We start from the raw sequence: 114,890 nt of genomic DNA on the forward strand, positions 1-114,890 counted from the left end.
ATTGTATATTCGATTGGAATTTCGACTACGTCGTGTTGATTCTGAACAAGTGTTGTATTTCGAATTGGATTCCTGAATTGATCGCTATCAGTTAACCAGACTTCTCTATAATCAGTGGTTTCGATTTGTATGGTTTATTTGCTATTGAATTGGGTGATCGGATTATGATAGCATATTTAACTGAAATATGGGGTCTAGATACTGAAATTGTTTTTAATGGACTGGAAATACTGGGAATCGCCTGTTTCAGGGATTCCAACTGGAATGGAACTGATTTTACTGAGAACCTAGACCCAACTGATATTACCGGTTAAATATGCATACGTATTCTGATTTTTAATTGTGTGGATTAATCCAATCCTGTTGAAATGGTTGTTTACTGTTATTAAGCCAATTATAGAGAAGCTGCGTCATTAAATAACTGGTTACTCGGCTTTGTAGCTGATTCCATATTGCTTCTATTTCTTTCTGTTGCGACGTAGGTTGACAGGACGGCGGATGGATGCAAGGGTGCCGTTCTGTCGCGTCGCGTGCCCGGCCCGGCCGCCGGGGCGTGATAACCAGTGTACATGTTAGAACTATATCAGTAAGGTCCAAAATTTTACATAGAAAGCACATTTTTCCGTTCTTTCACAACAATTGACATAATATATAAAAGACCTAAGTAAACAAAAAGGAATAAATCAGTCGTTGGAACTTTTAAATTGAAAAAATAAAAAATCGAGGGAGATGAATACACAACTTGTTAAGGAGATTGATTTGAACGGTTTGAATTTGTAGTTTGAAGCCGATTCAATAGATTTCAGAAAAGGAAACCATATTATTACTATCAATACTACTATAATATCATGTTGAAAAATTTAGACTCCAATCATCTATTCACACAAACAAAATCTCAGCCATTCGTTTAATAAATCTCAACCCCTCATCAAATTGTCTTCTCCACTCGAGTTAACTCGTTCATTAATTTTTTTTTTTTTTAGTAAATGTTGGAGGTCAAACCATCACACTATTTAATACCCCTTGTTATTACATTAAATAATTTCGAATCCATAACCTCTCACATAAAAATCATGTGCCTTTGTCACTCGACTAAAAACTAATTCTTAACTCGCTCATTAATTTATTGAACCGAACACGAGCATACTCCAACTCGCTTGACATCGGATCATTAACAGCCCCACATACAGTTACCAGTAGGTCCAGTACCTATTTGGGGACATGATATCCAAAAGTCCAATGCTTATCGGACCAACACTGATCCGATAAGCGTTTGCACAATCGCACCGTCCGATTAATTGATTTTTTTAAATGAATCTGCACTATCAAATCAGGAGTTACGCGACATTGTAATAACAAGGTTATATTACAATGTGGATTTTTTTTTTTTAAATGAATCCGCTAATTTATATTACTATAATTTAGAGAAGGCCTATAAGCAAATTAGCTATACCTTTTCAGGAGTTATGCGAGGGACTTTCCTGTTTCAGAACGATAAGCAAATCTGCAGGATAAAGCCACATTGTAATATAAATTATACTTGCCTCTGACCTAACTTCTTCTTTTTTTTTTTTTTTCAGAATATGCTTTTATAGTTTTTTATTTACAAAAATATACTTACTGCTTAAATAAATACAAAATTATGGTCATGTTATAAAACTTAACCATCATATCACATTTCTTGAGTCGTGACCCCGCTTCTGATTGGCACGTAACTTAATCGGCAATTTGCTTATAGGCCTAATTTTTTTTCCATGAAAGGTATAGCTAATTCTGCAAGGCTCCGGGTAAGATTTGTGCAACAACACAAGCCTATGCTGGAAACATATATATATTTTGGCAAAATTAGGAAAAAAAAGAATGAACAATGATTTTACTCATCCGCAAAAAATCGCTCCAAAATCATTCCGTACATAATTTGTTCTCTTCTTTTTTTCCACTTAGAACAAATCCTGTAATTTGAAGAGTGAAAACTAAAACTAAAAAAAAAAAACGGAACTCTCTAGTGTAAAATTGCATATTTTTTAACATGAATCGTGGATATTTACAGGATTATATAGCATCTATATAACTTAATCTATCACTTCACTTTGCTTGCATCATATGAAAGTAACACACAATCAAGCTATATGTTCTGAAAACAAAACCAATATACAATCCAGTAGATGCAAACAGAAATCAGGTCAAAGAATACAAGTGTCAACATGTGTGGTGCCTACCCATTTCATTACTGGCTTGGGAACTGGAGAGCTTCTTAAGAGACCGGTACTGGAGGCGTACACTTTCTCCAGTGTCAAGAATCTTTAGAAGAAACCTGTACACTTAAAAATGCTATCAATATTGGCCTAATGTTCGAGCAATATATTAGCTGTAACCTCTAAGTATAATAACCTTCCCAGAAAATTAATTGGCTGGTACCAAACAAGGTGATTGATAAGAACAATTAAATTGTTACAGATTGAATATGATTGGAATTCCTTCATCTTTTTAAAAATTAGTCGGGAGCGAGAGAATAATTACCAGCCATTTAAGCACTGCGATGTAATAATGGCTTCCCTTCCTACAAACTTCTCTGGTGTCCTCCTGTTACCCTGAAAATGTTTCTTTATGGTAATTTTCTCCCTTCTTCCACAAATGGATTGCTATTTAAGTTTCCAACACCAACTGAATTGAGAATTAACTTAAAAATAAATCGACGAAGTACCAAAAAAGTTTCATATCAAGTTATCCACTAAATTGATTTTCAGCCTTGCAACCAACATATAGATATTAATGGCTTGATTTTAAAACCTTGGGAGTCAAAACCAAAACAAGCTTGGCTTCATTCTTAGTTCAATTTGGGCTTTTATATTAAAAAAAATTTGCTAGGACTCGAGACAAGAAGACAAAAAGAAAGGAGCTTTCTCCATCGAACTAGTCAAACAGTCCTGTCCTTGCAAATAATTCAATGTTGGTGTTAGACTCGTGAGAAATGTTGGATGCAGCAGATACCACCATAAATTACATTTCTTAGTCAGTATTTAGATCTAACCAAGTTAATCCCTAATTCATTCATAAAATTCCAAGCAAGCAAAACACAAAATTAACAAAAGGGCAGATTTAAGTCTGGGCACACAGTACCAGACTCACAGCAAATTATGAGATATTTGTTACCTTGATCAAAACTTTCTCATTTACCGAAAAAGGAAAGTGAGCTCCTTGAAAGAACTGAAAGCCACTTAAATCAGCAGATGTCTCGCTATTGTCCTGAAAAATTGTAGAACAATTATAAAAGAAAATTACCAAATTATAAAATTTACAGAGAATTGTATACAAAAAGTAATGTACTTTGCTAAAGTGCCTCATTGCATTTATTTGTTCTCCTTCCTCTCTCCTACGCTTTCTTAAATTGGCAATGTGGTCTAGTCGCATTCCATTCTCAACCTTTACAACTGTTGCTGCTGCTCTCAGAGCTTCATAAGAAACGACTTATTTAGTAAAAAGATTATTCAAAGTAGAAGCTACTTTATAACCGACAAGACTTACCAATGTTAGGAATGAGAGATTCAGGTTCTATTTCTGCATTGCAAATTGCACATTTAGCCTGAATTGCAAAATAAAAACATATAAATTACCAAGTGAACACCATAGTAAATATCTGAAACTTCTTTTATAACAACATACATTTAATACTTAAATCAAGCTTTAGTAATAATTTTGGAGTATATACCATTTCAATAACTTTCTTTAGTGTTTGACCCCCGAAAGAATGTCCACAGGAGACAACCATGGCATCTTCAAGGAATGCACCACTACAAAAATAGTAAAAATGGCAAAAAATTAACAAAGCACTACATCAAAGGGGCAAAATATGGGAAACAAATAGTATAGTCAAATAGATCTAAGGCTTCTCAATAATTGTCATCTCAGATTCAAAGTTGTACAGCCACTCCACAACATTAAAAAACAGGACAGCATTGTACCATGCTATTTAACAACATTGAAAGCCATTATATCTTTAAAATCTTTCCTTAGTTAGGTTGTTGTTCAACAGTAAACTGCACAAATCAAGTTAAGGCTGAGTTGGGAACAATTACAAATTTTGGCTAATAGAAGCTTCATAATGGTTAATTGGATGAAACTAACCAGTCGATAATTGTGTTTTCACAAACTAACACAGTTAACAATGAGAAAAATAATGAACTTACGATGAAGAATCCGAGAGTACACTAAGCAACGATGGTTCTCTTGGGAGATTTGTGTGACTTTCCTGCCACCCAATATTGAAATAGAAGATGCGATTTCAAACAAAATGATGATACGCAAAGTAACAGCTGGTAAATCATAAAAGAAATTCATCTTACAGGTGTTTTTTCAGGCTGGTTTGTAACCATGTCATCCTCTGCTAACAATTCATCTGTAAGTTGACTAGCAGATATTGGCTGATAACTCTGGGGAATGCAATGGCCGACTGAAATTATTCTAGAACAGTCTAGTACAGCATTGGATTTTGGCATGAGCTTAAACATGAGCGATGCCCTGCCAAAATTAGGTATAGTTCACGAATTATGTACCTAAGTCCCAAATAGATCCAGCTATGCATAGTTGCATACAAACACCAATGTTGACAAGGTCCTTGGATTCAAAGTTCAAATTGGTAGAAGCAACATATGATGTAAAGGTACATAATAAATTAAGGATTAAGGGTTTAATTGCAACAATACCAGCACCACTAAATTCTTGTCCCTACTGGCTCTTTCGACTGGTCTTTTTGCTTTTAGAATTTTATTTAACTAGCCTAGGCAAACTTGACACAAGCTTAATCTAACAATTGTTTGATCTTTCTCTTACCATACTAATAAGGACCTCACTACAGTATCATCAAGCCAATACCAGGAACTGACATTTCTAAAGCTAAATCAAAACTTGAAGAAAGTTCTAAAGTTCTACCTTGAAATGGTACTTGAGCTACTACAACTGTCACCCGTAGAAGTGCGGTACAAGGGAGCTGGTCTTAGACCAGCGGTACAATGGCTGAGTGCCTTTCCAGTAAGTAACAGCATGTTTCCAGGTCCCACATCAGCATCTGCTAAGTACCAATGACCATTTGGATCACAGACCTATCAGAGAAATAGCTAATCAAAATAATTTTAGGAATACATCCACCACATATTAAAGAAAGTCAGAAATAACTAGGTTTGATTAGCAAGTACATTTGATTTAAGCCCTTTTGCCTTCCTTTTTCCTAACATATGGCCTACTTGCTATCCACCATGTGAAGGTTGTGGGAAGATTACAATACTAAATATAGACAATTTATCTAAAATATTACAAATGCCAACAAATATTACCTGAATACCAGGGTGATCTGAGACAATTAATGTCACAAAACCCTTCTCAATTTCATCAATAGTACATCTGTCAGGCATTTTCCCGTTTGGCACTGCACAGTTGGAAAATGATGCAACCAGGCGTGACGACGAGACCTCATTAGGAGACAATGGGGTGTCATCAAGCAAATCACTAAATGCACTGACAGAAGCATCAAAAGTGGAAATAAGAGATATAATAAGGTAAATTATTGATTCAGCCTCCAAGTATAGTTCGAGTAATGGTAATTGTTCCTGATTGATATTTTGTCACGGTTAATTACTTTTTAACTAGTTTGTCATTTAGCTGCTTAATTGAGCTAGATAACAAAAGGAAAAAAAAAAAATGCACTTTGATCTATATCCACCTATTTTCTGTCATTCTTTTGATAGAACATTTCTGATATTCCAATGCTGCTACAAACTGACTATCCTATATCACAACTATAAAATCAAAAGCTGACATTTCAAAAAAAATTAATAGAAATTGAAATTCTTACTCAGTACGGAGTCGAAGATGGCGAGCAATGGCAGAAAGTGCAATGCGGGCTGCTTTACCCAAATGTCTAAAAACCTCACTCATACAAGGAGGATAAATATCTCCATCCTCTAAAGATCTAATGATAATAACAAAGGAAAATAGTCGAAGATGTATTATCTAAATTTAACCATCTATACAAGATAATATCTGGATAAGTGATTTTTCAGTAAGCAGCATCTTATCATTGCCAAAACCGGAAAGTCAACCTATTTCGGACACAATATACCCAATTTTGAAATATTCAAATTAGACATTCAAATTTTTTTGGTCCAATTAGAGTTTGGCTTTGAATATACTGTAACATGTATTATATATCCTTGAATCATCTTAATATTAACATAAAAGCCAGACAAAATTCACTCATAAGGCATTCAATAAACGACTAGTAAGAAGGTTAAACTGAATCATTCCAAATCATCAATTCATAGATCGAATTTGAACACACAAGTACCTCCCAGCGCGGTAAATATAAACCCCTCGGCTCCGCTTCTCTCCTCCCGTCATCAAGCCCTGTTCCTTAGCCTTGAAAAACATTCGTACCGATTCCAGTGCACACCGCATCACCGCCACATCCTCTCCAGTGCTAACGAGCTCGATCACCGCCGCATTGTGCCTCGTGAGTGATGAAGAGAGAGCATCCACTGCTTTTTGATAATCCGAATAACATGCTCCTTCATAAGGAGTGATATCGGAGAGCTTGATCCGAGTCAATGGGAGGGGAGGGGAAGGAGAAGGAGATGGAGATGGGGTGGCATGAGGTAGGAGGTTAAATGAGAGATGGGATTGGAGACGCGGCGAGGAGAGAGAGGGGGTCGAATTAGGTGTCGGCGTCGGCGTCGGCGGTAGAGGTGGCGGAGCGTTCATTGATTGGTTATGGAGTGAGAGTTAGTCGGGCATTCTTCGAGCTTATAGTTGTTAGGCGACAGAGAAGCACCAGTTGAGGCGAGTCTTCTACAGTCCCACTAATTGTCTGATTGGAATTAACAAGTACCGTCTGATTATTATTTTTTTTGGTTCCCTATCCTATTTAAACCGTCCATTAATGTTGGATGGCTATGATGTAATACAGGCAGCACAGTGCTTGTGCTGGCTAAAGTAGAGCTCTTTACCCCAGTAAGACAGTAACTAGAGTGAAACAAACGAGCCGTATCGTATCGTATCATGATTAACACGCTGTGACTTTGATTTCGTATCGTATCAGATTGATGCCATACTGATAATTCTTCAAATTATATTCAATCTAAGCATCTAACTGCTACCTTAGACCATAAAAGAACACAAATTGAAAATAGAATAAACCTAATCATATGACAATATACGATCTCTACAAAATAAAATTATCTATTTTAATTCATAAATAAAATACTTCAAAAATTATGAATCTTTTATTAACTTTTAAGTAGGTTCAGAATTTAGCATGTTATATTTTTTTTCTTAAATTTTATTACTAATTCTAATTACTCTACATTCTAATATAATAATTAATGTACGGGGATAATTTGATCTTCTTATTCAATACAATTTCCTCTGCTTACTTCACAATTATCAAACACAATTATTTTAAAACTATTTAGTATCTATTTCACTTTTTTTTTAATATACTTTTACAATTTTAAAAAAATAGTAAATAATATTTATACATTAAGTACTAAACCAAAACATCACTTGGCTTTTAATCAAAAAAAAAAAACATCACTTGGCAAAATTTCATAGGAAATAAACAACAAGTACAAGAGGTACTCACATTCAAGCATATAATCAATAAAGTAATCTTAATACTTTAGGTATAAGATCAAAATTTGATTTAGAGACAAAAGATAACATAGAATAGAAAAAGATGGTGAATTTGAAATTCAGATAAAGAATTAATTCTGACTATAAATATTACAAGTCAAATTAAGCTTCTCAATTAAGCAGAATGCAATTGAAGTAAGTTTAATTACTAAACAAAACATGATCTGTAATCTTGGAATTTAATTGACAACTGAAAGGCAAAACTAATTAAAGAACATTTTTGAAACCTTAATTAATTAAATTTCCCCTTCATCGTCCATAATAAATCTGAATTTACGCCTTCCCTTGGACTTGTTTTTCGACTTCAAGGCCGGCACCTCGCGGCAGGATACGCACATCTGCTTGCAGCATTTTCCGGTGAATTTTGAGTGGTTGGTCGGTTTCCTCGACACCTTCGAGAACTGTCCGGCAACTGGGATGCTGATCAGTTTATTATTCTTCATGATTCTTGTCTGATCATCTGCCGACGCATCGATATCTACACAAGGCTCTGATAGGACGACGTGGGTACAGACGTACCCGTGCTGCCGGCCCTCGCGCCGCATTGCTAAAGAGAAGAAGTAGGTAGCTAGATGATGGATGGTTGATTTTGGAAGATGGAATTTAGTTGTCAAGTATTTATGTATTTCAGTATGCGTGGTTGCCAAGTTCCTGTGTGATGGCCAAGTCAATTGATAAGTAATCAGTTGGGAAAATGAATATTTTATTTTGGAAAATGAACAGGGGATCTGGCATTGACGAATAATCAAAGGTAGTTGCCGAGCGATCCGTAACCTCCAAGGTACCTGACTCAACACATTTGAAACGGACGGCTCAGATTTACTCTCAGGCGGTCGGGATTCGGGATGACATAAAAGGGCAGGATTATTTGTACTTTGAGATTCGTGCCAAGTTAAATAGAACAATTTTGAACCGTCTGATTCAATTGTACTCAGTCCGGTAACCTGAGGGGATGTGAATTCGTTGCGGAGATAAGGGACGTTATTTCTCAGTCAAACCCTATTTAATATATACAAATTAATTATTAAAGGAATGGGCTAAGCCTAAGGTGGTAATTAAGGTGTTTTACAAAGCACATAATATATATCATTTGATACTTTACGCTTTTTCGGAAGTTTGTAAAACGGAGAAATTAAAGAACGTAAACATAGTATATGTTTTTTCGGAAGTCCATTCCATTATTGAATTAAACAATCAGAAATATTGTTTGACGATTGTGGATTAACCTTGATTCATTGCAGAAAATTTAATATATATTTTTAGGTTAAATTTGTACCTTTTTTGACCAACCAATTAATATCAATGAAGATTTGTGAATTAACCCTTTTTTTTTTTTCTAACCAAATAGATAATTTCCTATCTCCTAGTTCAGAAGTCAATAATCATTAAAGACAACAAAATATATATTAAGAGTAGATTCTTTATGCATTATACAAAAAATATGTATGTACGTAATGTTTCTTTTTTTAATACTTCCAATATATGTTCATATGATCCAATTACAGGAGTCAAAATTGGTGGCTGTAATATAGCTGCTATATAGACTTGGATGATGGGCCGTACGGCTGCTGATCAGGCAAGACGGCCCGTAAAAAATGGGCCAAATCATTAATAAGTTGTTATTGAACGAACCTATAATAGAGTTGGGCCCAAACATAATTAATTCAACTTGTTGAACGAATCTATAATGGAGTTGGGCCCAAACATAATTAATTTGTATTATGAAAGTATAATTAAGAACAATTATTGCAATTGAAATAATTCATAAATAAACTTTTTATTAAATTATTCAGCACATATGATATATAGCTTCAGAAATAGATCAAATAATATTTAACATATTGATTGTAAATCAAATTTTTAACAAATTTCAAATTTGAATCCTATTAGATTCAAATGCGAATGTATAATTTAATAAATTCTATAGAGCACAGAGATTTCTAGAGTCATGCCGTGTGCATATTGTACATGAATTTGACACTAGTGTCCAATAGAAATTTATTTTTAAAAAAAAAAAGGTACAATATTGAAGTACAAGCACCAATTACCAATTAGGTATAATGTTAAAGAGTCAAACTTTGGCTAAAGCCTCACCCGAGCGAACCACTGGTAAAATTAAAGTACTAGCTTATGAGCACCAATTACCAGAATTACCAAAAAAAATTATTTAATGTGTTTCACTAATATTTTGACTCTACATCAGGCTTCAAGTTTGAAAATGGCAAAAATATTACAATAAAATAATTCCTTTTGCAATCGTACTACACGTCCCACGTATCAACAAAAAAAAAGGAAATTAAGAAACAAGAAGTAAAAAGAAACCAATTAAGAAACGTAACCAAAGAACCAGTTACTGACAATTTTCAGGCCTACCCGTGGAAATTTAATTATAATTTCACAAATTTTAAGGTCACCCCACTGATCACAATCAATCACAGGATGAGAGAATTGAACAAGGAACCCAACAATTCAAACTCAATTTAATTAAAATCTCAGAAACTAATTAATACAAATGGGGAAACAACCAAGGTTTAGCTGGAACCACAAAACACATTCCTTAATTACAGACTAAACAAACACAACAAGAAATTAAATCAAAACAGTCCAGTAAATATTGCAAATCAATGGTACCGCAACACCTCAGCGCACAGATCAGCAGAAATAGCTGACTGTCTTAACAGATCTTCGACAGAATGCGCCCCATTCTCTGGTTCTGATGATGCGGACCCAACTTCCCAGTGATTAAACTCTTCAGCGAACTCAGACCAGAAATTAAATGAAGACCCAACCTGCAGCACTTCTATTTTTAAATTCCTTCTGACCCAGCACCTGACCGTACTACCCGCAGCTTCTTCTTCTTCTTCGCGATAATTGACGTAGTCAAAATATCCTTCGTTCTCGGAATCAATTTGGGATCGTAACACAGACTTATTGGCATGTATGCTAATTACCGTACAAATTGTAAACACCAGAAGCACATGCCTAGTATTGTGTTATTATCTAGAAATATGAAATCTAAATAAGGCAATTACAATACCTTCCCTCAGCAACTAAGGTCGATTTTAAACTGTGAATATTTTAAGAAGATTTAAATAACCACATTTACCTCCAGTCCTACATAGTTTCAATATCAAAAGAAGTATAATATATACAAGACAAGTCTTTACGACCACAATCGGTGCCATCTGAGATTGGGTCAAATTTAGGGTCTCACAAAAAATCAGGTTGTCAGACTTCAACACTGAACTCTGGCTTATCAGCTAGGTGTTTAGGCCAATTGTGACAGCCTTGCGAGGGCATATTCATAAATAGGGAAGGACAACTCTCTCAGATTAAATTCATATGCTATTTTCATAATTATCGAAATACACAAGTAGAAACTAGTATTTCACACCCTGTCATTTTGTTTCCGAACACAAACACGCTGGAACTGGTATCACCGTATTGTGCAGAAAGTGCATTAGGTGTAACTAAAGAAAAAGGAGGACTAGTTGCTGACAATTTTCAGGCCTACCCGAGGAAATTGATTATGGTTTCAAAAATTTATGGTTTCGAAAAATACAGGTTGTCAGACTTCAGCACTGGACTCTGGTTTGTCAGCTGGGTGTTTGTGCCAACTGCCAACTGTGATTGCCTTGCGAGGGCATATTTGTACATAGGGAAAGACAACTCTCTCAGATTAAAATTCATATGCTTTTTTTCATAATTATGGAAATACCCAAGTAGAAACTAATATTTCAGACCTTGTCAGTTTGTTTGTGAACACAAGCATACTGGAGGAACTGGTACCACCGGATCGTGCAAAACGTACATTAGGTGTAAGAAAAGGAGGACAAAAACAACTGGTAAAAGGCTTTTCAGTGCTGAAAGGACAGATGGGCATGATTCAAGAAGTACAGTTTGAATCAGAAAAACCTTTTCTCGAATACTTACAAATATTTTCGACGAGGAAGATAGTAAAATATGATCTCAGTATTATTTCAATGAAACAGAGAAACCTACACTTATACATAAAAGCACACCCAGAAAATAATATATACTGGAAAAATAAACATCATGCATTCTAATTTTGTACAGCAGAAGTGGTACCTGGTACCGACACTGTCTCGGTGTGGAATATTGGATTACTGGTATAAACTGGTTCTTAAACATTCCAGCAAAGATTCTTTTCGCACCTCCTTAATTGCAACTTAGAAGACATCATTCTCACAATCAAGACTGTTTTTGTGCTGTGATTGAGAAAATTGTTTCAGTTGAGACGTACCCTTTGTACCATCTAAAATGAATGGTCATGAAAGACTAAACTAACCCATCACCAGGGCCGATTATACTTCTTCTCCAAACCCGACCCGACCAGATTCAACCTAACACCCTCCCAGCTTTACTTAACCTGAACTGAGCTAATCCAATTGTTATTTAACCTGCACGATATATACTGGCATGGTTATCTAACATCTTAATTAATTTGGAATAGAGAGTACACAAAATAAACCATATGATAATTGATCATTCTCTGTAACTGTAAATGAAAAATCATATAATAGAAGATGAGAATAATCAAACAAGCAGTGAAATAATACTGCTCAGAAAACTTTAATTGAGTTAACCACGTATCAAGACAATGTCTGTGAATTCTTCTCACCATCTCCTTAATTTTAAACGAAACCCGAGCACAACTGACATTCTAATTTAGACAATGTTAGATAGCATAATCTAGAATCATTCAAAGCACCCACCACTGACATCCTAATTCCTGACAAAATAGGAAACAAAAACCCTAGCTGATCGCCTATGTTTTGCCCAAACCACATCCCTTGTCAGAATATAACCATCTAAGTTGAAGCGAGCAGCAACAGGTTTTGATTCAGTTTCCTCCTGTTTACAGGAACGGCCTCTCGTCCAACCAGAGCGGTGGCCCCCAAGTGCTTGTTGTGACCTAAAGATCCTGTGACACGTGTTGCACTCATACTTGACTCTTTTCAAGTCAGGAAGCAAAACATCAGGATCAGACATCTTCCTTTTCTTGGCTGATGGAACGATCTTGTTCTCTTCTGGGGCGTTATCCATCACCTCAATTTTCTCTGTATCCTTAGGCCACATCTCTACGGAAAGAGATTTACTTGCACCTTCTTCAGCTCCAGATTCAGGAATGTCAATTGCCAGCAATTCTGATTTCCTTGAACCCGACATCTTCAGTTTTACTAAGGCAAGTGCAACCTCTTTTTCCAACTTTCCAAGATCTGACTTCGTTTTCCTATTGAGATTCCCAGAGAAGTGTCTCCTCATATGGCCACCAAGAGCTGGACCACTAGTAAAACTTTTTTCGCAAACCTTACATGCGAACTTCATTTGATCTTCTTTTAGGGATTCCATATTCTGTAGCCTGGTTGCAACAAACAAACAAGAAATGATGCAAGGTCATCATTTGTTTGTTAGTTATAAATCAGAGGAATTAAAACAGAGAAAGATTATCTGAAGAGACAGAGCAGAGGGGGGCAAAAGATCATACAATTAGCTATAGAGGATATCAGACGTACTCTCGTATAGCAACTTGTGGGGAAATGAGGTGAAGCAGAGGATATCAGAGAGAATGAAAGAAGAGCTCGGTTAAATAACAATCTTTATTTCTTGATTCCTTGGCGGTGCTTTTCTAATTTTCAAAACTAAGCGCTCTATTTTTGGAGGAGATTGAATACAAGCCAGACATCCGGTGTATATTGGTTAGTGGAGCTGAGTGACACATGGGACCCATAAATTTATTTGGTAGCTCGGCTCCTGGCCAGAAACTTTTCCCCCGCCACAGACAATCCAAACTTTGGGGTATAACATACGCTCACAAAGGAGGAGAGATATAATGCTTTATTGTGTTTAGTTCATTTAATTCATTTAACAAATTATTTCCATTTGAGGTCGACAATACAATTGGTGGTGAATTTATAACGGAACCCATTAGTTGCTCGCATTGCATCAGGAATGTACTTACAGGTATTATAATTAGATTCATTTCTAAAATATTTTATATAATTTTTATTAAGTAATATAATGTAAAATTTATTTATTCAATATTTTATATTGTACAAAAAATAAAGTTGTACAAATTTATGTTTAATAATATGCATTGCCATCTAATGTTGTGTATATAAGCATGCGTCCAGATAATTGTATAAGAAAAATTAAATTAACATAACTATAATTATATTTTCATACAAAACTTGAACTTATTGATTTATGGATAAGAATTTCAAATTCCCCTTTCTAATGGAGTATATGTTTTTTTCAGTTCATATATATATTTGAAAAATTATAAATAAAAACAATTTTAAACAAAGTCCTGTTCTAAGTCTGGCAAGTTTTTCTGATAAGAATTACAATAATAAGGGATACCTGTATTTTGTTTTGAAAGCAAAAGACTTAATTATGAGAAATTAGTTCGAGAGAGTGTCTTCTATGCTAAAAAAAACTTGTCTAATTTGTCGGATGCCTAATATGTCAATTGAACATTAAAATAATTAACAAATTAAATTTCCATTTTCAATATAAAAAACGTTCACAAAAAGCAAAGTAGCTCTATTTTCTAATTAATTTCTTGTTCTTGATAAAGCTATGGACAATGTTGTTTTGACTTATATAGCATACTGACGCGGTGTGTATCGAAGAAATATCCATTTCAGATTTAGTCGGAAACGGCCACAGCAAATTCAGATCGATCAAGGAGTTATATAATCATCTAGAAAGTTGATCCCAAATACTTTAATGCAATGGACGGTATTGGAATGATAGAAACTGAATTGAAAAGTTTGTTGTTTTATTTTATTTTTGAATCTTTACTCTTCTCTATTACTACTTAATAGGTTCATGAGCTTAACGGACAAGATCGTTATAGGACTGCTTTGCGTCAAGTGGTATCAGAGCGAGGTTCGATAACCACTTTCACGTATGCATGAAGCTGTATCTCGGTTAACTGCCAAGTTCAACAACTACCTTCATGTGTTACGATTGTCAATAGCTATATAAAGTCAAAACAACATTGTCAATAGCTTTATCAAGTGCAAAGAATTAATTATAAAATAGAGCTACTTTCTTTTTGTGAATGTTTTTATATTGAAAATGGAAGATTAATTTGTTAATTATTTTTAATGTTCAGTTGATATATTAGGCAGTCTACAAATTAGACAAGTTTTCTTAAGCATAGAAGAAACCTTTAACTCTCTCAAAATGATTTCTCCTAATTAAGTCTTTTGCTTTCAAACCAAAATACATGTATCTTATTATGGTAATTCTTATAAGAAAAACTAGCTAGACTCATAACATAACTTCGTTTAAGTTTTTTTTTTCTTCTAATTTTTCGAATATATATATATAATTATAGTTGTGTTAATTTAATTTTTCTTATAGAGTTATCTGGACGCATGCTTATATACACAACATTAGACACCAATGCATATATATTATTAAACATATTTTGTACAACTTTATTTTTTGTACAATATACAATATTGAATAAATTAAATTTACCTTATATTACTTAATAAAAATGATATAAAATATTTTATGAATCAATCTAATTATAATAATAAAAACTTGTATTGTTATTTGTATAAATAAAAAATACATATATAAAAAAATTGCGTACTTAATAAAAATTGCATTAACACCCCTAAGTACGTTCCTGGTGCATGCAATGCGATCAACTAATTATATATGTAATTAAATGAAAATAACTTAGTTGAATGAATTAAATGAACTAAACACAATTAATAAAGAATTAAAAGCGTCTACATATACCCAATATATGTTCAGCTCCACGAACCAACATGCACCGGATGTCTGGCTTGTATTAGATATCTCCTCTAAAAATAGAGCGCTTTGTTTTGAAAATTAAAAAAGCACCGCCAAGGATTCAAGAAACAAAGAAAGAGATCCTCTTTCATTCTCTCTGACATATATATATATATATATATGAGGAGAGTCTGGTCTCCCTAGCTACCCCCAAAGTTGCTATACGAGAGTCGCATCTCCTCTATAGTCTATAGCTAATTGTATGATCTTTTGCCCCCCTCTGCTCCTCTTTCTCTGTTTTAGTTCCTCTGATTTGTTACTAACAAACAAATGATGACCTTGCATTCTTTCTTGTTTGTTTGTTGCAACCAGGCTACAGAAAGAGAGAGAGATAGAGATGATGGAATCCCTAAAAGAAGAGGTGAAGTTCGCATGTAAGGTTTGCGAAAAAAGATTTCCTACTGGTCCAGCTCTTGGTGGCCATATGAGGAGACACTTCTCTGGGAATCTCAATAGGAAAACGAAGTCAGATTTTAGACAATTGGAAAAAGAGGTTGCTCTTGCCTTAGTAAAGCTCAAGATGTCAGGTTCAAGGAAATCAGAATTGCTGGAAATTGACATTCCTGAATATGGAGCTGAAGAAGGTGCAAGTAAATCTCTTTCCGTAGAGATGTGGCCTAAGGATACAGAGAAAATTGAGGTGATGGATAAGGCCCCAGAAGAGGACAAGATCGTTCCATCGGCCAAGAAAAGGAAGATGTCTGATCCTGATGTTTTGCTTCCTGACTTGAAAAGAGTCAAGTATGAGTGCAACACGTGTCACCGGATCTTTAGGTCACAACAAGCACTTGGGGGCCACCGCTCTGGTTGGACGAGAGGTCGTACCTGTAAACAGGAGGAAACTGAATCAAAACCTGTTGCTGCTCGCTTCAACTTAGATGGTTATATTCTGACAAGGGATGTGGTTTGGGCAAAACGTAGGCGATCAGCTAGGGTTTTTGTTTCCTATTTTGTCAGGAATTAGGATGTCAGTGGTGGATGCTTTAAATGTTTCTAGATTATGTTATCTAGCATTTCTAAATTAGAATGTCAGTTGTGCTCGGGTTTCGTTTAAAATTAAGGAGATGGTGAGAAGAATTCATAGACACTGTCTTGATTCGTGGTTAACTCAATTAAAGTTTTCTGAGCAGTATTATTTCATTGCTGGTTCGGTTATTCTTATGTTCTGTTTTCTGGAAATTGATTTTTTTTCATTTACAGAGATTGATGATTTCCCACAGAATTATATTATCATATGGTTTATTTTGTGTACTCTCTATTCCAAATTAAATAACCATGCCAGTATATATCGTGCAGGTTAAATAACAATTGGATTAGCTCAGTTCAGGTTAAGCAAAGCTGGGAGGGTGTTGGGTTGAATCTGGTCAGGTCGGGTTACGAGAAGAAGTATAATAGACCCTGGTGATGGGTTAGTTTAGTCTTTCATGACCATTCATTTTAGATGGTACAAAGGGTACATCTCAACTGAAACAATTTTCTCAATCATAGTACAAAAACTGTCTTGATTGTGAGAATGATTTATTATAAGTTGCAATTAAGGAGGTGAGAAAAGACTCTTTCCTGGAATGTTTAAGAACCAGTTTATACCAGTAATCCACTATGCCACACCGAGATAGTGTCGGTACCAGGTACCACTTCTGCTGTACAAATTTAGAATGCATGATGTTTATTTTTCAAGTATATATTATTTCCTGGGTGTGCTTTTATGTATAAGTGTAAGTTTCTCTGTTTCATTGAAATAATACTGAGATCGTATTTTACTATCTTCCTCGTCGAAAATATTTATAAGTATTCGAGAAAAAGGTTTTTCTGATTGAAACTGTACTTCTTGAATCATGCCCATCTGGCCTCTCAGCACTGAAATGCCTTATACTAGTTGTTTTTGTCCTCCTTTTTCTTTAGTTACACCTAATCTACTTTGTGCACGATTCGGTGATACCAGTTCCAGCTTGTTTGTGTTCGGAAACAAAATGATAGTGTCTGAAATATTAGTTTCTACTTGGGTATTTCGTTAATTATGAAAACAACATATGAATTAAATCTGAGAGAGAGTTGTCCTTCCCTATTTACGGATATACCCTTGCAAGGCTGTCATAATTGGCCCAAACACCCAGCTGATAAACCAGAGTTCCTTGTTGAAGTCTGACAACCTGTATTTTGTGAGACTGTAAATTTGACCCAATCTCAGATGGCACCGAATGTGGTCGTAATTTGTAAATACATATCTATGTTATACTTCTTTTGATATTGAAACTATGTAGGACTGGAGGTAAATGTGGTTATTTAAATCTTGTTAAAATATTCAGAGTTTAAAATCGACCTTAGTTTCTGAGGGAAGGTGTCATTGTAATTGCCTTATTTAGATTTCATATTTCCAGATAATAACACAATACTAGGCATGTGCTTCCGGTGTTTCCAATTTGTACGGTAACTATCATACATGCCAATAACTCTGTTTTACGATCCCAAATTGGATCCGAGAACGAAGGATATTTTGACTACGTCAATTATCACAAAGCAGAAGAAGAAGCTGCGTGTAGTATGGTCAGGCGCCGGGTCAGAAGGAATTTAAAAATAGAAGTGCTTCTTGTTGGTTCTTCATTTAATTTCTTGTTTGAGTTCGCTGAAGAGTTTAATCACTGGGAAGTAGGGTCCACATCATCGAAACCAGAGAAGACCTTGGAAGGAGCGACCGGAGAGAATGGGGTGCATTCCGTTGAAGATCTGTTAGGACAGATCAGCTATTTTTGCTGATCTGTCCGCTGAGGTGTTGCGGTACCATTGATTTGCAAGATTTACTGGACTGTTATGATTGTTTCTTATTGCGTTAGTTTCGTCTATAATTAAGGAATGTATCTGTGGATTCAATGAAGAGAATTATTGAGTAATTTTGTGGTTGTAGCTAAACCTTGGTTGTTTGACTTGTTTCACCATTTGTATCAGTTTCTGAGATTTAATTAAATTGAGTTTGAATTGTTGAGTTCCTTGTTCAACTCTTGTATCTGTGATTATTTGTAATCAAGGGTTTGACCCCTCTGTACAGTAATTACCTAGTGTTGCCTGTGGAGTCTGGTACAAGACCTTAAAAAATTATGAAACTATAATCAATTTCCACAGGTAGGCCTGAAAATTCTGTAAAATTTTCAGAAATTTTGTTGTGCGTGCGTGTTGGTGGATTTGGCGTCAACGAAATAATTTTATTTTTCATGGAAATAGTGTGGGTTATGCTGTTTTGGGATAAAGAATATTAATGGAGGGGGCATTGTGGTTAAAACTCTGCTAACGGGCTAGTGGGTTTGATTGTAAAGGACGTCTTATTTTTCTGTATCAACTTGGCAGCCTCTGGCCTCTGCCCGGTTCACAAAAAAAAAAAAAAATTCAGAAATTTTCAAACCTGCACAGTCATCATTGCAGCATAAATTTACCTTTCATATCAGGGTTCTTCTGGTCTGAAACTATATCAGCCTTATTGTTCAAAAATTGAAAATGTATGCACTCAACGAACTTTCGGTGTGGGTTATCCATAGTATATATCAGAAAACCTGTTTTTGGTATTGTTAAGCATCGATGATCTAACGAATTCTGAGAAATAATAGTGGCAATATCTTCTTGTCAAATTTTATACTTTTTTTATTTTAATTTTAGAGGGAATTTTATGTATACCAATTAAAAGCCTGAAAATTATTATTGTACTTTATGCTTTAAAGTATAATTCTGATAAATTTTAGTTCTAAAGGATGTACAAGTGAAAGAATAAATAGTCAATTAATGTCACTAATGAACTTCTAAAATTAGTCTATTGTTTAAAGCAGTGTGAAGAAATTAGTTGAGTTACAAAAGAAATGTATTTAGATCAGGCCTATTCATTTAAGTTAGGCATGCAAAAACGAGTATTATAAGATATTCTAGTATATATCTAACCATGTATATATATGTAAAAAAATTTATTTAAATTAAAATTGTAAGTGTTGTTTCAATTATTAGATAGGGTGTACCAAATTAAAATCTACACAGTAATTAACAGAATAACTTTCGTCAATAAGTCAAAAAAAAAAAAAAACCTTGTACTGCCTCAACAAAAATACTCTAATAAACTTTTAAAGTCTTCCGGTAATGACTTCATATAAAAATTACGGATTAGTTTGTGGTATGAATTTATATTTTGTTTTCAAAGTCAAAATTATCAATCCGAAAACATTCAACATCATCTTCATGTGAAAATGAATTCTGAATCAAATTTTACATATTTTAAATTTTTTTACTATTTTTTTAAATAGGTAAAGAAGTCAAGTCACTACTTCCATATGCTTCAAATTTTTTAGATCGGATGGTTTTCTTCCTATCTAAAATATAGTAAATAAAATTTTAAAAATATAAAATTTGATTTCAAGTACAGTTTTATATGAAGATCATGTTGAGTAGTTCAATTTTATATGAAGATCACGTTAAGCTCATGAACCTATTAAGTAGTAATAGAGAAGAGTAAAGATTCAAAAATAAAATAAAACAACAAACTTTTCAATTCATTTTCTATCATTCCAATACCGTCCATTGCATTAAAGTATTTGGGATCAACTTTCTAGATGATTATATAACTCCTTGATCGATCTGAATTTGCTGTGGCCGTTTCCGACTAAATCTGAAATGGATATTTCTTCGATACGCACCGCGTCAGTATGCTATATAAGTCAAAACAACATTGTCCATAGCTTTATCAAGAACAAGAAATTAATTAGAAAATAGAGCTACTTTGCTTTTTGTGAACGTTTTTTACATTGAAAATGGAAATTTAATTTGTTAATTATTTTAATGTTCAGTTGACATATTAGGCATCCGACAAATTAGACAAGTTTTTTTTAGCATAGAAGACACTCTCTCGAACTAATTTCTCATAATTAAGTCTTTTGCTTTCAAAACAAAATACAGGTATCCCTTATTATTGTAATTCTTATCAGAAAAACTTGCCAGACTTAGAACAGGACTTTGTTTAAAATTGTTTTTATTTATAATTTTTCAAATATATATATGAACTGAAAAAAATATATACTCAATTAGAAAGGGGAACTTGAAATTCTTATCCATAAATCAATAAGTTCAAGTTTTGTATGAAAAAATAATTATAGTTATGTTAATTTAATTTTTGTTATACAATTATCTGGACGCATGCTTATATACACAACATTAGATGGCAATGCATATTACTAAACATATTTTGTACAACTTTATTTTTTGTACAATATAAAATATTGAATAAATTAATTTTACATTATATTACTTAATAAAAATTATATAAAATATTTTAGAAATGAATCTAATTATAATACCTGTAAGTACATTCCTGATGCAATGCGAGCAACTAATGGGTTCCGTTATAAATTCACCACCAATTGTATTTTCGACCTCAAATGGAAATAATTTGTTGAATGAATTAAATGAACTAAACACAATAAAGCATAGCGTCTATATATATATCACTTTGTGAGCGTATGTTATACCCAAAGTTTGGATTGTCTGTGGCGGGGGTAGAGTTTCTGGCCAGGAGCCGAGCTACCAAATAAATGACTAATTAGGGATCGAAGACTTGTATGAATTTATGGGTCCCATGTGTCACTCAGCTCCACTAACCAATATACACCGGATGTCTGGCTTGTATTCAATCTCCTCCAAAAATAGAGCGCTTAGTTTTGAAAATTAGAAAAGCACCGCCAAGGAATCAAGAAATAAAGATTGTTATTTAACCGAGCTCTTCTTTCATTCTCTCTGATATCCTCTGCTTCACCTCATTTCCCCACAAGTTGCTATACGAGAGTACGTCTGATATCCTCTATAGCTAATTGTATGATCTTTTGCCCCCCTCTGCTCTGTCTCTTCAGATAATCTTTCTCTGTTTTAATTCCTCTGATTTATAACTAACAAACAAATGATGACCTTGCATCATTTCTTGTTTGTTTGTTGCAACCAGGCTACAGAATATGGAATCCCTAAAAGAAGATCAAATGAAGTTCGCATGTAAGGTTTGCGAAAAAAGTTTTACTAGTGGTCCAGCTCTTGGTGGCCATATGAGGAGACACTTCTCTGGGAATCTCAATAGGAAAACGAAGTCAGATCTTGGAAAGTTGGAAAAAGAGGTTGCACTTGCCTTAGTAAAACTAAAGATGTCGGGTTCCAGGAAATCAGAATTGCTGGAAATTGACATTCCTGAATCTGGAGCTGAAGAAGGTGCAAGTAAATCTCTTTCCGTAGAGATGTGGCCTAAGGATACAGAGAAAATTGAGGTGATGGATAAGGCCCCAGAAGAGGACAAGATCGTTCCATCGGCCAAGAAAAGGAAGATGCCTGATCCTGATGTTTTGCTTCCTGACTTGAAAAGAGTCAAGTATGAGTGCAACACGTGTCACAGGATCTTTAGGTCACAACAAGCACTTGGGGGCCACCGCTCTGGTTGGACGAGAGGCCATACCTGTAAACAGGAGGAAACTGAATCAAAACCTGTTGCTGCTCGCTTCAACTTAGATAGCTATATTCTGACAAGGGATGTGGTTTGGGCAAAACGTAGGCGATCAGCTAGGGTTTTTGTTTCCTATTTTGTCAGGAATTAGGATGTCAGTGGTGGGTGCTTTGAATGATTCTAGATTATGTTATCTAACATTGTCTAAATTAGAATGTCAGTTGTGCTCGGGTTTCGTTTAAAATTAAGGAGATGGTGAGAAGAATTCACAGACATTGTCTTGATATGTGGTTAACTCATTGCGTGTTTGATTATTCTCATCTTCTATTATATGATTTTTCATTTACAGTTACAGAGAATGATCAATTATCATATGGTTTATTTGTGTACCCTCTATTCCAAATTAATTAAGATGTTAGATAACCATGCCAGTAGATATCGTGCAGGTTAAATAACAATTGGATTAGCTCAGTTCAGGTTAAGCAAAGCTGGGAGGGTGTTGGGTTGAATCTGGTCGGGTCGGGTTTGGAGAAGAAGTATAATCGGCCCTGGTGATGGGTTAGTTTAGTCTTTCATGACCATTCATTTTAGATGGTACAAAGGGTGCGTCTCAACTGAAACAATTTTCTCAATCACAGCACAAAAACAGTCTTGATTGTGAGAATGATCTATTCTAAGTTGCAATTAAGGAGGTGCGAAAATAATCTTTGCTGGAATGTTTAAGAACCAGTTTATACCAGTAATCCAATATTCCACACCGAGATAGTGTCGGTACCAGGTACCACTTCTGCTGTACAAATTTAGAATGCATGATGTTTATTTTTCCAGTATATATTATTTCCTGGGTGTGCTTTTATGTATAAGTGTAGGTTTCTCTGTTTCATTGAAATAATACTGAGATCATATTTTACTATCTTCCTCGTCAAAAATATTTGTAAGTATTCGAGAAAAGGTTTTTCTGATTCAAACTGTACTTCTTGAATCATGCCCATCTGGCCTCTCAGCACTGAAAAGCCTTTTACCAGTTGTTTTTGTCCTCCTTTTTCTTTAGTTACACCTAATGAACTTTGTGCACAATACGGTGATACCAGTTCCAGCTTGTTTGTGTTCGGAAACAAAATGACAGGATCTGAAATATTAGTTAATTATGAAAACAACATATGAATTAAATCTGAGAGAGAGTTGTCCTTCCCTATTTACGAATATACCCTTGCAAGGCTGTCACAATTGGCCCAAACACCCAGCTGATAAACCAGAGTTCCGTGTTGAAGTCTGACAACCTGTATTTTGTGAGACCCTAAATTGGACCCAATCTCAGATGGCACCAAATGTGGTCGTAAAGACATGTCTTGTATATATTATACTTCTTTTGATATTGAAACTATGTAGGACCGGAGGTAAATGTGGTTATTTAGATCTTCTTAAAATATTTACAGTTTAAACTTTAAAATCGACCTTAGTTGCAGAGGGAAGGTATTGTAATTGCCTTATTTAGATTTCATATTTCCAGATAATAACACAATACTAGGCATGTGCTTCCGGTGTTTCCAATTTGTACGGTAACTAGCATACATGCCAGTAACTCTGTGTTACGATCCCAAATTGGATGCGAGAACGAACAAGTCGATTTTGACTCGGTCAATAATCGCAAAGAAGAAGAAGAAGCTGGGGGCATATTCTGAGAAGACCTGGCAGGAGTGACTAGAGAGCATAGGGCGCATTCCATTGAAGATCTGATAAGACAGATCAGCTATTTCAGCTGAGGTGTTAGGTTGCCATTGATTTGCAAGATTTATGACTGTTTTGATTGTTTCTTGTTGCATTAGTTTAGCCTATAATTATGTATCTGTGGATTCAATGAAATGAATTATTGAGTAATTTTGTGGTTCTAGCTAAACCTTTGTTGTTTCACCATTTGTATCAGTTTCTGAGATTTTTATTTAAATTGAGTTTGAATTGTTGAGTTCCTTGTTCAACTCTTGCATCATGTGATTGTTTGTAATCAAGGGTCTGACCCCTCTGACAAGCTCAAATGATTCACACTGTACAGTATTTGCCTAATGTTGCCTGTGGAGTCTGGTACAAGACCTTAAAAAATTATGAAACTAAAATCAATTTCCACAGGTAGGCCTGAAAATTGTCTGTAAAATTTTCAGAAATTTTGTTGATGAAAATAGAGTGGGTTATGCTGTTTTGGGGGAAAGAATATTAATGGAGGGGGCATTGTGGTTAAAACTCTTCTAACGGGCTAGCGGGTTTGATTGTAAAGGACATCTTATTTTGCTGTACCAACTTGGCAGCCTCTGGCCTCTGCCCGGTTCTCAAAAAAAAAAAAAAAATTTCAAACCTGCGCAGTTGTCATTGCAGCATAAATTTACCTTTCATATCAGGGTTCTTCTGGTCTGAAACTATATCAGTCCGATTGTTCATAATTTGAAAATGCACTCAATGAACTTTCGGTGTGGGTCATCCATAGTATATATCAGAAAACCTGTTTCTGGTATTGTTAAGGATCGATGATCTAACAAATTCTGAGAAATAATAGTGGCTATATCTTGTTGCCAAATTTTTTACTTTTTTATTTTGATTTTAGAGGGAATTTTATGTATAACAATTAAAAACCTGAAAATTATATATGGAAATGTATGACTGATTTATGAGAGCCCACCTTTCCCAAAATTATTTGGATAATGTTTTCTTTTTTATAAATATAGACAAAATAGTGCTGTAGAAGGTTAGAGTGTGATCCATTCTCCTGATAATAGTAAGTAGCAACAGTACCTTAAGAAGCTGCAGAAACAACACATGAAATTTCACGGTATATTTGCAACATATATAATATATCCGAATGCCACAAATGCCCACCGGTGCCTGTTTGGCCGACTCATGCTGAACTGAGAAAGGCTTATTCTGTGCTTAATTATAGAGTACGTGAAGGCTGATGCACAATGTTTGAGATGGGGGGTGCGGTCCACATGACAGAGAAACACAAATCGACTGTGTCGCAGGCTTCAGGTGATCTTGATGCCCGTGCTGGAAGAAATAGTGCTGCATTATGCACCTATTGAACTTGCATATTCAGCCAATTATTCATCAAACCACTTAACTTGCATTATGCACCTACTTAACTTGCATATTCATCAAACTCAAACGGTGAGGTAATGCAGAGGATCCGGACTCCAGCTGGTGTGGGGGCTATTAGACTACTACCCCATAGAGAGAAAAGTGTAGGCTTGATGGCAATCAAAAGTAATAAATTTGGGTTCTATGGATATCAAATTCTTCTCAGATTCGTGCACACGGATTTGAAAGCGCATCAGATGGTATCAAACAAATTAGGCGAATCTTTTTGGGCATAGAAGGCACTCTCTCAAAATGATTTCTGAGTTTGTCCTTTGCTTAAAAAAAAACAAAAACAAAATACAGGTATCTCTTATTATGGTAATTCTTCTAAGAAAAACCAGCCAGCTACTGGTTTAAAACATGAGTTCGTTTAAGAATGTTTCTATTATAACTTTTCCAATATATATGAACTGAAAAAAAAAAATCAATACTCAATGAGGGAGGGGAACTTGGAATTTCTATCCATAAATCGACAAATTCAAGTTATGTATGAAAATTTAATTATAGTTGTGTGATTTTTTTTTTATATAGTTATCTGAACGCATAAATGCTTTTATACAATCATGATGCCGCTAAGTGTATGGTATGCAACATTAGATGCCAATGCATATTATTAAACATATTTTGTACAACTTAATTTTGTGTGTGTGTAAGTATATTCTACTAACAATAATCTTTAATTTTTTTGATATATATTAATATTGAAATAAGCAATGTGACTCTTTATTAGTATTTGCATATTTAAATATTTTATTATATGCGGATGTAACTTTAATTATATTAGACTTCTATAATTAATTTTATATTGTTTATGATATGATTTGTGTTATTACACTTATGCTTATATCAAATGCATAGTACACATACCGCAAATGTGATACGTACATATATATATATTTTTTTTTTTGCAATCAAAGCCCATAGGCATTTATTGATAATCACCACAAAAACGTAGCATTACAGGATTGTTATAATAGCACTAGGTGACTCAAAAAGAAAAACATAACAGTTCTTTATCTAAACAAAGGAAAGGTGAACCATGTGTAACTCCATCCTTCTAGTCTGCCCCTCTTGGCGAGATAGTCAGCCAAATCATTTTGACTTCTCTCAACATGCATGCAACTGTACGCTGGTCTTGCCTTGAAGGCTTTCCAGCAATAGAACACCTCCGAGAAAGCTCTCCAATCAACATCAGTAGGCGGCATCCGATTCAAACAAGCCTTGGCTAAAATCTCACTATCTGTTTTAAAAAGGCACGATTGTATCTCCATCTTCTGTACCGCATCTATGGCCACTTTGAGTGCACTTGCCTCCGCCTGAAGGGGGCTACACACTTGAACTTTTGAGGAAAAATAGCCTAGCAACTCAGTACCCTTCATGATAATGTAACCCACACCTCCTTCCCATTGACACAGCCAAGATCCATCAATATTGCAAATTACCTGAGCCTGGTGTTCAGATGCATCCATGGGTTGTGGTTCTTCTACATAGCTCGCTGACAAGCTGATTGAGGTCTCATTATTGATGACCGTAAGGAACCCCATGAATCGCTCAAGAGTTGGCTTTTTCGATGAATAGGTCATGTCATTCCTGCACCTCCATAACGCCCACATTACATTAGCCATCCCCGTCCATTGCTGATCATTAGTATCACGTGAGATTTGACTGAACCGTTCTGCCAATGTCCCTTCAAAAACATGAGACCTTACCGCTAAAGGCGAGGCAAACCAACATAGTCTAGCGAAAGGGCATTCAAAGAGCATGTGTCTCACATTTTCATCCTCACACCCACATTATGCATTATGCAGTCGTATCCCCCTTGAAGCGAGAATACTCCCTAGCAGTAACGCATTATGCATGAGTTTCCACAGAAAAAGCCTAACTCGGGGCAGTATATTCCCCTTTTTCCAAATATCCAGCCAAAGCCTTGAAGCTTCCTGCGATATACTTGCACCTGGACCCCTCAAGTGATGATAGGCTTTTTTCACTGAATAGTCTCCATTTGTTGCAAGATTAAAAATGAGAGCATCTCGAGTTGGGGCATCCTGTGCTAGCTGCAAGGGTGGAGGTCTGACTGTAGTCAGAATTTGCATACAAGCTGTGTGACCAAACAGATTGACAAGCATCTGTGCATCCCAACATCCATTCTCATCATTAACAAGATCTCTTATTTGTAGTCGCATCTGTGAGGTTGAGGTCGGCCGAAACTGCAAAGCATCCGGGAACCATGGCTGGCCAAAAGCCGTAGCATTCCCAGCTACAATATTGCACGACACCAACGGTAGCAACTTTGGTCCCAGCTTCATAATGGAACGCCAAAAAACTGTGCAAACATAAGTTCACGTGGTATCAGCTTCATAATGGTCCCAGCTTCGTAACAGGACTGCTTTGCGTCAAGTGGTATCAGAGCAAGGATTGATAACCACCTTCACGTATGCATGAAGTTGTATTTTAGTTAACCGCCAAATTCAACAACTACCTTCATGTGTTACGATTGTCAATAGCTATATAAATTAAAACAACATCGTCAATAGTTTTATCAAGTGCAAAGAATTAATAAGAAAATAGAGCTACTTTGTTTTTGTGAATGTTTTTATATTGAAAATGGAAGATTAATTTGTTAATTATTTTTAATGTTTAGTTGATATATTAGGCAGCCGACAAATTAGACAATTTTTCTTGGGCATAGAAGAAACCTTTAACTCTCTCAAAATGATTTCTCCTAATTAAGTCTTTTGCTTTCAAACCAAAATACATGTATCTTATTATGGTAATTCTTATAAGAAAAACTAGCCAGACTCATAACATAACTTCGTTTAAGTTTTTTTTTTCTTCTAATTTTTCGAATATATATATATAATTATAGTTGTGTTAATTTAATTTTTCTTATAGAGTTATCTGGACGCATGCTTATGTACACAAGATTAGACACCAATGCATATATATTATTAAACATATTTTGTACAACTTTATTTTTTGTACAATATAAAATATTGAATAAATTAAATTTATCTTATATATATTACTTAATAAAAATGATATAAAATATTTTATGAATCAATCTAATTATAATAATAAAAACTTGTATAGTTATTTGTATAAATAGAAAGGATACATATATAAAAAAATTCATTAACACCCCTAAGTACGTTCCTGGTGCATGCAATGCGAGCAACTAATTATATATGTAATTAAATGAAAATAACTTAGTTGAATGAATTAAATGAACTAAACACAATTAATAAAGAATTAATAGCGTCTACATATATGTTCAGCTCCACGAACCAACATGCACCGGATGTCTGGCTTGTATTAGATATCTCCTCTAAAAATAGAGCGCTTTGTTTTGAAAATTAAAAAAGCACCGCCAAGGAAACAAGAAACAAAGAAAGAGCTCCACTTTCATTCTCTCTGACACACACACACACACACACACACACACACACACACACACATATATATATATATATATATATGAGGAGAGTCTGATCTCCCTAGCTACCCCCAAAGTTGCTATACGAGAGTCTCATCTCCTCTATAGTCTATAGCTAATTGTATGATCTTTTGCCCCCCTCTGCTCCTCTTTCTCTGTTTTAGTTCCTCTGATTTGTTACTAACAAACAAATGATGACCTTGCATCCTTTCTTGTTTGTTTGTTGCAACCAGGCTACAAGAAAGAGAGAGAGAGAGAGAGATGATGGAATCCCTAAAAGAAGAGGTGAAGTTCGCATGTAAGGTTTGCGAAAAAAGTTTTCCTAGTGGTCCAGCTCTTGGTGGCCATATGAGGAGACACTTCTCTGGGAATCTCAATAGGAAAACGAAGTCAGATTTTAGACAATTGGAAAAAGAGGCTGCTCTTGCCTTAGTAAAGCTCAAGATGTCAGGTTCAAGGAAATCAGAATTGCTGGAAATTGACATTCCTGAATATGGAGCTGAAGAAGGTGCAAGTAAATCTCTTTCCGTAGAGATGTGGCCTAAGGATACAGAGAAAATTGAGGTGATGGATAAGGCCCCAGAAGAGGACAAGATCGTTCCATCGGCCAAGAAAAGGAAGATGTCTGATCCTGATGTTTTGCTTCCTGACTTGAAAAGAGTCAAGTATGAGTGCAACACGTGTCACAGGATCTTTAGGTCACAACAAGCACTTGGGGGCCACCGCTCTGGTTGGACGAGAGGCCGTACCTGTAAACAGGAGGAAACTGAATCAAAACCTGTTGCTGCTCGCTTCAACTTAGATGGTTATATTCTGACAAGGGATGTGGTTTGGCCAAAACGTAGGCGATCAGCTAGGATTTTTGTTTCCTATTTTGTCAGGAATTAGGATGTCAATGGTGGGTGCTTTGAATGTTTCTAGATTATGTTATCTAGCATTTCTAAATTAAGGACATGGTGAGAAGAATTCACAGACATTGTCTTGATTCGTGGTTAACTCAATTTAAGTTTTCTGAGCATTATTATTTCATTGCTTGTTTGATTATTCTTATCTTCTGTTTTCTGGAATCTAATTTTCTTCATTTACAGTTACAGAGAATGATGGTTTGCCACAGAATTGAATGATCAATTTATCATATGGTTTATTTTGTGTACCCACGATTCCAAATTAATTAAGATGTTAGATAACCATGCCAGTATATATCGTGCAGGTTAAATAACAATTGGATTAGCTCAGTTCAGGTTAAGCAAAGCTGGGAGGGTGTTGGGTTGAATCTGGTCGGGTCGGGTTACGAGAAGAAGTATAATCGGCCCTGGTGATGGGTTAGTTTAGTCTTTCATGACCATTCATTTTAGATGGTACAAAGGGTACGTCTCAACTGAAACAATTTTCTCAATCATAGTACAAAAACAGTCTTGATTGTGAGAATGATTTATTATAAGTTGCAATTAAGGAGGTGAGAAAAGACTCTTTGCTGGAATGTTTAAGAACCAGTTTATACCAGTAATCCACTATGCCACACCGAGACAGTGTCGGTACCAGGTACCACTTCTGCTGTACAAATTTAGAATGCATGATGTTTATTTTTCCAGTATATATTATTTCCTGGGTCTGCTTTTATGTATAAGTGTAGGTTTCTCTGTTTCATTGAAATAATACTGAGATCGTATTTTACTATCTTCCTCGTCGAAAATATTTATAAGTATTCGAGAAAAAGGTTTTTCTGATTGAAACTGTACTTCTTGAATCATGCCCATCTGGCCTCTCAGCACTGAAAAGCCTTATACTAGTTGTTTTTGTCCTCCTTTTTCTTTAGTTACACCTAATCCGCTTTGTGCACGATACAGTGATACCAGTTCCAGCTTGTTTGTGTTCGGAAACAAAATGACAGGGTCTGAAATATTAGTTTCTACTTGGGTATTTGGTTAATTATGAAAACAACATATGAATTAAATCTGAGAGAGAGTTGTCCTTCCCTATTTACGAATATACCCTTGCCAGGCTGTCACAATTGGCCCAAACACCCAGCTGATAAACCAGAGTTCCGTGTTGAAGTCTGACAACCGGTATTTTGTGAGACCCTAAATTGGACCCAATCTCAGATGGCACCAAATGAGGTCGTAAAGACATGGCTTGTATATATTATACTTCTTTTGATATTGAAATTATGTAGGACTGGAGGTAAATGTGGTTATTTAGATCTTCTTAAAATATTTACAGTTTAAAATCGACCTTAGTTGCTGAGGGAAGGTATTGTAATTGCCTTATTTAGATTTCATATTTCCAGATAATAACACAATACTAGGCATGTGCTTCCGGTGTTTCCAATTTGTATGGTAACTAGCATACATGCCAATAACTCTGTGTTACGATCCCAAATTGGATGCGAGAAAGTTGATTTTGACCCGGTCAATAATCGCAAAGAAGAAGAAGAAGCTGGGGGCATATTCTGAGAAGACCTGGCAGGAGTGACTAGAGAGCATAGGTTGCATTCCATTGAAGATCTGTTAAGACAGATCAGCTATTTCAGCTGAGGTGTTAGGTCGCCATTGATTTGCAAGATTTATGACTGTTTTGATTGTTTCTTGTTGCATTAGTTTAGCCTATAATTATGTATCTGTGGATTCAATGAAATGAATTATTGAGTAATTTTGTGGTTCTAGCTAAACCTTGGTTGTTTCACCATTTGTATCAGTTTCTGAGATTTTAATTAAATTGAGTTTGAATTGTTGAGTTCCTTGTTCAACTCTTGCATCATGTGATTGTTTGTAATAAAGGGTTTGACCCCTCTGACAAGCTCAAATGATTCACACTGTACAGTATTTGCCTAATGTTGCCTGTGGAGTCTGGTACAAGACCTTAAAAAATTATGAAACTAAAATCAATTTCCACAGGTAGGCCTGAAAATTGTCTGTAAAATTTACAGAAATTTTGTTGATGAAAATAGAGTGGGTTATGCTGTTTTGGGGGAAAGAATATTAATGGAGGGGGCATTGTGGTTAAAACTCTGCTAACGGGCTAGCGGGTTTGATTGTAAAGGACATCTTATTTTGCTGTACCAACTTGGCAGCCTCTGGCCTCTGCCCGGTTCTCAAAAAAAAAAAAAAAATTTCAAACCTGCGCAGTTGTCATTGCAGCATAAATTTGCCTTTCATATCAGGGTTCTTCTGGTCTGAAACTATATCAGTCCGATTGTTCATAATTTGAAAATGCACTCAATGAACTTTCGGTGTGGGTCATCCATAGTATATATCAGAAAACCTGTTTCTGGTATTGTTAAGGATCGATGATCTAACAAATTCTGAGAAATAATAGTGGCTATATCTTGTTGCCAAATTTTTTACTTTTTTATTTTGATTTTAGAGGGAATTTTATGTATAACAATTAAAAACCTGAAAATTATATATGGAAATGTATGACTGATTTATGAGAGCCCACCTTTCCCAAAATTATTTGGATAATGTTTTCTTTTTTATAAATATAGACAAAATAGTGCTGTAGAAGGTTAGAGTGTGATCCATTCTCCTGATAATAGTAAGTAGCAACAGTACCTTAAGAAGCTGCAGAAACAACACATGAAATTTCACGGTATATTTGCAACATATATAATATATCCGAATGCCACAAATGCCCACCGGTGCCTGTTTGGCCGACTCATGCTGAACTGAGAAAGGCTTATTCTGTGCTTAATTATAGAGTACGTGAAGGCTGATGCACAATGTTTGAGATGGGGGGTGCGGTCCACATGACAGAGAAACACAAATCGACTGTGTCGCAGGCTTCAGGTGATCTTGATGCCCGTGCTGGAAGAAATAGTGCTGCATTATGCACCTATTGAACTTGCATATTCAGCCAATTATTCATCAAACCACTTAACTTGCATTATGCACCTACTTAACTTGCATATTCATCAAACTCAAACGGTGAGGTAATGCAGAGGATCCGGACTCCAGCTGGTGTGGGGGCTATTAGACTACTACCCCATAGAGAGAAAAGTGTAGGCTTGATGGCAATCAAAAGTAATAAATTTGGGTTCTATGGATATCAAATTCTTCTCAGATTCGTGCACACGGATTTGAAAGCGCATCAGATGGTATCAAACAAATTAGGCGAATCTTTTTGGGCATAGAAGGCACTCTCTCAAAATGATTTCTGAGTTTGTCCTTTGCTTAAAAAAAAACAAAAACAAAATACAGGTATCTCTTATTATGGTAATTCTTCTAAGAAAAACCAGCCAGCTACTGGTTTAAAACATGAGTTCGTTTAAGAATGTTTCTATTATAACTTTTCCAATATATATGAACTGAAAAAAAAAAATCAATACTCAATGAGGGAGGGGAACTTGGAATTTCTATCCATAAATCGACAAATTCAAGTTATGTATGAAAATTTAATTATAGTTGTGTGATTTTTTTTTTATATAGTTATCTGAACGCATAAATGCTTTTATACAATCATGATGCCGCTAAGTGTATGGTATGCAACATTAGATGCCAATGCATATTATTAAACATATTTTGTACAACTTAATTTTGTGTGTGTGTAAGTATATTCTACTAACAATAATCTTTAATTTTTTTGATATATATTAATATTGAAATAAGCAATGTGACTCTTTATTAGTATTTGCATATTTAAATATTTTATTATATGCGGATGTAACTTTAATTATATTAGACTTCTATAATTAATTTTATATTGTTTATGATATGATTTGTGTTATTACACTTATGCTTATATCAAATGCATAGTACACATACCGCAAATGTGATACGTACATATATATATATTTTTTTTTTTGCAATCAAAGCCCATAGGCATTTATTGATAATCACCACAAAAACGTAGCATTACAGGATTGTTATAATAGCACTAGGTGACTCAAAAAGAAAAACATAACAGTTCTTTATCTAAACAAAGGAAAGGTGAACCATGTGTAACTCCATCCTTCTAGTCTGCCCCTCTTGGCGAGATAGTCAGCCAAATCATTTTGACTTCTCTCAACATGCATGCAACTGTACGCTGGTCTTGCCTTGAAGGCTTTCCAGCAATAGAACACCTCCGAGAAAGCTCTCCAATCAACATCAGTAGGCGGCATCCGATTCAAACAAGCCTTGGCTAAAATCTCACTATCTGTTTTAAAAAGGCACGATTGTATCTCCATCTTCTGTACCGCATCTATGGCCACTTTGAGTGCACTTGCCTCCGCCTGAAGGGGGCTACACACTTGAACTTTTGAGGAAAAATAGCCTAGCAACTCAGTACCCTTCATGATAATGTAACCCACACCTCCTTCCCATTGACACAGCCAAGATCCATCAATATTGCAAATTACCTGAGCCTGGTGTTCAGATGCATCCATGGGTTGTGGTTCTTCTACATAGCTCGCTGACAAGCTGATTGAGGTCTCATTATTGATGACCGTAAGGAACCCCATGAATCGCTCAAGAGTTGGCTTTTTCGATGAATAGGTCATGTCATTCCTGCACCTCCATAACGCCCACATTACATTAGCCATCCCCGTCCATTGCTGATCATTAGTATCACGTGAGATTTGACTGAACCGTTCTGCCAATGTCCCTTCAAAAACATGAGACCTTACCGCTAAAGGCGAGGCAAACCAACATAGTCTAGCGAAAGGGCATTCAAAGAGCATGTGTCTCACATTTTCATCCTCACACCCACATTATGCATTATGCAGTCGTATCCCCCTTGAAGCGAGAATACTCCCTAGCAGTAACGCATTATGCATGAGTTTCCACAGAAAAAGCCTAACTCGGGGCAGTATATTCCCCTTTTTCCAAATATCCAGCCAAAGCCTTGAAGCTTCCTGCGATATACTTGCACCTGGACCCCTCAAGTGATGATAGGCTTTTTTCACTGAATAGTCTCCATTTGTTGCAAGATTAAAAATGAGAGCATCTCGAGTTGGGGCATCCTGTGCTAGCTGCAAGGGTGGAGGTCTGACTGTAGTCAGAATTTGCATACAAGCTGTGTGACCAAACAGATTGACAAGCATCTGTGCATCCCAACATCCATTCTCATCATTAACAAGATCTCTTATTTGTAGTCGCATCTGTGAGGTTGAGGTCGGCCGAAACTGCAAAGCATCCGGGAACCATGGCTGGCCAAAAGCCGTAGCATTCCCAGCTACAATATTGCACGACACCAACGGTAGCAACTTTGGTCCCAGCTTCATAATGGAACGCCAAAAAACTGTGCAAACATAAGTTCACGTGGTATCAGCTTCATAATGGTCCCAGCTTCGTAACAGGACTGCTTTGCGTCAAGTGGTATCAGAGCAAGGATTGATAACCACCTTCACGTATGCATGAAGTTGTATTTTAGTTAACCGCCAAATTCAACAACTACCTTCATGTGTTACGATTGTCAATAGCTATATAAATTAAAACAACATCGTCAATAGTTTTATCAAGTGCAAAGAATTAATAAGAAAATAGAGCTACTTTGTTTTTGTGAATGTTTTTATATTGAAAATGGAAGATTAATTTGTTAATTATTTTTAATGTTTAGTTGATATATTAGGCAGCCGACAAATTAGACAATTTTTCTTGGGCATAGAAGAAACCTTTAACTCTCTCAAAATGATTTCTCCTAATTAAGTCTTTTGCTTTCAAACCAAAATACATGTATCTTATTATGGTAATTCTTATAAGAAAAACTAGCCAGACTCATAACATAACTTCGTTTAAGTTTTTTTTTTCTTCTAATTTTTCGAATATATATATATAATTATAGTTGTGTTAATTTAATTTTTCTTATAGAGTTATCTGGACGCATGCTTATGTACACAAGATTAGACACCAATGCATATATATTATTAAACATATTTTGTACAACTTTATTTTTTGTACAATATAAAATATTGAATAAATTAAATTTATCTTATATATATTACTTAATAAAAATGATATAAAATATTTTATGAATCAATCTAATTATAATAATAAAAACTTGTATAGTTATTTGTATAAATAGAAAGGATACATATATAAAAAAATTCATTAACACCCCTAAGTACGTTCCTGGTGCATGCAATGCGAGCAACTAATTATATATGTAATTAAATGAAAATAACTTAGTTGAATGAATTAAATGAACTAAACACAATTAATAAAGAATTAATAGCGTCTACATATATGTTCAGCTCCACGAACCAACATGCACCGGATGTCTGGCTTGTATTAGATATCTCCTCTAAAAATAGAGCGCTTTGTTTTGAAAATTAAAAAAGCACCGCCAAGGAAACAAGAAACAAAGAAAGAGCTCCACTTTCATTCTCTCTGACACACACACACACACACACACACACACACACACACACACATATATATATATATATATATATGAGGAGAGTCTGATCTCCCTAGCTACCCCCAAAGTTGCTATACGAGAGTCTCATCTCCTCTATAGTCTATAGCTAATTGTATGATCTTTTGCCCCCCTCTGCTCCTCTTTCTCTGTTTTAGTTCCTCTGATTTGTTACTAACAAACAAATGATGACCTTGCATCCTTTCTTGTTTGTTTGTTGCAACCAGGCTACAAGAAAGAGAGAGAGAGAGAGAGATGATGGAATCCCTAAAAGAAGAGGTGAAGTTCGCATGTAAGGTTTGCGAAAAAAGTTTTCCTAGTGGTCCAGCTCTTGGTGGCCATATGAGGAGACACTTCTCTGGGAATCTCAATAGGAAAACGAAGTCAGATTTTAGACAATTGGAAAAAGAGGCTGCTCTTGCCTTAGTAAAGCTCAAGATGTCAGGTTCAAGGAAATCAGAATTGCTGGAAATTGACATTCCTGAATATGGAGCTGAAGAAGGTGCAAGTAAATCTCTTTCCGTAGAGATGTGGCCTAAGGATACAGAGAAAATTGAGGTGATGGATAAGGCCCCAGAAGAGGACAAGATCGTTCCATCGGCCAAGAAAAGGAAGATGTCTGATCCTGATGTTTTGCTTCCTGACTTGAAAAGAGTCAAGTATGAGTGCAACACGTGTCACAGGATCTTTAGGTCACAACAAGCACTTGGGGGCCACCGCTCTGGTTGGACGAGAGGCCGTACCTGTAAACAGGAGGAAACTGAATCAAAACCTGTTGCTGCTCGCTTCAACTTAGATGGTTATATTCTGACAAGGGATGTGGTTTGGCCAAAACGTAGGCGATCAGCTAGGATTTTTGTTTCCTATTTTGTCAGGAATTAGGATGTCAATGGTGGGTGCTTTGAATGTTTCTAGATTATGTTATCTAGCATTTCTAAATTAAGGACATGGTGAGAAGAATTCACAGACATTGTCTTGATTCGTGGTTAACTCAATTTAAGTTTTCTGAGCATTATTATTTCATTGCTTGTTTGATTATTCTTATCTTCTGTTTTCTGGAATCTAATTTTCTTCATTTACAGTTACAGAGAATGATGGTTTGCCACAGAATTGAATGATCAATTTATCATATGGTTTATTTTGTGTACCCACGATTCCAAATTAATTAAGATGTTAGATAACCATGCCAGTATATATCGTGCAGGTTAAATAACAATTGGATTAGCTCAGTTCAGGTTAAGCAAAGCTGGGAGGGTGTTGGGTTGAATCTGGTCGGGTCGGGTTACGAGAAGAAGTATAATCGGCCCTGGTGATGGGTTAGTTTAGTCTTTCATGACCATTCATTTTAGATGGTACAAAGGGTACGTCTCAACTGAAACAATTTTCTCAATCATAGTACAAAAACAGTCTTGATTGTGAGAATGATTTATTATAAGTTGCAATTAAGGAGGTGAGAAAAGACTCTTTGCTGGAATGTTTAAGAACCAGTTTATACCAGTAATCCACTATGCCACACCGAGACAGTGTCGGTACCAGGTACCACTTCTGCTGTACAAATTTAGAATGCATGATGTTTATTTTTCCAGTATATATTATTTCCTGGGTCTGCTTTTATGTATAAGTGTAGGTTTCTCTGTTTCATTGAAATAATACTGAGATCGTATTTTACTATCTTCCTCGTCGAAAATATTTATAAGTATTCGAGAAAAAGGTTTTTCTGATTGAAACTGTACTTCTTGAATCATGCCCATCTGGCCTCTCAGCACTGAAAAGCCTTATACTAGTTGTTTTTGTCCTCCTTTTTCTTTAGTTACACCTAATCCGCTTTGTGCACGATACAGTGATACCAGTTCCAGCTTGTTTGTGTTCGGAAACAAAATGACAGGGTCTGAAATATTAGTTTCTACTTGGGTATTTGGTTAATTATGAAAACAACATATGAATTAAATCTGAGAGAGAGTTGTCCTTCCCTATTTACGAATATACCCTTGCCAGGCTGTCACAATTGGCCCAAACACCCAGCTGATAAACCAGAGTTCCGTGTTGAAGTCTGACAACCGGTATTTTGTGAGACCCTAAATTGGACCCAATCTCAGATGGCACCAAATGAGGTCGTAAAGACATGGCTTGTATATATTATACTTCTTTTGATATTGAAATTATGTAGGACTGGAGGTAAATGTGGTTATTTAGATCTTCTTAAAATATTTACAGTTTAAAATCGACCTTAGTTGCTGAGGGAAGGTATTGTAATTGCCTTATTTAGATTTCATATTTCCAGATAATAACACAATACTAGGCATGTGCTTCCGGTGTTTCCAATTTGTATGGTAACTAGCATACATGCCAATAACTCTGTGTTACGATCCCAAATTGGATGCGAGAAAGTTGATTTTGACCCGGTCAATAATCGCAAAGAAGAAGAAGAAGCTGGGGGCATATTCTGAGAAGACCTGGCAGGAGTGACTAGAGAGCATAGGTTGCATTCCATTGAAGATCTGTTAAGACAGATCAGCTATTTCAGCTGAGGTGTTAGGTCGCCATTGATTTGCAAGATTTATGACTGTTTTGATTGTTTCTTGTTGCATTAGTTTAGCCTATAATTATGTATCTGTGGATTCAATGAAATGAATTATTGAGTAATTTTGTGGTTCTAGCTAAACCTTGGTTGTTTCACCATTTGTATCAGTTTCTGAGATTTTAATTAAATTGAGTTTGAATTGTTGAGTTCCTTGTTCAACTCTTGCATCATGTGATTGTTTGTAATAAAGGGTTTGACCCCTCTGACAAGCTCAAATGATTCACACTGTACAGTATTTGCCTAATGTTGCCTGTGGAGTCTGGTACAAGACCTTAAAAAATTATGAAACTAAAATCAATTTCCACAGGTAGGCCTGAAAATTGTCTGTAAAATTTACAGAAATTTTGTTGATGAAAATAGAGTGGGTTATGCTGTTTTGGGGGAAAGAATATTAATGGAGGGGGCATTGTGGTTAAAACTCTGCTAACGGGCTAGCGGGTTTGATTGTAAAGGACATCTTATTTTGCTGTACCAACTTGGCAGCCTCTGGCCTCTGCCCGGTTCTCAAAAAAAAAAAAAAAATTTCAAACCTGCGCAGTTGTCATTGCAGCATAAATTTGCCTTTCATATCAGGGTTCTTCTGGTCTGAAACTATATCAGTCCGATTGTTCATAATTTGAAAATGCACTCAATGAACTTTCGGTGTGGGTCATCCATAGTATATATCAGAAAACCTGTTTCTGGTATTGTTAAGGATCGATGATCTAACAAATTCTGAGAAATAATAGTGGCTATATCTTGTTGCCAAATTTTTTACTTTTTTATTTTGATTTTAGAGGGAATTTTATGTATAACAATTAAAAACCTGAAAATTATATATGGAAATGTATGACTGATTTATGAGAGCCCACCTTTCCCAAAATTATTTGGATAATGTTTTCTTTTTTATAAATATAGACAAAATAGTGCTGTAGAAGGTTAGAGTGTGATCCATTCTCCTGATAATAGTAAGTAGCAACAGTACCTTAAGAAGCTGCAGAAACAACACATGAAATTTCACGGTATATTTGCAACATATATAATATATCCGAATGCCACAAATGCCCACCGGTGCCTGTTTGGCCGACTCATGCTGAACTGAGAAAGGCTTATTCTGTGCTTAATTATAGAGTACGTGAAGGCTGATGCACAATGTTTGAGATGGGGGGTGCGGTCCACATGACAGAGAAACACAAATCGACTGTGTCGCAGGCTTCAGGTGATCTTGATGCCCGTGCTGGAAGAAATAGTGCTGCATTATGCACCTATTGAACTTGCATATTCAGCCAATTATTCATCAAACCACTTAACTTGCATTATGCACCTACTTAACTTGCATATTCATCAAACTCAAACGGTGAGGTAATGCAGAGGATCCGGACTCCAGCTGGTGTGGGGGCTATTAGACTACTACCCCATAGAGAGAAAAGTGTAGGCTTGATGGCAATCAAAAGTAATAAATTTGGGTTCTATGGATATCAAATTCTTCTCAGATTCGTGCACACGGATTTGAAAGCGCATCAGATGGTATCAAACAAATTAGGCGAATCTTTTTGGGCATAGAAGGCACTCTCTCAAAATGATTTCTGAGTTTGTCCTTTGCTTAAAAAAAAACAAAAACAAAATACAGGTATCTCTTATTATGGTAATTCTTCTAAGAAAAACCAGCCAGCTACTGGTTTAAAACATGAGTTCGTTTAAGAATGTTTCTATTATAACTTTTCCAATATATATGAACTGAAAAAAAAAAATCAATACTCAATGAGGGAGGGGAACTTGGAATTTCTATCCATAAATCGACAAATTCAAGTTATGTATGAAAATTTAATTATAGTTGTGTGATTTTTTTTTTATATAGTTATCTGAACGCATAAATGCTTTTATACAATCATGATGCCGCTAAGTGTATGGTATGCAACATTAGATGCCAATGCATATTATTAAACATATTTTGTACAACTTAATTTTGTGTGTGTGTAAGTATATTCTACTAACAATAATCTTTAATTTTTTTGATATATATTAATATTGAAATAAGCAATGTGACTCTTTATTAGTATTTGCATATTTAAATATTTTATTATATGCGGATGTAACTTTAATTATATTAGACTTCTATAATTAATTTTATATTGTTTATGATATGATTTGTGTTATTACACTTATGCTTATATCAAATGCATAGTACACATACCGCAAATGTGATACGTACATATATATATATTTTTTTTTTTGCAATCAAAGCCCATAGGCATTTATTGATAATCACCACAAAAACGTAGCATTACAGGATTGTTATAATAGCACTAGGTGACTCAAAAAGAAAAACATAACAGTTCTTTATCTAAACAAAGGAAAGGTGAACCATGTGTAACTCCATCCTTCTAGTCTGCCCCTCTTGGCGAGATAGTCAGCCAAATCATTTTGACTTCTCTCAACATGCATGCAACTGTACGCTGGTCTTGCCTTGAAGGCTTTCCAGCAATAGAACACCTCCGAGAAAGCTCTCCAATCAACATCAGTAGGCGGCATCCGATTCAAACAAGCCTTGGCTAAAATCTCACTATCTGTTTTAAAAAGGCACGATTGTATCTCCATCTTCTGTACCGCATCTATGGCCACTTTGAGTGCACTTGCCTCCGCCTGAAGGGGGCTACACACTTGAACTTTTGAGGAAAAATAGCCTAGCAACTCAGTACCCTTCATGATAATGTAACCCACACCTCCTTCCCATTGACACAGCCAAGATCCATCAATATTGCAAATTACCTGAGCCTGGTGTTCAGATGCATCCATGGGTTGTGGTTCTTCTACATAGCTCGCTGACAAGCTGATTGAGGTCTCATTATTGATGACCGTAAGGAACCCCATGAATCGCTCAAGAGTTGGCTTTTTCGATGAATAGGTCATGTCATTCCTGCACCTCCATAACGCCCACATTACATTAGCCATCCCCGTCCATTGCTGATCATTAGTATCACGTGAGATTTGACTGAACCGTTCTGCCAATGTCCCTTCAAAAACATGAGACCTTACCGCTAAAGGCGAGGCAAACCAACATAGTCTAGCGAAAGGGCATTCAAAGAGCATGTGTCTCACATTTTCATCCTCACACCCACATTATGCATTATGCAGTCGTATCCCCCTTGAAGCGAGAATACTCCCTAGCAGTAACGCATTATGCATGAGTTTCCACAGAAAAAGCCTAACTCGGGGCAGTATATTCCCCTTTTTCCAAATATCCAGCCAAAGCCTTGAAGCTTCCTGCGATATACTTGCACCTGGACCCCTCAAGTGATGATAGGCTTTTTTCACTGAATAGTCTCCATTTGTTGCAAGATTAAAAATGAGAGCATCTCGAGTTGGGGCATCCTGTGCTAGCTGCAAGGGTGGAGGTCTGACTGTAGTCAGAATTTGCATACAAGCTGTGTGACCAAACAGATTGACAAGCATCTGTGCATCCCAACATCCATTCTCATCATTAACAAGATCTCTTATTTGTAGTCGCATCTGTGAGGTTGAGGTCGGCCGAAACTGCAAAGCATCCGGGAACCATGGCTGGCCAAAAGCCGTAGCATTCCCAGCTACAATATTGCACGACACCAACGGTAGCAACTTTGGTCCCAGCTTCATAATGGAACGCCAAAAAACTGTGCAAACATAAGTTCACGTGGTATCAGCTTCATAATGGTCCCAGCTTCGTAACAGGACTGCTTTGCGTCAAGTGGTATCAGAGCAAGGATTGATAACCACCTTCACGTATGCATGAAGTTGTATTTTAGTTAACCGCCAAATTCAACAACTACCTTCATGTGTTACGATTGTCAATAGCTATATAAATTAAAACAACATCGTCAATAGTTTTATCAAGTGCAAAGAATTAATAAGAAAATAGAGCTACTTTGTTTTTGTGAATGTTTTTATATTGAAAATGGAAGATTAATTTGTTAATTATTTTTAATGTTTAGTTGATATATTAGGCAGCCGACAAATTAGACAATTTTTCTTGGGCATAGAAGAAACCTTTAACTCTCTCAAAATGATTTCTCCTAATTAAGTCTTTTGCTTTCAAACCAAAATACATGTATCTTATTATGGTAATTCTTATAAGAAAAACTAGCCAGACTCATAACATAACTTCGTTTAAGTTTTTTTTTTCTTCTAATTTTTCGAATATATATATATAATTATAGTTGTGTTAATTTAATTTTTCTTATAGAGTTATCTGGACGCATGCTTATGTACACAAGATTAGACACCAATGCATATATATTATTAAACATATTTTGTACAACTTTATTTTTTGTACAATATAAAATATTGAATAAATTAAATTTATCTTATATATATTACTTAATAAAAATGATATAAAATATTTTATGAATCAATCTAATTATAATAATAAAAACTTGTATAGTTATTTGTATAAATAGAAAGGATACATATATAAAAAAATTCATTAACACCCCTAAGTACGTTCCTGGTGCATGCAATGCGAGCAACTAATTATATATGTAATTAAATGAAAATAACTTAGTTGAATGAATTAAATGAACTAAACACAATTAATAAAGAATTAATAGCGTCTACATATATGTTCAGCTCCACGAACCAACATGCACCGGATGTCTGGCTTGTATTAGATATCTCCTCTAAAAATAGAGCGCTTTGTTTTGAAAATTAAAAAAGCACCGCCAAGGAAACAAGAAACAAAGAAAGAGCTCCACTTTCATTCTCTCTGACACACACACACACACACACACACACACACACACACACACACATATATATATATATATATATGAGGAGAGTCTGATCTCCCTAGCTACCCCCAAAGTTGCTATACGAGAGTCTCATCTCCTCTATAGTCTATAGCTAATTGTATGATCTTTTGCCCCCCTCTGCTCCTCTTTCTCTGTTTTAGTTCCTCTGATTTGTTACTAACAAACAAATGATGACCTTGCATCCTTTCTTGTTTGTTTGTTGCAACCAGGCTACAAGAAAGAGAGAGAGAGAGAGAGATGATGGAATCCCTAAAAGAAGAGGTGAAGTTCGCATGTAAGGTTTGCGAAAAAAGTTTTCCTAGTGGTCCAGCTCTTGGTGGCCATATGAGGAGACACTTCTCTGGGAATCTCAATAGGAAAACGAAGTCAGATTTTAGACAATTGGAAAAAGAGGCTGCTCTTGCCTTAGTAAAGCTCAAGATGTCAGGTTCAAGGAAATCAGAATTGCTGGAAATTGACATTCCTGAATATGGAGCTGAAGAAGGTGCAAGTAAATCTCTTTCCGTAGAGATGTGGCCTAAGGATACAGAGAAAATTGAGGTGATGGATAAGGCCCCAGAAGAGGACAAGATCGTTCCATCGGCCAAGAAAAGGAAGATGTCTGATCCTGATGTTTTGCTTCCTGACTTGAAAAGAGTCAAGTATGAGTGCAACACGTGTCACAGGATCTTTAGGTCACAACAAGCACTTGGGGGCCACCGCTCTGGTTGGACGAGAGGCCGTACCTGTAAACAGGAGGAAACTGAATCAAAACCTGTTGCTGCTCGCTTCAACTTAGATGGTTATATTCTGACAAGGGATGTGGTTTGGCCAAAACGTAGGCGATCAGCTAGGATTTTTGTTTCCTATTTTGTCAGGAATTAGGATGTCAATGGTGGGTGCTTTGAATGTTTCTAGATTATGTTATCTAGCATTTCTAAATTAAGGACATGGTGAGAAGAATTCACAGACATTGTCTTGATTCGTGGTTAACTCAATTTAAGTTTTCTGAGCATTATTATTTCATTGCTTGTTTGATTATTCTTATCTTCTGTTTTCTGGAATCTAATTTTCTTCATTTACAGTTACAGAGAATGATGGTTTGCCACAGAATTGAATGATCAATTTATCATATGGTTTATTTTGTGTACCCACGATTCCAAATTAATTAAGATGTTAGATAACCATGCCAGTATATATCGTGCAGGTTAAATAACAATTGGATTAGCTCAGTTCAGGTTAAGCAAAGCTGGGAGGGTGTTGGGTTGAATCTGGTCGGGTCGGGTTACGAGAAGAAGTATAATCGGCCCTGGTGATGGGTTAGTTTAGTCTTTCATGACCATTCATTTTAGATGGTACAAAGGGTACGTCTCAACTGAAACAATTTTCTCAATCATAGTACAAAAACAGTCTTGATTGTGAGAATGATTTATTATAAGTTGCAATTAAGGAGGTGAGAAAAGACTCTTTGCTGGAATGTTTAAGAACCAGTTTATACCAGTAATCCACTATGCCACACCGAGACAGTGTCGGTACCAGGTACCACTTCTGCTGTACAAATTTAGAATGCATGATGTTTATTTTTCCAGTATATATTATTTCCTGGGTCTGCTTTTATGTATAAGTGTAGGTTTCTCTGTTTCATTGAAATAATACTGAGATCGTATTTTACTATCTTCCTCGTCGAAAATATTTATAAGTATTCGAGAAAAAGGTTTTTCTGATTGAAACTGTACTTCTTGAATCATGCCCATCTGGCCTCTCAGCACTGAAAAGCCTTATACTAGTTGTTTTTGTCCTCCTTTTTCTTTAGTTACACCTAATCCGCTTTGTGCACGATACAGTGATACCAGTTCCAGCTTGTTTGTGTTCGGAAACAAAATGACAGGGTCTGAAATATTAGTTTCTACTTGGGTATTTGGTTAATTATGAAAACAACATATGAATTAAATCTGAGAGAGAGTTGTCCTTCCCTATTTACGAATATACCCTTGCCAGGCTGTCACAATTGGCCCAAACACCCAGCTGATAAACCAGAGTTCCGTGTTGAAGTCTGACAACCGGTATTTTGTGAGACCCTAAATTGGACCCAATCTCAGATGGCACCAAATGAGGTCGTAAAGACATGGCTTGTATATATTATACTTCTTTTGATATTGAAATTATGTAGGACTGGAGGTAAATGTGGTTATTTAGATCTTCTTAAAATATTTACAGTTTAAAATCGACCTTAGTTGCTGAGGGAAGGTATTGTAATTGCCTTATTTAGATTTCATATTTCCAGATAATAACACAATACTAGGCATGTGCTTCCGGTGTTTCCAATTTGTATGGTAACTAGCATACATGCCAATAACTCTGTGTTACGATCCCAAATTGGATGCGAGAAAGTTGATTTTGACCCGGTCAATAATCGCAAAGAAGAAGAAGAAGCTGGGGGCATATTCTGAGAAGACCTGGCAGGAGTGACTAGAGAGCATAGGTTGCATTCCATTGAAGATCTGTTAAGACAGATCAGCTATTTCAGCTGAGGTGTTAGGTCGCCATTGATTTGCAAGATTTATGACTGTTTTGATTGTTTCTTGTTGCATTAGTTTAGCCTATAATTATGTATCTGTGGATTCAATGAAATGAATTATTGAGTAATTTTGTGGTTCTAGCTAAACCTTGGTTGTTTCACCATTTGTATCAGTTTCTGAGATTTTAATTAAATTGAGTTTGAATTGTTGAGTTCCTTGTTCAACTCTTGCATCATGTGATTGTTTGTAATAAAGGGTTTGACCCCTCTGACAAGCTCAAATGATTCACACTGTACAGTATTTGCCTAATGTTGCCTGTGGAGTCTGGTACAAGACCTTAAAAAATTATGAAACTAAAATCAATTTCCACAGGTAGGCCTGAAAATTGTCTGTAAAATTTACAGAAATTTTGTTGATGAAAATAGAGTGGGTTATGCTGTTTTGGGGGAAAGAATATTAATGGAGGGGGCATTGTGGTTAAAACTCTGCTAACGGGCTAGCGGGTTTGATTGTAAAGGACATCTTATTTTGCTGTACCAACTTGGCAGCCTCTGGCCTCTGCCCGGTTCTCAAAAAAAAAAAAAAAATTTCAAACCTGCGCAGTTGTCATTGCAGCATAAATTTGCCTTTCATATCAGGGTTCTTCTGGTCTGAAACTATATCAGTCCGATTGTTCATAATTTGAAAATGCACTCAATGAACTTTCGGTGTGGGTCATCCATAGTATATATCAGAAAACCTGTTTCTGGTATTGTTAAGGATCGATGATCTAACAAATTCTGAGAAATAATAGTGGCTATATCTTGTTGCCAAATTTTTTACTTTTTTATTTTGATTTTAGAGGGAATTTTATGTATAACAATTAAAAACCTGAAAATTATATATGGAAATGTATGACTGATTTATGAGAGCCCACCTTTCCCAAAATTATTTGGATAATGTTTTCTTTTTTATAAATATAGACAAAATAGTGCTGTAGAAGGTTAGAGTGTGATCCATTCTCCTGATAATAGTAAGTAGCAACAGTACCTTAAGAAGCTGCAGAAACAACACATGAAATTTCACGGTATATTTGCAACATATATAATATATCCGAATGCCACAAATGCCCACCGGTGCCTGTTTGGCCGACTCATGCTGAACTGAGAAAGGCTTATTCTGTGCTTAATTATAGAGTACGTGAAGGCTGATGCACAATGTTTGAGATGGGGGGGGGGACGGTCCACATGACAAAGAAACACAAATCGACTGTGTCGCAGGCTTCAGGTGATCTTGATGCCCGTGCTGGAAGAAATAGTGCTGCATTATGCACCTATTGAACTTGCATATTCAGCCAGCTGGTTTAAAACATGAGTTCGTTTAAGAATGTTTCTATTATAATTTTTCCAATATATATGAAGTATGAACTGAAAAAAAAAAATCAATACTCAATAGGGAGGGGAACTTGGAATTTCTATACATAAATCGACAAATTCAAGTTATGTATGAAAATTTAATTATAGTTGTGTGATTTTTTTTTTATACAGTTATCTGAACGCATAAATGCTTTTATATACAATCATGATGCCGCTAAGTGTATGGTATGCAACATTAGATGCCAATGCATATTATTAAACATATTTTGTACAACTTAATTTTGTGTGTGTCTAAGTATATTCTACTAACAATAATCTTTAATTTGTTTGATATATATTAATATTGAAATAAGCAATGTGACTCTTTATTAGTATTTGCATATTTAAATATTTTATTATATGCGGATGTAACTTTAATTATATTAGACATCTATAATTAATTTTATATTGTTTTTGATATGATTTGTGTTATTACACTTATGCTTATATCAAATGCATAGTACACATACCGCAAATGTGATACGTATATTCAAAAGCTCATTTTAAGACAATGAGCTTTAATATTCATCGCATAACTTAATTATGTCACCATTCAACCCTCTACGATACTCGTCAAACCTAAACTACGCTCTGCCATAAATGAAACGAGCCCTCCAAATTCCAATGGACAGTGGAATTGAAGGTTACAAGTTCTATTACGGAGGACCTGCACGTTGGCATGGATAAAAATATTGACAATGTTATTTTCACTTCATGCTATGGTTCGTATGCTATATCAAGTAAAAACAACATTGTCAATAGCTTTATCAAGTGCAAAGAATTAATTAGAAAATAGAGCTACTTTGTTTTTGTGAATGTTTTTATATTGAAAATGGAAGATTAATTTGTTAATTATTTTTAATGGTCAGTTGATATATTAGGCAGCCGACAAATTAGGCAAGTTTTCTTGGGCTTAAAATAAACTCTCTCAAAATGATTTCTCCTAATTAAGTCTTTTGCTTGCCAACCAAAATACATGTATCCCGTATTATGGTAATTCTTATAAGAAAAGCTAGCCAGACTCGTAACATAACTTCGTTTAAGATTTTTTTTTCTAAATTTTCGAATATATATATGAGATAAGCTATGGTGAGTTGCGAAGTAAAACGGGTTTCTACTTCACGTCGTATTTTCATTTTGAAAGTCCAAACGACTGATCCGAACAGTTAGATGTGATCTCCATATTGAAATGTGCTTGGAGACCAAATTTTACATTTTTTGGAATTTTTTTTACTATTTATTAAGCAATTTTGAAAACCGTTGTTTTGCTGTGAACAGTAAAAAACAGTAAAAATCTGGACCATCGGATCAACGATTTTCAAAATTGCTTAATAAATAGTAAAAAAATTTAAAAAAATGTAAAAGTTGGTCTCCAAGAACATTTCAATAAGTAAAATAGTCACTTTACTTCGCAACTCACCGAAGCCCATCTCTATCTATATATATGAACTGAAAAAATAAATTATACTCAATTAGCGAGAGGAACTTGAAAAATAATTATAGTTGTGTTAATTTAATTTTTCTTATAGAGTTATCTGGATGCATGCTTATATACACAACATTAGACACCAATGCATATATATTATTAAACATATTTTGTACAACTTTATTTTTTGTACAATATAAAATATTGAATAAATTAAATTTATCTTATATTACTTAATAAAAATGATATAAAATATTTTATGAATCAATCTAATGATAATAATAAAAACTTGTATAGTTATTTGTATAAATAAAAAGGATACATATATAAAAAAATTGCGTACTTAATAAAAATTCCATTAACACCCCTAAGTACGTTCCTGGTGCATGCAATGCAATGCGAGCAACTAATTAATGGGTTCTGTTCTATATTCACCACCAATTATATTTTCCATCTCAAATGAAAATAACTTAGTTGAATCAATTAAATGAACTAAACACAATAAAGAATTAATAGCGTCTACATATATCTCCTCTAAAAATAAAAATAGAGCGCTTTGTTTTGAAAATTAAAAAAGCACCGCCAAGGAATCAAGAAAAAAAGAAAGAGCTTGACAGAGCTCCTCTTTCATTCTCTCTGACATATATATATATGAGGAGAGTCTGATCTCCCTAGCTACCCCCAAAGTTGCTATACGAGAATCTCATCTCCTCAATAGCTAATTGTATGATATTTTGACCCCCTCTGCTCTGTCTCTTCAGATAATCTTTCTCTGTTTTAATTCCTCTGATTTGTTACTAACAAACAAATGATGACCTTGCATCCTTTCTTGTTTGTTTGTTGCAACCAGGCTACAGAATATGGAATCCCTAAAAGAAGAGGTGAAGTTCGCATGTAAGGTTTGCGAAAAAAGTTTTACTAGTGGTCCAGCTCTTGGTGGCCATATGAGGAGACACTTCTCTGGGAATCTCAATAGGAAAACGAAGTCAGATCTTGGAAAGTTGGAAAAAGAGGTTGCACTTGCCTTAGTAAAACTGAAGATGTCGGGTTCAAGGAAATCAGAATTGCTGGAAATTGACATTCCTGAATCTGGAGCTGAAGAAGGTGCAAGTAAATCTCTTTCCGTAGAGATGTGGCCTAAGGATACAGAGAAAATTGAGGTGATGGATAAGGCCCCAGAAGAGAACAAGATCGTTCCATCAGCCAAGAAAAGGAAGATGTCTGATCCTGATGTTTTGCTTCCTGACTTGAAAAGAGTCAAGTATGAGTGCAACACGTGTCACAGGATCTTCAGGTCACAACAAGCACTTGGGGGCCACCGCTCTGGTTGGATGAGAGGCCGTACCTGTAAACAGGAGGAAACTGAATCAAAACCTGTTACTGCTCGCTTCAACTTAGATGGTTATATTCTGACAAGGGATGTGGTATGGGCAAAACATAGGCGATCAGCTAGGGTTTTTGTTTCCTATTTTGTCAGGAATTAGGATGTCAGTGGTGGGTGCTTTGAATGATTCTAGATTATGTTATCTAACATTGTCTAAATTAGAATGTCAGTTGTGCTCGGGTTTCGTTTAAAATTAAGGAGATGGTGAGAAGAATTCACAGACATTGTCTTGATACGTGGTTGACTCATTGCGTGTTTGATTATTCTCATCTTCTATTATATGATTTTTCATTTACAGTTACAGAGAATGATCAATTATCATATGGTTTATTTTGTGTACCCTCTATTCCAAATTAATTAAGATGTTAGATAACCATGCCAGTAGATATCGTGCAGGTTAAATAACAATTGGATTAGCTCAGTTCAGGTTAAGCAAAGCTGGGAGGGTGTTGGGTTGAATCTGGTCGGGTCGGGTTTGGAGAAGAAGTATAATCGGCCCTGGTGATGGTTTAGTTTAGTCTTTCATGACCATTCATTTTAGATGGTACAAAGGGTGCGTCTTAACTGAAACAATTTTCTCAATCACAGCACAAAAACAGTCTTGATTGTGAGAATGATCTATTCTAATTTGCAATTAAGGAGGTGCGAAAAGAATCTTTGCTGGAATGTTTAAGAACCAGTTTATACCAGTAATCCAATATTCCACACCGAGACAGTGTCGGTACCAGGTACCACTTCTGCTGTACAAAATTAGAATGCATGATGTTTATTTTTCAAGTATATATTATTTCCAGGGTGTGCTTTTATGTATAAGTGTAGGTTTCTCTGTTTCATTGAAATAATACTGAGATCATATTTTACTATCTTCCTCGTCGAAAATATTTGTAAGTATTCGAGAAAAGGTTTTTCTGATTCAAACTGTACTTCTTGAATCATGCCCATCTGTCCTTTCAGCACTGAAAAGCCTTTTACCAGTTGTTTTTGTCCTCCTTTTTCTTTAGTTACACCTAATCCACTTTGTTCACGATACGGTGATACCAGTACCAGCATGCTTGTGTTTGGAAACAAAATGACAGGGTCTGAAATACTAGTTTCTACTTGGGTATTTCGATAATTATGAAAATAACAAATGAATTTAATCTGAGAGAGTTGTTCTTCCCTATTTACATATATGCCCTCGCAAGGCTGTCACAATTGGCCCAAACAACTAGCTGATAAGCCAGAGTTCCGTGTTGAAGTCTGGCAACCTATTTTTTGTGAGACGGTAAATTTGACCCAATCTCAGATGGCACCGAATGTGGTCGTAATTTGTAAAGACATATCTATGTTATACTTCTTTTGATATTGAAACTATGTAGGACTGGAGGTCAATGTGGTTATTTAAATCTCGTTAAAATATTCAGAGTTTAAAATCGACCTTAGTTTCTGAGGAAGGTGTCATTGTAATTGCCTTATTTAGATTTCATATTTCCAGATAATAACACAATACTAGGCATGTGCTTCCGGTGTTTCCAATTTGTACGGTAACTAGCATACATGCCAATAACTCTGTGTTACGATCCCAAATTGGATGCGAGAACGAACAAGTTGAGTTTGACTCGGTCAATAATTGCAAAGAAGAAGAAGCTGGGGGCATATTCTGAGAAGACCTGGCAGGAGTGACTAGAGAGCATAGGTTGCATTCCATTGAAGATCTGTTAAGACAGATCAGCTATTTCAGCTGAGGTGTTAGGTCGCCATTGATTTGCAAGATTTATGACTGTTTTGATTGTTTCTTGTTGCATTAGTTTAGCCTATGATTATGTATCTGTGGATTCAATGAAATGAATTATTGAGTAATTTTGTGGTTCTAGCTAAACCTTGGTTGTTTCACCATTTGTATCAGTTTCTGAGATTTTAATTAAATTGAGTTTGAATTGTTGAGTTCCTTGTTCAACTCTTTCATCCTGTGATTGTTTGTAATCACGGGTTTGACCCCTCTGACAAGCTGAAATGATTCACACTGTACACTATTTGCCTAGTGTTGCCTGTGGAGTCTGGTACAAGACCTTAAACAATTATGAAACTAAAATCAATTTCCACAGGTAGGCCTGAAAATTGTCTGTAAAATTTTCAGAAATTTTGTTGTGCGTGCGTGTTGGTGGATTTGGCGTCAACGAAATAATTTTATTTTTCATGGAAATAGTGTGGGTTATGCTGTTTTGGGAGAAAGAATATTAATGGAGGGGGCATTGTGGTTAAAACTCTGCTAACGGGCTAGCGGGTTTGATTGTAAAGGACGTCTTATTTTGCTGTACCAACTTGGCAGCCTCTGGCCTCTGCCCGGTTCTCAAAAAAAAAAAAAATTTCAAACCTGCGCTGTCGTCATTGCATCATAAATTTACCTTTCATATCAGGGTTCTTCTGGTCTGAAACTATATCAGTCCGATTGTTCATAATTTGAAAATGCACTCAACGAACTTTCGGTGTGGGTCATCCATAGTATATATCAGAAAACCTGTTTCTGGTATTGTTAAGGATCGACGATCTAACGAATTCTGAGAAATAATAGTGGCTATATCTTGTTGTCAAATTTTATACTTTTTTAGTTTTAATTTTAGAGGGAATTTTATGTATACCAATTAAAAACCTGAAAATTATTATTGTACTTGATGTTTTAAAGAATAATTCTGATAAATTTTAGTTCTCCGTGAATATACAAGTACAAGAATAAATAATTATTGGAGCAAATATTTAACTCGATATGAGCTATATACATGGTACTTTGCAAATTTCGGATTGGTTTGAGCTATGGATTTATATTTCTATTTTCAAAATTGAAATTATCAATCTCAACCATTCAACATTATCTTTATATGAAAATGTATTTGGAGGCAAATTTTACATATTTTAAATTATTTTTACTATTTTTTAAATAGGTAAAGAAGTCACTACTTCCATATGGTTAAAACTTTTTAGATCGGATGGTTTTCTATCTATCTAAAATATAGTAAATAAAATTTGATATCAAATACAATTTTATATGAAGACCATGTTGAGTAGTTCATCAGATCAATTAATTGTTTCAACTTTGTAAATGCAGATATTGATCCTTAGTAAAGACCGTTACATACAAAGTACCACTACCATATATAACCCCGATACTTCTATCCCATCCTAAGAACGGAATAAACCATCACGTCCAACTAATTTTGTCCCTAATCATGCAAGCTCATTAATTTAAAAAAAAATGGACGGGATAGTCGATCCTGTCTAGTACTTTTAATTTTTTTTTTATGCGCAACCTAATTTCTCGAGGACGTGATAAATGCATTGTTTTCCCATCCATTTTAATAATTAACTGGACGTGATGGTTTATCCCGTCCGACGAATGGGATAAACTATCTGACCTGTTCTTCTTATATTTGAAAATTTCATCAAATCTTACTTTTATTTTGATATTTTTTTTTTCTATTAATAAAAAAATCGGTATATAATCTCACTCGGTTCAGTCTGTTCTGTTTGTACTCATAATTCAGATTTTATGTGGCAGGTAAGTAGAATTACTCACAAATAAAGAACTAATCTCTGATCTAGCTAGCGGAAAAAGGCAACACCTATACGGCTATACGGAAATTGTGAATTCCATCTTTTTATTAAAAATGCTAAAAAGTAAGAATTAGGGATCAAAGACGTAAATAAATTTGTGGGGCCCTGTGTCAGTTTTCCATGAACCAACATGCACGTGATATCCGGCTTGTATTATTATCCTCTAAATTATATAATTAGAATATTAAGACTATTTATATTGACATAGATTGAGACTTATACACAAATAAAGAAAAATCATATATAAAGAATTAATTAAGGAAAATATTGATATAATAAAAGAAAATTTCTATTTGCACTGAAAACTAAAAAGAAATCATTTATCTCAAGAAAGAATTGAGCTTTTTCATATTATAAATATAAACCCATATCTCCAGCCACTGTTCCTTGAAACCAAAATCACCATTACTAATTATAATCATGGATAAACTCCATGACAGCGCTCTAAGCTTAACAAAAGAGCTAGTAGCCTTGATGAAAGAGTGCAGCTCAGCCTGGGAGAGCAACAAATGCCTAATAAATGATCAGCTCCTCATCTCAGAATGCAAAAAATTAACTTGTTCCTTCGATACGATGACCCCACTTGTCATGGAGCTAACAGAAATTCTCCGTGTCAATGCAATGAAGCGCGATGCAGTTCAGAAAGAGGAGAACAACATGATTGTATCGTCGGCCTCACCTGTGTCAGAAGTGGCAGTAAAGCATTTTTTGGATGCTTCAGATCATGATGAAATGGTGGACCCCGGTTCAACCTCACCTGTGGACCCAAATGAAACTTCTCATGTATGGCGTTTTTTGGATACAAAATTTTAAGAGCTTTGCTCCTCCTGTAAGAATATGAAAAAAATTCTGGTTGAACATGCTATTGGGCTGCTATATATTATGTATGTTATTATTACCAAATAATTTAGCAACTTTACAGAAGTAATAAACATCGCTAAATTTCAGATTCTTCTCAGGTATTGTACTACAATATTTGAAATATTTGATGTGACATTACAATTTGTACACAACTCACGAAAAGAAAAAAAAAAATACCTTTGCGCATGCATACGCGTATGCTTGCACAACTACTATATATATTTCTGCTAATGCCTACATCTCTAAAGATAACAAATTTCTACTATATATAATGCAATAACTTGTTATATATGAAAAGCATAATTATGTACTAAGTTTATCTATGTAAATCTAATTTAGAAAAAATAATCCTAGTTCGCCCCGGAGATATTATTCCTGGAAAAAAAATTCAATAATTTTGTATAATACAATAATAACTAAATCATTAATTGTGCGTTAATTTGGGTTATAAATAGTAGGATGTACTACTTGTATTAAAATAGGGATCCCTTGTTGACAAAGCCCATGGTTCATTGAAAGAAAATAGGTTTCCAAAAGAAATACATGGTAAATCCCAAACATAGCTCCTCGCAGTAGTTTCTTTGATCAAATAGCCAACAGAGTAAAAAAAAACTCAATGATGACTTCTTAATCGCCTGATTTCAGTACCAGTCTCTTTCATTTGGTCAGCTTCTTAAGTTCTTAAGCTCTCTACTTTGATATGTAAGTTTCCTTATTGGAGCCTTCTCTTCACTGTTATATATATGCATCATCCTTGGAATCTTGGAATTTAGTGATTTAATCTTTGGTGAAGTCATTAATTTGAGATTCAGACGTATAAAAATTACTGCAATGGTTTGTTGGGTTAAATTAATTTTCTTTTCTTTTGTAATATATAAAGTAAGGTAACCAACTCCTAGTCCTAGTACCATAAAGTAAATTGTGTTATGGCACATGGCTATTGTAGCTTATTCATTCTAATCTTATGCTGTAACAATTGTTTCTTAGGGATATTCATTCCCAATTATTAAATGAAAGTCATTTTACATGAGTATATTTTTGTTGAATTGCTAATTTAATAATAACGGTTCTGTGCAGTGCGCAAGCATCTTAATTTTTATTGCAAATAAATGGATTGGGCTGAACTAAATCCAGATATTTTACGCCTCATCGCAAAGAAAGTTGGGGACATCTCCAACTTCATTCGGTTCCGTGCAGTGTGCAAGTACTGGCGCTTAGTAGTACCTCTTTCCAATCTACCCCAACAGCTCCCTTACTTTATACAATTCAAAAGGAAGAGTGCTTCCTCATTTGATATCCAGTTTGGTTCCCTCTTTGCCAATATAACCCACACTCTGTCAGTTCAAATCTCCCAATTAAAAGGTGAGCCAATGGTGTGTAGCTTGTTAACATCTGGTTATGTGCTCCTACGCTTCTTCCAATATTCTAAAACTTGGATTCTTCTCAATCCATTGACTGGATTTCAAGTTCCCATTCCTTTTGCAGGAATTGATGATATTCCAATCTACTTTGGCCCAAGCTGTAGTCCTAATTCAGTTGAAAATGAGATTGATGTGGTATTTCAATTTGAAAAAAAGTTACACCGTATAGTGTGCTTGTGGCGATATGCTGATAGAAAGTGGACAAAAATCACTGAAGTGATTTGTAAGTGTTACGAATATGTCAGATATACCAATTATGGAAGATTATATACCTTCTCAAAATTGAACAGAGATACAAGAGTTATTGATATCATGACTGGGGATGTAGTATCATTCATGCCTGCCTCATCTATTGATCACATGCACTACTTAACTGAGGCATATGGTAATCTTCTCAGAGTACAACGTTGTCTCAAGTCATTTAATCTGCTTTTACTTAATAGGGAGTACTTAATTGATGTATACCAGCTTGAGGATGCTGGTACGAATCCTCGTTGGATAAAAGTGAATGATATTGGAGATCGAATGTTGTTTTTCGATCACGGGGGCAGCTGCCTTTGTTTAAAGGCAAGTGATTTTGAAGGATGTAGAGGCAATAGAATCTACTTAATGGACTTCATGTTATATAATAAAGAACCGGGTTGGTGCTTTTTGAAGTATGAAATGGAGAGTAAAACTCAAATGCAACTATACCCTTATGAACTTACAAAAAAACTACAGCGTGATGATTATGAAATAAGTTGGTTTGTGCCTAGTTTAATTTAGCCACACTTTATTTTACTTGTTGATCATGGAGTCATTTGTGAGATTGTTGTCTGTGAAGTTCGTAATTTGGTGTATGCATGCTATGTTGTTGCGTTTAGTTGAAGTATTTTTTGGATGAAATAAAACTTCTCATGTATGTATGGCGTTTTTTTGATACAAAATTTTGAGAGCTTTGCTCCTTTTGTAAGAATATGAATAAAAAATCTGGTGAAGAGAAAGTCCAAAAGCAACTGGTTCTGTGGTTATGTTTCTTGATTGTTTTTTTTTTGTTTACTTCATGTTTCTTAATTTCTTTGTTTTTGTTGATATGGGACATGTAGTACGTTTGCAAAAGGAATGAGTTTAATGGAATGTTTTTGTTCTGTCAATTTATTAGTATTACTATTGAGATAATTGCTTTAAAAGTGATAAAATTGCTTGAATCTTGTTTTCTTCAATATTGGGAATCAACCTGATATGATCTTAAAGTTTTGGATTACAGAATTTTTTAGTTGCAGTTTTGATTGGTTTGTACTACGGATAAAATCCTAACAAATGATCCGAATTGTTCAACATGTCTTCATTGCAAACTAAATTTTATATTTTTAGAATTTTTTTACTATTTTTTAAATGGGTAGAAAATAACTTTTGTTTATGGTCCAGAATTTTCAGATCAAGTGATTTTATACTCATTTAAAAAACTAGTAAATAAATGCTAAAAAATATAAATTTTGATTACAGGTACATATGCATATGAAGACCATGTTGAATGATTCGGATTGACTGTTAAAACTTTTGAATCAAAGATTTTGAATTTATAGAGCGAGTCAATATATGCAATGAATAGTATCATATATAGTCTCGCTCATAAATTAAGAAGTTTCTAATTTTCCATGTGCACACATTACTTGTGAATTAGATTGGTTTCAATAATTTAATTGAATTTGTTAATTGAAACCAATACAATAAATTTTAGAGTTAAGCTGAATTTAGTACACACTAATCTCACTTGTTACTTTCTTGCCTTTTATTTTATTTTATTTTTTTATTTGGCCCTCTTCCATTGTAACAAGGCAGCTCCGCACTAGTAAATTTACAAAAAAGTATGCATTCATTTTTTCTTTTTCAGGAAATGGAAGTTTGCATTTTCGGGAATAATTAAATGTAGCATTAATTAATGCCTTTGGATGTTGCACTTTTGAAAGAGTTAGGAGTTTGATATAACATAGGTGTATGAATAGAGTAGAACTAGGGTGTTCTTAAGCTCATCAAAGTGTTTGATGAGCTTAACTCTAAAATCTATCAAATCGGTTTCAAATGACCAATTCGAACTGTTGGAATCCGCATATCTTACGTGTGATGCGTCGACATGTGAAATTTTTAAACATTCGAATTAGTTTAGTATAAAGTCAATCGGTCAAAATTAGAAGGTTAATAAATTAATTTTAGTTCATTCATTTTTGAACGTTTTTTGACCGTTTGACTTTATACTAAATTAATTTGAATGTTTAAAATTTTCACATGCAGGCTCATCACTCGTAAGGTAGGCGAGTTCCAACGATTCAGATTCGTCATTTGAAACCGATTTGATAAATTTTGGAGTTAAGCTCACTAAACATTTTGGTGAGCTTAATTAAGAACACCCTAGTTCTACTCGTATGAATAAACTTTTTTTGAGCGAAATATTCTGACATGTAAAATATATATATATATAGAGAGAGAGAGAGATGGGCTATGGTGCATTGCAATGCATGAACCCCCTTATGCATTGCACTATAATCACGGATTTAAAGTCCAAACGACCGATCCGAACCGTTAGATGTTTAATCCATATTGAAATGTGCTTGGAGACCAAATTTTATATTTTTTGGAATTTTTTTACTATTTATTAAGCATTTTTGAAAATTGCTGTTTTGCTGTGAACAGTAAAAAACAGTAAAATTTTCTGGACCATCAGATCAGCGACTTTCAAAATTGCTTAATAAATAGTAAAAAAATTCCAAAAAATGTAAAATTTGGTCCCCAAGCACATATTAATATGAACAACAAGATGAACGGTTCGGATTGGTCGTTTGGACTTTAAATCCATAATTTATAGTGCAATGCACAAAAGGGTTCATGCATTGCAATGCACCATAGCCCATCTCTCTCTCTCTCTCTCTCTCTCTCTATCTATATATATATATATATAGGCTAATGTGCTTTCAGTAGTATATTGGCCGAAATACACACGGTCTAAATTTGAAATTTCAAAATTCAAAAAGTCGATCTGAACCGTTCATCTTGTTCTCCATATTAATATGTACTTGGAGACCAAATTTTACATTTTTTTGAATTTTTTTACTATTTATTAAGCCACTTTGAAAATTGCTGATCCAACGGTGGCTTAACAAAACAGTAAAACCGTTGGATTAGCGATTTTCAAAGTGGCTTAATAAATAGTAAAAAAATTCAGAAAAATGTAAAATTTGGTCTCCAAGCACATATTAATATGGAGAACAAGATGAACGGTTCAGATCGACTTTTTGAATTTTGAAATTTCAAATTTGGACCGTGTGTATTTCGGCCCATATGCTACCGAAAGCACATTAGCCTATATATATATATATGGGCACGGCTAAATTGCTGCCGAGGCTTTTTTTATTTTCTGATGTCGAAACAACAAATCCAAACCGTTAGATGTTTAATCTATATTATAATCTACTTGGAGACCAAATTTTATATTTTTTGGAATTTGTTTACTATTTATTAAGCTGGTTTGAAAACCGCTGATTTCAATGATGCAGAAATTTACTGAAATCAGCGGTTTTCAAACAAGCTTAATAAAAAGTAAAAAAATTCCAAAAAATATATAATTTGGTCTCCAAGTAGATTATAATATAGATTAAACATCTAACAGTTTGAATTTGTTGTTTGGACATCAGAAATTACTGTTGTTCGTACAATAATCATTTTCGTCTATTTGACTAATTTGCAAAAACATACAATTATTGAATTTTACGATTTCTTCTATTTTAAGATTATATAGGTTCAAGAAGAGTTGGAATTGCAATGAAATACGCTTGGATAGAAGAAATCATTAAGACATTTATCAAGAATATAAATTATAGAAACAGAAACTTGGTAAAGCATGTTTGAGGCTGTTTTTACAGAGGGAAAATGTTGGTAACGTTTTTTAAACATTGTAACGTTTTAAACCTGTCAAAAATGCTGAAGTAAAAGGTTGATCAAACTCAGAAATAACCTAAAACGTTGTAACGTTTTCATTAAACGTTATAACGTTTTAGGAATGGTAAAAATGCTGAAGTACAGACTTACTGGACGACCTAAAACATTGTAACGTTTTTACAAAACGTTATAACGTTTTAGGATTGTCTGTATCAATGTTAAAGTCAAATTTAAAACGTTGTAACGTTTTCTAAAAACGTTGTAACGTTTTAATTAAATCTGAGCTTCAAACAATTCATGTTTCTGATCAAGATTTTACAGAGAAAAACGTTATGTAACGTTTTATAAACGTTGTAACATTTTGGATAAGTTATCTGAGCTGTCAGAAAAGTGTAAACCTAAAAATCGCATTATAAGCTAAAACGTTATAACGTTTTTGGAAAACGTTGTAACGTTTTAGCTCAATTTGCTCAGTTTTGAGCTGTCTCTATAAATAGAGCAGTGGGGTTTCTTCCCCACCTATCTCAGCCGACCTTAATTAATTCAAAAGCGATTTTCTGAGAGCTTAGCCTACTCCATTGTTGTGAGAGCTTAAAACTTCAAAATCCCTCAAACAACCTCAAACCCACTTCACTAATCTCAACTTAGATTAGGTTAGAATGATCTATTGAGTGTTTCTCTTGAGTAGCTTGAACTAAGAGACCTTGTTCTCATCTCTTTGAGTTGGCCGTTTGACTTCCCGCTTGGTGTGTAAGGGCTCAACGGTTCACAAGTTGTAATCCTTTCGTATTGGGTAATAGAAAGGCGCACCACTCAAGGTTGCGAGGCCCCGGAGACGTAGACCTTTGTTTTGCCGAACTCCGTTAACATCCCGCGTGTCAAATTTCTCTAAACTCATCTATTTACTTTCAATTGCGATTTAATTTCAGTTTTTGAGCAATTAGAGGTGCCCCTTAGTTCAACAATTATGATATTGCCCCGGCAGCACCTCCGCTGAAATGCTACCGGCAACAATTTAGCCGTGCCCTATATATATATGTGGATTGGATTGGTACATTTATTTGATAACAGCCAGCTTAAAATCATACATATGTACAATGTAGTTTGGATATCAAAATTGATATAAATTTAAATCTTTTATTTTAGTCACTATACCCGTTTAATTGTGTGTGTCTATATATATATTTAATTAATCCAACGATGAGTGTGAGGTTGACCTAGGAATCTCATCACTATTTTTTTCTTCTTCCAAATTGTAATTAAGAGGTGAAAATATGTATCCATTGTCAAAGTGGTCATAATTATTTTTTTTGTTTTTCATATTGTACGACAGGCATCTCATTCGTGTGATCTAGATTGAAGTGTATCGATGGATATAGCTTAATTTCATGAATAGTTCTTTAATATTTGTGCAAGATTTTTAACAGGAAGTCCAATAATTGTTCTGCTTTAATATCGATGGATATAGCTTAATTTTTTTTTAAAACTTTTTATATAGTCTAGTCCTCCTCAATAATAATCAAATATTTACTTATAGTTTAGTGGTTAGAGCTTTATCTTGTAGTGGAGAGGTATTGGATTCAAATTCCACTCACCACATTATGCATTTTAATTAATTTTCAGTTCCCTCTGTCAAAGTTTATTGTTCCGCCCTACTATTGAACTATTAAAAATAAGAATAGATTTGAATTCATATGAGATGTCTCAAAAATCCTACTAATTAGTTATGAACTATGTTATGGTTCCGTATCCGTATCAAATATATATCACAACAAGAATGAGACACTTTTCGCGAGGATAAAAAAGTGACTTTTTGCGACGGACTACTCTCATTGTTCAGTTTTTTCTTTTTGCGACAGTACTTTTTGCGACGGACGACCGTCGTAAAAGCGTTTTTTCCCTCGCAAAAAGTGTCTACTTTGTTGTAGTGTATATATATATAGAGTTGGGCTATGGTGTATTTGTATTTTGTTGAATATTATCATATTGCCGGATATGATATCCATACTCGTACCCGTTTAACATAGATTATAAACTATCTTAAAAAAAGCATTATTGATATCTCAAGAGAAGCGGGGTTAATAGCGTAGGCGTTGAGCAAAATGATATTGGAATTGATTCTCTTATGTTTTCATGGACAAAATGTTGCATGACATGAGGTTTCAGTGAGCCGTTCATTCATAACATGTGTTTTGGTGTGGTATGTGAGAGTGTGTATATAAATATGGAGAATAAGATGAACGGTTCGAATCGACCGTTAGGATTTTAAAAAGTCGAATATTGAGCCGTATTACGGGCCAAATCGTAATATGCATAGTACCATAGACTCACTCTATATATATAGTATTTTGTTCTTTTATTTTTAAGTCAAAATACATTTTAGCTGGCTAGAAATGAAAGATGGCAAAAAATGACAAAAAATAAAATAAAATTATCAATATTTGATAATGATACGGCTTTTATATATTTAGAGTATTTGATAATATCAGTGAATAATCAATGTTTTGAGATTTTGGAAGAAGTCAAATATTAATAATGTTAATTTTGATCTCAAAGAAAAAAGAGAAAAAAATTTAACTAGAAATTTTAATACTGTCTGAGATCTTCTCAACCCGATATAGGAGTATTTGTTAACCTCTAAAAAAAATAAAAATGAATTAGAAACTATTTGGGGTGCGCAAATGAGAATTTTTAAATAATAAAAGTTATTTTTGTTGTGCACAAATAGGGCTTCAATATTTGGTTGTTTAAAAAAAAAAATCAGGAATCAAAACTAAATAAATTGTTGTTGATAATATACTCTTAAGTGAATTAATTCAAAAGTAAAAATTATTTTAATAAAATGTATTATCTCAAATCTAAAATGCATAATTTTTTGAAGTACTTATTCAACATGGCACCCTTAAAAGCTTAAAGAAATGATAGTGATCTAAAAACAAAATTTATTAATTGTATGAAAAATTATGTTAGGTAAATGAATAAAATCACAAACAATGTATTTTCAAATTAATAAAAATCAGCTTTGAAATTCTTTTGACCAAAGATTTCAATTAACAATGTGCTTATCAATTCAAACATTTCTTGTATCGTTTAATGAAACTTATTGATTAAAATTATACCTATAAATTTTACATATAAATCCTCTCTCGTGATATAGTTTGATCTCAAAAATCGTCATTTAAAACCAATTTAATAGATTTTGATATTATAGTCATAAACCAGTATCTTTATAAGCTCAAGAATACGAGAGCTTCTCTCTTAAGAAAATTTTGAAATAAAGATACGCTAGATGCATATTGTTTGAGAACTTTTTTGGGACCCGTTTGGATGCTATTATCTACGAGGTTTATCTCTCTTTTATTTGGATGCCGTTTTTCAAAGAGTTGCCACATTTTAATTTTTTCAAATTAAGCTCGCATCTGCTGCGGTTCGGACTTTAAAATCAAAGGACGTTACAAAACTAAATCCGAGTTTAACACTGTACTCAGGCCCAGGACTAGGCCCATTGGGCCAAGACGGTCCACGCCTATGAAGTATGAGGCCCTTTAATATTAGTGCGGATCTCAATCGGAGACGGTCCAGATCTATTAACGTACGGCTCTTTATTGCAGAGGATACGAATTCCACTACTTGTCTACTTATAAAATACAGAAACAAATCGGCTGTTATTCTATTGGAATAACAGGACCTTGTTATTCAAATGACAGTCGTTCAATTAGTTACGATTCGCGCAAAACAATCTCAACAGCTGATATTGAATAACAGGGTCCTGTGATTCCAATGGAAATAACAGCAGATTTTTGTACCTAAAATATTCCTTCTAATCCCCCGAAGTGTATATCCTCTGAGATATCTCATATTTTGTGTGACCGACGTGTCAGGTGCCTATTCGGGGATACCCTAGGGGCCAGTATTATTAGAGCTTTGAGATTCGTGCAGAACGTATTTAAACAGTTGAAATTTTACAAAAAGTCACGCAAAATATGAGATATCTCAGAGGATGTGAATTCGAAGTCATAAACCCTCGCAAAGCATCAGAAAACCCTTGTACTTTCGATTTCGATCCTCAGTTATGGCTCTCTTCGCCACCACGCGCCACCTCCTCCGCCGCCATCTCTCTACCGCCAGCCCCGCTATCACCGACTCGACCATCGCCGTCGTGCGCAAGCTCTCGCGCAAAGGTGAGGTAGAGAAGATCAACTCTATCCTCTCTCCTCTGCTGTCCACCTCGCCTCCTCCGTCGGACGCCGATTTGGCCTCCATACTCTATCTCTACTCCTGCTCAGGCATGCTCAAAGAAGCTCTCGACGCCTTCTCCACCCACCCCTCCCCTTCCACCGGTGCTCTTAACTCTCTCCTCGCTCCTCTCAACCACCAGTCCCGCGATCTCTCACGCCAGATCCCCTCCCTCTTCACCTCTCTCCCGGCCTCCAAATCAGTCATCCCTGATCAGAACACTTATGGCATCCTCATCAAGTCTTTGTGCGTCTCTGGTGGGGGCGCTGAAAAGGCGCTTCCTGTTCTGAAGCAAATGGAGGACAAGAACATCCCAGTGAGTGCGGTTGTTTACACTACTATCATGTATTCATTTTACAAAGAAAGTAAGCCTGAGAGAGCTGAGGAGCTGTGGAAGGAGATGTGTGGAAAGGGGATTGTACCAGATGTAAGTACGTATAATGTACGCGCAATGTATAAATCTATGCATGGGAAGCCGGAGGATGTGGTTGAATTGATCTCTGAAATTGAAGCCGCGAATATGAAACCAGATATTATCACATATAACTATTTGATCAAAGCTTACTGTGCAAATAAGAGATTTGATGAGGCCATGGAAGTTTTTAAGGGATTAGAAAAGAAAGGGTGTGTGCCAAATTATGCAACATATAAGCATTTTATAAGTTTTTTGTGTAAAAATGGTAAATTGTCTGATGCTCGAAAGGTATTTGATGATGGGCTCAAGAGTGGGACTGTACCAGATCTTGGTACAGTGAAGGGTTTGGTTAAAGGGCTGATGGAGGAGAAAAAAAAAAGAGTTGCTAAAGGGGTTGTTACCAGGTTGAAATGCAAATTTCCAGAGGAGTTTGTTGGCGATTGGAAGCAACTCCTGAAACTGGTTGGCTTGAGTGAAGAAGAGGAAACTGAGAATACTGAGGGTGCTGAGAGTGACTGAGGTATCAATATCGAAAATTGAAATTAGTGAGACTGAAATCAAGTAGTTTCTTCTTTTTGCTATTTTTATTGCTGTGATGTGTTAACTTGGATACCTTCGTTCGCAGTTGCTGTATTCGCTTACTACATGCTGGTGTTGTAGTTCAGCTCTTTTCAATAATTGAGAATTGACATTATCCAATTATATTTGAAGTAATTTGATTTTATTATTACACTAGTGAATTACTGTTAAAGTTCCCTTTTCTTTGTTTTAGAGATGATACTGTTCAGTATATTACTGAGTAAGGCGGGGTAAAGCGTAAATTTGTTGAAAGCCTCACTGATTGAATCAATGGTAACTGTTTTCACTGATTAGTACTGAGACTGGCAAATTTTTTAAATTGTTTCAATACGTTTGTGCTGAGCCCCGCACCAATGATTCATATTTGTCAATTTGTTTGCTAGTGGTAAAGCCTCCGTATGGTTGGTATCATCAACATTATACTAGAGCACTATTCCACAAAATAGACATTAGCATGGTACTAACTACTGGAATGTGTAACTTTTTTACGGTTTAAATTGGGACTATTAATATGGCTACATTAAAACTTTTTATTACCTTCTAAGGCCTATAATAAGAAAAGGATTAATGTAGCCATATCAGTAGTCCCAATTTAAACCTTAAAAAAAGTTACACATTATAAACTATTCATATGCTTAAGTATAATAACAGCAGCCTTTCTTATTAAACTCTTTTGTTAGTACAGAGTAAACATTTTGTTAACAAAAGATAATTACTACAAAGAGGTTGGTCAGGCAATTCAAACTGTGTTTTTTGTCAGGATCAGGAAACATCAGATCGTTTATTAGTAAACTGCTAATAAACTGCTCCGTTGCTAAGTGTATTTGGAGTTGGATAGCTAATATTATTTTTCTTTCTTTTTCTTGTGACCGAATTGAGGATATTTGGGATTTTGATAGACTTGTTCCTTTGAAGGATCTATTGTAGAAGTAGATGATGGATATCGTACATTATAGGAGCAATTATTTTAGCTAGTTTTCATGTCGATCAATTTTTATATAAATTTATAGCTAGCTTTGCTCTTTGATGTTGATGCATTGCCTATACAGGTTTTCGGGACCAGAGGTTCAGGCAGGTGTATTTCGAGGTGCTGACAGGGGGTGTAGTGCCGGGGTTTACCAGTGCTTTAAATCATCTGGTGGCATAAATGATAGTGTTCTTTTACCGCAATATGGTGGATTTATTAATGTTTTCATTTGCTTGTGGAACTGATTAATGTAATTGAATTACTTTTGTGGTCACCTTACTTATATGGGTAGTTGCTTAGGAATTATGGATTCTATTGATACCGGGGTGTGGTATCATTTGTACTCGCATTAGTTTCTTAATAAATCTGATGGAATAATTTCAATGAAACAAAAAATCTGCTGAGGCTTGAAGAACAAAACTATATCAATGAACACATTCCAGAAAACCAACTCTTCTATAAACGCATCTCACAACATTGCTTATCTGATAAATCAACTGAAATCAAAATTTTTTTATATTTTTCTGATAAAAGTGGATCTTGTCCACCAGTTTCTATTGAAACTAGAAGAGCTCATTGCAAATACTGGTACATCTGTTACAAAGCTTTTCCTAAACTAAAATTAGAAAACTAACAGAATATATAGCTCAACTGTTTAAAGCAATGAACCAAAATCATGAAAACAAGAAACATGGAAAATAAAAGTCAGGAGACATAAACATATAACCAGTTACTTTTGGATTTTGTTGCACCACCAGATAGAGATGATCTTTTCATGCCCTTCAAAACATTGGCAAAACTCATATACTACAAAATTTCAACGTGTTTCGGTAACCTTTTGACTCTACATCAGGCTTGAAATACAAAAATGGCAAAAATCTAGTTAATGTTTCACATGCCAAATACCTTTGTGCTAGTACTTGTACCAGTGGTACATGTTTTGGTTCTTTGTTTGCTCGTGGTATGCTTAAGAATAATAACAGCAGTCTCAGTTAAAATTGTATCAATTACAATTCCACGAAATGGCCATTAGCATGGTATTGACAATAGGACTGCTAAATTTAAAATTCCAAATTTTTAGGAAATTTGGTTTGGTAATTCTCACACACTTCTTTTACTTTTGAATGCTAAAAAACACCAAAAGAAGCTTCAGATCACTCAAAACTACAATTTACTTTAGATATTATTGCACAATAACTGCTCCAAAAATGTGAAAAAGAAAATAAGCAAACTCCACTGCAACTAAATTATCTCATCGAAAACTGTAAGATCAGAGCAGGTCGATTACCAATATTGGTGGAAACAAGAAACAAGATTCAGCAATTTTATCGCTTTTAGAGCAATTATCTGAATAGTAATCAATTCTCAGAACAAAAATGCTCCAATAAACTCATTCCTTTTTGCAAGCGTATTGATGACATCCCACATATCAACAAAAAACCAAGAACCCAAGAAACAACAAGTGAAAAGAATCCAATCAAGAAACATAACCACAGAACCAGTTGCTTTCGGCTTTCTAGCATCACCAGATATTTCCAGAGGCAGAGCTACATTATAGCAGAGGTGGCCAGTTGGACCCTTAGATTTTGATAAACAAGTTTAAATCTATATATATATATATATATATATTTAAGTTTTTTCCTATCTCAGATTGTAAATTTTGCTCACCCCTGTAGTGGAAAGATGCAATTGTATTTTTCTCAACTCTCTCTTCCTTTGACTGCAAGGAATTAGCTTGAAATTTTCATTTCATTTTCCATTTTCGTATTTTTTTTCAGATCTAGTTTTGTATCTTAAATATTCAAATACTCTCTATAGAAGATGACCCTTTTAGCCGTTTGCGTTTATCATTATAGATATCATGTAATATTGAAAACAATACAGAAAATGTATAATGTGTTGTTTGAATTGGATAATGATATTGTGTGGTTACATATCATCTGTATCGATTGAGTAGTCATGATAATTACTAGATGGCAATTTTAACTTATGGGAAAAGTTTTCATTACCAAAACGATACGGATCCAAACAAGTCACACCTAAAAGGTTATTGGTTGATTTATCATATAAGATATTATACCGTTGTTATGTTATGAGATAACATACATTGAATCCATGAATGCATAATTATGTTGGACAATAAATAACATTCAATCAACGCAAAGTGATGAGGTTTTATAAATCAATTTAGTATATGAGATGTACGAAGGATAGTTTGATTAAGTGAGGACTAATCAAATCAATTTAGTATATAAGATGTATAAAGGGTGACTCAATTAAATGAGAATATGTTTAATTAGATTAATTATATAACGGAGTTTACTAATTCAATTATTTTGGTAAATTAAATTGTGTCAAATGATAAAAAATTAGTAGATGAGCACGTGGATATGTAGAATGTGAGATTTGAACTCGTAGATCCAAAGTTATGATATTTTAAGGAGGTTTATTCGTGGTCAACTCGGATTTGACTAAATAGATGATAGCAGTGTTGACTTAGTCAATGTATTGACAGTGACAGGGAATGATTTTGCTAAAAGGAGAAGCAATTGACTTGGTCAATATTGAATCTAATTGACTTATTTTAGGTGGACTAATGATCCAATAGACCATGCTCATGTTAACTTACCATAGTGTCTTTTTATATGACATTTCATTCGTTAATTGAAATAATATTATGGTAATTACGCATTGATTAAATCACATGCCTTTATAAGCTCAATTAGACCTGGCCTCTCTCTCCTCATCCCATTTCATTCAAGCAAGATCTCTCTGTTAGGTCCATGTTCAATGGATGGAAGCCACAGTTCTGTTTCCTTCATTGGTTGGATGGGTATATTTAATTCTATATTTCATTTAATTTTTGAAGTGAAGGCAATGTTACAACGGGTAAAAATAGAATGTCGATAAGCTCATTGAGTATTTTATTATTTTTTTAACAACTTAACTTTATAATTTATATTAATTAATTTGATATTTGTAAATTTTGCGTACAAACGGATTACTCTATATCCATTTCAACAATTTGGATTCTATTATCGCAATACTCATTTACTCTGCAACATGTTACAGCTATATATTTAATTTAAAAGATTTTATGATTCAGTTTTTATGTAGTCAAAAGTGTGTCTGGTGATTAGTTCGATGATTTCTTTGTTTCCTTTTATTAAAATTACCCGTGTTTCCTTTTATTTGCCTCCCTAGCCTAGCTGTTTTGACCCGCTACACTAATGACCTACGTAATGGAAAGCCTATGTTTCCTTGAAAGAAACAAAAATACAAAAAACATAAAGACAGAATTCAGGAACCCAGGATATTAAAGTGACCACATGCATTTCATCTCGAGTCGGATTGGCCGAATCCAGATCGGACGGTCCGGATCAACACTAAAAATTTGAGTTACGTTAAGGTCGATAGCACATTAGCACGGAAGCCCCAATCCGTTGAACCTTAATTTGCTTAAACCCTGTTTTCATCTTACAGTATAAATATCAACCCATCTCTCCACCCAGTAATCCGACAAAGTTGAAAAAAAAAAATAACCATCTCTCCTCGCACTAATTGTAATCATGGATGCACTCACGGCCTCCATGACAGCCACCATTCTTAGTTACAACGAAGCTGTGATAGACCTGGGGAAAGAGTGCAAGTCTGCTAGCTTCCACCCAGACCATGTCGACTCCTGGTGCTCGGCCTTGGAGAACTTCATACGCCAGCATGAGCTCCTCGTCTCCGAATTTGGAAAATTAACATGTTCCTTTGATGCCATGACTGAAGACGTCAGGGAGCTGATAGTGGCAATCCGTGCGCGTGCAGTGGTGCCGGATGCAGTTCAGACAGAGAAGCACTACATGGCTGCATCTCCGACCTCACCTTTGCCAGAAGTGGCAGTGGAGCATAACATGGATGCTCCAGATGAGACAGTGGACCCAAAAAAGACTTTGCTTGAATAGCATTTTTTTTAGTATGGATTGCTTGTATGTAAGATCTTGATTTCTCCCTTCTGTTATAACATGGAAATATCTGGTGATGCAAGAAATTCCCAAAGCAACTGGTTCTGTAACCTGTTTACGTTTCTTGATTGGTTTCTTTTTCCCCTTCTTGTTTCTTGGCTTCTTGGTTTTTTTTTTTATATGTGGGATCTGTAATACCATTCGCTTCCAAAAGGAATGAGTTTATTGAACTACTTTTTTTTCTCTGCATTGTAACTGAGATAATTGCTTTAAGAGTTGTTTGTAATTGAGTAATTGAGGTGATTAATAATTGCTTTTAGAGTTGTTTCTCTGATTTCTCTGATTTGTAATTGAGTTTATTAATAATGAGATAATTGGTTTAAAAACAATAAAATTGCTTGAATCTTGTTTCTTGTTTACCCAACATGGAGGATCGATCGACTATATCTGATCTTACAATTTTAATCAAAAAAATTTGTTGTTTGTTTTCTATTTCACATCTTTTAATTAGTAGTCTACAATAACATCTAAAATAATTAGTAAATTTAAGAGTGACATGATGCTTCTTTGGTGTTTCTGACAATTAAAGGTAAAAGAAGTGTCTGAGAATTGCCAAACCAAAATTCCAGAAAATTTAGAATATAGAAAATTAAGCAGCCCCATAGTCGATGCCATGCTAAATTGCTAATGGCAAACATCGCCAGTTTGGTTAAGTAGTTTGCTTTTATGTTACTATCTGTTGTTTGGTTTCTTTGGATTACCAGTGTCAGGTGTGTGATACCTTACCTGGTGCAGTAGAATGAATTCTGAAATTTAAAATTCCTATTAATAGAACGGGCTTTGCCTCTTTTAAAAAAAAAAAAAAAAATTGCTAATGGCCATTTCGTGGAATTGTAATTGATATAATTTTATTTTCTGAATTGGTCAACTGATATAATTTTATCTGATGTCGACATTATTATACTAGAACCGGCCACAAGCAAACAAACAAACAAAATACATACCACTGGTACAAGGCTTACCACCACAATATTTGGTATGTGAAACATAATTGGAGTTTTGGCATATATTATCCTGGTATTTGAAGCTTAATCTAAAGTCCTGGTATTCAGTGCTGATCAGAAAATATTTCTACCAGTGGTTCAGTCGGGGAGCTTTTGGCGTAAGTTCAGACTTATTAACAAACCTTAATCAAGTTCCTCTGACAAGGGAAAATTACCAAGGACCTAAAATTTAAACATCAGCCCCTCAAGTTATAATAATTACGCTTTGGTCCCTGTCATCAGAAAACCTCGTACCAGAAAGGTTTACCAAGCTGGTACCAAATCGATCAGTTAGAGCAATGTATTAGGAGTTGGCATGAGTTAACTTTCAATCACAGAAAGTGGACACAAGAAAATCAATGTTCATTACACAAAATTACTGAACCACGCAAAGCAACAAAAGATAAAAGAAAATTACACCAGCACGTGGTCAAGTGATCAACAATTAACCAGCAATTCTGAGTTCACAAGCAAGGAAATCAACAAAATGCTGATAACAATTTCTTGCTTTTTGACTCTTTTGATTGTATCTTATTTTTAATTTATCAATAAAATATAAAATTAGAAGCTTGACCCCTATCTTATTTTTTTTTTTTTAAAAAAACCATTCTGTTAAAATGTGCAACAACTTCTCCATTGCTTCCTAAAGCCGGAGGTATAGAATGTGTAGATTTGTTTTGTTATTAGCTTCTTCCTTTTGTGTGTGTGTGTGTGCTGAAGGTGTCCAGTAGGTTGTACTAATCAAGCAAGCCTGCAAAAGTTATATACATCAGTATTTAGGCCACAATTGAAAATTTGAAATGCTTACAATAGAGAGGGTTTTTTTTTTTTTTTTAATGCAGTTCTATATATAATTATAAGGAGTCCGCACAACAATTAATAGTTGTAATCTACCCTACGATACATGTAAGATTGGTAATAAGTATCTTAATCTGATTTGAATTTTCATGAATAATACTCTTGCGGATCTCAAAGATGTAAATGATAGCTTGTTGCATCTTAGTAGAGAATTTATATTATTTATTAGATTAATTCGCCTTTTGATCTAATGATTAATATTCAAATTTGAAATTTGTTAAGCATTTGATTAACAATCACTATATTAAATATTATTTGAGCTATTTCTGAAGCTATATATCATGTGTGAAAAATAATTTAATAAAAAAGCTTATTATAAATTATTAATTACAACAATTGTTCTTAGTTTATACTTTTATATTACAAATTAATTATGTTTGGGTCCAACTCAATTAGAGGTTCGTTTATGATTCGGCCCGTTTGTTCATGGGCTTGCTTGACTGATTAGCCGCCCCACCAATTTTAACTCCTGTAATTGGATCCTATGAAAATTGAAATATTATTAAAAAAAAAAAATTACAAGGCTGCACAAAAAATTCGTAGTTCGTAATTCGATTCGAGTTTGATTCGAAGAAGTTCGTAAAAAATTTAATTCAAAATAGTTCGAAATTAATTCAAACCAAATTCAAATTGCAAATGGTTCGTTCGAAATAGGCCCGCGAACTATTCTAGTTTGAAATTCAAAGTAACGTGAACCGTTGATTTTTTATACTTTAAATCTATAAATATTTATACTTGAAGAGGAAAGATTAAATTCCATCCTCCAAAATCAACCATCCAGCTAGCATCTATATATTATGGATGATGAATGCAAAATTTAAGGTGTCAAAAATGTTTTTGTACGTAGTTTTACGTACCCTTTTTGTTGTAATATTCCAAGATTAGAGATCTTGTTTTGTTTATTGTAACTCAAAAAATTCAAAATCGATCGTCCTTTTTGGAACTTGCACATCAATTGAATTATGCTTAATTAAAATTGTTCTCATTTTAAGTAACAGATCAACTTTGTCTTGTAATATAAGTGTGAGATATGTCAAAACTAGCAACAAAGAAATATTAAAAATACATTATTTGATTCCCCTATGATATCCCGAAATTTATTGAGTTACTGCGTCAAGAGGCCTGCAAACTATTTAGTGGCCCTCTTTTTTTGATACAGTTAATATCCGATTAGTTTGCACAATGAGAACTGAGTCGTAAGTTTTATCTAACACAAATCCCAAAGTAGACCCAATATTCCAAATAGGTGAATTGCTTATTTGCATGTCCAAAAATAAAATAAAGAAGGGGCCACTAAATGGTTTGGAGGCCCTCTGAGTCTGTTTTATGGCTTAATCTGAATCAAATCTGAGCCGAGCCGACTCGTGAGCCGGACCTCCGAGGCTATTTCAAAAACTATTGTGTTTATTTTAGTTATAGTAAGTATATATTCTACTTTCAAGGAGTGTTCATTATGAGCCTCCGACGACATGAATACAATTATTAATAATTTAAATAATAAATTGACACTTATCAAAATGTATTTTGATTAATTTAATACGTAATAGTTATCATATCTTTATTTTGAACTAAAATAAGTAAGTGTTTATTTTATTTTAAAAAGTGTACATTGTGTAGTGATTTTGGATATGTTATAGTGCAACAATTCAAATAAGTTCAAGATTTGTTCACTATCCGAAAATCATAATCCATGTATAAAACTAATTCCAAGATTCAAGTAGAGTTTATCACTAGACGCGTAATGGAGAATTCGAGTCATAGCAGCAAACTTCTTCTCTTTTCAATCTCGTGTTGGATCCACGCAACAGCACAGCAGCAACGTCTTTACTAGTATCCACACGAACAAGTCGAAAACCAATAGTCAATCAGTATGCTAGTATTGATCTGAAAGCCTCGTCGTTTTCTCTTCCTTTCTCTCTTACATTTTCTTAAGTGTAATGAATAAAATTTCTGGAACCACTCCAAAAATGAACTCTGCATGTATATTTATAATACTATGAATCTGTTCAATTCATTGCACCTAATCAGAAAACCTTATCTGATCTGATCAGATTAGATCAGATGAGAACAAAAAATTCGGGCCTAGCCCAATAAGACCTGATCCATATTAACTATTATAATATGGCCCAAAATATTCTGGTTTATTAGTACATTTCTAACACATTGTTCGTTGAAGAATTCATTCAAGGGGAAAAAAATGTACATCACATTTTAGGGGTGACAAAATTTTGAGTTTAAAAATGGATGACGTTATTTCAAAAACTATTATGTGTTTATTTCAGTTATAGTAATTATACGTTCTACTTGTAAAAACTGTTCAATCTGAGTCTTCAACGGACTTGAATATATTTATTGTCACCCCAAATATAGTATGAGCTGACTCGCAAGCCGGGCCAAGACGAGACGAGTTGAGCCAAGTATTTATATGAGTCGAGCCGAGCCGACCTTTTTCTTTCAAAACCGAGTCAAGCTAGAGCTGAGTCATTTTGTTTCTCTCATTGAGCCGAGTCGAGTATGAGCAAAACCTTGATCATTAGCAGCCCTATGTGGAACCTTAATTGTAATGGTAATATATATGGGACGTTTATAAACCAATGGATCTGTTTGTTAAATTGTAAACTGATCTGTGTGAGCTTATTGACAATTACTCAATGATTATTTTCTTTTTCTTCTTTCTTTCGCATAATCAACTTCTATGATACTTTTACAACATTTTCTATTTTATTTTTCCTCTAATTAATTCTTTAGATATAACTGGCAATTTTTTTCCTTTCATTCTTACTTTGGGGATAACAACCCATGATTTTTTTTTTTTAATCGAGTTACATTATTAGTCTTTTCTGCGAGTTGTCTTGTTTTTAAAACATAGTCTCAGTTTTGACCACACAGGACTTCCTGCATCCTATTCGACGTCACCATATATCTTGGAATATCCAACACATCTTCCTCCTTATGTTCAGAAATTCTCGAGCATCCTTCTTTATCCGGTCCCTACATACTGTACACCAATAGTTGGTAGCTCTTGATTCAAATGTGAATTAGCTCAAAAAAAATATAATAGTGCTATTCTTGAATTAGCTCTATTCTTGCATATCCTAAGAATTCGCAATTAATGAAGACTTGAGACTTGAGAGTTTGCCACGTTTGGTTTAAAACTTTAAATGAATATTCATGAGGGTTTGCCACTTGAGACTTTCTCTCTCTCTCTCTCTCTCTCTCTCTCTCTCTATCTCTTATGTAAGTTTATATGTTAGTCTCTCTCTATATATACACTATATATATATAGTGAGAATGATTAATATGCTTTCAGTAGCATATGAGCTGAAGTGCTATCAGTCCAAATTTGAAATTTCAAAATTCAAAAAGTCGATCTGAACCGTTCATCTTGTTCTCCATATTAATATGTGTTTGGAAACTAAATTTTACATTTTTCTGAATTTTTTTTACTATTTATTAAGCCACTTTGAAAATTGCTGATCCAACGGTGGCTTAACAAAACAGTGCCACCGTTGAATTAGCGATTTTCAATGTGGCTTAATAAATAGTAAAAAAATTCAGAAAAATGTAAAATTTGGTCTCCAAGCACATATTAATATGGAGAACAGGATAAATGGTTCAGATCAACTTTTTGGATTTTGAAATTTTAAATTTGAACCGGTAGCACTTCGGCTCATATGCTATCGAAAGCATATTAGTCACACTCTCTCTCTCTATATATATATGAGGGATGCATATAAATATATATCAAATTGTACAGCAATAATAGCTTCAGATATCATTTTGACTGCATAATGGATGTTTTCGGTTAATTGTGGAGTCATATTCAAATGATTGAACCATCAAAATTGGCCGTTATTCTTTAAATATTATATATATGGAAAATTGTGAGATTGCCACTCCATAACTTTGAATTTGAGAGATTGCCACTACAAACTTCAAAATTGAAAAATTGCCACTACAAAATCTGTTAAATTGTGAGATTGCCACTCATCTGTACTCTTATATGATTTTCCTTAATAATTTATTGAAAAAGTATACGTATTTCTGTATATTCCAAATTTACCCTTCATACAACAATTAATGGGTTATTTGGCACTGGATGCCTCCAGTCCAGGCGATTTCTCTGATCAACACGTGAAGAGAGCGTCCGTCCAGGCGACAACGCGCGAAGAGGGCTTTCGTCCAGGCGATTCCTCCTCCTCCATCGCCGCCGCCACCTCCTCCTCCTCCTCCTACCCAGCAGTAACCCTAATCGCCTCACTTTCAACCCAGCACCCGAGACAACCTGAAAATCTTGAAATTCTGCAACCCAGCACCCTAAGCTCAAGGAATCAGTCTCCTAGCTCAGCATAAAAGGTATCAAGTCTATCTTCTTAGGCAAATCTGGAAAATTTTGCACTGATTAGTTCTCTTATTAGAAATAGTTGGGAGTTTAAATGAGATGAAAAGTATTCATATAAGATGTTAAAATTAGACCAGGAACTAAGGGTGCTTAAAAATTCGTAGTTGATACCGACCTGGCTTTAAGTTTGGTTTGTCGATCCATTGGTGCGTTGTACTAGTAGATCATCCATTAGTATATTGGCTGAACTGAATGACGATTTCAATTACTTTTTTTGATTGAATTCATTATTTATTTGTTTTAAGCACACAGTCATTAAAGAATGATATATTATTTCAGTTTTCATTTGGAGGTACTGTTGTACTATTTTATACAAGGTGATATTTTATACAAGGAACTATTACTGAAAGATATTACTATTGTACTATTTTGCAGAAGACATGTTCGTGCGAGTTCTGGATGTGGGAAGAGGACTACGAGGAATATCTTCGTGACATTGGAGTTGTAGGCATGCGGAGTGATCCCGAGCATGACCTATCCAATGTTGCTCGATCTGATAATGAGATTAGAAAATTGAAGAAAAAAATCAAGAAAATTGTTGCGTTAGCGGATAAAATAATATTATTTCTTGTTATAAATGTTGTTGTGATGATTAGTATTTTGATTGTAATTATGTGCAAGTAGTGTAGGAGGTGTTTCTAGTTTTTAGAACTTTTGTGGACCTTATTGCTTAATTGCATGTTTTTGTGAACTTTTGTGGATTTTAGTAGATGCTAGTTGGAGATTGTGTGAATATGGTCATGTATGTTTATTGCTTAATATGCATGTTTATTGCTGTCATGACATTGGTACTCTTAATTCTAGAAGGTACTCTTAATTAAGAGAAGTACGTGCATTGTCCATGTTCTGTACAGTTCATGAGCTGAGCCAAAAACTTTATCATTTCTTTGTGTTTTCTTCACACAATGCGTGCTTTTAAATTCATGTCTTGGTAGCATATGGCCTCAGGCACCTCTATACCAATTTTCACATTTTTATAGATTTAATTTATGTTTTAAAGAATTATTTTAGTGACAGGGGCTGTTCAGTCCAAGTTCTGCTGCCACAAATTTGTGAATTTTTTTCTAGCCAATTGGCTACATATAATTCTGATTTCTTTATATAGAAATGCTCATATTAATCTGTACTATATGTGTGATTTTTGTGGTGGCCTCAGGATCTTTCTACAAGGTACTGGTAAGGAGGCTTGGTGCCATGGTTCCTATTTCCAGCAGCAGAAAAGAAAAAATATCATAAACTTGAAAAGGCTGAACTTTAGAAATCCATTAAAAATAGAAGAAAAATTCAAATAAATCAAAATTTGGCTCTAAACTGTGTGGAATGAAGTCCTCTACATATTGGTGTAATTTATTTTGCATTTCAGTCCCTGCATCAGTCTGCACTAACTGATTTACCAGAACAGGTCATTTTCATTGGTTTTGGGGTTATAACACGGTTTTAATAGCCACTGTTTTGACATGAGTAAGCACGAGTAAGCATAGCCACTGTTTTCACAAAGAGGTCCCTGGTTTTGACATGAGCAAGAAATTCTGGTAATGCAGTTGTACTAGGTAGGTTACTATGCACAGTAATGGAATAGGAGCGTAAATTTCCCAGTTCCATTTGAAATTGAGGAATAAGAAAACAAATGCTATGCTTCACTTCATAGCATAATTTCAGACAACATCACCAAGTAAGCTTTCAATTCATCACCAAATAAGCTTACAATAACAGAAATATTACAATTTTGCAAAATTACCACTGTCAACTATTAAAATCCAAAATATTACAATTTGGCACAAAAATTCCCAAACACACTAGAGTAGTGCAGAATGTCTCATCCAAGTGCAATAGCTTCATCATCACTTGATTGTTGACCACTGTAAAAATTTTCAAATGCATAAGAATGTTGACCTATTCTGTCTAAATTGCACCAAATTGAGCCATAATATCACAAACTAAGAAAAATTGCACCAAATTGAGCCATAATATCCTTGAGCCACTGTGCAATACACTACAAGAAAAATGAAGGAGAAAGGAGAGCTAATTTTGCAGTTCTTTCCATCTCTGTGTGTGGAGAAAAGGGCAAGAAATAGAGAATCTAGCAAAAGTGGAAGACACGTGAAATCAATATTCTGAGAACAAGATATGAAGAAGAAATATCAAATTTAGCAGGAGGCGAAATCAAGGCATTTAGCAGAGTAAATATCAACGAAGGGAAGAAAGTCGGAGGAGGTGGTATTCGCTCACCGAAGGGCTAGGTTCTTCACGGCAAGAGTCTCCTCGTTATGTTTTGATTAAGGGTATTTTAGGTATTACTTTTTTTTTCCTTTTTTTTAAAGATTAATACAGTGACAGTGGCAATCTCACAATTTAACATATTTTGTAGTGGCAATTTTTCAATTTTGAAGTTTGCAGTGGCAATCTCCCAAATTCAAAGTTATGGAGTGGCAATCTCACAATTTTCCCTTATATATAATACTTGAAAAAATAATTTTTATTAGAGTAATTTCAAAATAATACATCCGGTTTCAAAATTTGCTAAATTAGAACATATAAATGTTATTATACAATTAGAACAAAATATTTAGATTCTAAAATTTCACATATAAAAAAATTAATTAAAATATAATATAATAATGAAATTTGTTCTAAATTTTATTTTTTTCTCGTTTTGACAAGAAAGATTTCAATAAGAAAGAGAATAAGGCATGAATGTTGGCACCCGAAAGATCTCAATAATGAATTGTCCACACACCATGAAAACACCATATAGCCAAAATCCATGGGATGCATGTTACTTTCTCATAAATTGTACACATTCCCCTTTAATTAAGTAATAATGCTCGACAACCAATATACAACCATTAATATGTTCATGTGATGCATGTTACTTTCTCATCAGCTGTTTGTAATTAAATACTGATTACGAGGTCAATAATGGATTATACCCTGCGATTTTAAGGCACTAAACATAATTTATTCTGCAATATAAAAAGAAGAGTTACATAGATGCTTTCTTTCCGGGTGATGCATGCTACTTTCCCACTAGCTGTCTGTAATTTACAAACAATAATACATTGATAAAGAAAAAGGCCATGTGATTGTGATGCATGCTACTTTCCCACTAGCTGTCTGTAATTTACAAACAATAATACATTGATAAAGAAAAAGGCCATGTGATTGTGATGCATGCTACTTTCCCACTAGCTGTGCATTTTAAACTAATAGGCCAACTGGATTCCACTCCACTTTACTCGTTGCAGTCTTCCCAAAGTCTTCCCCTTTTCTCTCTTTCCCGATTTCGATTTGTGACTCTCTTTCTTTCATATCTAAAAATCGCTAAATAAACCGGCAGATTGTTTCGATTTAGCTTCGATCTTTTAACAAATTGGTGTAATTGAAAGATGGCCGAGGCTATAGTTAGTTTTGTTTTGGATAAGCTGTCAGATGCTGCTGTTAAGGAGGTTCTACTATTACACGGCGTTGGCGAGCAAGTGGAGAAATTAAGTGGTGAGCTCAGGTGGATTAAGGCTTTTCTTAAAGATGCTGACATGAAGCGTATTGTAAATGAGACGGAGAAGCTTTGGGTGAAAGAGGTCAGAGATGTTGCTTACGACATAGAAGATGTGATAGACAATGCCTTATTACTAAATATTCTCGAGAAGGATGAGAAGAAGCGAAAAGCAACTTCTGGATTTGTTGGGGCTGTGTGGAGTAATGCCAAAAATCTCCCGGCTTTGCGCGACCTTGCGGATGAGATGAATCAGATCCTGGTACGGATTGGGCATATCAATGAAAGGAGAGAGAGATACGGAATTAACTCTTTGGGTGAAGGCGGTGGACAGCGGCCGATGCTACCGATCAGGCCCCCTGTGCTACCTGAGATTGATGATCCTGATGTTGTCGGCTTCAAACGTGACAGGGACAACATCGCAAATCAATTGCTTGACACAAGCATTAAAAGGCGCGCTATCATCTCAATTGTGGGACCTGGTGGGGTTGGAAAAACAACTCTTGCTCGAAAAGTCTACAATAGGTAAATATGATTATATGAAGCAATTGTGTCAAAAAATAGCTATATGAATCTTAAATTCTTTTACTCGTTCTGCACAAACTTTGTCCAAAAATTAATATAGTTTCCTGTCGAAATAGGGTGATAAAATTAATTGTGCAATGCATACATTGTTGTTAAATAAAAGACAAGTAAACTTTAATTTAAAGGAAAGTCAATTGAAATATTTCCTGAGAAGATTGTTTTTGAAGGTAAATTCCCTGGATACCCGTTTAAGAGTTTGAAATTTACAGATTTCCAGATTCATTTAATTTACCAGTTCGTCTATCAGTATCACTAGATTTTAGCCAGACCAATTTTTTGTTTGTAATTAAATAAGAAAATTACTCTCCTACCTTAATGTCAATCTAATTTTTTTCAGAAACACAATCAATGCTTGCTTATTTTTTAGGATTATGGTAAATCTTGTGAAAGTTTTAGAGAGAGTTATGTTATCTTTTAATTGTGATCATTTTACTTGTTGATACTCTGGTAGATTTTTACAAAAAATAGTATTAAGGAATAAGTAGAGATGCCAAACTAAGTAAATTACCCTTTAGCGACTAGATGATTAAAAAGATAAAACTAAATTATCTTGTTAAAAAAATAAAGTCTGAGAACCAGGCTCTATGATAATATATATGTACAAGTATCAATTATAGGAGCAGAGGAATGTGATATTATTCAAACTATCTGCTTTTTTTTTGTACAGCAACGATGTCAAAAGAGGGTTTGACGTTCGCATATGGGTAACTATCTCTCAAGAGTTCAAACTGATGGATATTTTGAGAAAGATAATAGAGCAAGTCGAGCCTCTCTCTCAAAGCGATCTAGAAGGTGGAGTAGAGTATTTACTTACAAAGCTTTACAAAACTTTTAATGGTGAGAAGTACACTATAGAACATTTACGTCCAAACTCTCATGACCCTCAAGCTATCAAAAACCCAATGAAGTACCTTCTAGTTCTAGATGATATGTGGAGAAGTGATCTATGGACTCAAATTGGTAGAGCGCTACCTGATGCAGGGATTGGAAGTAGAGTAATCATAACTACTAGAATTCAAAACATTATCGATGATGCTGAACCATATAAACTTCCATATTTAACTGAGAAACCGAGCCTAGAGCTTTTGCTGAAAAAGGCTCTTCCTAATCGAGATTTGAGTAAAGGGTTTCCCGATGAACTTTATGAGGTTGGAAAACAATTTGTTAAAAAATGTGGTGGATCACCTCTTGCATTGCTGGTTTTAGGAGGTCTATTATCAAAAAAACCTGCAAATTATGTTGCTTGGAGTAAAATGTTGCAAACTATGAACTGGGGTACTGATGGGAGAGATTGTATTGAGATCATGGCCACCAGCTACGATGACTTGCCATTTGTTCTCAAATCTTGTTTCATGTACTTTGCGGCTTTTCCTGAAGACTGTGGAATCAATGCTAAATGGTTATTGCGGTTGTGGGTTGCTGAGGGGTTCATACCGGCAGAAGAATCCAGAACATTGGAGGATACTGCTGAGAGCTTCCTAGAAGAACTAGTGCAAAGGTATTCTTCAATAGTTTAACATTCTATTACAAATTTGTATAAATCTGGTTGATTTTTTTTTTTTAGATAAGATATCTTACTTTATAATTAAAATTGGATCCTTAAAAGTCAACTGATATTCATGACTAACATTTTTCAAATTGATCAAGTATTATATTTAGTTTGAATAGAAGTTTGACTATCAATTTTCTTTACACTTCATATAATCCAAATTAAGACTCCCATTTAATTAATCTTCTAATTTAATTTCAATAGAAGCTTGGTTCAAGTAATAACGAGATGTCACGCTAATTCCATCACAAGTTGCCGTATACATGATCTCCTTCGCGAACTTGCCATTCAAAAGGCCAAGGAGGATAACTTTCTCACAATTTGCTCAAACCCTGAGAATTGGAATAGCAGCAGCAAGGCACGTCGTTTGGCAGTCCATTACTCGGGTTGTGATGAATTGATGAAACATGCAAATCCAAATCTTCGTTCCTTGTTGTGCTTTGGGGAGTTAATGCCAAACTGCTCTCGTCAAAGGCTGCTTAAGGTGCTTAGTGTCGGGGAAAGTTCCAATTTGGTAGATTGCGAGTGTTTGCATGGATTGAATCAGTTAAGGCATTGTGAACTTCTTGGGGGATTGACTAGTACCACCAAAAGATCTTTTGTGTCGTTCATAGTTGGACTGAAATTTGCAGAGACCCTTGATTTCTCTCGACTAGAGAGTCATGGCGACTTGCCTGATGATGTATGGAATGTGAAAACACTTAGGCATGTGATTCTAGGTACCCATTTTGATTGTCGTGGTTATAGTTCAGGACCCTCATCATTTGCCAACCTAATAAATCTGCAAACACTTAGGCGTGTGAAGAGCAGAGATTCATGGAATGCACAGTTACCTAAACTACCCAATGTTCGCGATTTAGAGATCTATGTGGAGAGCTCGTTTTCATGGGATTTAATTGCCAAGTTGCTTGATACACTGAATCATCTAACCTCTCTTAATTTAGTCGGCCAGGAAGTGCCGCAAAAAATAGTGGAGATGCAAAGGTTTTCATTTTATCAGCATTTACAATCTCTGGATCTACTAGAGTATTCCGGATCCCTCAACAACAAGTTGTCACCTGTGGTTGGCATGTTTCCCATCCACATCACAAATATTGCACTCAGGAATCTCCAGTTCAAGGAAGATCCATTTCCAGTGCTAGAGAAGCTACGCTGCCTCAGGAAGCTTGTGTTGATGGGAGAAAAAGTGAATCGAAAAATGAGCTGTTCTACAGGAGGCTTCCAACAGCTACATGAATTGGAGTTTTACAGCCTAGACAATCTAGATGAATGGGAGATAAAGGCGGGTGCCATGCCAATACTTCAGGTAGTGATACTAGACGGGTGTGACAAACTAAGGGTGCCTCTCGGGCTTCAGTACCTGTCCAACCTCAAAACAATCAAGGTATATAGATGCATTGAATTATATTATCATAAAGATGAGATCCGCAATGACATATGTAAACATGTTCCCCAGATCAATTTCTTTTAATTTATGTGTTAGTGTTTCGATTCTTTCGGTAGTGCTATCATTTTATTTTCCTTTTAATTTATTTGTATTTGTTGTTTGGTTTTACTCTGGAGTTGTTTCCTTTAATTTATGTGTTGGTGTTTCCAAAACGCAAGACAAAAGACAGAAGACTATTTTATTTCTAACTGTATCATGTTGGTAAGTGTGTTGATTAATTTGGTTCTAACTGCCGAAATATTTTAATTTTAGTAATTATAAATTTTTAAATTATACATCTAGAAAAAAAAGGCTCAATTTTAAATTATGCCGCATAAACATGTTTAGTATCATAATTTCTAATTTCAGTTATTCTAAATAGCGAATACGAATGCAAGAGGAGTTATCGTCAAATTTTAGTTAATGCATAAATAATTCAGACCGTCTGATTTGACAACAAATCACAAATGGGGAGATTTGATAATTGTCCCAAATGCATAAACATAAGTTAAGATACAAATGAATAAATAAAAGGACAGTCGGACCGGCCCAAATAACCGGTTTTCACATATGTCATAATTTTTGAATAATTTTAAATACTTTGTTCGGACAGGAGACAGGTCTAACTATTTCAAAAGTTTCTAAATCAAACCGAACTGACCCCATTGAATCAGAAAAACAGAACCATTTAATATGAACTCTCTCGATTCGGTTTATAACTGATTAAACCGAACCCGATCAACACCCTAGAGATGCGTAGCTTAAAGAAAGTATGTGTTATAATTGGATCAGTTATCTATGGTACTCTCCAACAAATATAGGAAGTAGAATATTGATCAGCTCAAGACTCGTTAATTAATATTCTGTAATCTAGCCCATTTTTTTTTCTTTTGTTGCAAATTGTTTATTTGTTTTAGAAAAAAAAATATCTGCTTAGTTATTATTTTAATTTTTTATTATTATTTAATTTAGTATCATGCAAAATATTAGCAAGCAAAATCAATTGGCTAAAATTATTGTTATTTAATTACTCTTTAGTTCTTGTTTTGCATTATTTTCCAACTATAATAAAAAGATACGTACCTCTATATTAGAACTCTCCTCATATCTAAATTTCTCTTTATTAAATTAGCGATAAGCAGTTACTTTATTATTATTTGTGCTCTCTTGATTAGTGTATCTTGCATTAATATTCTATTTGATCTCATATCTAAATTTCTCTTTATTAAATTAGCGATAAGCAGTTACTTTATTATTATTTGTGCTCTCTCTTGATTAGTGCATCTTGCATTAATATTCTATTTGATCATATACATATGTGATAGGACCATGTACACAAGATCCTTAAATAATAAATGTCTTCAACTTGATTTTCTATTTCCAATGAGATCCATCCGACGCCGTTTTCTTCGATCTTATTCGACCATTATCTTCACCTCTCTCCTTGCCTCCAAATCCATCGCGTCTGACCAGAGCACGTATAACATCCTCATCAAATCTATGTGCTGAAGAGCGGTTCCAGTTGTGAAGTAAATGGAGCACTGCCTAATTAAAGAGATGAAATCGGAAAGGGCCGAGGAAGTGTTGAAGGAGATGTGCAGAAAGGGGATTGTACCAGATCTAACTATGTGTAGCGTACACGCAATGCATAAAAATCTACAGATGTGGAGCCAAAGAATGTGGTTGAATACTTGAATTGATATCTGAAATTGCAGAGGCTAATCTCTAACCAGATACCATCACATATAACTATCTGAAAATATACATCTTTGCAAACAAAAGATTTTGGTGTGTCCATGGCAGTTTTTACAGAATTAGAAGAGAAGGTATGCCTGCCTAAATAAACTGTTTGTGCAAAGAGGGTAAATTTGATGATGCACGAAAGGCGTGTTTGACAATGGGCTTATGAAGAGAATATATATATTGGAAAAACACAAAATATTGGTTGGAATCAGTGAAGAAGATTAAACTGACTGTGATTGAGGCCTCATTTACAAAATTGAAATTAGTGGGGCTCAATATCACCTGACATCTTCTTTCATGGCATTTCAAAAAAAGAAATTAGTGGGGCTGGAATAAGGTATTTCTCCTTTTTGATATAGTATGTTGTTGTTCATTTGATCATTTCAAGCACTGCAAGTTGATTTTATGTCTTTTCCATAGTTTAGAATCTACATAGCACAGATATTTCTAGATCATACTGTGAACCTATTTGTTGTTGCTGTTCCTTTATATTAACGGCAGTCGGCAGCTGACGTATATTAACACAATTTTTAAAATGTGGTGACATGTCATCCTCAATAGGATCGTACAGGGTCTCACTTTTGTGGATTTTTAGTGAAGAAAATTCTCAAGTTTGAACACGCCATAGCTCTTTTGACGAGCAGTTTCAATCACGGAAGATTTATGATGTAGATCAGAATCATTCCATCAGCATTAATTCACGGAAGATTTATGATGTAGCTCTTTTAAAAGTCACGGATTTTTTTGATTAATCGGCTGATTATTTACAACACTGATAAATAATATAAAAAGGTACCTTCATTACAATTTACCGAGAACAACTGGTTGTAACTTGTAACTCTCCGCATTTAAAAAAAATTCAACAAAAAAAAAAAAGTTTCTTTGATTTCTGCAATTAATTTCCTAAAATTTGGTCGAACGTTGGTTGATCGGTAATAAGTAATAACAGAGAAAAATAATTCAACTAGGATTGCAATTGTCAACAATATACCTGCACAGCACTGATGGTTTGTTTTCATGCCATACATATGGGATAGACCGAATTTTTTATTAATATAAAAAAAATATATGAAATTTCAGAAACTATTCAGATTTTTGCATTTTTTCGAAATCTATTCAAATCGCAAAATTTTTTTACGGTAATTCAGTCTAAAACTGGAATTTTTTTTTTGCGGTTTTGGAATTCCAAAACAAAATTTTTAATATATTTAATGATTGTTATTAAAAAGTTGTTTCTATTTTTGGAAAAAAAAAACAATTTTTTTAATATATTTAATGATTGTTATTAAAAAGAATTCTCAAAATAGATACAATATTTTATAAATTAAATGTACTAGAAGGATCACAATATTTTATGTATTATCTAGAAGTGACTTTTAAACTGGGATCAATAACTCAGAATCCAAGTATTTTTATTTTTTTTCAATAACTCATAAAGAAATATATTAATTTTTCTTACAGCCGCAAAAAATCTGGCATGAAAATTGTTGATACGGGTTATTTATAGCAATCTTTCTAATAAATTAAATTATATAGTATGTCATCTATTTTCAAAGAAATATATTAAATATTTCTAATATTTCAATAAAAAATAAAAACATGATAAAAAAAATCTGAAAAATGAAAAAAAAATTGAAACCGCAAATTTTTTTTTGTGTTTTTTTTTAAAACCGCAAAAAAATTTGCAGTTTAGGTAGATTTCTAAATAACGCGAAAATATGGATAGTTTCTGAAATTTCATATATTTTTTGGATATTAATAAAAAATTCTATCGATCTATATAAACCATGCGAATAACTTTTTAATTTGTAGAGTGAGAGAGAGAATATAGTGTGAGCGAGTCCTGAGTGTGTTTTAGTAGACAAAAGAAATGAGTAGAGTCTCAGATGTGCAATTCATAAGAGGCCGGAGTGACACCCGAGAGTACCGCAGAATCATCCTGCCCAATGCGCTCCAGGTGATGCTTATTAGCGATGCCCAAATAGACAAGGTATGTATATATAATTCTCTCTCTCTCTCTCTTTAAATTCTCACTATATTGCTTTTGATTTGTAATTATGTGATGAAAAAGTAATCCCATTTCATACTCTTTAAGGTATTGAATAAAAAAGCACCATTGTTGAGTGTAAGCAGGTGATGTGCATTTTCATCCAACATGTTCTCTTTTCCTCTCTGTTTGAAGCAAACTTGAGAGGATTGAGGAGCTTTTGTAACACCTAAATGCAATAAGAGGGTCCAAATGCCTCAATTTTTTGTACATCCACCGTGTCTCTATTTTCGAAAACATTAATAACGCAAAATTTAAAACTTAAAAGTCAAAATAAAACCGTTAGATATGATCTACATCATTTTATCTATGCACATGCAAAAAATTATAACATTTCAATTTTGTTTTGGTTGTTATCAAGAGCTTGTAAAAAACACACTAATGTGAATAATTTCTAGACGTTGATTTTTCAATTTATTCATTCACATATAAATAAAATGGAAATTTGATAATTTTTTATGAGCACATAGAGACAATAACATAGATCATATCTAATAGTTTTATTTTGATTTTTATGTTTTAAATTTTTAATTATTTGATTTTTATGTTTTAAATTTTTAATTATTAAATTTTTAAAAATAGAAGCATTTGAATCCTTCTCATCCAATAATAATAATTCTTTTTATTTTATTTTATTTTTGTTATTTCTTTATTTGGCACATAATTAAAACGGTGTGTTGATCATATGTGACCAGGCCGCAGCTGTAATGGGGATATCAGTTGGAGCTTTCAGTGACCCGGATGGAATCAACGGTCTGGCCCACTTTCTAGGTAAGTCAATAAATCATATATATATATATATATATAAATGACTAATTATTGTGAAATATTCTTAATTCAACTGTAATTAAAAAAATTAACTATTATAAATTAAATTTACAGCTAAATTCATATAAATATATTCACAGAATAAATTCATGCATACCAAATTAAACAAAGTCATACAAATTAACTTAGTTGCGTATAATTAATTAACACATATTCCATACAAAATTACCATAACACTGGTTATAACATCCATAGACCATAATATCTCCAATTTGAAGTGAACGGGTCCGATTAAACTATTAAACTACGTATATTAAATAGCTCGTTAATGACTGAGCTGGCTCGTGCCGAGCCAAGCCAAACTCAAATTCATTAATTCTAGCTCAAGTCTGTGGCGAGCGAGCTAATTTTAACTCGGACTACTAACGAACGAGTTGTTACCAATCGAGTCACAGGTGAATACCAAGCGGACCACAAGCCACAATTTTTTTTGCCAGCCCTACTTTCGTGGAAATTTCCGAATGAATGATTTTGGTAACTGGTAAGTATATTAAATTGGTAAAGACTTGTAGAGTTGTAGTGCAATAATAGTTGAATGGGATTGGAATTATTGGAATTATGATCAAGTTGAATTTAAATGAAATATAGTTATTATTATTTTTTTTACATTTTAGTCTCATTCTATTCGCCTTAAACTATTTTATTGGAGATATGAATTAGTAGAAAAGTGACTTTTTCAAATATTAAAATAAATAAAATTACACTTTTTCTATTTCAAAGTTTAAAAATAAAAAAACGCAATAAAAGTCCTTTCTATTCTTCCCCTGTTCGGTGTATAAAAAAGAAATGAAAACAATATAATAAATTAATAATATGACTTACAATTCCATAGAATGGGTGTAGGCGCCTGTAGGCTATAGTTCTATCAAAAAGTGAGTATTCTCTACGGTATCGGACCGTGTAGAATATTCTCCGTCAAATTAAAATTACTTTGAAGTCTTTTTAGAATATTTAGAAAGGACTGCTTTGAAATATTTGTCCGAATAATACAAACGATTTAGATAGAGCTACAAAATTTGTACCGCGCGCGCTGGATCTGAATTCTTGGGAGAATATTCTGAATTTGTATTATTCGGACATAAATTTCAAAGTAGACCTTTTTGAATATTCTATTTAGAATATTCAAAGTAATTTTAGCCAATTTTTTTATTAATATTTATTACTAAATAAATAAATACAGAAATATCTATGATTTTTTTTTATATTTGTAAAAATATCTAAACTGTCAGAATTTCTAGCGGTCCATTTCTTTATAGAGCCACTAGAAATTCTGAGGGTTCCTTTTTTTTTTTTTTTTTTTTTTTTTGGGTGTTGTTTTCTGAAACTAACACACTAGTTTGACATCAAGCGAAATTGGTCAGAAATTAGAATAAAGCGGTGGAACAGTCCATTATAGATTGTAGAATTAGAAACTGATAAATATCCGAATTTTTTATTAATATCCAAATTTAATATTAAATTTCAAAAAATAACCGGATCAGTAACGTTTTTCGAAATCTACCCTTTCCGGAAATTTTTTTTCCGGAAACGGTAACTACTTCCGGAAATTTTTTTTCCGGAAATAGTCTAAATCCGGAAAAATTTTATACGGAAATAGGAATTTTTTTTTTTTCCGGAAAAATTTTATCCGGAAATAGGATTTTTTTTTTTTTTTTTTTTTCCGAAAATTTTTTTTATAGGAAATTTTTTTTTCAGTTTTTATTTATAATTTATTTATTTTTTGTATTTAAGTATTACAAATATTTAATATAGTTTTTAAAAAAATAGATGAAATACTATATAATTTGATTTATTCGAAGGACTGCTACAAATAATCCGGATCAACATTTTTCATGCCGGATTTTTTACGTCCGTAAAAAAAAATAATATAATATAATATATGCATATGTATATGTATATATAATATAATATATGCATATGTATATGTATATACAATATAATATATGTATATATAATATTTTTTATACCTCATATTTTTTATACGAGGCACTAAACGAGGGTTCCAATACCTCATATTTTATATCTTCATTTTCATATATATACATATATTATATTGTATATACATATATATACATATATTATATTATATATACATATATATACATATATTATATTATATATACATATATATACATATATTATATTATATACAATATAATATATGTATATATATGAAAATGAAGATATAAAATATGAGGTATTGGAACCCTCGTTTAGTGCCTCGTATAAAAAATATGAGGTATAAAAAATATTATATATACATATATTATATTGTATATACATATATATACATATATTATATTGTATATACATATACATATGCATATATTATATTATATATACATATACATATGCATATATTATATTATATTATTTTTTTTTACGGCCGTAAAAAATCCGGCATGAAAAATGTTGATCCGGATTATTTGTAGCAGTCCTTCAAATAAATCAAATTATATAGTATTCCATCTATTTTTTTAAAAACTATATTAAATATTTATAATACTTAAATACAAAAAATAAATAAATTATAAATAAAAACTGAAAAAAAAATTTCCTATAAAAAAAATTTTCGGAAAAAAAATTTCCAAAAAAAAAAAAAAAAAAAAAAAAAAAAAAAAAATCCTATTTCCGGAAAAAAAAAAAAAATTGCTATTTCCGTATAAAATTTTTCCGGATTTAGCCTATTTCCGGAAAATTTTTTTCCGGAAGTAGCTACCGTTTCCGGAAAAAAAATTCCCGGAAAGGGTAGATTTCGAAAAACGTTACTGATCCGGTTATTTTTTGAAATTTAATATTAAATTTGGATATTAATAAAAAATTCGGGATAAATATTGTAGATTCAAGAGAATAAACGGTCTGAATATAGTTTCAATTGGGTAAAAAAAATGTGATGAATATTGTACATTGATGAAGATATGTGAATTAGAATTGTCCCTCGGATTTTACTTGAAAAACAATTATATTTATTTTTGAATAAGTTGGATTTTAACGATAATATTTTCTATAAATGATCATACAATAAAATAAATTTTGAACATAAATAAATTATTTTCTAAAAATTCTACAATCTATATAATAAAAAAGAACACAATTAAATGTAAAGAATGAAAAAAAAAATACGCTTCAATTATAATAAATGAAAGAGCATAAAATCGGAGGACGACAATGTGGTCATCTATGCTGCCGAAATATTTTTAGTTAGCACTCTGATAAATTAAAATTAATTGATTATCACTCAATTTGTCAGATTTTAAAAGCTACCACCCACGATCCAGTTCACGCATCAAATTAGACTGGTCTATAGACTAGAAATGCGCACCAATTTGATGTGATGCTGGGTTGGCGCACCAGCTGGTAAAGGCAAGAAGAAATTGAGCAGTTTTAATCCATTCAATCAAAATCTTGTTTTTGTCCTTTTCTATTTACCATTTCTCTATCAAAGCATTTCTAATCAATTCAATCAAAATCCTGTTTTTGTCCTTTTCTAATTGTATGACGCGTGTAGTGTAACAAGTCTCTAGAGGGGATCATATCTAGTCGGCGCATCAAATTGGTGTGCATCCCAGTCTGCGTATCAGTTCAATTTGGTGTACCGATTGAATATGCGTGAGTGATATATTTTTTGAGTTGCTAACTAAAAAAAATCTGTCTATACCGTTGTTCTGTGACAAATTTCTAAAGAAGTGCAGAACTAGTGTTGTGCTTATATGTAAAAAATTGCATCATCTTTTTAATTTATTAGAAGTATTTATTATTTATCTAAAAAATAAAAGAATTAATTTTTTTTCTGAAAAATAAAAGACGCATATTTAAAAGAAAAAAAATAAAAATGATGAGAAACTATATCGCCCGGCTTGTGTTAGACGAATTTGTATCCTCCTCTGCATTAACTCAGAATTTGAGTTAACACATCACGGCTATCCGATCAGGACCTGATTCAGCTCGAGGTGGAATGCACAGCCCCTTTAATGGTCCTGATTTATTCTACATAAACTCAAATTTGGAGTTAATGCAGACGATACGAAGCACTAGGGAGATTGAATGCGCACAAAGTGCTTGTAGAAATGCCTAACTGAGATGTGCCATGTTAAAGTTCAATTTCTGAAGAACTAAAATATAATCATCTCACCCTCAATGACCCAATGGCCTTAGGCTTAACCTCGAGTTATGTGGTAACTAAAAGAGTCATTTTTCGCAAAGGTTTAGAGATTTTTCTTTCTTGTAGCACTAACATAAATTTACATTTAAACAGAGCATATGCTGTTTTATGCCAGTGAGAAATACCCAGAAGAAGACAGTTATACCAAGTATATCACAGAGGTACATTATCCTGGTGTCAGATTGTGTTCCTTTAGTACATTCAATTCAAATAAAGTGTTTTTTTATTTTATTTTTTTATTCCAGCATGGGGGGTCCACTAATGCTATTACAAGTTCTGAAAGAACCCTTTTCTATTTTGATGTCAATGTTGATAGTATTGAAGAGGCCTTGGACAGGTAAAAATTTTCTTGCTTTCTAATTGCACCTCAACAGGAACACATTGCTTTGATATGAATTATGTTGCCATTTTGCCTGACATTTATTCTTCTCTTTTTTTTTTTAGATTTGCACAATTTTTTGTTAAGCCATTAATGTCTGCTGATGCCGTTAGTAGAGAGATAAATGCAGTAGACTCTGGTAAATAATAATAGTAAAAAAAAAAAATTCCCACCTTTTGTCTTAATTTTGAGAAAACATGATTGTAATTCGTAAACCTGACAATATTTTTCCCATTTCAGAACATAAAATGAACCTTTTGTTTGATGGTCATCGCATGCATCAGGTACATTAATAATTTCACGGTGCACGAAACATATGTTCGATACCTATTATAACCTCATAGCTGTATGAGGACTTTCTGAACCAAGTTTTTTTTTTTTTTTTTCAGCTTCGCAAGCATCTTACTTCGAAAGATCACCCTTGTCATAAATTCACAACAGGTAAGCATTACAACATGAATTCAGTTTCTTTGTCATTTCATTAAATTTGGTTCTGGAATACAATTAGTACAATTATCAACTATTAAAATTACCTTAGGGAATTTGGAAACACTGGACACTCGGCCCAAAGAGAAAGGGCTGGATATAAGAGACGAGCTACTACGATTTTATTCAGAGAACTATTCTGCTAATTTAATGCAACTTACTGTGTATGGAAAAGGTAAATCATTAGAGAAAAGAAAAGAAATTTTGGCGTGCATATTAAAATTTGATTATTTTTTGGCATAGATGCGGAAATGTTATGTTTCTATTAAAAGCTTTTATATTGCAGAAACCCTCGATAGTTTGCAGAGTTTGGTTGAAAGCTTGTTTTCTGATGTTAGAAACATTGAAAAGATATGGTTTAAGTGTTCTGGTAACCCATGTACTGAAGAATATCTCCAGGTACCTATACTCTTCTTAAAAAATATTTATTAATATGTCAAATTTTCTAGCAAAGTAGATCAACCCAGAGGGACTACATTCGTATCATATTAACTTTTGTGTAAAGAACCTATTTATTTGGAGTTTGTTTGATAGGAGGAAGTACTTGCAGATAAAGCCCAGATTAGTTTAGACTTTAGTCTGCAATTAGCTATGTCTCAAGTATATTTTTTTAATATTTTGTTTGTCCTTCTATTCTGAGAGGAACTTATGATGATTTTCCTGTCTCTGATCCTAAATTTGTTGAAGTTCCTAGTATTGTCTTTTTTTTGAAATACCATGACATAAACTGTCAGGTGTTGTTGCATTAAACATAATGCACAAAAGGCACTCATACAATGCACATCTTACAAAAGCATAGAGCATCAAGTTTGCGCTGCTCCTCACTCTCATTAAACTACCATTTACCAGTAATTTATAGTAAATTTAAAAAGACTGAAAAAAACATTTGGAAGTTCCTAATATTGTCACTAGAATATTTTGATTTGTCCCAGTATAGTACTATTTAACTCTTGTATAAAAATTTGCAAATAAAATTTCTCTGTCATTGAGATTGTGCAAAATCAGGAGCAAAGCTCAAGAATATGTCCGCTTTTTATTTAAATAAGTTACCATTATATCATTGATTTGCCTTTCACTTTTAGACAAAGATTACTACCCGGATTACAATCATACAAACTGTGATGTTTGATAGACCCTTTTTTTGGATCAGCACGGGAAATACATGATACATTTGGAACCGGTTGTGTAAGTTATTCCTTTTTTTCTTCACTTTGTTTGTACAGATTCTTGTCAAAGCAATACCAATAACAGAAGGAGACGACCTGAGAATTTTCTGGCCAATTACACCTGGCATCCTGCATTACAAAGAAGCGCCGCACCGGTATCTCTCCCATCTTATTGGCCATGAGGGGGAAGGCTCTATATTTTACATTTTAAAGCAAGTAGGTGAGATTCTTCATTCTGTTGCTTTGTCCCCTTTTTTATTTTTAATTATAGTTAGGTAACTACTTGATAAGCCTATCAACACTTGAGAATTGTTTGGTTGATATATAGGACTTAAAAACCTGAATATGATAGTGGGACAGGACAAGCTCGAATTATAACACAGTTTCATACTTCTATTATATGTAGCAAAAAAAAAGATTGTTTAGGTTCATTAAAATATTTGCTTTCTTTGCCACATTTCTCTCCTCTTTTGTTTTAGGGTGGGCCATGGGTTTGACGGCCGGGGAAGCAAGTGACAGCAATGAGTATTCATTCTTCTGTATTCGCATTAGTCTCACTGACGAGGGCCACGGTTAGTTTCTTTCCCATATAAGATATTGTTGAAAATGTGTTAAATTAGGGTGCTATTTGCAAAACATAAAAATACTGGGGGTTTTATTTGCATAGTTCCTAATTTGCATTTTATGGATGTAAATAATTGTGTAGACCATATGGAGGACATTGTGGGTATAGTCTTCAAGTATATTGCCCTTGTGAAGGACTCAGGGATTCACAAATGGATTTTTGATGAGGTAATAAATGTTAATTTAATGCTACTTCTAGATTATGCTTGAAATTTTTGTTGGAAAGAATTCACCAATGTAGAAATAAGCATGTACAAAATGATTTCTTACATTTTTTTTTTTTCAGATGGTGGCAATAAATGAGACTGAGTTCAACTATCAGGATAAATGTGAACCCCTTGACTATGCTATCTCTGTTAATGCCTTAATGCTGGTAAGACAAGCACCTTTCATATGGTTGCATTTCCATAATCCGTGACTTTTAATTAAATTGAATTTAAACCTTAGGTGGTAACATTGTGCATACAACTGTCGAGTACATACATGATACTGATTTGAAAATTTAAACCTTCGAAAAGCTTCCCCTAACCTCATGTTTCTTTTGCAAGATGTCTAGGTTAAGATTAATTCACGGAAAAAATATTCTTTGTACCCACTGAGACTCAAGACTTCTTGTGTTGATTTCATTGAATTTTGCTATCCAAGAAACTTATTATATATTTGGTCTTAAACAGAAAATAGTGACTTTTTATTAGAAGCTTTATTCTGATACTAATTGTACTTGCAAAATCCCACAATAATCATGACTGGGAAAACTTCACCAATGCCATCCCGTTAGCTAACTAATCTTCTGTCTGTTTATTTAATGAGTTATTTTATATATACAATATTATGAGAATAAATTGGCGAGACATTCAAAACCAAGCATGTTTTAATATGGTTTTTGCTATATGCACAAACTAGTATTACCCCCCAGAGGAATGGTTGGTTGGTGAGAGTTTGTCATCAAAATTTGATCCAAGCCTAATTCATAAAATGCTAGATGAGCTTTCTTCAGACAAAGTCAGGTAAATTTGTGTAATTAAATTCTTTTTCTTTTCTCAGGAGTGCACTTATTTCATGTTTGTCCTTGTAGTCATAGCTCTGTACTGTTGTTTTTTTTTGTTAGAATGTTTTGGGATTCAAAAAAATTTGAAGGGTCAACTGACTTAGCTGAGCCATGGTATGGGACATCGTACAGTGTCCAGAAGATCACTCCAGATACTATAAAGGTTTGTTCATTTGATATCATCAATTGCAAGAAAATCTAGCATCTTATCCAAAACCAAACATGTTTTAATATTGTTTGTCCATAAGTTTAGTGTACCAATTATATATATATATAGAGAGAGAGAGAGAGAGAGAGTGATGCTACGATGCTTTGGAAAGTAAAGAAGGTGTTTTACTTCCCGCTCATATCTTCATTTCCAAAGTTCAAACAGTCGATCCAAACTTCTCAACATGATCTTCAATTCTTCATATTGTAATCTGTTTGGAGATCAAATTTTACATTTTTTGGAAATGTTTTACTATTTTTTTAATTTTTTTGAAAATCACAGCTTTTTCATTAAATAAAAAAATAATAAAAAAATTAAAAAAAACACTGACTTACAAAATAGTAAAAAAGATTTAAAAAAAATGAAAAAATTGGTCTCCAAGCACATTACAATATGAAAATCATGTTGAGAAGTTCGGATCAATTGTTTGAACTTTAAAAATAGAGATATGAGTGGAAAGTAAAACACCCTCTTTACTTCCCAAAGCATCGTAGCATCATGTTAAATGGATCCTGATTTTTTACATGTCAGCATAATAGATAAAGAAGAGGGTTGCAACTTGTCTCCACTTTTTTAGTTTTTGATAAAAAAAATCTAGAACTCAAATAAAAAAGTACTATTAGGTGTGATAGTTTGTAAATATCAGTTGACGTGGACAATTTGTGAGGTTGATGTTTTATATTGTTAAATCCATCAGAATGAAAGTGATATATATGCTACAATGCTTTACTTGACAGAAAGTGTGATATTGATCAACTAATAGTTTAATTTGTTATTTAAGTTCTAAACCTTTTGTGATTAAGGATTTAAAAGATGGAGGCATCTGAACCCTCCTAATAGATAGAGCAGGATCTTGTATTCTTTTCTCACTAATCCACTTCATATTTTTTCTTTTAGAATTGGATGGATAATGCTCCTAATGCAGATCTGCATATCCCTAAGCCTAACATTTTCATCCCAACCGACTTCACCCTTCATACTCCAAAAGAAGAGGCAAATCTCATTTCTTTATTCAAAGAAAAAAAAAGATATAATAATTAATCACCTCTTATAAAGTGTTGCTTATGGCTGCAGCAAATTAAGCAATCATTAAACAGCTCCTCGAATACCCTTTTTGGCTGTTCATATAACTGTTGATATAATATATCAAAATTGATTTATCAGAAAAATTATCTGAACAAAGAATGAATTCTGCTATGTTTATCAAATTGATTATCAGAAAAGTAATCCAATCAAATAAAAAACACAATGATACACAACACTTCTATAGCCTTGGTAGAGTGTCCATCTCCTGATGCAGTCATTATCAATCTCAAACAAAATACAAAAAGGAAACATTAAACCAGGTTTTAAGCAAAATAATCTCATAAAGTTTTCAATTATACTTACCAGGTCAAGTTTCCGAAAATTATAAGGAACTCATCTTGTTTGACCTTATGGCACAAACCTGATAAGACATATTTGGTGCCAAAAGCTTATGTGAAGATTGATTTTCACTGTCCATTGGCATATTACTCACCTGAAGCAGATGTTCTGACAAGCCTTTTTGTAGCATTACTGATGGATTACTTGAACGACTATGGTAAATAATTATTATAAAACAGGGTTTTGGCTAATATGCTACGGGTAGCTAAGAGGCCTCCGTGCTACGGCTCGGATTTCGAGTTTTCAAAATCCTAACGGTCGATCCGAACCGTTCATCTTGTTCTCCATATTAATATGTGCTTGGAGACCAAATTTTACATTTTTCTGAATTTTTTTACTATTTATTAAGCCACTTTGAAAACCGCTGATCCAACGGTAGTTTCTGATTTTACTGTTGGGTTAAGCCACCGTTGGATCAGGGGTTTTCAAAGTGGCTTAATAAATAGTAAAAAAATTCAGAAAAATATAAAATTTGGTCTTCAAGCACATATTAATATGGAGAACAAGATGAACGGTTCGGATCGACCGTTAGGATTTTGAAAACTCGAAATCCGAGCCGTAGCACGGAGGCCTCTTAGCTACCCGTAGCACCGTAGCCACGTCCTATAAAACAGTATCATTATAGTAATTTCATGCCTCCAGAATGGAGAACCAAGAATGTAAGCATGTAACTGAGATCGCTCTCTCTTATTTTTATCTTTTATTAAAATTTAGCTTATAATGCTCAAATTGCAAGCCTTTATTATGGGATTCGCGCTACTACTACAGGGTTCCAGGTCTGAAAATTATGTCACTATTTTTTATTGAAGATTTTTTTTGTTATTATTCCTTTGGATTAATTTCTATTTTTCAAAAAGATTCTCAGTTTAAGCATGTGTAAGCATGTGGTGGCGATTAAGGGGACAGATAGTTAATTTGATTTTGCAGGAGGAAACACAGATTCACTTTCTGATTTGATATTCTTTTTTCATTCTTCAAATTAACGTCCTTTCTGCCTAAGTTGGCATTCTTATGTGATTAGTTTTGAATTAATAACTATTTATACATTTATAGGTGGTTGTAAAAGGCTATAATCACAAGATGAGACTCTTAGTAGATGCCATAATGATGCAGATTGCACATTTTGAAGTTAAACCTAAAAGGTTTGCAGTCTTTAAGGTAAGTAGTTGATGTGACATCTGTACAGTATTTTTGGCCTTTATCAAAACCTCAGTCACATAATACTACTAAACACACATTAAACCATAATAGAATGTCTTTGTCAAATGTTTGCATAAGACATAAGTGTTAATTGTTATTACAGGAAAAATTCTTGAAGGATTTTGAGAATTTCAAGTTCTTGAGCCCATGCTCCCAAGCTGGTTACTACCTAAATTTGATGCTTGATGACCGATCTTGGCCTTTAAATGAGAAACTGGAAGCACTTTCGGATGTTAATGCAGACCATCTCTCCAATTTCGTACCATACCTTCTGTCAAGGACACTATTGGAGTGCTTTGTCGCAGGTTTGGCGCCTTTCACCATTCTATGTTCCTTTAAAAAAGGAAGTTTGTATACAATGATCCTTGAAGTTTAAAGTAGATTTGATAACGTTAAACTTCAATTAATTATATAAATTTTCAGGGAACTTTATGATCCAATTTTCCTTTCAGGAAACATTGAAGAAAAAGAAGCAGAATCAATTGTCACAGATATAGAAGAAATATTGTTCAAAACACCTAATTCAGTCTTCAAGCCCTTGCTTCCATCTCAATACTTAACGATGAGAGCTGTCATGCTAGAGAGTGGTTTGAAGTGCTTATATCGCACCAAAGGATTAAATCCAAAGGATGAGAATTCAGCAATTGTGCAATATATCCAGGTAATTTGTTCCCTAAATTTATTCTAGCAACCAAGTTCAACGTTACTTTCTCGTTATCCTTTTTTCACTGCCTGCCTGATTAAATTTCTCTAAGCAGCTGATTGTTCTAGGCATATATAAAATGCTTTAAAAGACTATTTCTCAAATATTATTGTGCATGGCTAAATCACTAGATAATTTAGGGTTTAAGGTTAGCATTGACCCAGCTTTCAGGCAATTTCGCAGACCAATTCAGGAATCAAACTCTTAATTTTATAACAATTATCAAACTTCTGGGGCTCATTTTTTATTTGAACCTAATACCTAATAGTTTCTCTTAAGTGAAATAGAACACTGAGTTTTTTTATAATTGAATCAAACTCCAAAGCAACAGATTTTTTTTTTTTTAAAAAAAAAATTATTGATTTTGTAGATTCACCAAGATGACGCTCACCTCAAGGTGCAACTCCAACTGTTTTGTCTCATCGCCAGCCAACCAGCTTTCCACCAGCTTCGGTCCGTCGAGCAACTTGGGTACATAACGAGTCTCTCATCACGGTAATTTGAAAAATGATCAACTTAACCTAGACTTGTTTAATTTAAGTTATGGGGTTACATGGGTCATCATTAAATATTATGTTGGGTAAAACCTAATGGCCATGCAAATCTGATCCCTGATGAGACTAAATCTGAAAACACAATCCCTTAAGTGTACTTCTGTTTTCACTCTACAAAAATTAATATCCAGGAATGATGCTGGTGTTAGAGGATTAGAAGTCGTTATCCAGTCCACAGTTAAGGTACTCGTATTAAAATATCTTTATGTTGATCTTTTTGCATGATCTTACTTCAGAACTCTAATTTAGATAATGTTGTTCAACTTTTTTAGGATCCAGAAATTCTGGATGGTAGGATCAATGCCTTCTTTGCATCTCTTGAAAAGAAAATTTATGAATTGGACGACGAAGAATATAAGGTTACAGAAATAATACATTTTTTAAGGAATATGTTTTTCAGCAATGCACCATACTAATAAGGAGATATTTTTCTTTTATACAGAAAAATGTGAAAACCCTCATTGATTTGAAGTTGGAGAAGTTCAAGAACTTGTGGGAAGAATCTGGTTATTATTGGGGAGAAATAATCTCTGGAACACACAAATTTGATAGGTTTGAATCCGAAGTAAGTTTCCTAAGTTTTCATAGTTTTTGTCATGAGTTAATGGTCAAAAGCCTCTCAAGGCTGTGTTCGCAATATTACGGGTATAATTTATGCTTGATAGCTTATAAAACCAAATAACCGAATCCAGAGTTTTATAAGAGAGTTCTTAGTATGTCATAAATAATGATCCTGCGCCAACCAACCAAACAAAGAATTTCAAGCACAGCGGAACTTGAACTAAACTGATCTTTCGATTGCTGGTCAAGTTACAAGTCGCAATCTAACCTCAATTTGCCTCTATGCCTGAGATTTAGACCCATTTACGTCAGTAAACCATATATTAGCCTCTAATTGAACACAAATTTTCCTTAATTGCATTGTTTCTGCAACTGATCACATAAAACAAGTTATCACAAATGTGGTAACCTTCTATTTGTGAAATATAGGTTGAAGTATTAAGAGCTCTTAAGAAAGAGGATTTCATAAACTATTTTGACCAATACATCAAAGTCGACGCACCAAAGAGAAAAACTCTAAGTGTGCAGGTGTTTGGGAGTAATCATATCTCCGAGTACAAGAAGGTTTGTGAAGAACCCGACCCGGTACAGACAAACCGGGTTGAAGATATTTTCAGTTACAGAAGGACTAGACCCTTGTTTGGATCACTCAGAGGAGGCCCCTGTCAAGCTGTTAAAACTAAGTGTGTTTGAATTGAGAAGAGATTGGTATTGGATTTATGTGAATTTTTAGCATTTTTCAAATATTTTATACAGAAAAAAATTAATGGGTTGAAACTTGAAAGGAAAAGGTGAACGGGGTGTTGTGATGTTTTATTTGATGCTGGCTTCAGTTGATTTTTGAATCTCAGAGCTGCTGCTATTAGAGTCTCCACTTGTTCAGAGAAAAATATATCAATGGAGATTTGGTGTGTTATTTGATTGGATTGTGCGAGTTGGGCTGTCATTCTGTCAACCTGTTATTCTTTGTGCAGTTTGTTTGCGGGAACAGGGAAACAAATTATTGTTAAAGGACAAAAAGATGACAAAAGAATTTATTTTTAGAAATTAAAATTGAGTGAGTCTATGGTACTATGCATATTACGATTTGGCACCGTGCTACGGCTCTATATTCGAGTTTTCAAATTCTAACGGTCGATCGGAACCGTTCATCTTGTTCTCCATATTAATATGTGTTTGGAGACCAAATTTTATATTTTTTGAAATTTTTTTACTATTTTTTTAGATTTATTGAAAATCACTGTTTTTGGATGGTCCAGAATTTTCAGATCAAGTGATTTTCAATAAATCTAAAAAAATAGTAAAAAAATTTCAAAAAATGTAAAATTTGATCTCCAAACACATTAATATGGAGAACAAGTTGAACGGTTCGGATCGACCGTTAGGATTTGAAAACTCGAATATAGAGCCGTAGCACGGTACCAACCCGTGATATGCATAGTACCATACCGTGATATGCATAGTACCATAGACAAACTCATTAAAATTTTAATTCTTTGGAAAAAGAAAGATATGTTTTTATTTGAAAATAGATAGAACCGCTAATGATACAATTCTAGCATGTGTAGGTTTTTAGAACCGCACCAATAATACTGTTCTGGTACGATTCTAGTATTTTTCATATCTTAAGTTAATCTATCTTAACTACAAATTTGTCTGAAAACTAATTTTGACCATAAATTTAACCAAAAATAAATCATAACCACATATTTATCCGACAACTATTAAAACTGCACTGCCTTTGGTGAAACCACACCATTGGTGGTGTTTCATGTTTCATCTATTTTCTGAAAAAAAATACAATCATTTTTTGTGTGTGAAGATTTGATGTTATAATTTCTAAAAAAAAAATCTAACAAAAGCTAAAGAAAATAGCTTTCTCAGAAGTAAACATATATTAACCACCACCTCTATTATTTAGCATTATTTTAAACTACAAGAGAAGTACTTTATAAAAATATTATAAATATAAATAATGATGACAACAAAAAAAAACAACGCAAGAAGCCTTTTTAAATGTATATAACACTGGAGAGTCCCATTGTTAAGAATATTTGCATTTAGTGGAGAAAAGCACATGTGCATTGTTAAGAATATTCCCAATAAAGGATTCGTATCCTCCCTCCCAGGTCTATAGAGGATTTTTTTTCACTTTACGGTTTGAGATTAAATCTCAGCTGATTCGGAATTCAGGCTAGTGCGGGGGCAATATTATTGGGCTTTGAGATTTGTGACAAGTTAAAAAGAACGGTCCAGATCCACTAACTGTAAAAGATTGTCTTTTCAGGTAATGGAGAGGATGTGAATTCATAAACTATGGCTAATTTAAATTATGTTTTCAACACTTGCTCTCGTTTGTTCATCCTGATTGGAATTTTCTTTGTTTTCCATTTCTCCTCACAAGAAATTGGGAATTGCTAATCACAATCAGGATCTTGCACAAATTGAGCAATCAACCAATTGAACAACCAAGAGGGCAGTATGTGTGTGTGTGTAGAGGTGGGCTTTGGGGTTAATTTACACAGTTTGGTTGTACACTTGTACATAATAATATTTTTTTTCACTATAAAACAAGTCTTCGTTTATTCTGTTATTTAGTTGGTTTGTTTGTAAACATGTTTTTTCTGAAGAAGAAGATTTCAATCAAAATATAAACAGGGGACAATACAGAGCCACATACCCATACCAAATGAGTTATAAATAATTCCTGTAGTTCTCTCATTGTTTTCTCTTCAACAGCAAAGACTAGAAATATTGCCCTTTTGACTGCTGTACAATAATATAAAGTACACGAGAAGAAGAAAAATGAGAATACTTGAATCACAAGCTCTTAGTATGGCGATCATGAACAGTCAGCTTGCGAGGTCCTTGGCATGGCATTCCCCCAATTGTAATGTTGCTTATGATGCCACCGGCATCTGAAGGACCGGGGATGATATGTCGGCGAGCAAATACACCGATTGGTTCATCTTCGAGCCTCTGAAACAGGCTGCTCGCTGGTTGATCTTTCAAGAGAGATTAGCCTATGGCTTGTAGCAGGGGTGTAGGAGAAAGGTGGAGGTGGATTCTTAGGATGACACATGACCAGGGAAGGAGCTTTTTTCTTTTTTCTTTTTTCTTTTTTATTTCACAAGTGAAGGAGTTTAGTGGTGGATGCAAAAGGAGGAATTCTGTGGGAATGGAGGGAATTATGTAGCTTGAAAAGTGTTTTGTATTGTTGCATTTTGGTGGTTTTGCAAATATGTACCCAAGTAATGTTATATTTTGTACTCAGTTAAGCTAGTTTCATGTGTTCTCTGAAACTTTCATGATCCATATGAGACCAACAAGGCATCACTGTGCAGATGTTATTGAAATTAGTCACTATGCAAATGTTAAAAGATGTACACTAAAATATTTGATTGTCAAACTAACAATCTTATGCTATTTAATAAATACTTTCTTTGGTTTACATGATGATGTTATTCTGTATTTGTAGATAATAATAATAATTTTATGATCGACATTTACTCATCTTGTTTCTTTACTTGTATGATTTATTAATAAAAAAATAAAATAAATAATTAAGTCATATATAGGGTCATATGTGAAAATTTGATGTCCTTTATTTTTTGTATGATGGTTTGAATGAATGGAAGAATAAGATGCTTAATTGGGTGACAGGGGAGAGAGGATAAGACTTGAAGAGCAACAGGCCCAACAGAAATTTAATCAAGAATGAGTTCACTTATTGTGTTCATATCCATAGTACATAGTTGAAACTTAACATAATTCGATGTGATTTGAATTTTGGAACCATTTAAATTAATTAACTTGTGAACTTTACTGTCAATGTTTGTTTTCTTAATTTGGTAGCAATTATATTTTACTGCTGATTAAGGTTTGTTAATAAGTCTGAACTTAGGCCAAAAGCCCCTCGACTGAACCATGTACTGGTAGAAATATTTGCTGATCAGCACTGATTACCAGAACTTTAGATTAAGCTTCAAATACGAGGATAATATATGACAAAACTCCTGTTATGTTTCACATACCAAATATTGTGGTGCTAAGCCTTGTACCAGTGGTACATATTTTGTCTGTTTGTCTGCTTGTGGTTGGCTCTAGTATAGTAATGTCGACCTCACTTCAAATTATACCGGTGGACCAATTCAGAAAATAAAATTATATCAATTACAATTCCACAAAATGGCCATTAGCAATTTAACATGGCATCAACAATGGGGCTGCTTAATTTTCTGGAATATTGGTTTGGCAATTCTCACACACTTTGTTTTACTTTTGAATTGTCAAAAACACCAAAGAAGCTTCATGCATGTCCCTCTTAAATTTACTAATTATTTTAGATGTTATTAATTGTAAACTACTACTTACAAGATTTGAAACAGAAAACAAAAAACATAATTTTCTGATTAAAACTGTAAGATCAGATACAGTCGGTCCTCCATGTTGGGTAAACAAGAAACAAGATTCAAGCAATTTTATCATTTTGAAACTAATTATCTCATTATTAATCAAGTCAATTACAAATCAGAGAAATCAGAGAAACAACTCTAAAAGCAATTATTAATCAACTCAATTACTCAATTACAAACAACTCTTAAAGCAATTATCTCAGTTACAATGCAGAGAAAAAAAAAAAAGTAGTTCAATAAACTCATTCCTTTTGGAGGCGTATCGTATTACAGATTCCACATAAAAAAACCAAGAAGCCAAGAAACAAGAAGGGGAAAAAGAAACCAATCAAGAAACGTAAACAGGTTACAGAACCAGTTGCTTTCGGAATTTCTTGCATCACCAGATATTTCATACAAGCCATACTAAAAAAAATACTAATTCAAGCAGTCTTTTTTGGGTCCACAGCACACAGGTGAGGTAGAACCGGGGTCCACTGTCTCATCTGGAGCATCCATGTTATGCTCCACTGCCACTTCAGGCAAAGGTGAGGTCGGAGATGCAGCCATGTATTGCTTCTCTGTCGTCTGAACTGCATCCGGCACCACTGCATCAGGCACCACTGAATGCGCACGGATTGCCACTATCAGCTCCCTGACGTCTTCAGTCATGGCATCAAAGGAACATGTTAATTTTCCAAATTCGGAGACGAGGAGCTCATGCTGGTGTATGAAGTTCTCCAAGGCCGAGCAACAGGAGTCGACATGATCTGGGTGGAAGCTAGCAGACTTGCACTCTTTCCCCAGGTCTATCACAGCTTCGTTGTAACTAAGAATGGTGGCTATCATGGAGGCCGTGAGTGCATCCATGATTATAATTAGTGCGAGGAGAGATGGTTATTGTTTTTTTTCAACTTTGTAGGATTACTGGGTGGAGAGATGGGTTGATATTTATACTGTAATATGAAAACAGGGTTTAAGCAATTTAAGGTTCAACGGATTGGGGCTGCCGTGTTAATGTGCTATCGACCCTTAAGTAACTCAATTTTTTAGTGTAAATCGGAACCGTCCGATCAGGATTCAGCCAATCCGACTCGGGATGAAATACATGTGGTCTGGCCAGAGCAGATTGGACGGTTGGGATCTTAACTCAAAATTTGAGTTACTTTAGGGTATCGTGATACGAGAATCCCTGGGTTCCTAAATTCTGACTTTATGTTTTTGTATTTTTATTATTTCAAGGAAACATAGGCTTTTCATTACGTCGGTCATTAGTGTAGCGGGTCAAAACAGCTAGGCTAGGGAGGCAAATAAAAGGAAACACGGGCAGTTTTAATCGAAGATGTGTAGAATAACAATTGAATACGGAAGAAGAGCTATAAACTTTTGTGGTGTGCAAAGCATGTTGACAAATGAATTATGTATTCAGGTTCGGTTCGGTTCGGCGATGTCAAAAATTCGGTAATTCGGAAATAATTTAGATATAATTCGAGAATGATTCGGAATTATTCGGACCATAGATCTTAATTATACAAAAGAGCAAAATATAAAAAAAAAACCAAACAAAATATGTTCTGGGAAAAATTCGGGAGAAAATTCATAAAATTCGGAAAAAGGTTGTAAAATTTGCGAATTATTCGGATTTAATTCGGTTAAATTTTGGTCAACCGAAAAATTTGACGTTCGGCATCATTAAATAAACAAATTATTCAGGTTCGCAAATCTTGTAACTATAGACTGCAAAGAAATCATCGATCTAATCACCACACACACTTTTGACTATATAAAAACTGAATCATAAAATCCTTTAAATTAAATAGCTTGTAGCCTGTTGCAATGTAAATGACCATTGCGATAATAGAATCCAAATTGGATCCAGAGTAATCCGTTCGTACGCAAAATTTATAAATATCAAATTAATTAATATAAATTATATAGTTAAGTTGTTAGAAAATAATAAAATACGAATGAATTATAATTAACTTATACATTTTTCTTAACTGATTAATTTTATACTAAATTATTTGAAAATTTATAAATTTACATATAATGCATTACTCGTAAAATTGATAAATTATAATGATTATAAGATTCGTCAATTAAAGTAAATTCTATTAATTGTGGAATTAAACTAATTATACTTCTACTAAATTGATTCTTTACCAATGAAATTACTCATTTTATTTTTTTCTTTGAAAATGCAATTAAAATATTGCTCTTAAGGAATACGGCCGAAATTTTTAAATGTACCATAACCTCAAAAAAGATAAATTAAGTCACCATGGTTTTTAAAAATTTTGAATTTTGACAAGGCCGCATCACCTAGAGACGGCCACTTTTCTGCAGGCCGCATCTAGGGAATGCGGCCTTTTTTTTGTTTGGTCTCCTTCTCGTGTGGCAGTTCAATTTGAACGACAAAAAATGAGTGGTTGCATCGCCTAGATGCGGTCTGCGAAAAGGTGGCCACACCTTGGGGATGCGGCTGTGTCCAAATTCAAAATTTTCAAAAACCGTGGTAATTTGATTTATCTTTTTGGGGGTATGATATATTTAAAAATTTCGGGGAATACGGTATTATCTGTGTCGGTGTTTTTTTTTTTCGTTATCCTCTTCAGTAAATGAAAGTAGGTGATGAGCTTATCGACATTCTAACTGATATTTTTTATAAACTTTAATTAAAAAAAAGATTTTTATAAAACCAACATTAATACTTTTATTTTTATAAAAATTATAAGAACTGAAATGTCATTTTGGTCTGAATATTTTTTTTTCGGGAACAAAATGACAATACAGTCCAAGATATTTTCACAATTTTTCAACATATTTTTTTTCGAAATATATGAAAAAGATTCAGACCAAAATGTCAATTCGGTTTGTAAAAAAAATTCAGACCGAAATGTCATCTCTGTTCTTATGGTTTTTGTAAAAACCTTGATTATTTTGTAAAAAGCAAAACAATCAAGTTAGTTTGATAAATCTATTTTTTTGTTTATGATTTCTAAAAAAAAATTCTTCTAACTTAACCCATTGTCACATTGCCTCCATTTTACAAAAAAATAAAAATAAAGAAAATAAAGAATTAAATATTCCCATCCATCCATTGAACATAGGCCTAACAGAAATTATGAATCCCATAATTTCTTGATCACCGTGCCTATACCCCGTTTCCAGAGAACACTAGAGAAAAAAACTATATATATACCCATCCTTGAAACCAAAACTACCATCTTTCCTCGTACTTGTATATTATAATCATGGATGAACTCATTGTGATATTAAAACACATGATTGATACTTGTGAAGTTGCTTTTGCATCCATCGACGAATGTCATGACAAAGCTGTCCATCTCGCAACCATCGACCCCGATTTGTCCTCTTCAATCGCGGAGCTCCATAGGAACTATGAGCAGTTTGAGTCGGTACGCATTACTATGAGGCATTTCATGATGAATGCCATGGGAGAGCTCTTTGCTGATGCCTTCTACGCCAATGTAGTGATTGAGGAGAACAACACAGCTGCACCTGAAGAGACACCGGAGCATAACATGGTTGCACCCGAAGAGATGGTGGAGCACAACACAGCTGAGCTGGTGCCTGTCGAGCCAGTTGTGGCTGATCTGTCAGAAGTGCACAGCACAGCTGCACCTGAAGAGACACCGGAGCATAACATGGTTGCACCCGAAGAGATGGTGGAGCACGACACAGCTGAGCTGGTGCCCGTCGAGCCAGTTGTGGCTGATCTGTCAGAAGTGCACAGCACAGCTGCACCTGAAGAGACACCAGAGCATAACATGGTTGAACCCGAAGAGATGGTGGAGCACAACACAGCTGAGCTGGTGCCCGTCGAGCCGGTTGTGGCTGATCTGTCAGAAGTGCGCAACACAGCTGCACCTGAAGAGACACCGGAGCATAACATGGTTGCACCAGAAGAGACGGTGAAGCATAGCTGGGACTTGAATTTGTAAAATTCTCTGAAAAAGGGCTGATGGTGCAAGAAATTTCAGTAAAAACTGGTTCTGTGTTTTACATTTCTTGATTGTTCTTTGATCTTGATTCATAATTCCTATATTCTTGGATTCAGTTGTTATGTGGAATAAATAACCAAATTAATTAGTGACATACTGACTTGAGCTTTATTGGAAAATGTTCGTTGTGTTGATATATAATTCCTGTTTTCTGGTTTCTTTTGAACTGTGGAATGGGCTTTAGCAGATTATCTCTGATCTTGCTGCTTGCAACAAGGAAATAAATGCAGTTAGTTTGATTCCTTTTCTTGTTCTCATCTTGTATGAACGTATAAGTTGCGTTCTTACAGTAACAATCACATATTGTTTTAGAACGATATAATCATAGTAGGAATTATCGGTATCGGGATCGGGGTATCGGATCGGCTCAGGATCGGGTTTTTTTTATTTTTATGATTTGCTACGTGAGGATCAGCTCAGAATCGAATCGGGGTCGGCCGATACCAATCCGTATCGGCCGATCCAGATCGGTATCGGCCGATTATTCCTACTATGGATATAATGTTATATTGTAATTTTAGTGTTCTTAAGCGTTCAAAAGTAAAATTAGTGTTTGAAAAGTGCAAATCAATATTGCTGATCAAAATTTAGCACTTGAAAATGTAAGCAGTCAACCTCTGAAAAACTAATAATTCAAACAGTCCAATGGTCAATAACAATCTAGTCCCTCTTTGGTAAATAGTGTAAGTATACTGTTTCTTTGTTTTTTTTTTCCAATTAATATACTGGTGTAATGTTTTATGAATGAGGCTATGGTACTATGTATAGCGTATATTGACATGTGCTATGGACATAAATTTTTATTTTGAAAGTCCTAATGATCAATCCGAATCGTTCAACATGGTCTCAAACTAAATTTTATATTTTTTAAATTTGTTTACTATTTTTCTAAATAGATAAAAAATCACTTGTTGTGAAAATTCTGGACCATTCAAAAAGGGGATTTTCTACTCATCTAAAAAATTAGTAAAATAATTATAAAATATAAAATTTAGTTTAAGTACATACTCATATTTATATCATGTTGAATAGTTCGGATCAACCATTAGAATTTTAAAAACAAAAATATTAATCCATAATACAAACCAATCCGCGCTATACATAGTATCGTAGCCTCACTCATGTTTTATTTTGAAATGTACACCGTTGTAAAATCAACCGACACCTGCAAGCAACCAAACTTGTTCTGGGACTGTTTGGCTTAATTTGACCGACTTATTTGAATATTACTAAAGCATGATATGCAGAACCGTGATTTTTATATATAAGAAAATGGAAAAATAAAATATTAAAAATAAGAATGAATCGGTGAAAATTTTAAAAACAAGAAGGAGTCCATGGCTTATGGCGTCCCTGAGGGACGCCATTTGAAACTCATATCCGTCGGAAAAAAAAAAAAAAAAATGAAAACCCAGGGACGCCATGCCATTTGTATTCCCAATGGGACGCCATGGCTTGGATGAGGTCCGACGGAAAAAAAAAAAATTGAAAAATGCTGGGACGCCATGCCATAGTTTGGCCCTTTGGGACGCCATGCAAATGTCCATTCCGTGAGAAAAAAAAAATTTCCATGCGGACTAACATAAAAAATTAAATAAAATAAAAGTTGGACGCCATGGCATATTACGACAACCATCGTCTCATAAAAAGATGCAGAGACATATGTTTCTCTCAGCTCGTTTCATTATCATTTCTAAAAACTGATGAGCTCTGAGATCTGTAAAAACTGATGAGCTCTGAGATCTGTCAGGTAATAATTTTTTAGTTAATTTATTTACAATACTGTTGAACTTATTTATTATTGTAAACAAAAAGTATTTACATTTTGTAATTTATATCTATTATGTAGGTTATTTTTTTTGGAAACAATCAATCATGGTTTTAGTAAATGTGTTTATCGGTGGTGAAATTCGATACGGTCCGAGGGGCGCGGAGTATAGTATTAGCCATCGGTATTCATTTCGTGCGACCGTTAATCAAAATTTTGACGATTTGAAAGGTATGATTTATGGTCATTTTGGATATTCCGAGAGTGAATACAATCTAATAATTTATGCTCGATGTAATGTTGGTACGCCAACTGGTCGTTATTATGAGGTTGTGGAACTTATTTGCAATGGTGGTTGGATGATAATTTTTGAGCAATTAATAAATTCCGGAAGAGAATACCGTGTCATTGATTTTTTCATTGAGTTTGTTCCAATTGTGGGCACAACGCAACTCCAGTTGAACTTTGATAGTATGGTACCTGAGACCCAGCCAGAACCTCATCAATCCCGGTATTGTGACCCACATGCGGGTTCCAGTCGGGTCCAACCCCATCAGAGAGAACATACACCGCCCCAAAATATTTATTCTGAACCTTTTCCAAATATGAATGAGTTTTCACCAGCCGTCCAAGCAGAGGTGAATTGGACACAATACGATAATCCTAACAATACACCTTATATGCCAACTTTTGTTGATCCTTGTCCCGATGATGACGACTTACCACAAAGTGATGATGAAAATGATCTAGACTATTGTGATGATGATGAATGTGATGATGATGATTCTGAAGATAATGTCTTGTTAGAGTCCCATACACCTGCTGTGCAGACTCAGTATTTTCCCATTTCTGGTCGTAGTGACCGTCACCCTGTAGCGAGTTTCAATGACACATCAGGATTTCGGGAAGCAGATGTAAGTTTTTTCGGTACAACCCCACGTTTTGATGATCAATCTCTTGCGGTGGAGCAAGTATTCTCGTCAAAAGTTGTTATGAATAGAACCATAAAGGAGTTCCACATACGCAAGAATATTGAAGTATTTTGGAAAGAAAGTAGCAAAACCAAAATTGTAGTTGAGTGCAAAGACACCAGGTGCAATTGGAGATTGTACGCCACGTCTTCTTATTTTGGAGCTCGGTGGACAATTAAAACATTAAATACACCGCATACATGCTGTGCCCCGACTAATCGTACTGATCATGCACAATTAACAGCCGCAGTGATTGCCAATGTTATAAGGGATGATATTAGAGAAGATATTACAAAAAGCATTAGTGACCTCAAATCGATAGTTCGTGCTCATTTCAAAGGAATTGTTCCCAAATATAACAGGTTATGGCGTGGCCGAGAGCTGGCAATTGAACAAATGTTTGGTAGTTGGAAGGACTCATATGCAATCCTGAGTCCACTTTTACAAGCAATAACAAGAGAAAATCCCGGGACAAAATGGACAGTTAGATCAGAACCCACCGCGAAAGAGACAGAGCGGTTGTTTAAGGCAGCAGCGTGGGCTTATGGTCCATGTATTGCGGCAGTGCCTCATCTGAGGCCTATCATTAGCATTGATGCATGCTTCCTGTCTGGTAGGTACAGGGGGAGATTGCTTATAGCTTGCGGTTATGATGCTGAGAATCAATTGCTACCTCTGGCTTTCGGATTGGTTCAGGAAGAGAGTTTCGAGAACTGGGGATGGTTCATGAGGTGGTTACGACAAGAGGTAATTGGTTTTGGGAGGTTCATGTGTGTTGTTTCAGATAGACACTTGGGAATAAGGAAGGTTTTTAAAGATAGACATGGTGGGTGGTGGGAGGATGGCGAAGAGTGTATTCAGACATTGTGTACACAGCACGTTGCTGAGAATTTAATGAAAAAGGTCCATGATAAAGATGTTTGTGATATATTTAAAATACTTGTCAGGAAAAGGAAGCCAAGAGCGTATGCAGAGTGGATGCAAATTCTACGTCTAAAATGTCCAGCAGCAATTCCGTACTTGGATAAAGTCGGTAAATACCGGGACAACGATGAAACTGAGGCCCCTAAACCATGGAGGGTATTTCAAACATTTGACAATGGTTCCCGTTGGGGGATTATGACAACTAATGGGTCTGAATCATTGAACAATGTGTTCCAGAGAAGTCGAAGACTACCGGTCGTCGCACTAGTTGAAGATACATTTTATAAACTAGTCGATTGGTTTAGGGAAAGGAAGCAGAAAGCTATGACTCGCATAAATGAGAGACATGAATGGTCAGCGCGGGTCGAAGCATTGTTGGTAAGACGCGGAAAACGTTGTCTTGCAATGACTGCCATATCTTATGGTGAGCCACGGGGCGAGTACGATGTCATGACCAAAAACGAAAAAGTTCATTGGTACGATGAGGTAACGGGACAGATTAAATTCATTGATACTGAAACCTTCAAATACACAGTTATCACGAGAGATGATAATAAAGTAGAATGCACATGTCGAAAACCGCAGTTGACAGGTATACCCTGTGCTCATGTACTAGCTGTTTGCCGGGAGAGGAATTTCAACGTAAACTGCTTTATTAACAACTATTATTCCATGAACAAGCTTCTCGAAACTTGGAGTGGTCAATTCCATGGGTTTAAAAATCAATCAGAATGGCCGAGATACACAGGACCAACTATTGTTCCTGATAAAGATTTAATCAGTAAGGGACGGAGAAGACACAATCGTATTAAAATGACTATGGACGAAATGCAAGGAAGGAGTTCAGGACACCAAGCCAGACGTTCTACTGTTGAAAGAAATGCAAGAAATGCAAGGAATGCAAGAGATGCAACAGGTTGTTTATACTCCAACAAATTTATTTCAATATATTATTTTTTAAAATTTGCACATTTTTATATTTTGCTATCATTTACAGGGGCATCTTCTAGTAGGAGCGGAAGATGAGGAATTGCAACGTAGACAAATTTATTATTGGATTGTATCGTATCAAAACTTAGACAAATTTATTATAATGTAATTTATCCTTTTTATTTATTATGGTGTTGTATCCTTTTTTTTTATTACTATTGTTCCTTTCTGCTGATGTGTTTTTGTAAGCTTTTCTTATTGGTCATTGATCAAAATCAATGCATGATTACATTTTTGATGCTGGTACGTGTCAATGCATTTATGATTGGTTTTGTAATCTAATTGCTACTTTTTGAAGAAACTCATGGACGGTCAAGAAATATGGTGTTGAACATAGCATATAGATAAAACTAAAATTGCAACGTAGTCAGGTCAAGAGATGCATATAGATAAAACTAAAATCACAACATTTTAAAAAATTCACAAATTAAAACATAAATCACAGTATAAGAAGCAAACCAACTATAGAAATTCCGAGAAGTGTTGAACATAGCATAACAAAAGGTTGTCTAACATAATTAAAAATTTAATACATAACAAGTTTGAATTACATCACACAAGTCCAAACTTAATTAGGGGTAAATTTATCCGGTTTCCTACGGACTCTTTTACACCTTCGGTAGACCAAACCCGTTCTACTACTCGGAGTGGCAACGGGCAACTGATTCTCAACAATCGCATCACGCTGAATTTCGGTATCAGATGGCTGCTGATGTGGTGTCTCAAATAGATGTGAAAAAGTCTGGGAGTCATCAAATTGCGTAGGCATCATTGGTGGTGTTATCACATCGGCTGTGTTTAATGGTGCATCAAATATGTGAGTCGCCAACTCCTACAAAAAAATTGTCATTTCCGTGAAAAATACATTCAAATATACCTTCAATTATACTTTTAAGTTGTTTCAAATATACCTCTCCTACAAATCTATTAAAAGCATTTTGCGAGCCACTCCAGTTGTTAAACGCATTCTGCGACTCCAATCCCTGCGAAAAACATGTAATTAAGTAAACTTAGCCCCTAACCCTAACTAAATCTCAAATCTCCCTTCAAGTTATTTCTTGTTTACCTGATTCACATAACTCGGTTCTGCGTGCAGCTCTGAGCCACTCCAATTAGGCACATTCTGCGACTCCAATCCCTACGAATAACATTTGAAATTTTGCAATTTTGCAGGTAAATAGGTAAATCTTCCCTCTTTAGCATTATGTGTATTGATTTGCCCAGAAATGAAATTTCAAGTTGGTACAAAAAAAAGATACCGTATTGACAAAATCAGTGTACATGTAGTGAGGACTGACGGTTGCTTGATGATTGGCCAAGTGCTCCTCGCTTTCATCCGATGTGATCTCCTCATAGTTTGTTGGCAAGTGAGCTTGCTCGAGCATCATTTGAAGTCGGGGTTCCATCCCATTGTCTCTGACACAAACAATAATCCCTTCAATGAGCTTCTTTCCTGCTTTTCTCATCCCCTTCGCAATCATATTGATGGCAT

General features: G+C 34.4%; 11 protein-coding genes across 12 annotated transcripts; 9 read left to right on the plus strand and 2 right to left on the minus strand.

Annotated features, from left to right (window-relative positions):
- Positions 1 to 2,009: 2,009 nt before the first annotated feature.
- Positions 2,010 to 6,796, minus strand: LOC144556858 (RING/U-box superfamily protein). Its single transcript, XM_078305334.1, has 12 exons — positions 6,341 to 6,796; positions 5,849 to 5,965; positions 5,331 to 5,511; positions 4,930 to 5,099; positions 4,344 to 4,518; positions 4,188 to 4,249; positions 3,710 to 3,791; positions 3,526 to 3,583; positions 3,328 to 3,452; positions 3,154 to 3,246; positions 2,521 to 2,591; positions 2,010 to 2,314 (listed from the first exon to the last, which is right to left on the minus strand). Exons 1-12 carry the CDS (start codon positions 6,751 to 6,753, stop codon positions 2,200 to 2,202), a joined length of 1,662 nt encoding a protein of 553 aa, XP_078161460.1. The 5' UTR covers positions 6,754 to 6,796; the 3' UTR covers positions 2,010 to 2,199.
- A 5,633-nt stretch (positions 6,797 to 12,429) lies between these two features.
- On the minus strand, positions 12,430 to 13,056 carry LOC144557183 (zinc finger protein ZAT9-like). Its single transcript, XM_078305713.1, has one exon. It carries the CDS (start codon positions 13,054 to 13,056, stop codon positions 12,430 to 12,432), a length of 627 nt encoding a protein of 208 aa, XP_078161839.1.
- Positions 13,057 to 15,859: 2,803 nt separating this feature from the next.
- LOC144557184 (zinc finger protein ZAT9-like) lies at positions 15,860 to 16,486 on the plus strand. Its single transcript, XM_078305714.1, has one exon. The coding sequence runs from the start codon at positions 15,860 to 15,862 to the stop codon at positions 16,484 to 16,486; it is 627 nt and encodes a 208-aa protein (XP_078161840.1).
- Positions 16,487 to 28,790: 12,304 nt separating this feature from the next.
- LOC144557185 (zinc finger protein ZAT9-like) lies at positions 28,791 to 29,414 on the plus strand. Its single transcript, XM_078305715.1, has one exon. It carries the CDS (start codon positions 28,791 to 28,793, stop codon positions 29,412 to 29,414), a length of 624 nt encoding a protein of 207 aa, XP_078161841.1.
- Positions 29,415 to 36,116: 6,702 nt separating this feature from the next.
- LOC144557186 (zinc finger protein ZAT9-like) lies at positions 36,117 to 36,740 on the plus strand. The gene has a single exon (XM_078305716.1). The coding sequence runs from the start codon at positions 36,117 to 36,119 to the stop codon at positions 36,738 to 36,740; it is 624 nt and encodes a 207-aa protein (XP_078161842.1).
- Positions 36,741 to 43,442: 6,702 nt separating this feature from the next.
- On the plus strand, positions 43,443 to 44,066 carry LOC144557187 (zinc finger protein ZAT9-like). The gene has a single exon (XM_078305717.1). It carries the CDS (start codon positions 43,443 to 43,445, stop codon positions 44,064 to 44,066), a length of 624 nt encoding a protein of 207 aa, XP_078161843.1.
- A 5,314-nt stretch (positions 44,067 to 49,380) lies between these two features.
- LOC144557188 (zinc finger protein ZAT9-like) lies at positions 49,381 to 50,004 on the plus strand. Its single transcript, XM_078305718.1, has one exon. The coding sequence runs from the start codon at positions 49,381 to 49,383 to the stop codon at positions 50,002 to 50,004; it is 624 nt and encodes a 207-aa protein (XP_078161844.1).
- Positions 50,005 to 55,462: 5,458 nt separating this feature from the next.
- Positions 55,463 to 56,539, plus strand: LOC144557189 (F-box/kelch-repeat protein At1g64840-like). Its single transcript, XM_078305719.1, has one exon. The coding sequence runs from the start codon at positions 55,463 to 55,465 to the stop codon at positions 56,537 to 56,539; it is 1,077 nt and encodes a 358-aa protein (XP_078161845.1).
- Positions 56,540 to 63,705: 7,166 nt separating this feature from the next.
- LOC144557300 (uncharacterized) lies at positions 63,706 to 66,283 on the plus strand. The gene is made up of 2 exons (XM_078305860.1): positions 63,706 to 64,857; positions 65,966 to 66,283. Exon 1 carries the CDS (start codon positions 63,759 to 63,761, stop codon positions 64,854 to 64,856), a length of 1,098 nt encoding a protein of 365 aa, XP_078161986.1. The 5' UTR covers positions 63,706 to 63,758; the 3' UTR covers position 64,857; positions 65,966 to 66,283.
- Positions 66,284 to 79,389: 13,106 nt separating this feature from the next.
- LOC144557547 (disease resistance protein RPP13-like) lies at positions 79,390 to 83,421 on the plus strand. The gene is made up of 3 exons (XM_078306128.1): positions 79,390 to 80,157; positions 80,885 to 81,715; positions 81,971 to 83,421. The coding sequence occupies exons 1-3, from the start codon at positions 79,526 to 79,528 to the stop codon at positions 83,235 to 83,237; spliced, it is 2,730 nt and encodes a 909-aa protein (XP_078162254.1). The 5' UTR covers positions 79,390 to 79,525; the 3' UTR covers positions 83,238 to 83,421.
- Positions 83,422 to 86,789: 3,368 nt separating this feature from the next.
- On the plus strand, positions 86,790 to 101,245 carry LOC144557351 (insulin-degrading enzyme-like 1, peroxisomal). 2 transcript variants are annotated; one of them, XM_078305920.1, is made up of 26 exons: positions 86,790 to 86,925; positions 87,678 to 87,753; positions 92,066 to 92,133; positions 92,218 to 92,309; positions 92,417 to 92,490; positions 92,592 to 92,635; positions 92,741 to 92,792; positions 92,890 to 93,012; positions 93,124 to 93,236; positions 94,061 to 94,223; positions 94,483 to 94,575; positions 94,710 to 94,795; positions 94,914 to 95,000; positions 95,531 to 95,634; positions 95,736 to 95,838; positions 96,781 to 96,876; positions 97,276 to 97,465; positions 98,023 to 98,084; positions 98,362 to 98,466; positions 98,612 to 98,813; positions 98,961 to 99,169; positions 99,582 to 99,706; positions 99,897 to 99,948; positions 100,038 to 100,124; positions 100,208 to 100,330; positions 100,756 to 101,245. In XM_078305920.1, the coding sequence occupies exons 1-26, from the start codon at positions 86,806 to 86,808 to the stop codon at positions 101,017 to 101,019; spliced, it is 2,913 nt and encodes a 970-aa protein (XP_078162046.1). In that variant the 5' UTR covers positions 86,790 to 86,805; the 3' UTR covers positions 101,020 to 101,245. The 2 variants fall into 2 exon arrangements, 1 of the variants encoding a protein (XP_078162046.1); XR_013512619.1 differs by lacking the exon at positions 99,897 to 99,948 and having other exon boundaries at positions 100,756 to 100,781.
- The last annotated feature ends 13,645 nt before the right edge of the window (positions 101,246 to 114,890 follow it).

The sequence above is a fragment of the Carex rostrata genome, chromosome 7, assembly GCF_964058835.1.
Source record: "Carex rostrata chromosome 7, lpCarRost1.2, whole genome shotgun sequence".
NCBI lineage: Eukaryota > Viridiplantae > Streptophyta > Magnoliopsida > Poales > Cyperaceae > Carex > Carex rostrata.

Excerpts from the sequence above, each read along its gene's own strand:
- LOC144556858 (XM_078305334.1), bottom strand. The coding sequence starts at position 6,753 with ATGAACGCTCCGCCACCTCTACCGCCGACGCCGACGCCGACACCTAAT. Across the intron at positions 3,247-3,327 it reads CAATGAGGCACTTTAGCAAA|GACAATAGCGAGACATCTGC; the intron begins GTACATTACTTT and ends ACAATTTTTCAG. Across the intron at positions 2,315-2,520 it reads TCGCAGTGCTTAAATGGCTG|GTTTCTTCTAAAGATTCTTG; the intron begins GTAATTATTCTC and ends TTAAGTGTACAG.
- LOC144557183 (XM_078305713.1), bottom strand. The coding sequence starts at position 13,056 with ATGGAATCCCTAAAAGAAGATCAAATGAAGTTCGCATGTAAGGTTTGC.
- LOC144557184 (XM_078305714.1), top strand. The coding sequence starts at position 15,860 with ATGATGGAATCCCTAAAAGAAGAGGTGAAGTTCGCATGTAAGGTTTGC.
- LOC144557185 (XM_078305715.1), top strand. The coding sequence starts at position 28,791 with ATGGAATCCCTAAAAGAAGAGGTGAAGTTCGCATGTAAGGTTTGCGAA.
- LOC144557186 (XM_078305716.1), top strand. The coding sequence starts at position 36,117 with ATGGAATCCCTAAAAGAAGAGGTGAAGTTCGCATGTAAGGTTTGCGAA.
- LOC144557187 (XM_078305717.1), top strand. The coding sequence starts at position 43,443 with ATGGAATCCCTAAAAGAAGAGGTGAAGTTCGCATGTAAGGTTTGCGAA.
- LOC144557188 (XM_078305718.1), top strand. The coding sequence starts at position 49,381 with ATGGAATCCCTAAAAGAAGAGGTGAAGTTCGCATGTAAGGTTTGCGAA.
- LOC144557189 (XM_078305719.1), top strand. The coding sequence starts at position 55,463 with ATGGATTGGGCTGAACTAAATCCAGATATTTTACGCCTCATCGCAAAG.
- LOC144557300 (XM_078305860.1), top strand. The coding sequence starts at position 63,759 with ATGGCTCTCTTCGCCACCACGCGCCACCTCCTCCGCCGCCATCTCTCT.
- LOC144557547 (XM_078306128.1), top strand. The coding sequence starts at position 79,526 with ATGGCCGAGGCTATAGTTAGTTTTGTTTTGGATAAGCTGTCAGATGCT. Across the intron at positions 80,158-80,884 it reads GCTCGAAAAGTCTACAATAG|CAACGATGTCAAAAGAGGGT; the intron begins GTAAATATGATT and ends TTTTTTGTACAG. Across the intron at positions 81,716-81,970 it reads CTAGAAGAACTAGTGCAAAG|AAGCTTGGTTCAAGTAATAA; the intron begins GTATTCTTCAAT and ends TAATTTCAATAG.
- LOC144557351 (XM_078305920.1), top strand. The coding sequence starts at position 86,806 with ATGAGTAGAGTCTCAGATGTGCAATTCATAAGAGGCCGGAGTGACACC. Across the intron at positions 92,636-92,740 it reads ATGGTCATCGCATGCATCAG|CTTCGCAAGCATCTTACTTC; the intron begins GTACATTAATAA and ends TTTTTTTTTCAG. Across the intron at positions 94,796-94,913 it reads ACAAATGGATTTTTGATGAG|ATGGTGGCAATAAATGAGAC; the intron begins GTAATAAATGTT and ends TTTTTTTTTCAG.